Source organism: Aphelocoma coerulescens, chromosome 27 (assembly GCF_041296385.1).
Source record: "Aphelocoma coerulescens isolate FSJ_1873_10779 chromosome 27, UR_Acoe_1.0, whole genome shotgun sequence".
Classification (NCBI taxonomy): domain Eukaryota; kingdom Metazoa; phylum Chordata; class Aves; order Passeriformes; family Corvidae; genus Aphelocoma; species Aphelocoma coerulescens.
In genome coordinates this window covers 6,052,205-6,191,424 of record NC_091040.1, presented here as the reverse complement: position 1 = coordinate 6,191,424, position 139,220 = coordinate 6,052,205, and the positions used below count along the sequence as shown (strand labels likewise).

Here is a 139,220-nt window from a genome sequence, read left to right as displayed (position 1 = left end):
GAGCAAAGGAGGCTGCGGGAGCTGGGATCCTTTGGGATGGGGTTCAGGCAGGGAATGGGCTCTGTGCGGACCCATCCCCACGGCCCTGGTCCCTCAGGGGAGGAGGTGGCAGCTCCTGTGACCCCCCAGCCGCAAAGCCGTGGCACTTCTGCGTTTTTGGGGTGCAGAATTTCCCTTCCTCAGTGCTCCAAACCCCAAACTCCCCCAGGCTGCCAAGCAGGACCAGCCTGGCCGTGGTGTGAGCAGGAGCTGACCCCTGGGCATGGCTGAGCAGGACGTGACCCCGGGCAGGCCCAGTCCGGCTGAGCGCCCCTGGCCCCCTCAGAGGGTTGGGAAGGGGAGGATGCTCTGCCCTGCCCCGCCCTGCCCCGCCCTGCCCTGCCCCGCCCTGCCCCGCCCTGCCCTGCCCTGCCCCGCCCCGCCCTGCCCTGCCCCGCCCTGCCCCGCCCTGCCCCGCCCTGCCCCGCCCTGCCCTGCCCTGCCCCGCCCCGCCCTGCCTGCCCCGCCCTGCCCCACCCTGCCCCCGCCCCACCCTGCCCTGCCCTGCCCTGCCCTACCCTACCCTGCCCCGCCCTGCCCTGCCCGCCCCACCCTGCCCTGCCATGCCCACCCCAGGGTGCCAGTCCAGCCCCACTCCCGGCAGAGGGTGGCAGCGCTCCGTGAGCAGCCTGAGGTTCCGATCCCATCCCGATCCCAGCAGCAGCAGGAGAAGTCGGCGCTGTCCCCATTGTCCCCTGCTCGCCCAGCCCCAAGGGCCGCTGGAATCCTGGAGCGAGCCTGGCAGGGCAGGGATCGGAGAGCTGGGATGGACACCTGGAGACCCACTGGAGGGTGGGAATGAGCACCCCAGAGGCGCCCAGGCTGCCCTTCCCACAGAAATCCATGGAATTCAGTGCAAATATCTCCCACGGCTCCGGGGTATCCCTCCAAAGGGATACCCTCCGGGGTATCCTTCTCCTCCAAGCCTTGCCCACGCCTCCCCCGGAGCCCGTGGCAAAGGGCAGAGGCACAAAGGGAAAGGCAAAACTCAATTCCCGTCCTTTGGGAGCCGCAGTCTCTCGGAATTCATTTTCCTTCCACATCAGAACGGAGAAACTTCCCCGAGCAGAAATTTCATTTTGGAAATGTCAGAACCCCCTCCTGGAAATGCTTTGCTCTCCAACACTGAAGCAGGAGGATTTGAAAAAGCAAATGGAATCTATAAATATGAAAACACCCCTAAAATATGGATCCCATTCCATGCTATTGAAATTCCTGTTACACCTCACTGTGTTCCACTAAAACAATGGCACAAACCCTGAGCTAAATCCAACAAAAACTGGAATTTAAGTGCCCCATTTTGAGCACAGATTATTTCCACTTCCAAGCGTGACTCTTCCCTCATTAGAGATTCCCATTTTGGAAAAAACAAGGATTTTTTCCCTGAAATCCTGTTCCATTATGGGTTGTAGCGATAGCACCAGTTCCTCTCAGTCCTCCCAGCAAGAACCTCGGGAATGTTCTCCCAGGGTGGGAGGGCTGGTGATGTGGATGAGGGGGAATGAAGGATAATTTGGACAATTTGGATGAAGGAAAGGAGGAGAGGAGCAGAGGGGTCAGTCTCTCCTAAATTCCCTTTTAGACTCCCTTGCCTGCAGACCCCCCATGGGCCCCACACCCCCCAGGCTGAGGCCTTCCCCAAATGCAGGAGCCCAAGGATCGCTGTCCAAAGGGGGCACAAAACCACAATCAAGGGACAAATCAAAGGGACAAACCCTGCCTGGAGAGGCCCCAGGCTGAGGGTTCCGAGCTGCTGTATCGCGGTGTCCTGCAGCGGTGGGGAGGAGAGGAGAGATCCAGCAGGCAGGAATTGTGCAGCAAGATCGATTTATTTAATTATTTACAACTCTTTTATAGACTTTTTTCTTCATAGTCTAATTGGACAAAGGATCAGCCCCCCCTTGGGGTGATTGGCTAAAATCCTAAAACATCCATTGTCAAAATACTTTCCTACTGTACCAGAAACAAAGCTCAGCAAGGTTGCAGGTGTTCATGGTTTATAAACTCTGCAAATATCTTCTATTAGAGAAAAAAGTATCCCACGGGACTGGAAAGAGCAAGAGAAATTCTTGCAAGCAGCAATATTTGTATCCAGTGCTGAATGAGGGATTTGCTCCGTTTGGAAAGGCCAGGCTGGACGGGGCTGGGAGCAGCCCGGGACAGGGGGAGGTGTCCCTGCCCAGGGAACTGGGTGGGCTTTGGGGTCCCTGCCAACCCAAACCATTCCGTGAATCCATGAAAGGCATTCCTGCGGCTGAGTGCCCGGGGAAACTCCCCAGCTGGGCGGGATAATCCCGCAGGATCCCCCTCCAGGAGTTCATCAGAGCCCAGCCGGGCCCGTAAAAGCTCAGCCAGGGATTAAACACCCCCGGCCAATCCATGCGTGGGGTCTGAGAGGGAAACTGAGCCTGGTTTTGCTGACTCAGCTGCCAGATCCCACAGGAGCCGAGCTCCCCTGGCCCTTCCCAGGCTTTTGGGGCAGTCTGGCTGAGGGAGAGGAGCATCGCTCACCTGTCAATCCCGAAATGATGCCTCAGCTCCGGCCCGGAGAGGCGCCTTCACCTGTTCCAACCAGAGTCTGGGTTGTGGTTAAGCGCAGAACACGGGAATGATTGCAATGGAACGGCCTCGGTGTTCCCGAGCTCGTTCGTCCTCGCTGGGCCGAGGTCTCTGTGCTTTGAGGCCCCAAAATCCCCCCCGGGCTCCCGCCTTCACCTCCCTCCTCCTGCAGCGCTCCTTTAGGGCAGCCCGAGGCCCGGAATGGGAGATTAATTTTTACAGTGATGCCTCAACCCAATTTTGTGTTCCTGCTGCGTGTGCTGCAGAATTCCAGCTCCACACAGAAAAACCCCGGCTCGGGAACGCTGCCAGTGCTCGGGATTGTCACAGAGAGCCCCAGCCTCCCCAGGCTGGGCTGCAGCTCCCAAGGAGCACCAGCAGCACCTCGGCTTGGAGCAGGGATTTGGGGAAGGGGGAAGCAGGGAAGTGCTCAGAACTCCTTTAATCCACGTTTAGCCTTTCTTTAACCATTTCCTTGCCAGAGATTTCCCCCTGGCACCGCCCGGCTGGGATGTGGGATGGAATAAATCAGGCACAGGCTGGAAATGAAGGCTACGGCCACCAGGAATTTTTCAGTGAATTTTCCTTTTGTTGTTTTTGGCATTGTTTGGAATTGTTTGGAATTGTTTATTCCAGCTTGTGACCCCCACAAGAGGCAGAGCTGAAGCCATGCTTGGCTCACAATTTGTTTCAATAAAAATGTTACCACAGTCCAAATATTTAAGATTTTACAATAAGATTCTCTGGGCACTGAATCAGGGGCTCGCTGGCCAAAAAATTGAGATTATTTAGATTAAGAAAAAGAAATGAGGAAGCTGAAACCAAAGCCAAGTGCAGCCTTTGGACTGATCCCTGCTTGGATCCCTCCCCGGCACCACAGGAGCAGGAATTGTGTCGGGTTCGTGGAATTCAGGTTTTGCCCCAGTTGCCGGTGGCAGAGCTGTCCCTGGGACAGAGCTCGGCTTCTCCCTGGGCTCCATCCCCGCTCTGCCCTTTCCCGGGCCCTGCAGGGAGGGTCGGGAGGGGCTCAGGAGCCTCAGGAACGGGGCCAGTCAAACTCAGGTTATTTGGCCCCCTGGGACCTGCAGAGGTTTTGGGGCCACCCCGCCCCCCTCACAGCCAGGGTCACCCCCTGATCCCTCTCAGGGTCATTCCCTTTCCCCTCTCTCCCCTCATTCCCTGCAGCTCAGCACCCTCCCTGCCAACAGCTCCTCACCGGGCAGCTCCTCCAACACCCCCTGGGAAAACAAACATCTGAAGGAAATCCATTTATCCCTAAGGATGCTCACACACTTTGGGGTTGGATCCACGGGATTTAAGAAGCTGAGGCATTTTTGGGAAGAGGAGGAGCCTTCCTGGGGCTCCCCCAGGAAGTTCTGGCTCTGGTGACTCCATGAGGTCCCGGTGACCTGAGGGAAACGTCCTGCCAAGGTCAAACGGAGCTTGGGAATGACCAGAGAATATCAGGGAATTATTCAGGACTGGTGGGAGGGAGGGAGGAGCCTCAGGAGGTCTGGAGAAGGCAGAGAGGGCCCCGGGTTCCTTTCCAGGTGTTGCAAAATCCCTGCAGCTGCAAGCGCAGCCCAAACCAGGCCAGTTAATGAATCTCTCCCGAGACCTTTAACTGGGAAGGCAGCAGGGAGAGCTGCTGGAGCTGCAGCCCCTGCCCTGCCCCCAGCCTGGCACGGGAGGGTGGCACTGCCACATCCCTCGCGTGCCCCAAGAACAGGAGGTACTGCCTGGGGATTTCTCCATCCCTCCCAGAGCTGATCACTGGTGACCCCTGCCCCATTCCCAGATCCCTTTTCTCTTCCCGGATGCCCTCGGAATCTGGAGCCTGCACTGAATCCACCTCCTTGTCTGTGTTCCCAGTGCCTTCAGGCACTGAGCTCTGCTCTGGTGGCCAGAACAGGACCCGAGGGAATCCTTTCTAATGCCCCAAACTGTGCCAGGGAGTTTCTCTCTGGCTGATTTCAGTATCCCTTTTCTCCTGAGTTTTTCCCACAGCTCTCACAGGGATTGTGTCCAGCATTTTACACCCATGAGGAAATTGCCCATGAGGAGGTGACATCCTTGTCCTTGTGAGCTGGGACAGGACAAGGGAGAGGCTGGAGCTGTTCCAGGGGTGTTTGGGATGAAGATCAGGGAAGGTTCTTCCCCCAGAGGGTGCTGGGCACTGCCCAGGCTCCCCAGGGAATGGTCCCGGCCCCGAGGCTGCCAGAGCTGCAGGAGCGCTGGGACAGCGCTGCCAGGGATGCCCAGGGTGGGGTTGTTGGGGTGTCTGTGCAGGGCCAGGCTGGGACTGGCTGATCCCGGGGGTCCCTTCCAGCCCAGGATATTCCCTGATTCCCCAGCAGCCTTTCAGTGCCACTCACAGCCTCTCCCACCCCCATCCTCAGGGAAGCTGAAGTGGTTTCTCGGGAGCAGCTGCAAACCCGGGGGAGTTTCTGCTCAGGGATAAATTTAAAAAGGTGCTGCTGGTTTCAGTCCAATTTGGACCAAAACCAACAAGCAAAAGGAAAAAAAAAGAGGAATTTCTTACAAATTTGCTTTTTGGCCACCTCCAGCTCTTCAGGGATGGGATGAGTTTGGGGATGCTGCTTTTCAATTTCTGCCAGAGCGCAATTCTTGAAGCCAAGAAAAACCTGCATGGAAAGGATGTGAAACCTTTGCTCTTCTGTGAGTGGTTTGTCCCCTCAGGATCCTGCCTGGATGGGCTCTTACTAATCCCTGGGGCTGCTGGCTTTTCCTGGGCAGAGCCAAGGTGTGACCCTGTCCCTGTCCCTGTCCCTGATGCTGTCCCTGTCCCTGTCCCTGACCCTGACCCTGTCCCTGTCCCCATCCCTGTCCCTGTCCCTGTCCCTGTCCCTGACCCTGACTCTGTCCCTGTCCCCATCCCTGTCCCTGTCCCTGACCCTGTCCCTGTCCCCATCCCTGTCCCTGTCCCTGTCCCTGTCCCTGTCCCAGCCCTGTCCCTGTCCCTGTCCCTGTCCCTGTCCCTGACCCTGTCCCTGTCCCTGTCCCTGTCCCCATCCCTGACCCTGTCCCCATCCCTGTCCCTGTCCCTGTCCCTTCCCTGGGGCACAAGGACCAAGGTGGGAGCTGTTGAGGGTCTCTGGCAGTGTCCAAAGCCTGGATGGGAAGAGCCCCGAGGCCATGGAGAGCCCAGGCCAGTGCTGTTTGTCCCCAAGGCAATATTTTACTGTCCCCAGGGGAGCACTTGGCTGTCCCCAAGGGTTTTAGGGCCAGGAAGTCCCCCCTGAGACACAACTGGGCTGGTTTGGGAGCTCCAAGCCGTAGGATGAGCTGTGTTCCCAGGAGCTGGGACAAGCAGGGAGCGTGGAGAGCCCTGTGCTGGGCACCAGGGGGGATCTGATCCCTGTGTATCCATCAGGATACGGAGTGGGAGAGGGAATCTGCTGGATGGCAGAGAGGTGAATTAATTTCAAGCTCTCTTGAGAACATGGAGGGAAAGGAAAGAGAGGATCGATTCCTGCCGGAGGAATAAAATCCAGCAGCAGGAATATCTCGTTTCCCGGTCACTCAGGGTGTTCAGGAGGCACCTGAGGCTGATCCAGAGGCTCCCTGTGTGAGCTGAATGGCCAGAGGCAGCTGGGAAAAATGGGAGTTTCTATAGGAAAACAAGGATTTAGAGTAGGGATGAGCTGAGAGCCATGGGCTGGGAGGGATCCAGGTGGAGCCAGTGGAGTCAGACCCCAGGGATGTGGAGAGGCTGAGGCTGTGGGATGCTTTCCTGGGAGATGGAAGACTCAGAGCAGGGAGCAGGATCTGCAGTGGAGCTGCCTTAAGCTCCAAGTTTCCATCAAAGACATTTTTCCCTCAGTATCCAAATGAAAATGAGCAACACACAGGAAAATTAATATTTGGTTTAGGGAGTCTTAAATTCCCCAAGAAATTCATCAACATCAATAAAGGCTTTGTGGAGCAAGTGGAAATTTTATTTACACTCTGTTTTCCAGCAGAAGAAAAGGATTGTGAACATTCCCCAGGAGGTTTGGCCCTTAGGGACGGGGGGTGCTGGAAACAAGGATTCACCTCCGTGCCCTGCCCGGTCCCTGCCCAGTGACAGACGCAGCGGGGGCCACCCAGGTCGCTCCCCTCATCGCCACCGTGTTTGACTCCCTGCCCCGGCTCGGCCACGGCGAATGCAGGGACTGAGGGAGGTCATTCCCTCCACGCGCTGCAAATCTGCCTTGCCACAGCTTTGGATCCCAACTCTGCAATCTTTCTCTAGCTCTTTATGTTGAGAATGAACTCCTTTCTCCCCATCTCTGAAAACAAAACCTGCCAGATAAAAGTGAACCTCTCAGGCCATTATTTCCCCATCCATTTGGCACAGAAAGGACATTTATAACGGAGGAAGCAGGGGAGAATTGCCTGCCACTGCTCAAAAATATCTCCTCCATTTCAAACATGACTTTATTGTTTCTTTTCTTGTTGTTTCTTTCTTTTTTTTCCCCTAATGCAAGAGAATCCTGCAGGCAGCAGCCTCGGCCTGCCCAGGGCAGCTCCATCCTGAGCTCTGAGTCAGAGAGCACGGGGCAAAAATAGCCCTGATGATGTAATTAATGAGTATTTCGGGAGCAGGGACAAAGGGCTGAGATGAAGTCACCGGGCCTGATGGCACTTCCTGGCTCCTGCTTTGCCTAATGCGGGGTTTGGGTTTAATTCAGGGGTTTGTGCTGCTGGAAATTCAGAATCTCTGCTGTTCTTCCCTTCTCGAAGTTGGGGTTGCTCAGCTGCAGAGAGAGCTCCGAGCAGGGACTCTTGAACAGCTCTGAAGTATTGAAAAGGCTTTGCCAGAGCAAGGAATCATCCTGGCAGGGAAAGAAAGGAGCGGAGCAGGGCTGAGGGAGCTGGGAAGGGGCTGGAGCCCCAGGAGAGGCTGAGGGAGCTGGAAAGGGGCTCAGGCTGGAGCAAAGGAGGCTCAGGGGGGACCTTGTGGCTCTGCACAAGTCCCTGACAGGAGGGGGCAGCCGGCGGGGTCGGGCTCTGCTCCCAGGGAACAGGGACAGGAGGAGAGGGAACGGCCTCAGGCTGGGCCAGGGGAGGCTCAGGGTGGGATATTGGGGGAAATTTCTTCATGGAAAGGGTTGCAAAGCACTGGCATGCCCAGGGCAGGGGTGGAGTCCCCATCCCTGGGGGGATTTAGAGCCCTGTGGATGTGGCACCTGGGGACAGGGTCGGGGTGGCCCTGGCAGTGCTGGGGGGTGTTGACTCCATGCCCGCAAAGGTCTTTTCCAACCTGAACAGTTCCAGGACTCCATGGTTTTATCAATGTCATTTTTGGAGCTCTGGTGGCTCAGACACAAAGTTCAAGGACTCTGGGCTGGAGCTCAGTGCCAGAAGCCACCCTGGGTGTTACCAAAGAGCTCCCAGTCAACAACTGGGGACACTTACCCCAAAATGCCCCAAGAGCCCCTTTCCTGGGCTGGATCCTGACAATAGAAAGCTCCTCCCTCCTTCCTGAGCCAGGCCCAGCCAGAGCAGATAATTCCCCATCAGCCCCAGCCAGCTGGGGGAAGTTTCTCTGGGAGCAAATGTCCAGCCTGCTCTGAGTGACCCTGGGACGCTGCTCTGGGGGGGCTTTGCTGAGGGAGGCAAAAACCCCATTTAGGGCTGGCAGTGGAGCCTCTTCATCCATTCCAAAGCCTCCTGCAGGGGGGAATTTTCTGCTGCCAATCCCTACAAAGAGTTCTGCAATCGTTCCCGGTGGGCAAAGCACTTTTCATGTCTAAAAGGAGCCGGTTTGATCCTCTCACTGCCTCACTCAGCATTTTGGGGATTCTCTGGGAGACTTCTCAGCGCCGGCTGTAAAATGCCCCCAGGCTGGAGAGGCTCCCGTGTCCTGTCCCTCAAACCTGGCACCAGCAGCCAAAGCAGCAGCAGAGGTTTGATGGGCGCAGGAGAAACCGGCACTGCACAATTCCGGTGTTTGGAGCAGCTTTTAGGGAATCTCTGGAGGGAATCCAGGTGGTTTCTTCCCTCAGGACATCCCACCCCAGCCCCTGCCCTGGCCCCTGGCTTGGCACCTCACTTCCCCACCTCTGCAGGGAATGCCTTTCTTTTCCATGTTCACTTCTTGAATTTCCAGAATGTCTCAGAATTTTTTTCCTGATTAAACTGATCCCATGAGATTGGTTCACCTGGAAGGCCCTGATGGGAAATCTGAGCTCAACGTCCGATTTAAGAGAGCATTTTGTGGGAGCAGCAAACTCAGAGCAGCCTGAGCAGGGCCCAGCAAGGGAAGCAGGGCCTCCCTCAGCTGCAGCTGAGCCCAAAGGCACCTGGGGGAAAGGCTGGATTGATTTCATGGGATCCTGGAATGGCCTGGGTTGGGAGGGACCTTAAAGCCCCTCCAGCCCCACCCCTGCCCTGGCAGGGACACCTCCCACTGTCCCAGGCTGCTCCCAGCCCCAATGTCCAGCCTGGCCTGGGCACTGCCAGGGATCCAGGGGCAGCCCCAGCTGCTCTGGGCACCCTGTGCCAGAGCCTGCCCACCCTCCCAGGGAACAATTCCTGCCCCATATCCCATCCATCCCTGCCCTCTGGCACTGGGATCCATTCCCTGTGTCCTGTCCCTCCATCCCCTGTCCCCAGTCCCTCTCCATGTTTCCTGCAGCTCCCTCAGGCCCTGCAAGGCCACAGTGAGCTCACCCCTGGTCTCCTCCCCAGGCTGAACAATCCCAGCTCTCCCAGCCTCTCCTCCCAGCAGAGCTGCTCCATCCCTCAGATCATCCTGGAGCCTCCTCTGGGCTCTCTCCAGCAGCTCCGGGTCCCTCCTGAGCTGGGCCATCCCTGCAGGTGAGGCCTCACCTGAGCACAGGGCAGAGGGGACAATCCCTGCTGGGGCTGTGGCACAGGGGACAGAGAGAACATGGAGCAAAGTTCTCCAGGTGTTCCCCAGATGTGATGTCCCACAGAGGTGGGGAGGAAGAGAAGAGAGATCCAGCAGGCAGGAATTGTGCAGCAAGATCGATTTATTTAATTATTTTACAGCTGTTGTATAGACTTTTTTCTTCATAGTCTAATTGGACAAAGGATCAGCCCCCCTGGGGTGATTGGCTAAAATCCTAAAACGTCCATTGTCAAAATATTTTCCTACTGTACCAGAAACAAAGCTCAGCAAGGTTGCAGGTGTTCATGGTTTATAGAACTCTGCTGATATCTTCCGTGAGAGAGAAAAGTATCCCATGGGACTGGAAAGAGCAAGAGAAATTCTTGCTAGCAGCAATATTTGCATCCACATTCTCCCCTTGATCCGTTGTCCCTCACAGAAAGGCCGGGGCAGGGTTTGGACACACGCTGGGTTTATCCCCAGCTGCTCCTCAGCCCCGAGGCCGCCAGCCAGGGCCCAGCAGCTCCAGGCAGCAGCGCATCCATCCCTGCTCCAGCATCCGCCCGAGCTCCTCCGGCTCTCCCAGCTCCCGGAGGCAGCTGGGAATGAAGGGTGAACTCACCCCCGGGTGCTGCCAGGGAAGGCTTCCCACAAAACCAGGGAGCTCCTCAGCCCAGCTCAGACAGATCCTCTGCTTAAAAGAAGATTCAATGAATTCCCTCAGCTCCTTGCGAGAGATCTGGAATTGCCTCTGGAATTGCCACTGGAATTGCCACTGGAATTGCCTCTGGAATTGCCTCTGGAATTGCCACTGGAATTGCCTCTGGAATTGCCTCTGGAATTGCCACTGGAATTGCTGCTGTGGCCACAGCCCGCGAGAAGCCACTTTCCATGCAAAGCTTCATGAAACTGCCCCTAAGTGGCCAAGTAAACAAAAGCAAATTCGTCCTGGCTTGGGCTGAATTCCTTCAAGGAATCTGCTGAGGACATGGAGAGGACTCAGTGCTTTGCGACAGAGGCTGCATGATGAGCAGGAAATCCTCCAGGTCAAAAATGCTCCTGCACTTACCGGGAATGATCAACAGCTGCTGTCCTGGCATGCCCAGAAATATTAACAAACAGTGGCTTCATTTGTATGAGGGCATTTTTCTCTCCTTCCCTCTGTTAATGATGATTGGGAGTGAATTAAGTGCTGGGGCTGCTCATTTTTCATCCTTTATGCTCTCAGCTGCCTCTGAGAATAGAACAGAGGAGGGGGGGAGGTTCCAAATGTGCACACACAGGAGCTGCTGAGGGCTGGAAACCCTCAAAATCCTGGGAAAAGGGGAAGCAACAGCATCATCCTCTATCCAGGGTTAAATTCCATGCGGTGGCTTCTGGCCAAGCTCCAAAGCGGCTTTTGCAAGCGGCTGGTTGGATGATCACGGGCACAGGTGGCTCCCGAGGGAAAAGGGAGCCACAAATCCAAGTGGCCACGAGCTCTCTGTTGAACCTCAGGTTTGACTCTGTCCCCTCCAAGGGTCACAGTCACCTCTGAGTGCACCCTGCAGCCGTGTCAGCAGCTCTCAGCTGCTCAGGGGCCTCTGGAGGGGCTGGAATTCGGGGTGGGAACCACCTGCTCTGGGCTGAGCTGAATCCCAAGTGAGCCAGCACCTCCCACAGCCCTGCTCAGGCAGGACCCGGCCCCTCCAAATGCTTCCCAGCGCCATCAGAGCCTCCTCCTCCCGTCCTTGCCCACTTTTGGAGGACAGAACACCCGAGAAATGGATTCTCCCGGGGTCAGGGTGTACAGGCAGGGGCGGGTGAGTGTCTGCGGCTGACAGCAGGGGCTCTGTCTGATAAGTGTTATCTCTCTGGCCTCGCTGCCTCCCTCATCCCTTATCCCCAGATGCCCCTGGAATGACAAAATCCCAGTGACTCCAGCAGGGCTGGGATCCTGCCCCTGCAGTCCCTAAAAGCTTCTCTGACAGCTGTTGAGGTTTGCTGGGCAAGGGTTAAAGCTGTGCTCGGCTTTGGAGCCAGGGAATAAAATGTTTACATCTTGGATCATCAGCTCTTCCCTGGCTGAGTGCACGGCAGGGAATTCAAGGGCAATATTTATCAGAGGACAAAAAGGATTGGAGGGACTGGATTTGTCTCCTTGTTCATTGAAGCTCCCCCAAATCCCAGCTCCCGAGTCCCCCGCGAGCCCCTCCCTGCGCAGGGGCACCAGGCACTGACCCTGCGGGGCTGCTGCGACCCAGCTCCCCAGCACGCCTGCTCTGGCACTTGGGAATCCCAGCTGGAACTGGTATTTTCTCCTTATTATTGTTCCCTAAACGTGCAGGAAAGGCAATAAAGAAAATCTGGGGGAAATGGGGCTGTTCCCAGCACGTCCCAGTTCTCCAGCACTGGGATCCTGCTCCTCCTGCCGCTGCTCCATCTCCTCCAGCCTGAGAATGTCAAAAGCTCTCCTGCTCAGTGCCAGGATTTGAGCCAAGAGGGAGGTGGGAAAACATCCTCTGGATTCCAGTAGGAGATTCAGCAGGAGCTGCACTGAGCAGGGGATGCTCCTGGATTGGGTTCTGCAGGAATTCACAGCAAAAAGGGCTCTGGGAAAAGGTCTCTGTCCCTCCAGCTTGGGTTTCCTGCCAGAAAGGGCTGAAGGGAGCTCAGAATTAGGACTGGCAACACAGGGATGTGGTTCCTGAGGATGCCCTGGTGGGTCTCTTCCAGCTCAGGGTATTCCCTGTTCCCATGGGACACAGCTGGAGATGCCCAGGGAGCAGCAGGGGCTGACCCCGGCCGAATTCCACTGAGCTGCTCCCCAGCCCCTCCACCCCGAATCCCAATCCCAAAGGCTCCCGGCCCAGCAGGAGCCATGCCCGGGGCTTGGTGTTGGATCGGGACCGCGCTGAGGCGAGGAAGGGCACCAGGATTTGGGGAAATGTTTTTAGGAGCATCGCTGAGCCCTTCAGAGCCCGGCCGGGGGAGCGGGCAGCGGCGGGCGCTGCCCCTGCCCGGTCACTGCTTTATCTCCCCGCTATCAACACCGGGCTGCAGATTCCCATCAATTATCCCAAATCCCAGGCTGGAATGGCGATCAAAACCCCGGAATTCCCCCAGCACTGCCACAGGGTAGGGGTTTAATGGCCCAGGGCTGCTCAGCACTCCCGGTGGGGTTTGTGGGAAGGTGGGATGGGAGCAGGAGGAGGAGTGGGAGAGCGGGAGGGAGGCAGGGTTTAAACTCCCTCATTGCCCCCAGACTTTCCAGGGAGAGAAAATACCCCGAGAAAACAGGCAGGAACAGCTTGGGAAGTGCCCCAGTGAAAGGGCCGCAGATGCCTCTGTTTTTCCAAGTAGGAGGGAAAAAAAATCCATCAAAATATCTGAGAGTTTATTTGGAAAGGCTCTGAAAGCCCCGGGTAAAGCTGAGACTGCCGGGATCTAAAATAAATATTTGATTGCTGTTTCATTCTCCCTCTGCAAGAAAAGGTGAAAAATATTAAGGATGACCTCGTGCTCCAACTGCATTGGAGTGTTGACTCAAAAGATTCAGAATAAATAAATCCAAAGTGCTGGGAACAGCTCTTCTTATGGAAAAGAGGCCCCTCATGGGGGGAAAACACCAAATCCCAGGGAGGAAAAGCGTAAAAAACCCACCCCAAACACTCCCCTGGCACAAACAAACCACAAACAACCTCCAGCTCAGCCCTGGAGCTGGAAACCGAGGAATGGACGAAGCAGGAGATCGCGGCATCGAGCACAAGTGCCCGGCCCAGGTGGCACCGCAGGGGCGCAGCTCAGGCCCCGCTGCCACCGGGAGCCGCTGCCGGAACCCCTGGGAGCTCCCGGGCTGAATTCTCCTCCGCAGCCCCGCCAGAGCCCGGGGAAGGGCCCCCATCTGCTTGGGCTGGAAGCACAAGCAAAGGAATCACAACCAAAACGTGTCCGAGGGAATCGCAGCCAGGAGAGGGGAGGGAACGGGACCAGCCCTGGCTTGGTGCTCCCAGGGCTCTGCTGGCCACGGATCGTTCCTGAGAGGCTCTCGGGATGGGCTGTGCTGCAGAAAATGTGGGAGATGCAGAAATTCCCCTTTTTCATAGGATAAAAAGCCAGGAAAGCACATTTTCAGTTCTACTGTAACAGAGAAATGCAATCACCGGGCCTGGAAAAACCAGAATTCCCCTGGAGTTCTCCTGGGATGAGCCCAGGAGAGCCCCGGCTGCAGCTCCTGGGCTGGAGGCTCCTCTCCCTCGGGGTCCCTTGTTATCCGTGTGTCTGACAAGAAGGGAAAATCTGTCAGCCTTGGGCAAATCTGTGTTTGGGGGAAAGCTGCTAAAACACTTTAACTGCATCCAGGCATTCCCAGTGCTCCTCCTCGTTGGACATTTCTGCTGCCAAACGGAGCCTGCAGAGGCTCCGGGCCCTGGGGATGCAGCCCTGGATGGCTCTGCTGGGCTCAGGCTTCTCCTGAGCCGGGTATGGACGGGACATTGGGGTTAAATTTAAAACCCCTGCAGGGGTTTTAAATCCTGGAATCGGGGATTTAGGGAATGGTTTGGGTTGGGAGGGACCTTAAACCCACCCAGTGCCAGCCCTGCCCTGGCAGGGACACCTCCCACTGTCCCAGGCTGCTCCCAGCCCCAATGTCCAGCCTGGCCTGGGACACTGCCAGGGATCCAGGGGCAGCCACAGCTGCTCTGGGCACCCTGTGCCAGGGCCTGCCCACCCTCCCAGGGAACAATTCCTGCCCAATCTCCCATCCAGCCCTGCCCTCTGGCACTGGGAAGCCATTCCCTGTGTCCTGTCCCTCCATCCCCTGTCCCCAGTCCCTCTCCAGCTCTCCTGAAGCCCCTTTAGGCCCTGCAAAGGGCTCTGAGCTCCCCCTGGATCCTTCCCTTCTCCAGGTGAGCACCCCCAGCTCTCCCAGCCCTTTTTTGGGGCAGATCCTGAGGAAGAAGTTGCCCTGGGATCCCAGCTGGGTTTCCCAGCCCAGGACTGAGCATTTGATGTTGCACAGGAGCTTCTCCTGCAGCATTCCCACCCCAGGAAACCTTGGCAGCAGCAGGGCAGGAGCAGGTGAAGCCCTTGAGCATCCTGGGATGTGAAACCAGGCTCTGAGGATCTGTTTAGTTCCAGCTGGAGCTGCTCTGGCTCCTGGCTGGGAGCAGAGAGCAGGATTTGTTCCCCTTCCCTGAGCTCCCTTTGCAGGGTGGCCGGAGGAGCTCAGCTGCAGTGGGATGGAAAACCCCTGGGGCTGGGAAAGGGAGGATCCAGCTCTGCCCAGGGATCCATGCCCTGCACAGACACAGCCACAACTCCTCGTGCCAGGAGAGGAAGGCTCTGCTGGAAGCTGCCGTGCAGGAGCAGGGGTTTCATTCCCAGCCGTCCATCCGAGGCTGCAGGAGCGTGTTCCAGCTGGATCCGAGCGTGTTCCAGCTGGATCCGAGCCTGGCCCGCCTGGCAGAGCCGGGCTGGGCACCCTGCCAGCCCCAGCAGATCCAGAACCTTCCCTGCCACCCCTGCCCCACGCTGCTGCTCCCAGACACGGCCCTGGCTCTGCTTGGGACAGCGCAGCAAACACGAGGGGCTTTTCTCCATCCCCTGGATTTTTCCATCTCTTCCTCTCTTGCTTCCAGCAGCCCCTGACTGGAGGCTTTGGGCCAGATTTTCGAAGCCTTGTGAAGCTGGAATGGCTTTGAAAGTCGGGGTTGGAAGGTTGGGAAGGGAGATGTTCCCCCCCAAAGGATGCAGAGGCAGGAAAGGAGCCCCAAACAGAGCCAGAGAGGGTGCAAATGTCACTGCTTTCATCTCCGGTTCAGCTGCAGGGGCTGTGCCCCTCGTGCTTGGGCACAGGGAGGGAATCAAATCCCTTTTCCAGCCTTTGCCTCCTGCTTCCCATTCCCTCTGCAGCCCGGGACACGGCCCTGGGGCAGCTGCCTGCTCCTCTCCTGGAAAATGCTCCTGAAAGTGGCTGTGCCTCAGCAGGAATTCACTGCAAACCTTCCACAGGCTCTGCAGGTCCAGGAAATCCCCAAATCCAGGTCCCGAAATCCACCACCTCCAGAGCCCTGCACTGCAAACCTGATAATCTGAAGCACGGAGAAATTTATTTCCAGCTGGATCCGGGGACTTCTTTGAGTTTGGAGGCTCGGAGAGAAGAGGGAGAAACATTTCCCCAGAGTTTTGAGCTGATCTGTGGAAATTAGAACCTGGTTTTGCAGCTGCAGGGCCCAAACCCCGTCTCATTCCCACTGGGATATGAATTCCTGCCCACTCTGGGTGCCCCAGGGCCACCTTGGAGCTGTCACTCAAGTGTCACGTCCCTGCCTCCTCCTCCTCCTCTGCCAGCCAGGATCAGCCCCTGGGCCCCCTGAGTCCCCCCAGCCTCACCCCCTCCCCATTTCCTGCCCCCCAGCATTCCAGAGGTTGCCAATATCCTGACTCTTTTTCCAAGCCTGTCCTTTTCTACCCCCCTAAATCCTTCCTTTCCCCTGGCATTTGCACCGTGCTGGCTCTGGGCCTGGTTTTGCTGGGAAGGGGAGCAGCCTCCCCTGCTCCTGCTTGGAGCTGACTCCAAAGAAATCATTGGAGCTGCAGGAATAGCAAAAGACTGGGATTAAAACGTGTCCAGTTCCCCATAAAAGCCTCCGTGGTACAACTGAACGGGGCTAAAGAGGCAACCAAAGGGACCCGGCTGCAGGGAAGCCACAGTGCCGCTCCCAGGCCTGGCAGTGCCAGGGTTTAGTCGGGGCCTGGCTGGGCCGGGCCTGGGGAGGATTTATCCTTCAGCACTAAACCAGACTCTGGGAGGTGCCAGTCTGAGCAAGGACTCACTGGGTCCTTCTGCTCCCGACCGCAGCTGCTGCTCCGGGGAGTCTCTGGAGCAGGGCAAGCCCTGAGCGCCGGGAACGGCCCTGGGAGTGCAGCCAGGGCCCTGTGGCTGCGGCAGGAGCGGGAGCGGGAGTGGGAGTGGGAGTGGGAGTGGGAGCAGGAGCGGGAGCGGGAGCGGGAGTGGGAGCAGAACCAGGAGCAGGAGTGGGAGTGGGAGCAGGAGCAGGAGTGGGATTGGGAGTGGGAGTGGGAGCAGGAGCAGGAGCGGGAGCGGGAGCAGAACCAGGAGCAGGAGCAGGAGTGGGAGCAGGAGCAGGAGCAGGAGCAGGAGCAGGAGCGGGAGCAGAACCAGGAGTGGGAGCAGGAGCAGGAGCAGCAGCAGGAGCAGCAGCAGCAGGAGCAGGAGCAGGAGCAGGATCAGCAGCAGCAGCAGCAGCAGGAGCAGGAGCAGGAGCAGGATCAGCAGCAGCAGCAGCAGCAGCAGCAGGAGCAGGAGCAGGAGCAGCAGCAGCAGCAGGAGCAGGAGCAGCAGCAGCAGCAGCAGCAGCAGCAGGAGCTGCCCTGCCCAGCCCCAGGAGTGGATCCAGAGCCAGGGGAGCTCCCGGCAGATGTGAGGCTCCCTCTGGAGCTGTCGGTGCAACCCAAAGCCCTGGAATTCCATCCCACCGGCTCTGGACTGATGTGGGATCTCAGGGATATTTATCATTCCCCATCTCCAAACCCCCCCGGCTACACACCCATCGGTGTTATCCCATTCCTTGTGCTCTGGGAAGGATAAGGAGGGTCCTTAGGGGACAGCCAGGAGGGAACGGGGGGGATTTGGGACTTGTCTGATGCCATGATGATTTTTTGCCTTTTCTTTTATTCCCCTTTTTTACCTTTTTACAACTCCTGCATCCTCGGTGCTTTTCCCCTGCGTTCTTGGCCGTGTTTGTCGAGCTGGGACACCCAAGCATCTCCGAGGCCGCAGAGCCCAGGGTCCCCTCCAGAACACGCTCTGCACACGGAGCTGGAACCACCAGGGGAAGGTTCCTCGGCGAGGGGGCTCCCTGAGCCTCTCACTGGGGAATCTTTGCCCGATGTGCTAATTAGCGACGCCCATCAAGTGATCCCGATCTGGCGGGGGGGCGCGGCGGGTGCGTTCCGGGGCATCCCACCTGGACCTGCGCACCTGAGGATCCTTAAAATAAATACCGAGGTAAAACCCCTTTTTCCCTTCAAACCGCATTTGAGTCTTGATTTTAAAACCAGGAAAAGGCATCAGTTCCAGCCATGGAAGCCCCCAGATCCCCCCCAAGTCCCCCCAAATCCCCGTGTGGGGCTGTGAGCAGAGCAGGGCCCCCAGTGCCTGCTGGCACCCGCAGCTCCGTGACCAGGGAAAGGTGGGAATCCATGATTTATTCCAGGAGAGCCCTCTTTGCACAGGGATCTTTCCCTGCTCCCTGAGCCCCCCTGGGTGTCACTCCACAGCCGGTGCTGCTGAAGGATTTTTGCAGGGAGCTGAAGGATTTTTGCAGGGAGCGCCGACCTCTGGTTTTTCCCTCTGATTTTTCCTTTGTCTCTCACCCACTGAGACATTTCTTGGCGTCTGCAGGCTAAAATTAAACTTTCCTTGAGGGTTCTTGGCCCTGAGTGATCACAGAGGGGAGGCTCCAAAGCCTAGTTTGGAGCTGGGAATCTCTGCAGGGACTTGGAGGAGAATGGGAGTTGGGCAGGAACAGCTGCAGGAAGGGCTGGAGACGGGATGAGGCCAAATCCAAGGACACCAAATCCTTCCCTGGCAAGGAAGAAGCCGCTGTCACCGGGCAGGAGGGACTTGGGAACGTTTAGGGTTAGAGGAACCGGCCTCAGGTTGCACCGGGGGGGGGTTTAGGTTGAATATCGGGAAAATCCCTTCCTGGGGCAGCGGCAGAATGGCCAAAAAGCAGAATTCCAGCACCAGCGTGACGGGAACAGCTCAGCCTTGGTCAGAGCAAAGCCTCAGGGACGGGCTGAATTCCTGATGGGAATGTGGAGCTGCGCGGGGTCGGGCTCTGCTGGCCAGGAACAGGGACAGGAGGAGAGGGAACAGCCTCAGGCTGGGCCAGGGGAGGCTCAGGGTGGACAGCAGCAGGAATTTCCCCATGGAAAGGGTGCTCAGGCCTTGGAACTGCCCAGGGAGGTTTGGAGTGCCTGGAGGTGGCACTGAGTGCTCTGGGCTGGGGACAAGGTGGGGGTCAGGCACAGGCTGATGGTCCTGGGGGGATTTTCCAGCCTCAGGGATCCCAGGATACTGTGAGTGTGTGCAGTGCCGGGGGGTTGTGTGGACGGGGGAGGCAGGCAAGGCTCCGTCATTGTCTGGAGAGGATTTTTGGGGATTTTTCCCAGACAAATCCTGCTCCCTTCAGACCCAAAGCTGCAGGTCCAGCTCTCCAAACCCAGTGCCAGGGTAAAACCCTTTCCCACCTTCCCCCCAGTGGTTCAGGAGCTCTGCCCCAGCCGATTCCACAATCCATCTCCAGAAGCTCTGGAATTGCCGACGGCTGCAAACCCAAATTCCCACTCCGTTTTAATGGACTCCAGGGTAAATTTGCTCAGGCCCAGCCTCCTGTAAAGCAAATTTGCCCAGCCTGAGCAGGTGTGAGCAGAGCTGCCAGCCCGGCTGCATCCATCAGCACCCTGCAGAGTGCTCAAACACAACCCTCACGTGGGAAAAGGGGAAAGAAGGAAATTTATTTAATGTTTCTATCTTCTCTTTATTGCAGCAAATGCATTTTATGTCCCAGGGATGAAATACGGAGCTCCAGGCCCATTCCCTGCCTGGAGTTCCATCCATGAGGAACTCAGCCCCAGTTTTGTTTAGTAAATCATTTGCTGATGGCTTTGGAGAGGATCCATAAATCTTTCCTGAATTGCTCCCTTCAGATCCTCAGCTTTTGTGGGAATCCTCGTCTTCATATTCAGACACTGGTTAGCTCAACAGGGGAAAAATTCCCAAAATTCCACTCCCTGGGAGGCTGTTCTGGGCACCCAGGGATACGAATTCCTGCCCACTCCAGGTGCCCCGGAGCCACCCTGTCACTCAGGTGTCACATCTCTGCCTCCTCCTCTGCAAGCCAGGATCAGCCCCTGGACTCTCCAATATCCACCAAAGAGCCCCAGCTTTGGGCCTCCGTGGAATATTCAGAAAATATTCCCTAACTTTTAGTTAAAGCCAGGGTTTTGAGGGAATTCTCTTCACTTGCACAGCAGCAATCCAATGGAATTGTGAGAAAAGGTGGAGGTGGAAGGGGCAGCAAAATTCCCTTAGACTGGTTTTGGAGTGGTTTGGAGGGAATCCACAAAGATCTCTGGGTTCACTGGGTCCGTTTCCCAAAATCCCACCCTGGGGTGACTTTGGGGATGGCCAGGCTGGACGGGGTTGGAGCAGCCTGGCACAGTGGAGGGGTCCCTGCCCATGGCAGGGGTGGCACTGGGTGGGATTTGACATCCCTTTGGCCCAAACCATTCCAGGATTCCATATTTTATTTTAACTTTTCCCATCAGGGACTGTTTGATGTCTCTGTGGATTCGTCACAAAGTTTGATTCTCCCATTCCTGGAGACATCAGATGGGAAAGGGATCAGGTGGGAACAGGGAGATGGAGCTGGTTGAAATCCAGTGACCACTGGCACAGCTTTTCATGGGACTGAGGGGACAAAACCTCACAAAGCCACAAAAACTTCCTCAGCTTTAATCCAAATGAGATTGGCCGGGATGGAAAAGTTCATTTCCATAAGTTTTGCAAAAGGGAAAAGTTCTGTTTGGAAGGCACAGGCTCCTTGGTTTGATTTCTTGTCAGGGAGAGTGACACCAGTTATCCCAAAGATTGGGAAAAAGTTCCTGAGGATTTGGGATCTGGTTTTGGAGGGTTTGGGATCTGAGAGCTGCTCCCAGGAAGAAAAAGCTCTGGGAAGGAGGGACAGGTCAGTGGGGAGCGACTCCAAACCGCTGGGAGATGGATCATGGCAAAAATCCCAGTGGGATTCCCATCAGCCTGATCCAGGGGAGAGAGGGGACAGCCCTGATTCCAGAGAACTGTCCCAATCCTGATTCCCAGGGCTCTGCCCCATCCCTCATTCCCAGGGCTCTGTCCCAATCCTGATTCCCAGAGCTCTGCCCCATCCCTCATTCCCAGGGCTCTGTCCCAATCCTGATTCCCAGGGCTCTGTCCCATCCCTGATTCCCAGAGCTCTGTCCCAATCCTGATTCCCAGGGCTCTGCCCCATCCCTGATTCCCAGAGCTCTGTCCCAATCCTGATTCCCAGGGCTCTGCCCCATCCCTGATTCCCAGGGCTCTGCCCCATCCCTCATTCCCAGGGCTCTGCCCCATCCCTGATTCCCAGGGCTCTGCCCCATACCTCATTCCCAGGGCTCTGCCCCATCCCTCATTCCCAGGGCTCTGCCCCATTCCCCCTTCCAGGCTCTATCCCAGCCCTCAGCTCGTGGAGTTTTGCCTTTGGAGGTGAGCAAAGGCCTCCAGGAAGGGCTGAGCCTGCGGCGATTCCCGCAGTGCCAGAGGGAAGGAGCATCCCGGGGCAGCCCGGACGGGGGGAGGGAAATCCCGGGCAGAGCAATCACTGAAGGGAGGTTGGATCCCGCACAGGGATGGATGGAAGAGGCTCACGGGATGAGGTCAGGGCATGAGGAAAAGCAGGAGAAAGGGCCCCAGGACGTGTTTCCTCAGCTGGAATTACAACAGGATCCTCAGATCCTGTGCCTCGGGAGAAGGGGAACACGGAGAGGGCAGGAAGAACCAATTTTTTGGTTCACTGCCTCTTCTGGATGGGAAAGAAAAACCAAAAGTCATTTCAGGCTGAATGAGGAGCTGTGTTTCCCTGGAATGAAACAATTCCTGTGAGTGGCCAGGGGGGATTTTGTGTTCCCAAATAAATAAAACAGGAGGAGATTGTGAATTAATTTTTTCTTTCCACATCCTGAAGTTAAAGAGGGATTTGAGGTCAGGGAATGACCAGGAGGCTCCTGGGCTGTGGCAGCTCCTTCCAGGGGGTCCCTGAGCCCAGGTCCCAACTGCCCCAGCCCATGATGATGAGAGAGCTGCCCTGGAAGCAGGGAAGGATGGGCTCCAAAAATCAGGATACAGCACAAACATTTCCCAGCAGGACAAACCAGAGCCTCACACGAACACCTGGGACAGGTCACAGCACTGGAGCCTCAAAGGCACAACCACAACTTGAATTCACTTAAATCCGGGGATTCATTGGGACGGAGGGGATTTGGGGAACGTCGCTGTGGTTCCCAGCTCTTCCCTGGATCGTTTTTCCATCAGCTGCTCGGGGTCACCCGAGGAGTGGGACCTGTGAGCACTTCCAGCATTTCTGCCTCACCCCAGGCCCCAGCTCTGCCCCGCACTGTGGAGAGGAAATGCTTCTTAAAAATGTTTATTTTAAGTGTTTATTAAAAGTATTTACTTACAGTGTTTATTAAAAATGTGGTGCCCAATTTAGGAGCTTTTAATGAATCTGTCCCAGTGGAACAGAGCCAGCCCCAGGGAGGGGAACACACATTTTATGCTCATTTAATTCTTGCTTAGGATTTTCAAATTGAACTTCTGGCAGGCTCGAGGATTGTTGAGATTCAGGGATTCCTGCCCGTTTGGGTGATTCCAAGGATTCAATCATTCAGCTCAGCGAGGGTGGGAGAAAACGGCAGATTTGGATGTTCCTGTCAGGTTTGGGTTTGCCTCGATGTGAATTTTGTACAAATCCACTCGGGGTGGGGTCGGGATGTGCTTGGGCACCCTTTGGGAATCTCAGCAGCTGGGATGAGGCTGGGGTTGTTCACTGTCGTGGTTTGACACTGGCCAAACATCAGGCACCCACGAGAGCCACTCGCTCACCCTCCCCTGCTACAGCCAGGCAGAGCAGAGGGAAAAAGAAAAATAAACGAGGGGCTCATGAGTTGAGATAAGGACAGGGAGAAACACTCCAAGGGCAAAACAGGTTCAGATTTAAAGGTATAAGGTAAATTTATTACTAACAGAGTTGCAGGAAGATAATGAGAAGTTAAAGAAGCCTCTGAAACACCTTTTCCTCCCCCAGCCCCTCCCTCCTTCCCCCCGACAGTGCCGGGCACGGGGCACGGGGGTTCGGTCACTTGGTCACCGGGATTTCCTTCCGCTGCTCCGGGAGAGGAGCCCTTCCCCGGCTGCCCCGTGGGCTCCCTGCCACGGGAGAGTTCTCCGGGAGCTTCCCCGGCCTGGGCCCCTCCCGCGGGCAGCAGCCCCAGGGCCCGGCTGCAGCGGGAGCCCCTCGGCGGGCACGGAGCCCCCAGAGCCGCTGCGCCGGGGTCACCGTGCCCCGGGGCCGTGCTGCAGGGCCGGGCTGCTCCGGGAGCAGGGCCCTCTCCACGGCTTTCCCTCAGGATCGCAGCCTCCTCCGGCCATCCCCTGCCCCGGCGTGGGGCTCCTCCACGGGCTGCGGGTGGATCTCTGCATCCCCAGGGATCCCCAGGGGCTGCGGGTGGATCTCTGCATCCCCAGGGATCCCCAGGGGCTGCGGGTGGATCTCTGCATCCCCAGGGATCCCCAGGGGCTGCGGGTGGATCTCTGCATCCCCAGGGATCCCCAGGGGCTGCGGGTGGATCTCTGCATCCCCAGGGATCCCCAGGGGCTGCGGGTGGATCTCTGCATCCCCAGGGATCCCCAGGGGCTGCGGGTGGATCTCTGCATCCCCAGGGATCCCCAGGGGCTGTGGGTGGATCTCTGCATCCCCGTGGATCCCCAGGGGCTGCGGGTGGATCTCTGCATCCCCGTGGATCCCCAGGGGCTGCGGGTGGATCTCTGCATCCCCAGGGATCCCCAGGGGCTGCGGGTGGATCTCTGCATCCCCCGGGGATCCCCAGGGCTGCGGGTGGATCTCTGCATCCCCAGGGATCCCCAGGGCTGCGGGTGGATCTCTGCATCCCCAGGGATCCCTAGGGGCTGCGGGTGGATCTCTGCATCCCCATGGATCCCCAGGGGCTGCAGGGGCACAGCTGCTCCACCATGGTCTCACCACGGCCTGCAGAGGAATCTCGGCTCTGGCTCCTGGAGCACCTCCTCCCCCTCCTTCTCCACTGCCCTGGGGGTCTCCCTGTTGTTTCCCTCACATGTTCTCCCCTCCTCCTCTTCTCTGGATAGAAAAAACTCGCATGTCCCACTTTGTTTTGATTTCCTTCTGAAATCTGTCACCACAGAGGCGTTCCCAGCCTCTCCAACTGGCCCAGCCTTGGCCAGTGCCATGTCCATCTTCAGAGCCACCAGGGACTGGCTCTGCTGGACACGGTGGGAGCTTCCAGCAGCTTCTCATGGGAGCTGCCTCTGTGGCCCCCCGCTCCCAAAACCCAGGCTGAGCCAAACCAACACATTGACCACAGCCAATTCCAGCTTTGTGGGAAGAGCCTCAATCAGGACATGTTGGGAACACCCTCAGGAAGGACTAAATCCATGGAAAACCAGAGATTCACTTCAAGGAATTCATTTCCCATGGATAAATCCCTCCCTTCGTTCCTCTCCTCCTGCCTGGTGCCCCAGATCCCGTTTTTGCCTGGTCCAGGCAGGCCCAGGGAGAGCCAAGCCCAGGCCGTGGGGATGGAATGTCCTCCCCAGGAGCTGCCCTGGCAAAACTTCAATCCAGCGGCTCTGGCGTTCAGCCCAGAGACCCTGAGCGCCCTGTTTTAGGGAACTTCCAAGAGCACAGGAGCTCAGAAATGGGAGCTTTTATTGGGATTCCTGCCCCTGTGACACGTGGAGGGTTTTTCTGGATGGCTGAGCCTTTCCAGGCTCTGGAGAAAGCAACACTCCCACTGCAGGAGGTCTTGCTGTTCCCAGAAGCCTGGATGGATTGTTGGCCAGAGGGAGGGGTTGGTTACCTGCCGAGCTGCCCAGAAAGTAGGCCAGGATTTGTGTTTTCCCCCATTGCTGCAGGTGCAAGGAAAGCAGCCATTGTTTATTTCTGTCCCTGTGACTTCCCTGTGGAGCTTTTCCAGCCTCTTTTCCATGTGCAGATGGACAAGGCCTCCAGTCAATCCCTAACTGAGCCACTGACACAAGGAATGGGGCCATTAAATAAGAATTAAGGATGTGCTCGCTACCTTCGGGGGAGTTCAGGATAGATTCCCTCATTTCTAATCTCCTTCCCTGCAATGTTCTCTCCTCAATCCCTTTCCCTGCATCTCAATTGAGTTTGGGATGACTCATAAAATTAATCCTTCCTGAGCAGCAAATCCCTTCCCTTCCAAGCTGGAATGTGAGGAGCTGTTCCCACATTCCTGCCTCAGTCCGGGGTGTTCCTGGACATGTTGTTCCCCCCGGTGCCATGGGGACAGAACCCATTCCCTGGGCACCCCGAGCTGCCAGGCAGGGCTTTGATTCCTCATTTTAGTTTGTTTTGTTGGGGGAAGAAGTCAGGAATGGGGTCACTGTCATGAGGGACGTCACTGCAGGTTCTTGGGGTGACCCTTCCCGTGGTCCAGAAGGACCTGGAGCTGCTGGGATGGGTCCAGAGGAGGCCACAGAGCTGCGCCAGGGCTGGAGCCCCTCTGGAGCCAGGCTGGGAGCACTGGGAATGTTCACCTGGAGAGAAGAAGCTCCAGGGAGAGCTCAGAGCCCCTTGCAGGGCCTAAAGGGGCTCCAGGAGAGCTGGAGAGGGACTGGGGACAAGGCCTGGAGGGACAGGACACAGGGAATGGCTTCCCAGTGCCAGAGGGCAGGGATGGATGGGATATTGGGAAGGAATTGTTCCCTGGGAGGGTGGGCAGGCCCTGGCACAGGGTGCCCAGAGCAGCTGGGGCTGCCCCTGGATCCCTGGCAGTGTCCCAGGCCAGGCTGGACACTGGGGCTGGGAGCAGCCTGGGACAGTGGGAGGTGTCCCTGCCAGGGCAGGGCTGGCACTGGGTGGGCTTTAAGGTCCCTCCCAACCCAAACCATTCCATGATTCCATGATTATTTTTCCAGATAGGTTTAGGACAGGCCAGAGGGAAGATGCGCCCTGGCTGTGAATTTCCATCTGTGCTGGAAAAATCTGTCCTAAAAATGAGCTGAAATGGAGAAAAGCAGGAACCTCTCTGTGGACGTTTCCCTTCCAAATAACATTTCCCTGGGAAAAAAATAAATTTCTTCATCCCAAGGGAAAAAAAAGCTTGAGCAGACTCTTTAAACCCATCCTGGATGTGAGATTAAAACATGAGGGAGGGAAATTTCTGCAGCTAAAAATCCCCAGTTTTGGAAGCTGGAAAGCTCCTGGGAAGGGTTTGATCCCTCCCCTGGAGCAGAGGAAAAGCAGCGGAGCTGACACTGCAGGATGGGGAATCAGGATTCAAATCCAGATGAAGAAAAGTTGATTTAATAATTCCTCTCTGTGCACCTCAGTGATAGCTCCATCTGAAACCTTCAGGAAAACTCCTGGAATGCCGTTCTAAGCCCCAGGAAGCCTCTCCGAAGCCTTTTCCAAGGAAGCTGTTCTGGCATTTTTCCAGGCAGCCACAGCTTCCCTGGGCTGGAGCAGCCCTGGCATGAAAGAGTCTCCCCGAGCCCGTGCAAAGGAGCAGGAGGGAGGGAAGAAATGAATCTCATTCGAGGGAATCTCATGTTTGCAGTGCTAACGAGGCAAATCCGTGCAGCGCTCCCAGCCAAGGCTGGGGGGGACTGGGAATGATCCTCATCCTGTGCTGGGAATGATCCTTGTCCTGTGCTGGGAATGATCCTCGTCCTGTGCTGGGAATGATCCTTGTCCTGTGCTGGGAATGATCCTTGTCCTGTGCTGGGAATGATCCTCATCCTGTGCTGGGAATGATCCTCGTCCCGTGCTGGGCATGATCCTTGTCCTGTGCTGGGAATGATCCTTGTCCTGTGCTGGGAATGATCCTCATCCCGTGCTGGGAATGATCCTCATCCTGTGCTGGGAATGATCCTCGTCCTGTGCTGGGAATGATCCTCATCCTGTGCTGGGAATGATCCTCATCCTGTGCTGGGAATGATCCTCGTCCCGTGCTGGGCATGATCCTTGTCCTGTGCTGGGCATGATCCTTGTCCTGTGCTGGGATTGATCCTTGTCCCGTGCTGGGAATGATCCTCATCCTGTGCTGGGAATGATCCTCATCCTGTGCTGGGCATGATCCTTGTCCTGTGCTGGGATTGATCCTCATCCTGTGCTGGGCATGATCCTTGTCCTGTGCTGGGAATGATCCTTGTCCTGTGCTGGGCATGATCCTTGTCCTGTGCTGGGATTGATCCTCATCCTGTGCTGGGCATGATCCTTGTCCTGTGCTGGGAATGATCCTTGTCCTGTGCTGGGATTGATCCTTGTCCCGTGCTGGGAATGATCCTCATCCTGTGCTGGGAATGATCCTTGTCCCGTGCTGGGAATGATCCTTGTCCTGTGCTGGGAATGATCCTCATCCTGTGCTGGGAATGATCCTTGTCCTGTGCTGGGAATGATCCTTGTCCTGTGCTGGGTGTGATCCTCATCCTGTGCTGGGAATGATCCTCATCCTGTGCTGGGAATGATCCTTGTCCCATGCTGGGAATGATCCTTGTCCTGTTCTGGGAATGATCCTTGTCCCATGCTGGGAATGATCCTTGTCCTGTGCTGGGAATGATCCTCATCCTGTGCTGGGAATGATCCTTGTCCTGTGCTGGGAATGATCCTCGTCCTGTGCTGGGAATGATCCTCATCCTGTGCTGGGAATGATCCTTGTCCTGTGCTGGGAATGATCCTTGTCCTGTGCTGGGATTGATCCTTGTCCCGTGCTGGGAATGATCCTCATCCTGTGCTGGGAATGATCCTTGTCCCGTGCTGGGAATGATCCTTGTCCCGTGCTGGGATTGATCCTCATCCTGTGCTGGGATTGATCCTCGTCCTGTGCTGGGAATGATCCTTGTCCCGTGCTGGGAATGATCCTTGTCCCGTGCTGGGCATGATCCTTGTCCCGTGCTGGGAATGATCCTCGTCCTGTGCTGGGATTGATCCTTGTCCTGTGCTGGGAATGATCCTTGTCCTGTGCTGGGATTGATCCTCATCCTGTGCTGGGATTGATCCTTGTCCCGTGCTGGGAATGATCCTCGTCCTGTGCTGGGATTGATCCTTGTCCTGTGCTGGGAATGATCCTTGTCCTGTGCTGGGAATGATCCTCGTCCTGTGCTGGGATTGATCCTTGTCCTGTGCTGGGATTGATCCTCATCCTGTGCTGGGATTGATCCTTGTCCCGTGCTGGGATTGATCCTTGTCCTGTGCTGGGATTGATCCTCGTCCTGTGCTGGGCAGGTTCTGTTCACTGTAAATCCCTTCCCCACTTCCCAAGGAGCCTTTGCAAGAGCTGTGCGAGCAAAGGCTGTTCCAATACCCCTCATTCCAGAGGGAGCTGCGAACAGAGGGAATCGGGTTGGATACGGCCACAGCCGACAGGACTGATTTCATTGGGATTTCATCAGGATTTCTTTGGCAAAGCTCTGGAGATAAGGAACATCCTGGGTTTGTTTCTACATTTGTTTCCTTTATTTCCTTGTCTTCCATCCTTGCATAAAACCATTCCTTGGTTTATTGGGAATTTCTGTCCCAGGGAGTCCCTGGGGACCGAACCCCTTTTCATCACCGGTTTGGTACCGGAGTTGTTCCGTTCCCTTCCATGGAATTCTCTCTGATCCCAGTCAGGCCGATGGGGATGAGGCTCCTCCTGCTGTGTGAGAGATTCCTGGGAGTGGCAGATGGCTCTGGAGAGGAGCAGCAGCTGCCTCTGGAGACATTCCTCCCAGGAGGATGCCAAGGTCACCAACATCCAAGTCCTTCCCTAATGAGCCCAGGTTTTCCAAACCTTCCCATCCTGACCCCCCCCCACCACTGCTCCTCCCTGGACCTGACAGGGAGTTTTCCAAGGCTTTCCCAATTCCGGATGGTGTCCCTTGGGGCCCACAATGGGGGGATCACCCACAGGATTTCTGCAGCCTCAGGAACCTTTCCCTGCTGGGATCCTGCATGGACAGGAAACATTCCTGCCAGTAATTCCTGAACTGGCTGGGAAAAATCTTCTAATGAGCACCTCATTCATTAGTGACCGACTCCCTTCAAATGCAACAGAAGTCAAGGATGGGAGAGCCGGGATTGTTCAGCTGGAAAAGCTCCAGGGAGAGCTCAGAGCCCCTTGCAGGGCCCAAAGGGGCTCCAGGAGAGCTGCAGAGGGACTGGGGACAAGGCCTGGAGGGACAGGACACAGGAAATGGCTTCCCAGTGCCAGAGGGCAGGGATGGATGGGAGATTGGGCAGGAATTGTTCTTGGGAGGGTGGGCAGGCCCTGGCACAGGGTGCCCAGAGCAGCTGTGGCTGCCCCTGGATCCCTGGCAGTGTCCAAGGCCAGGTTGGACATTGGGGCTGGGAGCAGCCTGGGACAGTGGGAGGTGTCCCTGCCAGGGCAGGGCTGGCACTGGGTGGGTTTAAGGTCCCTCCCAACCCTCCCATGTTTCTATGAACTGATCTCTTTTTTTGTATCTCTGGATTTGGTCTTCCCCCGAAGGTTTTAGGTTTGTTATAAACACCCAGAGGTGTTTGTGGCTGAGGGACTCCCAGGATCAGTCTCTGTTGTTCCTGTGCTTGAATGAAGAAATCCGAGCTGGGGATGCTGAAGGTCCCTCCCAGTTCCTCATTCCTCTACAAAATGTGATGCTGTCCCATCTCCCAGTGAATCAGATCAGCTCCTGCTTCCTGGTGCTCCTGGAAGGGGCTGGAGCCCCAGGAGAGGCTGAGGGAGCTGGGAAAGGGGCTCAGGCTGGAGCAAAGGAGGCTCAGGGGGGACCTTGTGGCTCTGCACAAGTCCCTGACAGGAGGGGGCAGCCGGGGGGGTCGGGCTCTGCTCCCAGGGAACAGGGACAGGAGGAGAGGGAACGGCCTCAGGCTGGGCCAGGGCAGGCTCAGAGGGATATTGGGAACATTTCCTCTTGGAAAGGGCTGGCAGGCTGGCCAGCGTGGATGCTAAAAAGCAGGAGCAGAGGAATTTTCCAGCTGCTGAAGCATTTTGTGAAGTTTTCCTTTCTCATGCTTTAGACGGTTCTGTAAATAACTCTCGATCTTGCACCTGCACGGTCTTGTTTTGGTTTAGGCCTTGTAGCATTCAGCCAGTCAATCTGGGAGGTGTAGGGTCAAGCAGCCAATATTGTGAACCAAGTTATATAAACGAGGTGAAAATTAATTAAATATTCCCATTTTATCCTGGAATTCCACGTTGTGATTCTCGCTGTCCCTGGGGACAACAGCGACAGGCCAGGGCAGGGGTGGAGTCCCCATCCCTGCAGGGGTTTAGAGCCCTGTGGATGTGGCACTTGGGGCCGGGGGTCAGTGTGGCCTTGGCAGTGCTGGGGAACATTGAAGTCCATGATCCTGGAGCTCTTTTGCCATCCTGAACAATTCCAAGGCTCTGGAACTCACACTCAGCTCAGGTAACCAGGCTGCAGCAGCCAAAGTCTCGAGGCTGCAATTTCTCCTCAACCCAAAATAGTCAAACATATGCAGGGAGAAAGAGCTCCAAATAAACAAACCCACAATCTGCTCCTCCAGAAATATCTTGGAATGTGCACAACAGACTGGGATCCCTCAGGGCCTTCCCAGCACTGCTCAGGGTTCCAGTGGTAACGGCTCCGAGCTGGGACAGATTTGCAGCCCTAAAAAACCTGGAGTTGTAGTAATTACTGACTCTGTGCTTTAAGTGGGAATATCTTGGCATGGAATTCTGTTTTCCGTTATTTCCAAATGACAGCAGACACGGTGACAGCTCCAGCTGTTTATTTTGGGGAGACAGGAGATTTTAAAGGTGGCTGGAGGAGCAGGGATGCTGGGACGGGGGAAGGCAGCTTCACCTCTGTGTAAAACCAAACCAAAGGACTCCCTGCTTTGTGACTTCCAAGGACATCCAGCCAGGGCCGTGAAATCCTTGGAATTAACCCCCAGGATGTCCCCCTGGAAGTGCTGTTTGCGGGATCAGGGAGGCTCCACCTTCCAGCTCTGAAAACCACTGTCGGGGCTTGAGGCTGGCCAAGCACCAGGCACCCACGAAAAACTATTCACTCGTTTTCCTCTGCTATAGCTGAGCAGAGGAGGGGAAATTAAAACTTCATTTTCATGAGCTAAGGATTATTGAAAAAAAAACCCACTGTAAGGCAAAACAGGTTCAAAATTTAAACAGTGTAAAGATTTATTATTAACAGAACTGAAAGTAAAAAGGGCAATGAGAACCAAAGCAAACCTCCAGAACACCTTTCCTTCCCAATCCCTCCCTCTTTCCACCAACTGCGCAAGGAAACAAAACCTGGGGTCTGGTCAGTCTTTCACTTCTTAAAAGTCTTCCTTCAGAACGCTTAAGGAAAAGAGTTTCTTTCTTCTGCTGTGCTGTGGGATCCCTCCCACGGGAGATGGCTCTGTGTGAGCTTTTCCAGCGTGGTTTGAACTCCACAAGCAGCAGCAGTCCCGCCCGAACCTGCTGCAACGTGAGTCCCTCCCACGGGCTGAGCAGTCTTCGCACAACTGCCCAGCACGGGTCATTCCAGTTCCTGGCGTTCAGTCTCTTAAGGATGAGCTGTTCCAGTTTGGAAGCGAAGGCTCTCTTCCTGCGTCTCCAAAAGCAAGGTGCTGTCTGTGTTCGGGTTCCTCGCTACATGACAGCTTTCAGCACCCACGCGCTCCAGCGTGAGCACTGCTCCCCACGGGCTGCGCGTGGATCTCTGCCCCCCCTGCACCTCAGCAATTACAGGGACACACTTTGGTGTTCCATAGTTCTCACCACGGCTCGCAGGAGAAGCTCAGCTCCGGCGCTTCGAGCACCTCCTCCCTCTCCTTCTTTTCACTGACCTCGGTGCCGCCGCGTTGCTTCTCCTCACGTGTCCTCACTGTTCCTTTTCCTCTGACTTGGAAGAAAGTTGGCGTCTGTAAATTGTAGCTGAGAGGTTGATCTCGTCCGGGCTCCGCATCGGGGAATCGCTCGCTGTGTCTCTGCCGGCCGCCTGGGCCCTGCCAGCACCGCACGGGCGGCTCCGGCCTCGGGAAGAGCCCCGGCCTCGGGAAGAGCCCCGGACTCGGGAAGGGCCCGGCCTCGGGAAGAGCCCCGGCCTCGGGAAGAGCTCCGGCCTCGGGAAGGGCCCGGCCTCGGGAAGGGCCCCGGCCTCGGGAAGGGCCCCGGCCTCGGGAAGGGCCCGGCCTCGGGAAGGGCCCGGCCTCGGGAAGGGTCCGGCCTCGGGGAGAGCCCCGGCCTCGGGAGAGCCCCGGCCTCGGGAGGGCCCCGTCCGTGCGGCCCCGGCCTCGGGAAGGGCCCGGCCTCGGGAAGGGCCCGGCCTCGGGAAGAGCTCCGGCCTCGGGAAGAGCTCCGGCCTCGGGAAGGGCCCCGGCCTCGGGAAGAGCTCCGGCCTCGGGAAGAGCTCCGGCCTCGGGAAGGGCCCCGGCCTCGGGGGAGCCCCGGCCTCGGGAAGGGCCCGGCCTCGGGAAGGGCCCCGGCCTCGGGAAGGGTCCGGCCTCGGGGAGAGCCCCGGCCTCGGGAAGAGCCCCGGCCTCGGGAAGGGCCCGGCCTCGGAAAGGGCCCCGGCCTCGGGAAGGGCCCCGGCCTCGGGAAGGGCCCGGCCTCGGGAATGGCCCCGGCCTCGGGAAGGGCCCGGCCTCGGAAAGAGCCCCGGCCTCGGGAAGAGCCCCGGCCTCGGGAAGGGCCCGGCCTCGGAAAGAGCCCCGGCCTCGGGAGGGCCCCGTCCGTGCGGCCCCGGCCCCAGGACGGCTCCAGCCGCGCAGCCCCCGGCGGCCCCTGCTGGGATGGACCCCGGCACCCGCCTCAGCCCCTCTCGGGAGAAGAAAGAGAGCTTCCCGCAGTGATTCCTCTCTTAATTCTGTTATCACAGAGGCGTTAGCAGCTTGTCTAATTGGGCTGGTAACCTGGCCATCGGCAGAGCCCGCAGCGATTGCCTCTGTGCCGGACATTGAAGCTTCGAGCCGCTTTTCTCGCACCCCCACGGAAAACCAGGCAGTGTTAAACCAGCACAACCACGGGGCGTGATGGAGTGACTGGAACAAACGCAGCAGAGGAACAGAGCCTGGGGCTCCAGGGCCGCGTCCAGGGAGGAGCAGATTCCAACAGGGATTTATCGGTGGCTGTGCAAAGCGTGCGCAGGGTGAAGGGAAGCTCACCCAGGCCTCCATCCAGGGATAATGCGATAATCCGGGAAAGGAGTGACACCGAGCCCAGGGAGGATTGCTGCCTCTGAGCTTCCTGAAATTCATTTCTCCCAGGAAACTGCAGCAGCTCCATGGCTTGAGGTGCTGAGGAGCCGATTCCAAGGCCAGGAATGTGCTCCCAGAGATTGCTGCCCTGGCTGGGGGCTCAGACCATTCCTTCTCCATCAGGAAATGCTGATTTACTAATTGCACAACTTTTGACTTGGAGTAAGTTGGGTTTGCTGAATGACACCCTCAAGTCCTGCACGTGGTGTGGAGAGGAAATCTCCGAGCAGGAATGCGCTCTGGGGCTGGGGCTTGTGCTGGGAATGCCACAGTCCAAGTCCCCGGGCATGGATTTGGAGTCCCACTCTGGATTCAAGGCTTGGTAACAGCAGCACCAACCTCGCAATGTTCCTTTTCCCACCATGGCTGCGGGTTCAGGGGGCGGGAGAAGCATCTTCATCCTCTTTCAGCCCTGGCTGTTCAAACCCAGCAGGGACCCCTGAGCTCCATCCCCAGATCCTTCCTGCCTCCCTCAGGCTTTCATCTCCGGGTTTTTAGGAGAAGAGAAGGGCAACATTCCGATAATGCGTTCAAGGTGTCTCCATTCCCATTTGTTATTTTGCAAGCCGAAGCTGCTGTCAGGGTAAGGAGTGAGGGAATATGAAGAAATCACTTTTCCCTGGCAGGAATTTGATTCCTTTTCCTCTCCCCCCGCTGCCCAGAGCAGCGGGAAGAGGCTTTGGGAATTAGCAGGCTCAGAACACTCCTGGAGCCTCGGGAGGAGCAGGGTCAGGCAGGGAACATCACTAATTCCTGCTGGAAATGACAACCACTTCAGGCTGGGTTTTATTCCTGGAGATTTTTGCCAGGTGTGAGGAGCTCTGAGGAGGTAGAAGGGAAGTCAGGGCTGAGTTTCCAAGAGTTTTCCTCAGCTTTGGGGCTCAGGACAGGCCCAGGGCCCTCAGGATCCTGCGGTGCCTTTGGATGAGCCTTTTCCAGCCTCCAAAAAGGATATCAGCAGCAACATAGACCATAAAACCAGGGAATTCTGGAATGGTTTGGGGGGGAAGGGACCTTAAACCCACCCAGTGCCAGCCCTGCCCTGGCAGGGACACCTCCCACTGTCCCAGGCTGCTCCCAGCCCCAATGTCCAGCCTGGCCTGGGACACTGCCAGGGATCCAGGGGCAGCCCCAGCTGCTCTGGGAATTCCAGCCCAGCCCCTCCCACCCTCCCAGCCAGGAATTCCTTCCCAGTATCCCATGTAACCCTACTCCCTTTCGGTTTAAATCCTGAACCTTGCCGGGGGCCTGGAGCAGTTCCTGAGGCTGGGCATGGACTGAGCCCCAAATCAACGCTCACGTGGAAAAATGAATAAACAAATCCAGCTCTTCCCAAGCCCAATCCCTTCCTGATGTTTTCCAAAGCAGCGAGGAGGAAATCAGAGGTGCAGGGAAGGGAGGTCCCCCTTCAACCCCAGTCCCAGTGACACAAATTCCAGCAGGGAAGGAGCAGCCCCTGAGCCTGGGAAGGGTCACTTGCCAGAGGAATCCTGGTTGGGATGCTGGGAAGTTCGGAGCCTGGCAAGGAGGACAGAGGGGGTTTTGGGGGTTTTCTGGGAAGGCCCAGGGACAAATGGAGCCAAGGCAGGAGGAGGAGGCGTGGAGGAGGGAAAGCTGCAGCTGGGAGTGGGTGAGCAGGGGAAGCAGGGCCGTGGTTCACAGCCCCTTTTAGGTGGCCAGGGCTGCACAACCCCGGCTGCAATTCCCGGGATTTCGCTGTTCCTTGGCTCCGTGGGTTTGCTTCCTTCCCTGAAATTCCCATTTCCTGGGATTCATGACGTGCCAGCCTGTCCAACCCAGGAGCTGTCAGTGACCTGCTCCACACTGAGCAGATCCTTTCTTTACTGGAGAGCTGGGAATTTCCCAGCTCAACGTTTTCTGTCAGGAATTGCTGTTTTGTAGAACTGGGCTGAGGTTTGGGATGGTTGGAAATGAAGATTTTCGGGAAGAAGTCTTCAAAGTGCCAAAGCTTCCCATTTCCCACTTCCAGAGGAAAGGATGGCTCTGCCAAGGAGCCACTTCTCTTTTAGGGAAGAGTTTTCTGGAAGGGAAATGGGAACACCAGCATTCCATCCTTCCAGAGCCAGGCTCAGGCTGGGCCTGGGCCGGGGTTTAACTGCTCCCAGAACTGGATTTCAGGATAAATGTCCTTTGCTGATTCAGGCTGTCCCAGGGATGGCGGCACTTGGACCCCAGGCTCTTCCCAGAATCCCAGGCTGGTTTGGGGTGGAAGGGACCTTAAAGGCCACCCAGTCCCAGCCCAGGACACCTCCCAGTGTCCCGGGGTGCTCCAAGGCCCAGCCTGGTCTCGGGCTGTGCTCATTGATCTGCCCAGAGATCCTGGTCCAGCCATGGGTCTATCCCAGGATTCTGCAGCTTGGATCCCAATCCCAGAGCAAGGCTCCTCCTGCAGGGAGCAGCTCGGGATGAAACTGGAGGGGAGAACCCCGGGGCTCTGCTGGGGATCCATCCTGGGGGATCCATCCTGGGGGATCCCACCCAGAGCTGCCCCAGGGACTGGGATCTGAACTCTGGGAACCGCTGCTCAGTCCATGGATCAGAGGGATCACCCTGGGCTGTCTCCTCTGACCTGAGCACTCCAGAAATCCATCAGAAAGGAAGGAGCCCTAAGCCCCCAGAGCCAGTTCAGGCAGTGTTTGATTGCTGAGCTCGGAGTCACAGCTGGACGGGAGCAGGGATTAATGACAGGATTTCTTTTCCCTGGCTGTTCCCTGGCACTTCCTCATTAACATTTACAGCAGGATCCTGGTCCATGACCACACTCCAACCGCTGGAAAAATACCTGTGGTTATTAAAACTGAGCCTAACTGTGCTGGAGCCACCCTTGTGACTGCCCAGCTGCTGCTGAAGCTGAGCAAGGATCCTCCTCCTGCAGCAGCTTTGCTGGGAGCAGGCACGAAATGGGAATTTTCCCAATTCCAAGCCCACAACAACTTTTTATGAGATTTCAGCCATGGTTGCAGCTCTGAGCAACCCCAGGTGCTGACCCTGAGCTGCTCTGGGGCCATCAGGCACCTGCAAAGCCGAGACTAAACCAGGTTTAAATCACAGAGCTCCAGTTGTTGCCAGGTTCAGGGAGCAGACCGCTGGATACTGGATAAACCGCTGGATACTGGGCAGAGCTCGGGATCCAGCTGATTGCTGATGGCACAATTACCTTAATGATGGTGATGATGAAAGTGTTTTCCTCCTCGATGTGCTCATTATCCACACACACAGAGTTTGTCCCTAAATCTTTGTCCTGAATTCCTTGCCTGGGGCTCTGTGAGAGCCCAGAGGGGCTGTGAGTGCTGGGATTTGTCCTGAGCATAAAACCCTGGAATGGTTTGGGCTGGATGGGCCTTAAGGATGAGCCAGGCCCACGCTGCCATGGGCAGGGACACCTCCCATCCTCCCAGGTTCCCAGGAATCATCCAAGGCTCTGGAATGTAGAAAAGTCTGGATTTTCCTTCTAGACTTTGTGCTCACTCCTGGATTCCAATCCCAAGGCTGTTGTGTGTGCGAGGGGCAGCACCTCAGACATTCCCCATCACTCCTGCAGAGTTCCATGGTTTGTTCTCTTACCTGCAGCTGCTTCCTTCAACTGCAGCAAAGGCTGCTCAGGCTTGGAAGGGAAAACCTGGCATTAAAAACCAGGAAAACCCCGAGCTTTCCCTTGAAAACGGCTGCAAAAATGTCATTTCCTGGATTTGGGGCGGAATAAGCAAACCTGGAATGCTGCAGATGGGCAGAATTCCTTCCAAAGGGCGTTGAGGGCTGAGCAGTGTGGGATCCCACTGGGGTCCCCTCATTGCTGCTTTTCCTCTGCAATATCAATCCCTCCCCACTGGGAATCCAGGCCTCAGTTGCCCCAGCGTGCTGGGAAAAGCTGGGATGAGGCCAGGCTGTGCAGGGAGCTGTGAGTGATGGCTCCGGGCTTTGAGGGCTGAAATGCTCTCTGCAGGATGCGTTTGTTGTTCTCCGGAGCTGTAAAGTCCTTCCTGAATGGAGATGGGTTTGATCCGGAGGGTTCTTCCCACAAAGCAAACAAAACACAGAATTTCAGCTGAAATTCAAAGGTGTTGGAGTTTTGTCTCGAGCTTTACAAAGCCAAAAACGCCTCCCCTGGGGTGTCGGTGCCAAGCTCTGTCTGGAAGGGATAAAGGAGAGGTTTGATCCTTTGTAATCCCTGCTTGGGAGGAGGAGGAGGACGAGGAGGAGGAGGGGGAATCCCCTTTGGGGACAGCGGGAGAGGCAGAAACCACAAAAGGCCCTCGAAGGGCTGGGTTTGGATCCCTGGTGCCAAAATCCCGGCAAGGACTGAGCGGTTTGACCCCAAGTGCAGATCAGCCTCTCCCTTCCAGCCCTGTGGGGAGGAGGCAGGAGGATCCCGGGCATCCCAATCCAAAGGGAAACAGAGCCCCTGAGGGGAAAAAAGGAACTTTCCCAGTGTTTGGGCAGGAATGAATCCCTGAGGTGTTGGCTCACCTTGGAGCTCCCTGAGCAGCTTTTCCCTTTTCCTCGTCACTGGTTCTGCTCAGTCAGGGGAGACTGAACCTCATTAGGCTGGGCTGGAAAATCTAATTAAGAGTTTTCTGAGCACCTGGAATGGGGATTGTGCATCCAAATGTGTGCGTTAACGGGTCATGGAATGGTTGGGGTTAGAAAGGACCTTAAAGCCCCTCCAGTGCCACCCCTGGGACGCCTCCCACTGTCCCAGGCTGCTCCCAGCCCCAATGTCCAGCCTGGCCTGGGACACTGCCAGGGGCAGCCACAGCTGCTCTGGGAATTCTGTCCCAGCCCCTCCCCACCCTCCCATGAAGGATTTTTCCATCTATCCAACCAAAATTTCCCCTCTGTCAGTGGGATCCCATTCCCCCTTGCCCTGTCACTCCAGTTCCCAATCCACAGTCCCTCTCCAGCTTTTGGAGCTCAGGACAGGCCCAGGGCCCTCAGGATCCTGCGGTGCCTTTGGATGAGCCTTTTCCAGCCTCCAAAAAGGACATCAGCAGCAACACAGACCATAAAACCAGGGAATCCTGGAATGGTTTGGGTTGGAAAGGACCTCAAAGCCCCTGCGGTGCCAGCCCTGCCCTGGCAGGGACACCTCCCACTGTCCCAGGCTGCTCCCAGCCCCAATGTCCAGCCTGGCCTGGGCACTGCCAGGGATCCAGGGGCAGCCATGGGATGGGGCAGGGTCTCATCCCCTCCAGGCCGGGAGCAATCCCAGCGACTGGAGCCGCGCTCCAGCTCCAGCGGGTCCCGGGCCGCTCTGAGCCTCTCCGGTCGCCGCTGAGCCCCGGTGGGATGCGCAGGACCGGGAGCCGCTGGAGCAGAACCGAACGCTCTGGTGGGAAGGGAAAGCGCCACTCGTGAGTGAAGCACCGTTAATTACTGTATGCAAATGAGCCCCGCCCGGGCTGCTCCGCGCCCGCCTCATTTGGAAGCGGCTCGGGAGGTAAAAGGGAACTCTGAGCCTCTCCTCGTGCAATCAGAGCTGTGTGAGACGCTCATTAATCAGCGCAATTAGCGGGGCTGCTGCCGCCCGGGGATCAAAGGGGTGTGGGGGGGACTGCGCCGCTCAGGAGCGTTGGATGAGGGATCTCCAAAGCTTTGCTGCGATCTCTCATCCCGACATCCCATGGAATGTCACAAGGGGAGGATTTAGAGCGTTTTCACCCGGCAGCTGCTCCCTCCCCTCGCGATCCGCCGCTCCTGCTGCTCGTCCCTCCGGGAAGGGTCACGTCGGGGGAGCCGGGCCCGATGTGGCAGCTCCGCCAGGGAATATGGGAATGTTGTTCCTCAGGAACACGCGGCCGGCCGGGGCCCTGGGATTTGGGATTAAATCCACCAGGGGCTCTTTGCAAAGCCTCCAACAGCAGCAGAATGAGTGGGAAATCAGCACAATGGCTACAAAACACATCCCGGAAATGGAGGGAGCGGGAAGATCAGGACCATGTCTACAAAATCCTTTCTTCCCCAAAACCTGAGTCACAGAGGTTACAGAGATCACGAGGATCTGGGAATTATCCTCACTTCTCCAGCACTGTTGGAGGAAATCTCCCAATCCAGCTCCTTCAGGAGTCCTTCGGTGACGCTGAAGCTGCACAAAATCTCAGTATTGCTCTCTCAGGCCTTTTCTGCAGCAGCAAAAGCTTTCCCATGACTTTGTCCTGCTTTATCCGTAAAGAACTCCTGACCTGGCACCATGCCCGGGGCGGGGTCACCGCTCTGCACCCCAGCCCGAGGGGTGAGGGGTGAAGGGGATTTGGGAACAGCAGAGAAAAGCTCCTCGCAGAGCTTCATCCGAGGGAAATATTTTACCAAATCTCCTTGTCTCAATTCTTTTGGTCTCCAAAACAAAATAGAGATTTAACAGCAGCAAATTCTCCCCGCATGAATTCCAGCCTTGCACACGCAGACAAAACATCGGGGGGAAAATGTAACAAATAAATCCCTCTTTGGGTGGGAAACTCTGCCGGCTGTAGTTACACTGTGGTTGTAGAAGCACTTGGCATGAAAATGGGATATTTCATATCAGGGCAAATAAATTGTTCCCCTGAACCCAACGTGGGGGTTTTGCACTTTCTGATTGAGCAAAACAAAAAAAAAAAAAAAAAAAAAAAAAAAAAAAAAAAAAAAAAAAAAAAATTCAAGGATTTGAATTTCGAGTTTACCCGAAACAATTTCTTGTTTGTTTGCTTGCTTCTCTGAGATTGTCAGTGAGGCAAAAAAATTCCATTATTTCCAGAGTTCTACCTGGGCTGTGCCTGCCCAGAGGATGGGATGAACAACCTGCCTGGGAATGGGAAAGCTGCTCCAGGTGGGAATCTCGGGGGAGTTACAAACGGAGCTGCTCAGGATGAGCCTCATCTGGAAGTCACCATTCCCTGGCTCAGAGAATCCTGGAATATCTCGAGCTGGGAAGGGACCCCCAGGCCAGTCCCAGCCTGGCCCTGCCCAGACACCCCAACAACCCCACCCTGGGCATCCCTGGCAGCGCTGTCCCAGCGCTCCTGCAGCTCTGGCAGCCTCGGGGCCGGGACCATTCCCTGGGGAGCCTGGGCAGTGCCCAGCACCCTCTGGGGGAGGAACCTTTCCCACATCCCTCCTGTATCCATCCTTCATCCATCCCCCATCCATCCCCCATCCATCCCTCATCCATCCCATATCCATCCCCCATCCATCCCTCATCCATCCCTCATCCATCCCATATCCATCCTTTATCCATCCCCCATCCATCCCTCTCCCGTCCTTATCCCCGCTCTCTGCAGGCCCAGCCCAAGGCCCAGACTCGTTAGGACTGGACTGACCAATCCTTCCCCCTGGCCCAGGGCCATCCCTTGGGACATTCCCTGTCCCACGTTCCCATTCCCAGCAGCTGCAGCGGGGCCTGCAGGAGCTGAGATTCCCTGGCCCTTTATTTCCATGGCCCCTCGGAGCTATGAGAGGATTGAAATCCATCCCTCTCTTCCCTCCCCAGCTGTCCCATCCTCGGCTCACACGTGTGGGGCAGCCGTGACCTCCCTGCTCCCGGCTCTCCGGGGAAAGCGGACGGGCAGGAGGGGTCAGCCCAGGGCTGGAACTGCTGAGCGCAGCCCACGCTGGGAGGGCTGGGGCTGGGGGGGATGGAGAATTCATTCCTGGAATCCCAAAGCTGCCGGAGCCATCAGTGGGGCGTGGGAGGGGATCCCATAACACGGAGCTGCAGGGGAGGGGTCGGAGTGGGAAGGGCAGGACCCCTCTCCTCTGGATACCTCTGGGATACCTCTGGATACTCCTGGGACACCCCTGAGAACCCCCTGAGACCCCTCAGGCTGATGGGGCCACACCAACAGGGCCCGGGCTGGGATTTCAGCCTCCCCCCTGGAGCTCCCCGCTCCCCCTGCCCAGGGGTCTCCCAGTGCCGCAGGAATTGTGCACGGGGAACGGGAATTGTGCAGTGGGAGCGGGAATTGTGCAGGGAGGGAACGGGAATTGTGCACGGGGAGCAGGAATTGTGCAGTGGGAGCAGGAATTGTGCAGGGGGAGCGGGAATTGTGCCGGGAGGGAACGGGAATTGTGCCGGGGGAGCGGGAACTGTGCAGGGAGGGAACGGGAATTGTGCCGGGGGAGCGGGAATTGTGCACGGGGAGCGGGAATTGTGCACGGGGAATGGGAATTGTGCCGGGGGAACGGGAATTGTGCAGGGAGGGAGCGGGAATTGTGCCGGGGGAGCGGGAATTGTGCCGGGAGGGAACGGGAATTGTGCCGGGAGGGAGCGGGAATTGTGCAGGGAGGGAACGGGAATTGTGCACAGGGAGCGGGAATTGTGCACGGGGAGCGGGAATTGTGCAGTGGGAGCAGGAATTGTGCAGTGGGAGCGGGAATTGTGCAGTGGGAGCAGGAATTGTGCAGTGGGAGCGGGAATTGTGCCGGGAGGGAACGGGAATTGTGCAGGGAGGGAACGGGAATTGTGCAGTGGGAGTGGGAATTGTGCAATGGGAGCGGGAATTGTGCCGGGAGGGAGCGGGAATTGTGCAGGGAGGGAACGGGAATTGTGCAGTGGGAGCAGGAATTGTGCCGGGGGAACGGGAATTGTGCAGTGGGAGCGGGAATTGTGCAGGGAGGGAGCGGGAATTGTGCCGGGAGGGAACGGGAATTGTGCTGGGGGAATGGGAACTGTGCAGGGAGGGAGCGGGAATTGTGCACGGGGAGCAGGAATTGTGCACGGGGAATGGGAATTGTGCCGGGGGAGCGGGAATTGTGCACAGGGAGCGGGAATTGTGCCGGGGGAGCGGGAATTGTGCCGGGAGGGAACGGGAATTGTGCCGGGAGGGAGCGGGAATTGTGCAGGGAGGGAACGGGAATTGTGCACAGGGAGCGGGAATTGTGCACGGGGAGCGGGAATTGTGCACGGGGAGCGGGAATTGTGCAGGGAGGGAACGGGAATTGTGCACAGGGAGCGGGAATTGTGCACGGGGAGCGGGAATTGTGCACGGGGAGCGGGAATTGTGCACGGGGAGCGGGAATTGTGCCGGGGGAGCGGGAATTGTGCACGCGGAACAGGAATTGTGCAGGGGGAACGGGAATTGTGCAGGGAGGGAGCGGGAATTGTGCACGGGGAGCGGGAATTGTGCGCGGGGAGCAGGAATTGTGCACGGGGAGAGGGAATTATGCAGGGAGGGAGCGGGAATTGTGCAGGGAGGGAGCGGGAATTGTGCACAGGGAGCAGGAACTGTGCACGGGGAGCGGGAATTGTGCCGGGGGAGCAGCTCCCGCTGCTGCTGCAGGAATTGCAGGAGAGCCGAGGCAGCTTTGATCATCTGCAGGACCCAAAGCAGGAGCAGCCCCAGGAGCTGCGAGGAGCGGGGGAGCAGCAGTGGAGGCATCCCCAAAAACCTCCGTCATTCCCTCTCTGGAATTCTGTCGGCTCCATCCATCCCTCCCTGGAGCCCTGGTGGGACAGCACCTCCTGCTTTTCCCTCCTGCCCTGAGCTCCTGACCCCCAGCGTTGTGCAGAGGTGACCTCAGAGCTCCTTCAGGGCTCGGGAGTGGACAGCAATCGGAGGTTTGCTCGTATTTCTTCCCACCTGAGGGTGGTTCTGTCGCGTTTGGCTGCTGCCCAGGGCAGAGCGAGCTGATTTTTGGTGCTGTCAGTGGGAGAATCCCAGATCCCAGATGAGGCTGAGCTGGAAGGGCCCCAGAAGGCTCCTGGAGTCCAGCCCTGCAGTGACCTTGGCTCCACCGCACCGGGGTCCTCTGCAGATATTTGGGTGTGGGGGTTATCCCTAACTGAGCGTTCCTCACCCCCTTAAATGACCATCTTCCCATTCCCTGCTGCTCCCGAGCTCCCAGCTATGGATGAGCTCCAGTTTTCCCTGGAGATGCTTTGCCCTTTGCAAACGGTGACTTCGCTCCCGCTCTTCCAAACCGACCTCGTTTCTGCTTTCCAAGGACCCCTTCTCCCTCCATTGCAGCCCCCTCCCTTTCCCTCTCCTGCTGTTCCGTGTGGGGACACTCAGCCTGTCCCTGATCCCTGGAATTCAGAGTCCAGGGGTTCTGTCCTGCTGAGGCCGACCCGGAACTGCCCATGGCCACCCACAGGCAGGAGTAGCCAGCAGGGAATCCTGTCCCTTGGGAAGGAGAAGGGGGTGGGATGGAGACATCCCGGAGTGTGATTCCATGTTTCCCTGCACGTGCAGCAGCAGTGGGATCCAGCATTTGGGATGGGCCCCTGTGGGATCCAGCAGCATTTTCCAGGCATTTCCCTGGCTCTGGAGAGGTCCCCGGTGCCTGAAGGTCTCCATGGGCTGCTCAGAGCCACGTGTTGGACTGGAATTCCAGGTCCTTTCCCACCTAAATGATCCAAAGCTTCTCTGTCTCAGGGCAGTGCTGTTGTTCAAACACACCCTGGAAATTCCCATTCCTGCCCCTTTGGAGGCCATTCCTTTTTTCCAGGAGCTCAGCTCTCCCTGAAGGAGCTGCTGGTGCAACTCCTGCCTGGTGCTGGGACAAACAACTTCTCCCACGAGGAACAACCTCTCCTGCTGGGATTCCTCAGTCCCCCTTTCCCACATGGAATGGGGTCGGGGCCCTGGAGCACGGGGGAAGCTCAGCTGCCCCTCAGCAGCCTCCAGAAATCCCATTTCCCGCCAAGGCTTGAGCTAAACCCTTCCCGTAAACACTCAGCATTTATTGATGGATAAATCATGGATTAGGGATGAGGGAGGGGACCAAGAGCTGAGTGTGGGGTGGGATTGTGCCCCTGGGGAATCCCTGGAGAAGGAAGCTGCCCCTGCTGCACCCCCTCCACTCCCAGGCCAAGGGAAGGGATAACGGGAGCCCAGGGAAGATTTGGGCTCCGGTGATGGAGTGGTGCCTTCTCCTTCCAGCCCTCAGGGAATGGTGAAGGATAAGAGACAGAAATTCCCACAGAAATATTCCTTTTCCCTTTTTCTCATTTTGAGCTTAAGAAGTCGGACTTCAGCCCTCAGAGGAGCAGGGGAGTCCCAGCAGCTCCTCCTGAGCTTCCAGCAGGAAACTGAGGCTGATCCCTTCCCTGCCAGAGTCAGGGCTTGCTCTGGCTGCATCCCAATTACCAGGAGCCAAAACCTCCCAGATTTTATTCCACCACTGACTTTATTCCCCACCTTTATTCCAGGGCAGTGTCCAGCTCCTGCCCATGGAGCTCCATCTGTCCTGAGTGGGAATTTCACCAAAGATTCCCACGGCTTTGATCTGGCAGAAAAAAATGTGAGGGCCAAAGGACAAGAGGGAATGGCCTTGAGCTGAAGGAGGGACAGACTGGATGGGATTTTGGGAAGGAATTCCTGGCTAGGAGGGTGGGAGGCCCTGGAATAGAATTCCCAGAGCAGCTGGGGCTGCCCCTGGATCCCTGGCAGTGCCCAGGCCAGGCTGGACATTGGGGCTGGGAGCAGCCTGGGACAGTGGGAGGTGTCCCTGCCAGGGCAGGGGTGGGAATGGATCATCCCTAAGGTCCTTCCCAACCCAACCCACTCTGGAATTCAGGAGCAATTAAACATCTCATGCTCAACAAATTGGCTTCTCCTCTGAGCAATTCCAGCCCTAATTCCAGGCTGGAAACATTCCAGGATGAGCCGTGGAGACCCTGCCTGCTGGGTAAGGGCAGTGGCAACAGTTTTGGGGATGTTCAAATTCCTTTGTCAGAAGAGCTGGAGGATGGAAATCCAGAACGGATCCGTGTCCAGACAAAGCAAATCCGTCCGACATGAGAAATGAATTTTTGCAGGAATTTCCAGGCCCTCTTCTCCCCATCCTGGTGTGGGAACGCCCCTGTTCTACCTGCCAGGACACCCAGAGCCCTGCGGTTGATTTTTATTTGACTTGATTTATTATTAACGTTTTCTTTGGGGTTGTGCGTGCAGGGGCGCAGCAGCTGCAGCCTCCCATGCTGCTTTTACAGGGAAAAGCCATTTCTGCGGGGCCCCGGTTCCCTCCTCCGGTGTCCGTGGGCTGTGGATGTGCTCCGAGGCACCTCGGAATCGCCATTCATTATTCATTGCTTTGTGTTTCTGGCTCTGATCTTTGCAGCTCCTTTCGTTCTCAGCGTTGGCAGTAAAGGCCCTCCAGAGCAATCCCTTCCTCCTCCTCCTCCTCCTCCTCGTCCTCCTCCTCCTCCTCGTCCTCCTCCTCCTCCTCGTCCTCCTCCTCCTCGTCCTCCTCCTCCTCCTCCTCCTCGTCCTCGTCCTCGTCCTCCTCCTCCTCCTCCTCCTCGTCCTCGTCCTCGTCCTCGTCCTCCTCCTCCTCCTCCTCCTCCTCCTCCTCCTCCCCCCCTCACCCCGGGCTGTGTCACCCCCTCTCTGCAGGCCGTGCTCCCAGGGCTGCTTTGGGAATTGCATTTCTGTATGGATCAGAGAGCGATTGGAGGGAAAGCAGGAATTCTCCCTGTGAGCCTGGGGGAGGTTCCCTTCTCCTGGGTCATTCCTGGGAGGTCTTGGCGCTCCGTGGGCAGTCAGGAGCCCTCGCTGCGCTGTGGGATTCCATCCTGGGTGTCCAGGGAATATTTCAGACCCAGCCTGGCCTCCAGCCCCTGCAGCTCCTGCGTGTGGCAGGACAGGGATTTGGGGCAAAGAACCTCAAAAGGTTGGATTTTAGCAGATTCTGCTGGCCCAGGGGAGCTCCCAGGGGAGCTCAGAATGCCCAGACTGATCCCACGGGAGAGGCTCCAAACGCTCCCCTTGCTCCTGGAGCCGCGGCTGGGAGGGGCCGGGCAGGGGCATTCACTGCCCTGAAGGTCTCCGGGCAAACTCCGGGTGCCAGGATTGTCCCTGAGGGGCTGGAGATGCTCCTTGGCACTGCCCAGACCATGCCAGAGGATTTGGCTCCCTGGGGAGTTGCTGGCTGCTCACAGGGCCCATTTTGGGATGTCCGTGTGTCCCCGAGGGTGAGAACAGCCCTGGCAGCGATCCAGGCACCTCAGATTCCTGCCAGGCACGAGGGCAGGAGCAGGAAAAGGTGATTCCTGTGCCCTTTGTGCTGCAGCTGGGATTTCAGCCTCGGGAAAGGCTGGCTGGAAGTGAGCCCTTGTTTGACTCGGCCCGCGCTGAGCTCCTGCACCCAGCAGTGACACGCAGGGCCCACCGTGCCCATCCCACCGTGCCCACCCCGCCGTGCCCATCCTCCGTGCCCATCCTCCGTGCCCATCCCACCGTGCCCACCCCGCCGTGCCCATCCCTCCGTGCCCATCCTCCGTGCCCACCCCGCCGTGCCCACCCCGCCGTGCCCATCCCTCCGTGCCCACCCCGCCGTGCCCACCCCGCCGTGCCCACCCCTCCGTGCCCATCCCGCCGTGCCCACCCCGCCGTGCCCATCCCGCCGTGCCCATCTCGCCGTGCTCATCCCGCCGTGCCCACCCCTCCATGCCCACCCCGCCGTGCCCATCCCTCCGTACCCATCCCACCGATCCCATCCCGCCGTGCCCACCCCGCCGTGTCCATCCCTCTGTGCCCATCCCGCCGTGCCCATCCCGCCGATCCCATCCCTCCGTGCCCACCCCGCCGTGCCCATCCCGCCGATCCCATCCCACCGTGCCCATCCCTCTATGCCCATCCCTCTGTGCCCACCCCTCCGTGCCCACCCCGCCGTGCCCATCCCGCCGTGCCCACCCCTCCGTGCCCATCCCTCCGTGCCCATCCCTCCATGCCCACCCCGCCGTGCCCATCCCTCCGTGCCCATCCCGCCGTGCCCACCCCTCCGTGCCCATCTCGCCGTGCTCATCCCGCCGGTCCCATCCCTCTGTGCCCATCCCTCCATGCCCACCCCGCCGTGCCCATCCCGCCGTGCCCATCCCTCCGTGCCCATCCCTCCATGCCCACCCCGCCGTGCCCATCCCTCCGTGCCCATCCCGCCGTGCCCATCCCGCCGTGCCCATCTCACCGTGCCCATCCCGCCGTGCCCATCCCGCCGTGCCCACCCCGCTGTCCCCCCCCTTTGTGAGGAGTCCTTTGTCCCTTCTCTCGGCCTCGAACCTCAGCCCTTCCTCCTGGAGAGCTCCGAGGAGCAGCTCAGAGCCAAAGTGGGGCTGGAGAGCCCCCGGAGCCGTTCCCGTTCTCCTGGCAGAGAGATCCAGGCGGGATCCTGCAAACCAGGCTGGGATCGACCCCTGCGAGGGAATCCCGCGAAGGATCGCACAGAGCGGGACAGAGCAAAGGCCCCGTTCCCTGCATGACCCGGAGGGCGAGGACGAGGGGGAGGGACCTTTCCCAGATTGTTCCTTCTTGGAGATTTGAATTTATCCCTTTGCCAAGGCCTCATCTTCCCTCAATCCTTTTGTGTTCCTGCTTCGTCTGCAAATAAATCAATGTGGTTGAAGCCTTGGGCACTCGATGGTTTTAGATTTCATATTTGAGATTTCATATTTGAGATTTCATATTTTAGTTTTTAGTTTTAAACTTGTTTTATATTTTACATTTAACTTTATATTTTTATTTCTTTCGTCTTTTATATTTTATTTTTATTTTTTATTTATTTTATAACTTCTATTTATTAGCAGCCAGAGCTGCCTCCCTGTTTCTTTGGCACCTCTGTCCTTACTTGGCTGTGGGAGCTGTTTTAGGTCTGTCCCTGCACATCCAGGGCTCAGGATTCCCCCATTCCCAGCCTGGAGCCTCCATCCTGTGGGAAATGTGGGATCCCAGCTCCAGCGCTGGCTTTCATTGGCATTTTGAAGAACCCAGGTACCACAGCCCGGCCCTGAGAGCAGAGAGAGCAGAATTTGTCACCATTTCTCTGGCACAGATGCTCCAAAGGGAGGTGGGGATTCCCTGGAACAGAAGTTTTGCAGGATGTGCCTGATTCCAGCAGCATTTTCCGTGAAATCCTCACCACCCTGAATTCCAAATGCACTGAAACACCTGGGGGTGACCAAAGCAGGGCTGGAGCTCTGGAAGAATCCAATATTTCATCCGATTCATGGACAGCTTGGGGAAAAATCTGGTGAAGGGATTTTGGAAGGATTCTGTGGTGGCTGTAAGGTCCTGGTCGGTCTCAGAGGAACCAGAGCCCTCCAGGGTTTTTCCTGATGTGTGGAAAAGGCCAAAACTTCCTCATGAAAGTGAGGCCTTTTCCTTTGGAGTGTGGAATTGGCTGTGGGGGGTCACTGGGGCTTCCTGCGTTCCCTGGGGCTGCGGGGGCCGGTCCCTGTCCTGCCCCAAAGGCCACCCCCCCATCGGTGCCCAGCTGGGGACGGGGCCATGGGGAGCCACCGCCTCTGCTGACACCCCCATGGCTCCGGGAAGGGTCTGAGATCTGGATTTTGGGGGAAAAGCCTCGGATTGGCACCGTTTTGGTGAAATCCTTTCCCGAGGGAAGGCTCAGCCAAAGGTGAGACACAAAAGGGGCGACAACCCAGCCTGAACCTCAGAGCTCTGGCAAACAGGGGTTCCAGAAATCCTTCTCCCGGAATATTGGCAAGAACAGCGGACCAGGAATGGAAAAGCTTCCCAGGGAGGCTTGGGGAGCATTCCCTGCCCTGGGAATCCATTGGAGGGTGGGGTTTTCTCCCGCTGACACCTCAGGACCAGCTGCTCTTCCAACACCATCCCGGAACCATGGAACGGGTCAGGCTGGAAAGGGCCTTAAGGATCACCCAGTGCCATCCGTGGGCACGGGCACCTCCCGCTGTCCCCGGCTGCTCCAGCCTGGCCTTGGGCACTGCCGGGGATCCAGGGGCAGCCCCAGCCCCTCCCCACCCTCCCAGCCAGGAGTTCCCAATTCCCAAGATCCCATCCAGCCCTGCCCTCTGGCCGTGGGATCCATTCCCTCCATCCCTTGCCAAAAGCCCCTCTCCAGAGACTTTCCGTGGCTGTTTCTGGGACAGCAGCGCCGAGCACAAAACCTGTGATTAAAAGCAAAACAAGCCTGGTGTTAAAGGAGTCTGGAGCCCCCGGTAATTAATTTAAGATTAATGGGAACAACTGAGTTAAAACTCGGTGACGATAATTAGCAAGCGAATTACAACAAAGGAGAAGGCAACAACCCAAAGTAATTACAGTGTGCAGACTCTGAATCCTGCTCCGCCTGGGAATCCCCCGAGGGCAGCGGGAGAGCGGCACTGCCTGGAGCTGGGGGGAGCAGCACAGCCACGACAGCCTGGAGTGCCCCTGGGAGCCTGCTGGGATCCGGCTGGGATCCGGCTGGGATCCTGGGAGATCTGCTGGGATCCTGGGAGCTCTGCTGGGACCCTGCTGGGACCCTGGGAGCTCTGCTGGGACCCTGCTGGGACCCTGGGAGCTCTGCTGGGACCCTGGGAGCTCTGCTGGGATCCTGCTGGGACCCTGGGAGCTCTGCTGGGACCCTGCTGGGATCCTGGGAGATCTGCTGGGACCCTGGGAGCCTGCTGGGATCTGGCTGGGACCCTGCTGGGATCCTGGGAGATCTGCTGGGATCCTGGGAGCTCTGCTGGGACCCTGGGAGCTCTGCTGGGACCCTGCTGGGATCCTGGGAGCTCTGCTGGGACCCTGGGAGCTCTGCTGGGACCCTGCTGGGATCCTGGGAGCTCTGCTGGGATCCTGGGAGCTCTGCTGGGACCCTGCTGGGATCCTGCTGGGACCCTGCTGGGACCCTGCTGGGATCCTGCTGGGATCCTGCTGGGATCCTGGGAGCTCTGCTGGGACCCTGCTGGGACCCTGCTGGGATCCTGCTGGGATCCTGCTGGGATCCTGCTGGGATCCTGGGAGCTCTGCTGGGATCCTGCTGGGACCCTGCTGGGATCCTGCTGGGATCCTGCTGGGATCCTGCTGGGATCCTGGGAGCTCTGCTGGGATCCTGCTGGGACCCTGCTGGGACCCTGCTGGGACCCTGCTGGGACCCTGCTGGGATCCTGGGAGCTCTGCTGGGATCCTGCTCCTGCTCCCCAACACAAACCTGGGCAGGGCTCCTGTGCAGACCCAGGGAATTCCCTGGAAGCTGCCAAGGGGCTGCTCTGGGCACAGGGAAGAGGAGGTTGGCTTTGGGTGTCCATCCCGCACTTGCACCCCTCAGCCCTCGGCAGTTCTGGTGGGGTTTGCTGGGGTTTCAGGGATTTCAGGAGCCCCGCGGGTGCCGGGTGGGCACAGACACAGCTCAGGGAAGGGGAGGATTCGCTGCCTGGGCTCTGCTCTTCCTCAGGGCTGGTTCTCAGGCCTTGGGTGTTTGGTCGAGGGAAAAACCCGGACAGTTCTTGTGGAGATCAGGAATTCCCGTTGCTGTCCTAAGGAATTTCTGCTTTTTAATGCCCCGAACTGTGTCCGGGAGTTTCTCTCTGGCTGATTTCAGTATCCCTTTTCTCCTGAGTTTTTCCCACAGCTCTCACAGGGGTTGTGTCCAGCACTTCACACCCGTGAGGAAATTGCCCATGAGGAGGTGAACAGGAGCACCCTGGGACAGTGGGAGGTGTCCCTGCCATGGCGGGGGTTGGCCCTGGATGGGCTCTGAGGTCCCTTCCCACTCACACCATTCCATGATTTCCTGATTCTCTCATCTCCCATTATCCACTACACAGAATCCTGGGATATCCTGGGCTGGAAGGGACCCCCGGGATCAGCCAGTCCCAGCCTGGCCCTGCCCAGACACCCCAACAACCCCACCCTGGGCATCCCTGGCAGCGCTGTCCCAGCGCTCCTGCAGCTCTGGCAGCCTCGGGGCCGGGACCATTCCCTGGGGAGCCTGGGCAGTGCCCAGCACCCTCTGGGGGAAGAGCCTTTCCTGATCTTCATCCCAAACCCCCCTGGAACAGCTCCAGCCGCTCCCTGCTCCAAGCCCCATCCAACCGGAGTTTTTCCTCCCTGTGAGGGGTGTTTTCCATCTGTTTTGCATTCCAGCATCCCAAATCCCTGATTCATCCCCTCAGAGCACTCGAGGAGCAGAGAACAGCCAGAGCTTTCCCAGGAGCGGCCTCATCCCAGGGGTTAATCCAGAAATGCATCCTGAGCGTCAGATCCAGGATCCCACGGCATCCAAGTGGAAATGCTGAGAGTGGGGAAAGCAGAGAAGAGAAATCCTCGCTCACTGCTCTCCCCACCAAGGAATTCCACTGGGAATACAAGTGGCAAACTTGCCTGGAGTCACATTCCTGGGATTAGCATGAGAGAGGGAAGGAAATGAAGGGGCTGTGCTGAGTTTTCCCTGTTCCAGAGCCTTGGGAGGTGCAGGTGGAGCCTCCAGATCTCCATCTCCCACAGGCGTTGCCACCCAAAGGTTGGGGGGTTTCTCCCACACCCCTGCTGCCCCTCCCTCCCAGGCCCTTGCCAGCACTGTCCTTGGAATCTTGGAAACGTGGAATGGGTTGGGTGGGAAGGGACCTTAAACCCCCCCAGTGCCAGCCCTGCCCTGGCAGGGACACCTCCCACTGTCCCAGGCTGCTCCCAGCCCCAATGTCCAGCCTGGCCTGGGGCACTGCCAGGGATCCAGCTGCTCTGGGAAGCTGTTCAAGGCTGCCAAAAGATGCCCTTGAGCTTGGGAAAAGGATTTGGGATCAGTCACCCTGGATCAGGATGGTGCTGAGTGCCTGGGAAGGGAGGAACTGCCCGGGAAGTGCCTCACAAGGACGATCCCAGCAGCTCCTGTTGGATCTGGGGTGTCAGGAGCCGATTCCTCCTCTCCGGGGGGATCCCTGAGCTCCAGCTCAGGTCCCTGTTCCTGCTGTGTCCCCTTGGGATCAGTGCCGAGAGGTGGGACCCGGAGTGGTGGCTGGAGAGTTGGGAGGAGCCCCCCACACCCAGGCCCTGCCCGCTGAGCTGTGCCCTTGAAATGTCACTGTCACCCCCCAGCCCCAGCTGGGAGCATCAGCAAATCCCAGTGCCAGCCCTGCACTGCTGGAGCAGGATTTGGGATGGCTCCGTGAACTCCCTGCTGGATTTTAGCTCGGCAGGCCCAGCCCAGGGGCTTTGTGTGGCCGGATTTACCCGATAAGGTCAGGTTTTGGTTAATCCAGGCAGAATTAAACTCACCCCACCCCATTCCAGAGCCCCCATCCCACCCCATCCCATCCCATCCCATCCCATCCCATCCCATCCCATCCCATCCCATCCCATCCCATCCCATCCCATGGATCCCATCCCATCCCGTCCCATCCCATGGATCCCATCCCATCCCATCCCATCCCATCCCATCCCATCCCATCCCATCCCGTGGATCCCATCCCATCCCATGGATCCCATCCCATCCCATCCCATGGATCCCATCCCATCCCATCCCATCCCATCCCATCCCACCCCATCCCATGGATCCCATCCCATCCCATCCCATGGATCCCATCCCATCCCATCCCATCCCGTCCCATCCCATGGATCCCATCCCATCCCATCCCATCCCATCCCATCCCATCCCATGGATCCCATCCCATCCCATGGATCCCATCCCATCCCATCCCATCCCACCCCATCCCATGGATCCCATCCCATCCCATCCCATCCCATCCCATCCCATCCTGAGCCCTTCTCCTGGGGCTGGCTGGGATGAGGTGCTGGGAGCCCCAGGAGTGCCAGGTGGCACTGCCAGCCGTGCCTGCCCTCACTGCACACCCGCACCCCATTTCTGCTCCTCAGCCCAAATCCTGAGGGAGCGACCCCCTAAACCCCCACACCCCAAAGGCCCCAGGCCCTGCAGGCTGGGCCACTGGAAAAGCCCTCCTGGAACACAGAATTTCCCCAGTAAAAGTGAGCTTTGGCAATGGAATTCCAGCCCCTGCCAATGGAGGATGTTTGGATTCAGCTTTCCCACTAAAAATGTCATTTATCCGCCTGGAGTGGCTCGGGGGGAAGGGCTGGACTGACAGCTCCCCTCCCCAGCAGCTGCTGCAGGGAGAGCAGAGGCAGCTCTGCAGCTCGCAGGTGGTTCAGAGCCCCATTCCCCACTTCCAGAGCACAAAGTTCCAGCTGAAGGACGGAATTTTATCAGTTTTATTTCATTTAAATGAACTCAGTGACTGCTCAGGAAGGAAAAAAGGGGGAATTTCAAAATGGAAACCAAACAGAGCAATATTATCAAAATGTGGGGGTGGGATCGGTGGGAGCTGGGCTCAGCTGCTTCCTGAGCTGGGTTTTGGCTCAGTTTCATCTAAAATAGCTCAGCTTGGATGAAATTTAGCAAACAGCAGCAGCCTGGGGATGCCACAGGTCAAAATTCAGGTGAAAAACTCCCCCTGGCCCAGAGCTTCAGCTGTGCCTGAGCTCCCCTGGCCCTCCCTGTCCTGCCAGGGGTGTCCCAGGGCCACCTGCCCACACCCCGACCTCCAAATCCCTCCTTTGGCTCGGGAGATTTATGTTTATTAAGAACATTCATTTATTAATTCTTATATGATTTCATTCTGTTCTGAGGACTGACCCTCAGGCGTTCACTGCTCCCAGGGGCCTGTGCTGGATCCCTGCCCTCACCTGTCCAGAGGAAAGCCAGGAGGCAGCTGAAGTTTCCAAGGAGTTTAAGGTTTTAGAGGAATTTAAACCTCAAAGCGAGTCCTGAGCTGTTGTTGCTCTCTCTCGCAGCTCCCAGTGAATTACCCAGTAACTCCTCAGGGCACTTCCTCCCACTCCAGCTCCCATCCCCATTCCTGCACCCCGAGGTGCTGCCCCGGAGTTTTCCCGGTGCCAGCCATGCCAGGAGAGCCCAGCGCCCGCTGTGCTGGCGTTTGGGAGCAGTTCCTGCTCTGTGAACAACCCCTGCAGCTCTGCTCAGCCCGGCCCGGCCTCCTTGTGCAGCCCAGGAACAGAGAATGGGGAGGAAATGCTGATTTCAGTGAGGCCCAGAAACGCTGAATTGGAGCACTGAACACTGAATAAAACCCATCTCGGTGCTCTGCCGCTGCCTTTTCTCCGCGGTGTTTCACTGTGCCCGCACGGCCTGGCTGCAGCCCCTCTGGCCTGGAGCCCAGAACATCCTCAGGTGACAGGGGCTGGAAAGAACCGGAGCTGCCCTAAAAGCCCAGCTCACGCTGATAAAAGATGCGTTTGGAGAGAAACTCCTCTGTGGGAGCGTCCCCATTGCTCTGTTTTGACCCAAACTGGTTTTGCTGGCTGGGCCAGGCCGGCTCTGGGCACACCAAGGCCGGGCAGCTCCGTGTGTTGATGGCCACGGCTGCTGTTCCTGCCTGAGGGCCTTTCCCAGAGCCAAGGAAACTTCATCCCTGCAGGAATTGCCAGGTGCTAACCCAGGGAGTGGCTGGAGCTGTTCCAGGGGGGTTTGGGATGAAGATCAGGGAAAGGCTCTTCCCCCAGAGGGTGCTGGGCACTGCCCAGGCTCCCCAGGGAATGGTCCCGGCCCCGAGGCTGCCAGAGCTGCAGGAGCGCTGGGACAGCGCTGCCAGGGATGCCCAGGGTGGGGTTGTTGGGGTGTCTGGGCAGGGCCAGGCTGGGACTGGCTGATCCCGGGGGTCCCTCCCAGCTCAGGATATTCCAGGATTCCATGACCCCCAGCTGGACCCCGCCTGCCCCATGGGCTGGGATGCTCTGCCTCCCCCCAGCTCCTGCTCTCTGCTGGGGCCTGGAGAGCTGATCCCAAACAAATCTGGGAACACGGGTGGCACCTGAGAGCCCAGTGAGCCCAGTCTGGGCTCTGCCTGTCCCACAGCCTGCGGGACACAGCCCCTTGTGTCACCCCTGCCCAGGTCCTGGTTTGTGGTGACTTCTCCAGGGAACCCAAACCATTCTGGGCTTCCAATTCCTCCAGCCAGGGAGAGGCTGCTCAGCTCCTCCCTTCCCTTCCCTTCCCTTCCCTTCCCTTCCCTTCCCTTCCCTTCCCTTCCCTTCCCTTCCCTTCCCTTCCCTTCCCTTCCCTTCCCTTCCCTTCCCTTCCCTTCCCTTCCCTTCCCTTCCCTTCCCTTCCCGCAAGGAAAGGCTGAGAGAGTTGGGATTGTTCTGCCTGGAGAAGAGACCGGGGGTGATCTCATTGTGACCTTCCAGGACCTGACGAGAACCTACAGGAAAGATGGGGCAGGGACTGGGGCAAGGGCTGGAGGGCCAGGACACAGGGAATGGCTTCCCAGTGCCAGAGGGCAGGGATGGGTGGGATATTGGGCAGGAATTGTTCCCTGGGAGGGTGGGCAGGCCCTGGCACAGGGTGCCCAGAGCAGCTGGGGCTGCCCTTGGATCCCTGGCAGTGCCCAGGCCAGGCTGGACATTGGGGCTGGGAGCAGCCTGGGACAGTGGGAGGTGTCCCTGCCAGGGCAGGGGTGGGATGAGAAAGGTTTTAAACCTCCCTTTCAACCCAGCCCGTTCTGGGAGTCTGGGATGAGGAGGAAGGTGAAGAATGCTCACCCCGCGAGCAGGGAAACGCTGCTGCCTCTGGGAGCGACCCAGGAACCCAAAGCCTCGGGTGCTCCCTGCCCCTGCACCCCTGACCCCGGGCACTGCTGGGGGTGGCTTTTAATTAAGCCCTAATTTCAACCTCCAAGGCTCAGCCCCTTTTCCAGGGAGCTCCAGCTGCTCCAGGCAGGGAGGGAATCCCACAGAGCCTTTCCGAGGGGTCCAATCCCTGCACCCCCTCCCCACCGACCCCAAGGCCAAAGCAGCTCCAGCTCTGCCAGTGTCACCCTGTCCGGGAGAGGCTTTATCAGCTCAGAGCGCTCAGAAATCGCTCCCAGATGGTGAAATATTCCGGAATTTGATCTTGCCCCTGGATGTCCCCGTGCCAGAGCAGCCCCTCCTCCCTCGGTGCGCTGGGAAATCCTGATGCCGCCCCGCTCCTCGGCAGGGATGCCCCGGGAAGCGGCCTGAATGCGGATGGAGCAGGCTCGGGGAGGAGCCGTGCCTGGGGACGCTCGCAGCTCTTTGTTCAGGATGTTTGAGCTGCAGGGAACGGCAGCTCATGGTTATTTCTGAGCGGTGTCACACCCGCCGCGGGTGCTGAGGGGCTCTATCCAAACACGGGGAGCGTCGGGCAAAGCAGAGCGGCTGGAAGCGACGGGGATCTGGGATTTTGATCCTTCAAAGCAGCTCTCGAAAGCATCCGAGGGCATCCCCCAGCTCTGACCGGCTGTGTGAGGAGCGGCTCGGGGGGAGATTCCCCTATCCCGGGAGCCTCCCAAGGGCTGATCCCAAATTCCAGCCCCTCCTTCCCCAGAGCTCTTGGGTCTCCTCTGTGGATGGGCTGGAAAAGCCACGGGATTCCCCCAAATGCTCTGTGCGGGCAAGGCAAGGTGGAATTAGGAATTCCCCTCCTGGGGAATCGAGAGACCAGTGATGGGGAGCCCGGCCCACGCAGGGCCCTCAGCAATCCCTGCAGAGCCGGGGCCAGGCACCCCGAGAATCTGGGAATCCTGGAATGGTTTGGGCAGGAAGGGACCTTAAAGCTCATCCCATCCCAGCCCTGCCCTGGCAGGGACACCTCCCACTGTCCCAGGCTGCTCCCAGCCCCAATGTCCAGCCTGGCCTGGGCACTGCCAGGGATCCAGGGGCAGCCCCAGCTGCTCTGGGGAATCCATTCCAGCCTCTCCCCACCCTCCCAGCCAGGAATTCCTTCCCAAATCCCAACAGCTGCAGACTGCGGCACACAAACGCACAGTGGGATCTCGCCCAGGTGTCCCCAACGCCCGGAGCAGCGCAGGGCCCTTCCCCAGGTGACACAAACCCACTCCAGCTGGGAGCGGGTGAGGCAGGAGCTGCATTCCCAGCACGGGAAGTGATTCCAGCCCCAGAGCTGCACAAGCCCTCATGGAGAACAATTCCAGCTGTCCCAGGAAAAGCTTCCCATGCCCCGTTCCCCTCAGCTTGGCTCCAAGAGCAGCATCTGGAATTCTTCCTCCCATTTCCCAGGTCAGCATCAGGTGTTCCCAGTTATCCCCCAGGAGCACCACGAGGGAAAGAAATGGGAATTCCTGATTATTTGTGCTGGGCAATGACCCTGGGAACAGCTCCGGGGGAATCGGTGCACAAGGGGATGAGAATGAGGAGCCCCATTGTCATGGAAAACACCCCAGCGAGGAAGGGACTGAGGGATTTTTCGTGTCCCTGTGGAAATGTCTCATCTCAGTTCCTTCCCCTCCATCCCAGAGCTGTGACAAACCCACGGTGTCCCCACTTCAGGGATAAATGGGAAGGCAGGAGATGCTGCACGGATACCGAGGGGGAGCCATAGGGAAAATAAACGCTCCTCCTTCATGTGGGAGGATTGAGGGGGGGCTTTGGGGCTGATCCCTGACCTGGCAGATTCCCAGCTCTGATTCCCGCTTATCTGGAGCCTCCTGACTCCCATCAGCTCCTGGCACCGGGGAATTGATGGTGGCAAAGGGAAGAAGGAAGATGGGAACGTGTTCATTCCCAGATTTTACAGCTGGCACCTGGGCACGGGAACAAATCCTTCCTTGTTCCCAAAATTAAGGACTAAATTAAAAAAAAAAAATGGAGAAGTTGCAAAAATCCTCAAATTCCTGCAGGAGGGAGCTGCCCAAGAGGACGGAGCAGGGATCAGGAAGGGTTTGATGGGAGCGTTTCCAGTCAAGCTTTTCCAATTCTCCAGGGAGCTTTTACATCTCCAGGGAAATTGTTTTAAAATATCAACTCCAGAGAGGAAATAGCCTTGGGAAGGGAAAAAACTGGGAGAAAATCGTGGAGAATCATCCAGCCCATTACCCACGGCTCAGGGAGGCTCCATGTGCTCATCCAGCCACATCCAAGGCTGCAAAAGGAGGAGAGAGGGGAATTCTGAACAGAAATGTATCCGGTATTTTGGGGGAGATACAGAGAGGAAACAAAAAAGACCAGGAATGTCGTCCTTGTGCCTTTTACACCCGGAGCAAACCCCTTTTCCTCAGAGGGGGAAGAGAATGGATTCAAACATTCCCAGAAACACCGGGGCTATTCCTTCAGGGAATGTCTCTTCAGGAAAACAAATCCTGACAAGATCCTCGTGCCAAGGCAGAGCCGGTCCTGGAAGGGGGAACCTTTTCCTGCTGCGGTTTCATCCCTCCGGGGCTTTTCCATCCAGGAGTTCCCTTCCTTTTGCCTTCCCATGGGATTCCATGAAAGAAAAAAGCAGGGATTTTGAATAATGAAACAATTCCTTGTCAGTCACCGGAGGAGCCAGAGGCTGGAGAAGAAAGGGAGGCATTAAAGGAAAGGGTAACAAAGGGCGGATTTGGATGGGATATTGGGAAGGAATTCTCTCCTGGGAGAGTGGGAAGGGTTATCCCATGGCTGCCCCTGGATCCCTGGCAGTGCCCAGGCCAGGCTGGACACTGGGGCTGGGAGCAGCCTGGGACAGTGGGAGGTGTCCCTGCCAGGGCAGGGGTGGGAATGGAGGGGCTTTGAGGTTCCTTCCCGCCCAAACCATTCCATGATTCCATGAAAAAGTCCTGAAGGCTGGAATGGGAGAGGGAACAGCTTCCAGGGGCTGGGTCCTGGCAGGAGAGAGGCCAGGACTGACCTGAGCCAGGTCCTGGATCTTGTCTCAGCCTGGGCCTGGAATCCTGCTGCTGTATCCAGGGCAACTGAGGCACTCTGAGGGCTCCTTTCCCATCTTTTCCCAATGTCCTCTCCCTGTGTCCCAGGGTCAGAATCCAGGGATTGAGCAGAGCCCTGTGAGCCCAGGGGGCTGGGGGTGATCCTGGATGAGCTGGGAATGGGAATCTCCTGCTGCTCCTCCAGGTGCCAGCCAGGATCACCGGGGCTGGAGAAGACTCCAAGGTCACCGAGTCCAGCCTTGGACCAACTCCAGCATCCCCACTAAAAACTCCCCCCTGGTTTTAACCTCGGCCCCCAGCTCTGGATCCATGGGATGGGAGCCAGGAATCCCCAAAGCTCCTCAGGTGCCAGAGGCACCTGGAGGGGTCACAGGTCATGGAATCACTCAGGCTGGAAAAGCCCTTGGAGTCGGCTGCAGGTGCAATCCCGATCCGTGCTGATGCTGATTTTCAAGGAACAGCCCCTCCAGGGAATTCTGGCCGGACACAAACCCAGACAATCCCTGGCTGTGCCAGCTCAGCCCCTTCTCCCCTCCCTGCACAGCTCCAGCGGCATTCCAAGGCTATTGAGAGCCAAATCCTGCTTCTCATCCCTGAAAAAACAGCCTGAAACTGCCCTGAAATCCACGAAAACCCCGAATTCCCTCCTCTGGCAGCAGGAGCAGAATCCAGCTCAAAACATTCCAAGTTTCCCGGTGCTGTTTGCGGGTTTTTATAAAAATCAATGTCGTTGACAATTACATAACTGCGAAAAAGCAGCTGAAAAACTTCGGGATGGAGCTTCTATTTTATCCAACCTTTTCTCCATTAATCTTCCCACACAACTGCTGTCACCGTCAGGCTGCCAAAGGAAAATTCTCTGGATCCCTTCAGTTTGGCAGCTCCGCAGGTGGCACTTACCTGCCTCTGCTTCCAGCCTGCCCCGCTTCCCCAGATCCCCACGGATACTCCCTGTGCCAAAATAACGGGGATGTCAGTGGGACAGAGCTTCAGCACCCACCCTGGGGCCTCCAGTCCTGGAAATCCACAGGAAGGAGGTGAAAATTCCCAAATTCTCCTGCAGCAGCCGCTGGTGCACGGAGAGGTCGCAGCCACCTGGGATTTCCACGCTGGGAATTGCCTGAATGAAGCCGTGCTGGAATCGCTGGAATGGCTGGCAGCATTCCCACGGAATCTGCGAGGAACTGGAGCAGCTTTGGGGCTGTCAGATTTGATCCTTTGAAGGGATTTTTGACAGAAATTGAAGCTTTTTTTGATGCAGAGGGGGAGGCTTTGCCGTGTGCAGAAAGGGGCTGCTTCCCTCGGGAAGGAGCACGGAATTCTCCCGGATTTCTGCAAAGTCTGGGAGCCTCCCAAGCCTTCCCAGGGAGCAGGGTCAGGTCAGAGCTGTTTGTGCTTCCAGGCCCATCCCTCAGGTGCTCGGGGGATTTTTACAATAATTGCATTTATTGATTCCTCCAAGGTGACCCCGGCGCTCGGCCGGAGCCTCCGGAGCGGGAGCAGGGATGAGCCAGAACGGGAATGTGGCACAGGGACCATCCCAAACCTCTCCTGTCCCCAAAGCCCCCAGCTCCGGTGACTTTCCTGCTGGCATCTCTGGAATCATCTCCACCCCCTGCTCTTCCATCGCTGGCAGTGTCCCAGGCCAAGGCGGGGCTTGGAGCAGCCTGGGACAGTGGGAGGTGCAGCTGGAGCAGGGATGGGGTTCAAGGTCCCTCCCAGCCCAAACCATTCCATGATTCCCCACTCGGAGCCGATTACTCCAACCCCGCAATGGGAATTTTTGCGGCAGCAAATTTCCCTGCAGTTCCTGTGCCCCAAATCCCAGGAACAAATGGATTTGGGAATGGGGAGGTTTCAGTGCCAGCTCCAGGGGCTGATCCAGGGACCACTCCAGGGCTGTTAAATCCCAAAAATTCCAGCCCAAACCTCCATGGGGAGACTCCAGAGTGGCCCAGGGAGTTCCATGTTTGTTTTCCAGCCGATTCAGGGAATAAAGGAACCTCCAGACATGGTCCTGGCGCTGTGGGATGGGAGGCTGATGTGGAGGTGACTGTTCCTTTTTATCCTTCAGGATTCAAAACCTCATTTCCCCACATCCCTCCTGCTGCCATAAAAACAGGGATGTGGCAGCCCCTTGGACTTGAAACATCTCCAGGTCTGAGGAGAAAAGGCTTTTTCCCTTTTCCCACCTGGCTGCCAGGAGAGCCTTCAAAGTCCTTGGAAAGACAAGGAATAAATCTTGACTCAAGGAATTGCTTCCCGAACTCGGTTTGGAAGCCAAACTCCCTGGGAGAGAGAGAGTTTTCCATCCTCTCCAGCATCCAAACACGGAGCAGTTTTCCTCTGGATTTGTGAGGTCCAGTGAATTTAACGGGAGGGAAAAGGGCTCAGGAAGGGGGGAATGAGCAGGGAATTGTCTCTGCAGGCACAGGGGGGACATGGAATGTCCAGCAGGACCCTCCCAGCTGTCGCAGGGTGACCCACGGGCTCCTGTCCCCTGGGAAGCTCCAGGCTCTGCTTTTCCAGGTGCTGTTCCTCTTGTGGGAACGGGAGCTTTGGGGTCAGGGCAGGTGCAGAGGAGCCTCCAGCCCACTCCAGGCTTCTTCCCATGGGGTTTCCAGAATGATCCCCCAAGACAGGGAGGCTGGGAGCTCCCTCCCCCATTCCCACTGGCACATCCCACTGCCAGATCCAGAGGTGATGCCTAATCCTAAATAAGGGTGTAGGTCCTGTCTAATCCCAAAGGAAGCTGTAGGAGATGCCCAATCCTAAAGGAAGGTGATGCCCAATCCCACGTGGATCAGCTCCCATCCACATCCCGGGACCAAAGCCCTGAACGAGCCAGGTCTGAAGAGCAAAATGAGCTCAGGAGGTTTTTCCTGCCCGAGATTCCCTTTGAGTGAAGGCAGGACCTCTCCAGGGTGCCACACACGGAGCCGGGACTGAAATCCCAAGGGAAGCAGGAGCAGCCAAACCACGGCTCCCCCGGGCAGCAGCTCCCAGCCAATTCCAGCCCTTCAGGAACTGGGAAAAAAGGAAAAGGAAAATGAACAGGAGCAGAGAAGCCCCAAAGCCCTGAAGTTCAGAGGTTCAGGGAGAAAATTGGGATGATCTGTGTGTCTGAGAGCCAGAAAATGGATGATATTCAATATTCAATAGTCGACATTTGATATTTAATATTTAATATTTGATATTCAACATTCAACATTCAATATTCAACATCCAATATCCAATATTCGACATTTGATATTCAATATTCGATATTTTATATTCGATATTCAACATTCAATATTCAATATTCAACATCCAATATCCAATATTCAATATTCGACATTTGATATTCAATATTCGATATTTTATATTCGATATTCAACATTCAATATTCAATATTCAACATCCAATATCCAATATTCAATATTCGACATTTGATATTCAATATTCGATATTTTATATTCGATATTCAACATTCAATTTTCAACATTCAATATCCCATATCCGATATCCAATATCCAATATCCAATATTCCAATCTTCTTCGTCCTCCTGAGGATGGAATCATTCCCCAGCCCCTGGATGTGTCCCATGGATTCCCTGTCCCTGCACGTTCAGGGCTCCTTTCAAAGCTGCTCTTTCCCCTTTTTTCCTGCTGTGCTTCCCCAGGGGCTGCCTGGATCCAGGATAATTCCAGCAGGGAATGGCAGCAGTGCCCCAAAGCTCAGGGACCGCCTGTGTCCCCTCATTGTCACACGGCATGGAAGGACAGGACACGGGAATGGATCCCAGTGCCAGAGGGCAGGGCTGGATGGGAGATTGGGAATTGGGAATTCCTGGTTGGGAGGGTGGGGAGGGGCTGGGCTGGAATTCCCAGAGCAGCTGGGGCTGCCCCTGGATCCCTGGCAGTGCCCAGGCCAGGCTGGACATTGGGGCTGGAGCACCCAGGACAGTGGGAGGTGTCCCTGCCAGGGTGGGTTTAAGGTCTCCTCCCACCCAAACCATTCCATGACTTTTTTATAACCCCTGGACAAAGCTTTGGGGCCCCCCAGGGATGAAGGGGACGCTCCTGGCCAGCCCTGGGGCCACCAAAACCCACGGAGAGCACTGGAGCGGGAGCTGGGCTGTGCCCAGTTCCTGGGCATTGGCAGGTCCAGGATGCCCATTCCTGAGGGCATCGAAGGAATTCGATATGAGGAGGCCACGAGAACTTTGCTGTTTAATTTGCTCCAAAGAATTCCTGTTCAAATCCATCCTTCCCAAATCCAGAGGTTTTTCATTTGTTTCACTCCCTCCCCTCTTTTCTTCGGCAGGGAAATGGAAAACAGGGGGGGAAAGGAGATAATTGGGAGGATGCCAGCTGGGAGATTAAAATAGATCCAAATCCTTCCTCCTCCCTACCTGCAGAAGGAAAAGAAGCAGATATTTAAATATCCGTCTCTATAAACACATTTATTCGTGGATTAGCATTTTATTCCTTTAAGGAAGGCTGGGAATAATGGCTCTGCCAGGAAATACCAATTAAAGCAGACCCCGCTAATTAAGGGCCATGTGACAGCCCTGCCATGTGTGGCACGAACAGAGCCTCACATCCACAGCTGATCCCCAAATTCCGCCCCTGGATCAGCCACGTGTCCCCTCCAAAAACCGGGATGAAGGAGGATTAAATCCTTTGGGATGTGCAGGGATCCCCCATGGGCAGGGTCCCCAGCCCAGCCAGGATCTGGCTCCTCCTGAAATCTTCCCAAATAATCCCTCTGTGCAACTCTGGAAAATCCCACCTCATTTCCCGGTGCAATTCCCAAAGGAGCAGCAGCACCTCGGCTCCCTTGGGCATTTGTTTGATCTCTCCAGGGATTTTTTCCTTTAAACACACACAAGGCCCTGGAAATGAGATATCCAACATTTCCCTAGTTTCTTTTTTTTTTGTTTTGGAGCAGGGTTATGAAATCCAAACGTTTTTACTCCTCTGGTGCTGCCGGGCAGAAGTGGCAGATCCAGGAATCCTGGCATTATTTATGTGCTCCCAATGTTTTGGCGTGGATGGAATATTTCACCTCCTGCATTCAAAACAAATGGCCCCAAACCACTGCAACCCCCGAAATCCCCTCAGATCCTTGGGAGGAGTTCCCAGCGGGAAGCCCAAGCATTTATTTCTTTTATTTGCATGGGAAATAAAACGACCCCAAGGAAAACAACCTCAACCCCTTGGGATGTTCCGGGGGTTCCCCAAAGCTCCGCGGCCCCGGGGTCGCTCTGGGTGGGGTTGTCACATCCTCTGGGATCTGAGGCACAGGGCTGGAATTAGGGCTGGAATTAGGGCTGAGTGCCGGCTTCCATGGAAACCCCAATTTCCAGGCTTTCCGTGGCTTTCTGGCTCCAGCAGGAATTGCTCCTGCAGGGCTTGGGCAGAGCAGGGAATTTTTCCAGAAGGTTTGGGTGGTGCAGAGCACGTTATTGGCTCATTTCACCCTGACCCCCTGGGCTGTGGGGTCACACCTGTTCCAGGGGCTGTGGGGTCACACCCATCCTTAGGGGCTGTGGGGTCACACTTGGCCTTAGGGGGCTGTGAGGTCACACCCATCCCCAGGGGCTGTGGGGTCACACCCGTCTTTAGGGGCTGGGGGGTCACACCCGTCCTTAGGGGCTGTAGGGTCACACCCATCCTTAGGGGGCTGTGGGGTCACACCCGTCCCCAGGGGCTGTGGGGTCACACCCGTCTTTAGGGGCTGGGGGGGTCACACCTGTCCTTAGGGGCTGTGGGGTCACACCCGTCCCAGGGGCTGTGGGGTCACACCCGTCCCCAGGGGCTGTGGGGTCACACCTGTTCCAGGGGCTGTGGGGTCACACCCGTCCTTAGGGGCTGTCGGTCACACCCGTCCCCAGGGGCTCCCTGGGTCCCCAAGCCCGGCCCAGCCCTGGCAGAGCCCTGCAGTATGGGCGCACCCAGCTGTGCCCAGCTGTGCCCAGCAGTGCCAGGCTCCTGCCCCTGGAGGTGCTCCTGTGCTGGAAAAGGGATCCCATTCCCAGCCCACGGGGGTCTGAGCCCCTGCCTGGGGACCACGTGGCCTCTCAGTGTCTGCCCCTGGTTCTCCTGGAGCTCCTGAGAGCTGAAAATCCCCACCTTCGTATTCCAGGGGCTCTGGCAGCACAAAACCCGACCCTGGAAGGTTGGTCCTGGAACCCTGGAATGGCTGGGGTTGGAAGGACCTTAAACCCACCCAGTGCCACCCCCAGAGACACCTCCCACTGTCCCCGGCTGCTCCAGCCTGGCCTTGGGCACTGCCAGGGGTCCAGGGGCAGCCCCAGCTGCTCTGGGAATCCCATCCCAGCCCCTCCCCCCTCTCCCAGCCAGGAATTCTTTCCCGAAGTCCAAGCCCCATCCTGCCCCTTTTGATGCCATCCCTGTGATTGCTCCCCCTGCTTTAGGTCCCCAAAAGCTCAGCAGAGCAGGTGATGTCCCAGAGCTGCTCCGTGTCCGGGGCCAATCCCAGGGGCACCAAACAGGGATAAATCTGCTGCCCACTCACCCGGCAGGAATCGCTCGGGAGAGCAATGGAATAAATCCCATAAATCCCCCAGGATGCTCCGATGGACACGGGGGGGGAGTGTGGCCAGGGAAGGGGGGTTCCAGTCACCCTGTGAGAGTCTGGAAGAGGAGTTTGGGGTTGGATCCTCCCTCCTTTTGCTCCCTTACAGGATGAAATAATAATGATGATGATGATAATAATAGTAGTAGTAATAATAATAATAATAATAATAATAATAATAGTATCCAGCAAATCTAAGTTTCATGATTCCCTTCCAGGGGGTTTCAAGCTTTTCTTTATCCTTTTTGCCTTCACCTGAGTCGATGTTTGAGGTGGAAATGAAGTTTCAAAAGAAGCCAAAGCTTTTGGTTGGAACAAGTTCCGAATCTTTGTCTTCCTGTCCCCTCTTGGGGCACACAGGGGAGGTTTTGGGGGCAGTGCCGGAATTCCCCCACAGTAATTCCCTGAATTTGTCAAGGAGTCCAAACTACGGAATCCCAAATCCATTCTCCACCAGAAGCAGGAGACTCACCCAGCCCAAGGGATAATGTTCAAGCGACTTGTTGGTTAATTAGCAATATTTATTGATCAGCTCTATTATTTCTTATTGGGCTTAATTAGGCCCAATGAGCTTTTGAGCCGCTCTGGCTGCGTGAGGAATTACCCAGGGCTCGGCTGCAGGGAAGGAGGGAATGAGCAGCTTTCCCAAAAAACTGAAAACACGGAGAGAACTTCCAAAGGCTGGGGAGGTGTCCCACGGGTGATCCCTTGGAATGTCACGGTCAGGTTTGGTTTGGCTTTGGAATGTGTTCATGGGGAGCTTTTGGGATTGCAGCTCCAGTGGCCTTGGCCATCCCACTGCCTCTGCCATCAGCTGACGGAGAGAAGTTCTTCCCTGTAAGAGATCGGGAGATCTGAGCGGATCTCTTGGAGTGGATTGAAGGAAAAAGCCGCTGCCCGTGCAAACCGGCTGCTCTTTTCTTCACAGGCCCCTTCTGCCAGGCTGGCCCTGCCCGAAAAACAGAGTGAAAAACCTTTGGGAGCAGGGGAGGAGCGGAAACCGAGGAAGAGGCCACAGTGCAGGGCTGGGCTGGGCTCTCGCCGCCAGGCACCGCCAGGGAGCCCGGCCCGGCTGTGCCAGGGTTGGGACGCGCTTGGACAGGGAGGAATTCGGGAGGATGTTTATGGTCGGGCACCTTTTATTTCCTTGGTTTTGTGGCAATAAATCATGGATAAAAGAGCCCCAGCCCGCCGGGTGGGGAAGCACTTGGGATGCTGATTATCCTGAGAGGGAGCCAAGGGGAAAAACTCCCACTGCCTTCAACAGGCGGCGGGGAGAAACGAGCCGGGATCCGCTGGAAAACGGCAGGAGAGGCTCCCTGGAGCTGCCAGAGATCCCGCTGCGATGGATACGGAACCGCTGGCCTTTTCTCACTCGGTTAGGAAAGGTCACGGTCCATGCTGGGGGTTGGGAAGGATTTGCTGCTTCTGAGCAGCGCTAAAAATCGGGAGAATGCTCCCGAGCACGGACACGAGCTCTGGAAAAACCACCCGAGTTATCTGAGGGCACCGAGCGGAGCCCACCCAGTGTTTGTGCTGCTGCCGCCGCCCCGGGCCTGCAGGGCACAGGCTCAGCCCCTCGATCCCATTCCCCCCGGGTTCCCAGGATTCTGGGCCGGCTGCCCCCCGAGCCGCGGCTGCTGCACGTTCGCGGCTTTGCCACGATAAAAAAGCAACTCTCGGGGAGAGGCTGGAGAGAACCAGGCTGTAACGACTCCATCTATTGGGTAAAAATATACGGCTCCAAATGCACAGGGAAAATTAATTCCAAGGGAAAAAAAAAATATCAGAGGGGATTCGGAGCAGTTACCGGCACTTACAGCTTAATTGGACACAATTAGGGGGATGTTTCTCGCTACTGTTTGAAAGCAAAATGAAGGTAACGGCAGCCGCTTCCAGAGATCCGAGCTCAACAATCCCGAGGATGCCAATCCGCACCCCGAGTTATTCCCGTCGCGCAGGGTGCTGGGGGAAAGGGGCTTTTTCGGTGTCCGACGCGGGGCAGGAGGAGCCCCCGAACCCAAAGGGCTCTGCAGGCTCGGGGTGAGGGGCACAGGGGCAGCGAGGGGCGGGGGCGATGCTGCCATGAGCGCGGTTCTCCCTTTCCCACCCGTTCCCTGGGAGCGGGGAGCAGCTTCGGCACGGAGAGCAGAAAGCCCCGAGCCCCCTCCAAAGCCATTCCCCCCTCCCCGGAACGCAGCGGCCGCACGGAGCCCGCCGCAAGCCTCGCCCGCCTTTCCCCAGGCTTTGCTCGGTATTATGTTCTCCCCCGGGGCTGCTGAAAAGCAGAAAAACAAACTCCTGCCGGAGGAGGGAGGAGGCAGCGGGGGGGGCCGGGGCCGGCGGCAGCCGGGGGATAACGGGGGGGCGGAGGAGGAGGAGGAGGAGGAGGAGAAGGAGGAGGAGGAGGAGGAGGGGGCTACTCCGGGGAGGCAGCGGCGCGATCGGCGCCGAGCATCGCTCCCTCCGCCTCCCGAGCGCCGAGCGGCCGGGACTGGCACCTCGGGAAGCTTCGCCCCGCTCTTCCTCCTCCTCAGCCTCCTCCTCCTCCTCCTGCTGCTGCTGCTGCCGCCGCCGCTCGCTGCCCGCGGCCGGGGCGCGCCCGGCGGAGCGCTCGGCGATGGCAGCGCGGGGCGGGCGCGGCGCGGGGCGGGCGGGCGCGGGCCGGGGGTAGCGCGGGGGTCCCGCAGCGCTCTCCCCGCCGGGGGTCCCGGGGGCCTCGGGGTCGGAGCCGGGCAAGGTCGCGGCGGGGCTCGTTCGGGGCCGGTGTCGGTGTCGGGCGGGGCGCGGTACCGCGGGATGTGAGCGGCGCGGCCGGGCAGGGACAGGGACAGGGGCAGGGACAGGGACAGGGGCGGGCGGTGCGGGCGGCGCCGGTGGCCCCGGTGGCCCCGGGCCCGGCATGCCGCGCTGCCGGAACTGCCGCCCGCCGCGCAGCTCGGGGCCGCGGGCCGCCCGCGGGCGCTGCCCCCGCCGCTCGGGGCCGCAGCCGGCGGGGGGCCCGGGGATGGCGCGGCGCTGCTCGCCCTGAGCCCGGCCCGCAGGAGGACGAGCGGCGGCGGGAGGAGCGGGAGGAGGAGGAGGAGGGGAGCGCCCATGGCGCGGGGGCGCCGGGCGCCGGCGCTGCGCACTCGGCTGCACGGGCTGCGCCTCATGTGCTCGGCGCGGGCGGCGCCGGCGCGCCGGGCGCTCTGGGTGCTCGCCTTCTGCACGGCGCTGGGGCTGCTGCTGGCCTGGTCCTCCGACCGCCTGCTGCACTGGCTCGCCTTCCCCTCGCACACCCGCGTACGCACCGAGTGGAGCCGCCAGCTGCCCTTCCCCGCCGTCACGCTGTGCAACAACAACCCGCTGCGCTTCCCTCGCCTCTCCAAGGGCGACCTGTACTACGCGGGGCACTGGCTGGGGCTGCTGCTGCCCAACCGCACCGCGCGGCCGCTGCTCACCGAGCTGCTGCGCGCCGACGAGGCGCGGCTGCGCTGGTTCGCCAAACTGGCCGATTTCCGCCTCTTTCTGCCGCCCCGCCACTACGAGGGCATCAGCGCCGACTTCATGGACCGCCTGGGCCACCAGCTGGAGGACATGCTGCTGTCCTGCAAGTACCGCGGCGAGCTCTGCGGCCCGCACAACTTCTCCGCGGTGAGTGCGCACCGGGAGCCCCAGCTGCTCTCGGCTCCTGCCCGCGGTTGCCCGGGTCGTGTCGGTTCTGGTCCGTGTCCCCGGGTCGTGTCGGTTCTGGTCCGTGTCCCCGGCTCCTCTCGTTCCGAGGGACCCCAGGGTCGTGTTGATCCCGGTCCGTATCCCCGGTTCGTATCCCCGGATCGTGTCGGTCCGTGGACCCCCGGCTGATTTCGGTCCAAGTGACCTCCGTGTTCGTGTAGTTCTGATCCGTGTCCCCGTCTCCTCTCGGTCCGAGGGACCCTCGGTTCTTGTCGGTTCTGTCCGTGTACCTGGTTCGTGTCGGTCCAAGGGACCCCCGGGTCCTGTCGATCCGGGAACCCCCGGTTCGTATCGGTCCCGGTCCGTGTCCCCCTCCCCGCTCCGGTCCCGGCCCCGCCGCCGCTCGCTGTGCGTTTTCCCACGGTGCCCGGAGCGCTCCGGGGTCGCGGCGGTCCGGAGGGTCCGGCGGGTCCCGGTGAGTCCGGCGGGTCCGCATGGCCGGCAGGGTCCCCCCGGCCCGGGAGCCCCTCGGGAGCCCCCCGGGAGTCGCTGCCCACGGAGCGCTTTCCCTCTCGCCGGTTTCTCCGCCGGCCCGCAGCGATGCTCTCTGGTCTAGGGGTGACTCTCTCTGGCGTGTGAGAGGCTGGCTGCTGCCTTGGGCTTTAATTAGAAATAATTAAATTAATGTTGCACCATCCCCGCCGCTTCTGTCCCACGTTCCCTGTTGCTCCCCGTGTAGTCGCACCCGGATTTTTCCCCTGTCCAAGCCGAGCTGCCCCAGGTGCGCTGTGGCTGCAGCGCGGGTCCGACCCAGCCCTGCCCATCCCGCCGGGCTTTGCCGTGTCCGGGCCGCCCGCGCTCCGTCCGGACTCCTTGGGCTCCCTGTGCATTCCCGGGAGCCCCTGGAGCTGCTGCTGTGGGGCTGTGCCGCGTGGGGTGCTTTGGGATGCGGAGCTTTGCTGATCGGAGCTGATCCGGGAGGTGTTTGAGCCCCGATGAACCAGCGGGGTTTAGGATCAGCCCAGAACTCAGGGCAGAGCTTTACAAACCACTGGGAGTGGGATCCCTGCTAGGGAGTATCCCGGTGGGACTGCTGGGATGTGTTGAGAGGAGACTGAGAGCTGGAACCAGAGGCACGGGAAGGACCCGGCGCTCCTGCCCTGGGAGCAGCGGGATGTTGCTGGTGCTGGAATATTCTGCTGCTCTGATCCTGCAGATACCGGGAGGGGCGGCTGTGATTGAACATCCTGCGAGGAGCGGGGCCGGGGTCTGTGGGGAGCGATCAAACTCTGTGTGGGAGCTGCGAGCGCCGGAGAGGAGCTGAATTCCCGGCTCTGCCTGGGATGCAGCCTGGAAATCAGCCGGAATTGTCCCTTTGGACCTGTCACGTCAGCTGCTAAACCGTGCAGGGGAGGAGGGAGGGACTCCCTGCGGGATGGAGGGAGCTGCCCGGGCTGTGCAGGCGGCAGCTGCTGCTGCAAACAGGAGCAGGAGTGGCACAGCTGGAGGGAAAATCCTAAATAAAATGGGATATTGAGACAGACTCCTTCCAGCAGGACAATCCGCTGCCGTGGCATGAGGAAATTGGGGAATCACAGCAGGAACAGGCAGTGGGCGGTGGGGAAAAGCTGCCTCCCCCTGCCAGACGCCGGGTCAGGATCTGATGGCGTTTGGCTGGGGCCAGGAGGGGCTGAGTGCAGCCTTCACTTCACTCCTGCTTCTTCCGAGGTGCGGCAAACCCGGTACAGGTTCCCGTTGTCCCGGGAAAAAGAAATCCCGGAGCGCTGCTCTGGCTGCCCTGGGAGGGCTGCAGGACTTGCTCGGGGATGGAATTGGGCATTCCCGGCGCTGCAGCTGCTGCTGGTGCCAGCACGGGGGCTGAGAGCGGGGTCTCCTCCAGCCATCCCGAGGTCCCAGAAGCTGCTTCCCGAGGCTGGGAGGGAGGGAGGGAGGGAGGGAATCGGGGGCTGCGATCCCTGAGATTCTCCCCGGGAGCTCACAGCACTGAGGGAATTGTTCAGCTGATGAAATAGGGAAAATACCCTTCCCATGCCAAAGGTTCCGGAGGGGCTGGAGGGAGAGGGGAATCCCTGTGCCAGGAACCAGCCGGATCTGCTCTCCCTGCCCCGGCTCTGCCCGCAGCAGGTGCGGGGCCTTGGTGCCACCTCCCCGTGTCCCAGCACGTCCCTCCTGTCTGAAGGAACAGGGGAGTGACCTCTGCGCTGTCCTTGAGGGGAGGCTGAGGAGCTTTTCCACCTGTGAGTCCCTGGTGAAGGAGGTGTTCCTTGGGGAGTTCCGGGAACAACTTCCCGGCGGTCTGGAGTGTCAGAGAGCTCAGGACGGGGGCACTTCCCGCCCTGGATGTGTGTTCAGGATGGAGGTGCCACGCCCAGGGGCTGAGGCTGCCTGCGGGGGCTGAGCCCGGGGCAGCCCCTGCGGTCTGGGGCACTTGGAGCTTCTGCTTCTCCTCTGGATGGAGAGGGAAAACCCCAGGGAGAGGCAGGAAAACCGTGTGGATTGAGCTGGGCACGGACATGAGGCAGGACAGGATGTGTGAGAAGATGAATGCAAACGGAATAAACGGGGGTGTAAAGAGAATTGTGCGGGTTTTACAGCTGCTCAGGAGCTCCAAGAGCCTTTCCTGTGCCAGAGCAGCGGGGGGAGGTGAGGTCAAAGCCCCGAAAGCCCAAACCCGAGGTGGTTTGGAGCAAACGAGTCCTGGCTGAGATGTGGAGCAGAGCAAAGGAGCTGGGGGGGAGCTGCACTCCTGTGACTCCTTCCAGCTTCGTCCTGCAGCTCCTACGGGACATTCCCACCCCTTCCAGCCCATTTCCCACAGGACATTCCCACTCCTTCCAGCCCCTCAGACCACAGGGGGAGTTGGGTTTTGTGAGTAACATGGAAAAGCAAAGGGACACTGGAGAACGAGCCCAACAATCCCAACGTGTGTGGGAAGTGTTGCTTTTATTCCCTAATAAATGGAAATCTGGGATTGCACTGACCTGTGGAGCTCGGGGCTGCGGGGCTGGGATGATCCAGTTGGATTTATCCCATTTTGGAGGGCTCAGGTCTGGATTATTTCCCAGCCTGCTCCAGGAGGGGTTTGTTGTCCCTGTCCATGTTTTCCAGAAGGATGAGGATTTGTTGATGAATCAGATGGAGTCTCCTGCCCTCAGTCAATGTGTGACTTTACTTATTTTAGGCTGGACCTAGAGCTGGGCTGTTGGGAAGGTTATCCAAGAATCCTGGAGTGCTTTGGGTTGGGAGGGACCTTAAAGCCCAGTTCCATGGGCGGGGACACCTCCCACTATCCCAGGGGGCTCCAAGCCCCTCCAGCCTGGCCTTGGACACTTCCAGGGGCAAAACCATCCAGAAATGCTCGGAACAGGATAAATCCAACCTTCCCCAATGCCCACGTGCTGATTCCAAGGGAAGGAGCCATCCAGCAGCTCCTGTCCTTCAAAACCTCTCCCAAATTCCAAATCCAGCTGCCAGAACTGGGCAGTTCCATGATTCAGGATCGGCTTTCCCTGGAATGGCCCCGTCCAGGACGAGCTGAGGCTCAGGATTAAGTGGATGCTGCTCTGCTCTGCGTTCCCTGGGTTTGGGGTTGATTGATTCCTCCGAGCCCTTTGTCCCTGGAATATTTCTCTCGGTTGCTGTGCTCATTGATTTCCTCCTTCCTATGATTTTTCATCCTGAGAAATTCGTGAACGGATCCAACACCTTGGGGGCTGCTCGTGGGGTGGGGTTTAGGGTTAATGATCTTCTCATGTAATAATTCCCCAATCAAATCATCACCTGTGGCTCTGCCTGGGGCCGAGGGGACGCTGGGGCTGTGCTGGGAGGGGTGGCAGGGTTTGGTCCCCATCCTTGGGAAAATCCTTGGGTTTCTGGGGTGTCCCGAAGGCTCTGCAGCCAATACTCGCCCATGCTTTGGTTTGCTCCGTTATTTTTGGTTAAACTGTTTTATTTATCCCCAGAGCAGGGACTTTATGGGGTGGCAGCTGCGCAGAGACCTCAATGCTGCTTTTAAAAACACTCCTGAATATTTGCCTGAAAGTCTGAGGAATATTCCTAAAATAGCCCTCAGGTGGGGGCTGTGATGGTGCTGCTTCCTCAGCAGAGAATCCCCCGTGGCCGGGGTGAAGCTGAGCCTTATCCCACTGAATTAATGGGATATTTCAGCCGTGGGTTTGGTGCGAGGGCAGACAGGAATTCTGTGTCAGCAGCTTGGAAAACCCAAAGCTTGGAATAGCTGCCAGCACCTTAATTAGCACCACCACAATTAACTGCACAGGAATTTCGGGATGTGGGGTTGTTTATTTGGGGATTTTCCTCACTCACCCACAACCTGTTTCACCCAATTCCCTTTTCCACCTTTATTCTCTCATATTTTTATTTTACTTCTTTGGTTTCAGCTTCTCTTCCAAACAGAGCTCTGGCGTGGGGGTGGGGTTACCTTTGGAAGGGGCGTGGGTGGGGCTGAATGGTGCCGATGTGGGGCTGCAGCCTCAGATGCGCTCCCGGATTGTCCCAGTGCCGCTCCAGGGAAGTGCCCGGAGCCAGCTGGACTCGGCCGGGGATCACTGCGGAGCCGAGGCCGGGTTCTCCCGAGGGAATCCCGCTCGCTTTGGGTTCCTGGTGGCAGAACCCGAGGAGGAGTCAGGGCTGGGCGGTGCCAGGTGCTGCCCCGAGCGCTGCTCGCTGGGAGAGCTGGGCTGAAGGGTTTGGGGTGATTTCTGTGGGTTCGGGCTCAGCTGGGCCCGGCACTGAGGGTGGAGATTCCTGATCTCCTTCGGAGTTGGGCGTTGAGGGGATTTGGAGTCCACTTGGGCTGGGGGATGAAAACAGAGCTGAGTTTGGCACTGAACTGGTGGGTCCTGAGAGGGGCCAGAAGCTGTGGGAGAAGAAGGACAAAGCCCAGGGATTCCAGTGCTGCCCTTCCCTGCCAGAGCTGCTCGGCTCCGGAGAGCTGGAGGGATCCCAGAGGAATCCATGGAGCAAGGGAAGCTGGGCAGCAGCAGGGCCTGGGCTGCTTCTCTGCCCCTCCAGTGCCAGCCCTGCCCTGGCAGGGACACCTCCCACTGTCCCAGGCTGCTCCCAGCCCCAATGTCCAGCCTGGCCTGGACACTGCCAGGGATCCAGGGGCAGCCCCAGCTGCTCTGGGCACCCTGTGCCAGGGCCTGCCCACCCTCCCAGGGAACAATTCCTTCCCAATATCCCATCCATCCCTGCCCTCTGGCACTGGGATCCATTCCCTGTGTCCTGTCCCTCCAGGCCTTGTCCCCAGTCCCTCTCCAGCTCTCCTGGAGCCCCTTTAGGCCCTGCAAGGGGCTCTGAGCTCTCCCTGGAGCTTCTCCTCTCCAGGTGAGCACCCCCAGCTCTCCCAGCCTGGCTCCAGAGGGGCTCCAGCCCTGGAGCAGCTCTGTGGCCTCCTCTGGACCCATCCCAGCAGCCCCACGCCCTTGGAAGGCTCAGTGACTTCCTGGGACTCTCCATTCCCTTCAGGTGTGGCCGGGAATGTCCCAGCAGCAGCAGGAGAACCCGGCCTTGCCGGCCTGGGGCAGGACAGGTGAGCTGGGGATGTGTGGCTGTGCAGGGAGCCGGGATTGCAAATCCCTGGAATTTGGGAAGAACGGGGCTGGGCTGGGCTCCTTTGCATCCCCCACCTTGTATCCCACTGCCCCTGGGTCCCAGAGCAGATCCAGGTGCAGATCCTGGTGCAGATCCCGGAGCAGATCCCAGAGCAGATCCCGGTGCAGTTCCAGGCACAGTTCCAGGTGCAGATCCCGGTGCAGATCCCGGAGCAGATCCCGCTGCAGATCCCAGTGCAGATCCCGCTGCAGATCCAGGTGCAGATCCCACTGCAGATCCAGGTGCAGATCCATGTGCAGGCTGCTGTTGGAATCCTTCACCACTAGTGGTTTTACCAACATCTGGGCAAGATTTTGGGATGAGAACTCCCCTGGACTGACCAACTGTGCCGGGTTGGAAGGGATCCACAGGGATCCTTGCATCCAGCTCCTGACCCTGCTCCTGGAATATGGGAACTTTTATTTCTGGCGGGGCAGGGAAAGCCTCAATTCAATGGGGAAAGGATTCCATGGAGTTCAGCCACTTCCCCCAGGAGCTGAACCCAGTTTCAGCCTGGGTTGGAGCCCAGACCAAACCCCTTTCCTTGTGCAGGGATTTCTGTGGTGAGGAGGGATGGGAGTGTTTGGGAATTGAGGGATGGGAGTGTTTGGGAATCGAGGGATGGGAGTGTTTGGGAATCGAGGGATGGGAGTGTTTGGGAATCGAGGGATGGGAGTGTTTGGGAATTGAGGGATGGGAGTGTTTGGGAGAGGAGCCTCCAGCTGCAGGAAGAGGAGGGGTTTTGAACAGAACTTTCCTGTGCTTTTTTCCCTGCCTGCTGTTTTTTCCCTTTTCCATTGATTGCATCCATCCATCCATCAGGAAAGGGGATTCCAGGTGCTAAAGCTGCAGTCGTCACCATGAGTTTGTCTGAGTTATGGGATAGATTCCCAGTAATTACTGCCCCCCCCCCCCCAGCAGAATTCATGGAATTAAAGCCCTAATCCCAGTCCCCGCCCACTCCGGGCTTCTGCCAGGCCTTAATTAACATTTGCTAATTGCTCCAAGATCTGCCTGGGACCAGCTCCCAGCAGTGCACAAAGAGTGGGAATTCCTGGAATGGAGGTGCCAGGGGCCCCTGGTGTGGGGAGGGGAAGGAAATCCAGGGGTGCAGGATGGGAATCAGTGGGAATTGGGCTCCCAGTGCCCCCGGCTTTGTTCCCTTGGGAGCCTGGGGCTGCTGGGTTTGCCCTTCTCTCTGCTCCAGCTCAGGGTAATTCCATTTATCCTGAAATCCCTGGAGTCTGTTCCTACTGGGAGCGTTGATGGTGCCATGAGCGATCCAGGCTGGGTCCAGAATCCGTCCCTTTTCCCACTGGGATGGCTGAAATTGGAGCTGGGATGGCTGAAATTGGAGCTGGGATGAGCTTTTATTCTTTTGGCCGTGTTGTTCCCATCCTGACATTTATCCTGAGTTCCCTGGGCCTCTGGAGTCTGTTCCCTCCCTCTGGGCTCGGGGCACGGTGCCGTGAGGGCCTTGCAGCATCCCAGGCTGGCTCCAGAATCAGCCCCTTTTCCCACTGGGATGGATAAAACTGGAACTGGGACGAGCTTTTGCTTTTGGGTTTGCTTCTTCCATCCTGGCCGTGGGTGTTCCGGGAGCTGGGATGGAGGGAAGCTGCTGGATTATCCTCTGGAGCAGGGACGGGCTGCTGCAGGGATCCCTCCGGATTGTCCATCCCTGGGAAGGGCTCAGCCTCCCTGGGGAGCTGCTGCTTGTCCAGATGTTTGCAGCTGGATCATCCAAGGGCTGATTCCCATTGCTTGGCCATGCAGAAAGCCAGGCTGGAACTGGCTGGGATGCAGGGATGCCCTTTGGGATGCCCTTTGGGATGTCCATGGGATGTCCTTTGGGATGCAGGGATGCCCATGGGATGCCCATGGGATGGTGGGATGCCCATGGGATGCCCTTTGGGATGCAGGGATGCCCATGGGATGCCCATGGGATGCCCTTTGGGATGCAGGGATGCCCATGGGATGGTGGGGTGCCCATGGGATGCCCTTTGGGATGCAGGAATGCCCATGGGATGCCCATGGGATGCCCATGGGATGGTGGGATCCCTTCTGTCTGGTTGCAGGGATTCCTGTGGGGCAGGAAGTGGTTGGGAAGATCCTGCCGAACTGCCAGGCTTCAGAAATGAACCCTGAGCTCCAAAGGTGGGAATTGTCCCCCCAGCCCAGCCCAGGTGGGCTCAGGGTTTCCCTCAGGGCTGCTTGTTGGTGGAATTCCCATCTTTCCTGCATTTCTGCTCCATGTCCCCTTCCTGGCCCTTTCCGGGTTCCCTTTCCCAGTCCGTGTCCCTGGGAGGTCCCCGATCCATCCTGACCTGCTTTGGAATGAGGGCTCTGCCCTCCTCCCCTGCTGGAACCCGGGAATCCCGACACTCCAAACCCCTGGGATAACACACCTCACTCGCTTCCCTCCAGCACTTCTGGGAATTCTCATCCTTATTTTTCCTTTCCCCCCTGTAATTTCAGGCAGTGGGAGCAGGAATTTTTAATTTTTTCATGGATTGCTCCATTCCTCTCTTCCCAATTTTATCATTTTCTCCTGGAATAAAACAGATTCCAGGCAAACTTCCTCCCCAAAGCCCTGGAGCTTGGAGGTTTTTCAGTATTGAAGTGAGAACACGGATGAGGACCTGGAGCTGTTCCCAGGCCTTGGAGCGCACTGCTGCCATCCCGACTTCGCTCGGCTTTATTCAATCAGGAGGAATGGCCCATTATAATCCAATTAACTGTGATTCCCAGGCAGGAATTCCTGACTTCAGGGTGGGGGAAAAGTTGGATTAAATGATTGGGAAAGGCTTCAGATTTCCGTGGTTTGGGATTTTTCCCCTGTTCCCTTTAAAAACCCTTCAGCAGCTGGGACCCAGGGTGAAGCCGTGGGGGGGAATCGGCTCCTGGGTTTGTAATAAATTCATGGAATGATCCCAAGTGATTCCCTGTGGGCATGGAGATCCTGCTGGGCTCCCAGCACATGTTCCTGCCAGGAATAATCCCATCTCTTTGGGATTCACGGCTCAGTGCTCCCAGGAAGGGAGGGCCCCAGTCTGGGCAGGGACAGAAGGATCAGCAGCTTGTCCGTGGAATTCTGTTCCTGCAGCTCCCAACAAACCTGGAGCGATCTGGGGGGGTTGGAGGCAGGGGGAGAAATGGGATCATGGAATGGTTGGGGTTGGAAAGGACCTTAAAGGACCTTAAGGGACACCTCCCACTGGCAGGGACACCTCCCACTGTCCCAGGCTGCTCCCAGCCCCAATGTCCAGCCTGGCCTGGGCACTGCCAGGGATCCAGGGGCAGCCCCAGCTGCTCTGGGAATTCCAGCCCAGCCCCTCCCCACCCTCCCAGGGAAAATTCCATCTCTTTCTCTCTCTCTCTTGCTTTGCTAAATTTTGTAGCAGTTTCCAAATGCCTCCAAAACCGTGGGGAATGGGTGGTGCAGCGGGAAAAGAGCCGGGGAGATTCCCTGGAATCTCTGGAATCCCTGGAATACAGCAACATCACATTCCCACAGGTGGATGGGACTTTATAACAAATACTTTGGAATAGCAATGGATTCTCCGAGGGGGGAATGATCCTTCCCTTCCGTGTCCTTCCTCCGTGCCTGGGATTAGGGGTGGGAACGTTGGGATCAGCTGCTCCCAGCACTCCAGTTCAGCTTTCCAGCATCTCCTGCTCTCCAGACTCCGCTGAATGCCGGGATCTCCTCCTTCAGGGAGTGCTGGAGCAGGAGGCCCCGCCCTGCCCAAGTCATTCCTGGGAAACAGGAATCCCGAAACCCTGACTGAAGGTGGCAGATCCCGGCGCTGTTCCCACAGTCCCAGCTTCCCACACCATCCTAAACCCCTTGGGATGTCAGAGCCGTCCATCCCTGTGTTCCTGGTGATGCCTGCAGCCGGATCTGCCCCTCTGGGAGCCTCCTCCAGGTCCTGGGTGATTTGTGGGACCCAGGGCTTCGGCTGGATCCTGCTCCCAGTGTTTTATGGACACTCACTGCCACATTCCAGTGAGGATCCAGCCAGGGATCCTCCCAAGCTCCCTGTTTTCCTCTGCAAAGTCCATTTTACCCTCACGAGCTTTGCCCCTTTTCTTTCTCCCTTCATCGAACAAAGCTTTCCTTCTGCTCAGCCCTTCCCTCCCTGTGGGTTTTTCCTGGAGGTTGGAGTCATCCATCCCTCCCTCCCTCCCCCCATCCATCCCTCCATCCCTCCCTCCATCCCTCCATCCATCCATCCCTCCCTCCCTCCATCCCTCCCTCCATCCCTCCACCCATCCCTCCCTCCCTCCCTCTCTCCCTCCCTCCCTCCCTCCCTCCCTCCCTCCCTCCCTCCCTCCCTCCCTCCCTCCCTCCCTCCATCCATCCATCCCTCCCTCCATCCCTTCCTCCATCCATCCATCCATCCATCCATCCATCCATCCATCCATCCATCCATCCATCCATCCATCCCTCCCTCTATCCCTTCCTCCATCCATCCCTCCCTCCATCCCTCCCTCCATCCATCCATCCCTCCCTCCATCCCTCTCTCCCTGCACCCTCCGTGCCGGATTTGGGCTCTCCCCTCCCCGTGGTGGCCGCAGTGCCGGGGGAGCTGTGCTTGCAGGGGCTGTGTCAGGCTCGCTGCTCTCTCCTCTCAGACACTCAAATCCAATTCCCAGGCAGTAAATGTGGGATCTTCCTGACCCCGATCCCGTTTTTCTGACCCCGATCCCGTTTTCCTGACCCTGCAGGGCCGAGGCTTCCCTGTGGCCTCTGTGCCACCGAAGGAGTGAGGGGAGGGATGGGGCCCATGGGTGCTGCTGGCTGGGATGGGATTTCCTGGTGTGGGGGAGCTCCCAGCTGCTCCCAGCTCCAGGAAAACCCATCCCAGCCAGCAGCTGGATTTGATGGTTGTTGGAGGTCCCTTGCACCTGAAATTCCTTTTCCCTTCCCCTTCCCCAGAATCTCCTGTGCCTTGGATTTTTCCAAGCTCTGGACACTTCCCACCCTTTCCTGCTCGTGCCCATTTATCTGGCTTTGCTTTTTCTGTGCCCAATTCGTTGTGCTAAAACCATTCCAATGGATCCAAGGCCCTTGGAGAGGGGAGCTGCTGGGGGCAGGTGCCTGGGCAGGGAGATCCCCAAATTCCTCAGTGTCCTGTGGCAGCTGCTGGGACAGGACCCATCGCAGCTCCCGGTGTGTCCCTGTTTGGGGCATTTCTGGCTCTGGGATGAGCCGGGGTTGGAACTCTCGTGTTTCCGTACTCACATCGATATTCCTGCTTTTCCAAAGGCCTTTCCCTCATGGAATCAGCGTTCAGCTTTCACTGCACAGGAGGGAATTTCTGCTCGCCAGAATCTGATCCCCCCAAATGAAACCATCACCAGCAGTTAATGAGTGACGGGGGAAATTCCAGCTCCCTTTTCCCTGCCCCATCTCCCCTTCCCAAGGCTGGGGAGGTTTCGTTTGGAATGACTCCCGGATTTGCGATCTGCCGCATCCTGCAGAGGATAATCCGGGGGGGGGGAGATGCCTCGACATCGGCGGCAGCTTTTGGGGCTTTCCACAGGCTGGGATTTGGTGTGGGATGTGGGATCAGCTCCGTGTGGGATCAGCTCCGTGTGTGGGATCAGCTGCATGTGTGGGATCAGCTCCGTGTGGGATCAGCTCTGTGTGGGATCAGCTCCGTGTGTGGGATCAGCTCTGTGTGGGATCAGCTCCATGTGGGATCAGCTCCATGTGGGATCAGCTCTGTGTGGGATCAGCTGTGTGTGGGATCAGCTGTGTGTGGGATCAGCTCCGTGTGGGATCAGCTCTGTGTGGGATCAGCTCCATGTGTGGGATCAGGTCCGTGTGGGATCAGCTGTGTGTGGGATCAGCTCCATGTGTGGGATCAGCTCCGTGTGGGATCAGCTGCGTGTGGGATCAGTTCCATGTGGGATCAGCTCTGTGTGGGATCAGCTGCGTGTGGGATCAGCTCCATGTAGGATCAGTTCCATGTGGGATCAGCTCCGTGTAGGATCAGCTCTGTGTGGGATCAGCTCCGTGTCTGGGATCAGTTCCGTGTGGGATCAGCTCCATGGGGGATCAGCTGCGTGTGGGATCAGCTCTGTGTGTGGGATCAGCTGCATGTGGGATCAGCTCCGTGTGGGATCAGCTGCGTGTGTGGGATCAGCTCTGTGTGTGGGATCAGCTGTGTGTGGGATCAGCTCTGTGTGGGATCAGCTCCATGTGGGATCAGCTGTGTGTGGGATCAGCTGTGTGTGGGATCAGCTGTGTGTGGGATCAGCTCCATGTGTGGGATCAGCTCTGTGTGGGATCAGCTGTGTGTGGGATCAGTTCCGTGTGTGGGATCAGTTCCGTGTGGGATCAGCTCCGTGTGGGATCAGCTGCATGTGGGATCAGCTCCGTGTGGGATCAGCTCCGTGTGGGATCAGCTCTGTGTGTGGGATCAGCTCCATGTGGGATCAGCTGCGTGTGGGATCAACTCCATGTGTGGGATCAGCTCCGTGTGTGGGATCAGCTGCGTGTGGGATCAGCTCCATGTGGGATCAGCTCCGTGTGGGATCAGTTCTGTGTGGGATCAGCTCCGTGTGTGGGATCAGCTCTGTGTGGGATCAGCTCCATGTGGGATCAGCTCCGTGTGGGATCAGCTCCATGTAGGATCAGCTCCGTGTGGGATCAGTTCCGTGTGGGATCAGCTCCGTGCCTCGGGAGAGGGCAGCGTTACACCGAGGGTTCAGCAGCCCCAGATCCCGCGGATTGGCTGCGCTTTGATAACAAACCCCATTTGAAGATGGTTGAGGATTTTTTTTCACTGTTTGTGTTTTGCCTCCAGCCTGGGCCCTGCTTCAGATGAAGTTTCCAAGCTGTCCTTGATGGTTTGAAGGATTAAAAGGAGATCAGAGATTTTCACACATCCTTAGTGCTGGCTTTAAACATCCAGCACTGGGGGATCCCAGAGCCCGGGGAGGGAATGAAATCCCGGGATAATCTGGTGATGGCCCCACCTCGAACCCTGGTTCAGTTCTGGGCACCTCATGACAAGAAGGACCTGGAGGGGCTGGGGCATGTCCAGGGCAGGGAACGGAGCTGGGAAGGGGCTGGAGCCCCAGGAGGGGCTGAGGGAGCTGGGAAAGGGGCTCAGCCTGGAGCAAAGGAGGCTCAGGGGGGCCCTTGTGGCTCTGCACAAGTCCCTGACAGGAGGGGGCAGCCGGGGGGGTCGGGCTCTGCTGCCAGGGAACAGGGACAGGAGGAGAGGGAACGGCCTCAGGCTGGGCCAGGGCAGGCTCAGGGTGGACAGCAGCAGGAATTTCCCCATGGAAAGGGTGCTCAGGCCTTGGCAGGGGCTGCCCAGGGAGGTTTGGAGTCCCTGGAGGTGTCCAGGGAAGGGCTGGAGGTGGCACTGAGTGCTCTGGGCTGGGGACAAGGCGGGCATTGGGCACAGCTTGACCTCGATGATCCTGGAGGGATTTTCCAAGCTCAGAGATCCTGGGATTATGTGGTTCTGAGCTGGGAAATGGAGTTAGTAGGGAGGGGAAGCTGTGTGGGTTTGGAGAGCTTGGGCACTGCCAGGGATCCAGGGGCAGCCCCAGCTGCTCTGGGCACCCTGTGCCAGGGCCTGCCCACCCTCCCAGGGAACAATACCTTCCCAATCTCCCATCCATCCCTGCCCTCTGGCACTGGGAAGCCATTCCCTGTGTCCTGTCCCTCCATGCCCTGTCCCCAGTCCCTCTCCAGCTCTCCTGGAGCCCCTTTAGGCCCTGCAAGGGGCTCTGAGCTCTCTCTGGAGCTTTTCCTCCCCAGGTGAACATTCCCAGCTCTCCCAGGCTGGCTCCAGCCCCTCTGATCCTTTGTTATCCCAGGCACAGGAGCCTGAGCCACTTCCCATGGAAAATCCCGCAGTTTGTTTTGCTTCCTGTTCACTTCTTGAAGTGATTTTGCTCCTTTGGCCTCCATCCCCTCCCTGCCTTGGGAAAGGGGAGCTCCAGTGGGGATGAAGTGGATACCAAGGCCTCAGTGCTGCCCCTGGGAGCTCCCTGTGCCCACGCCGGTGATGAACGGGACCGGGCATTTCTGGGATTTCAAAGGCCGGTGCTGACTGGGGGGGCAGCGCCGTGGTTGGGTCCTCACCTCTCGTTTTGCCATCGGGAGGATCAGAGCGTTGCCCTCTGGATGGACTCACCCTGGGGCTTTGGCTCGTCCAGGAACAAGGGCTGAGCCAGAGGCTGCGAGTGCCTCAAACCCGCGGTTTCCCAGCAACTGAACAGGAGCAGGGAAAATCCCGAGGAATCCTCGATGTGCGGCAGCCGCTCCTTAGTGGTGCTGACACTGGAGCTTCATCCTCCTTTCTCTGGGCTGCTCTGACACAGCCACGGGGGTCCAGCCCGTCCCAAAGTCCCTCTGCCACGGCCAGGGAAGGACAGGAGACAGAAACCATCCAAGGAACCCACCCAAACCTCACCCAAACTGCACCCAAATCCCACCCAAACCTCACCCAAACTGCACCCAAACCCATCCAGCCCCACCCAAATCCCACTCAAATTGCCCCTAAATCCATCCAAACCCCACCCAACCCCCTTTGGATCCTGAATCCCGGCTCCTGTCTGCCTGTGGGAATCCCAGTGGAGCAGGGGACGGGATCCGGCCCTCCTGGGGCAAACCGCGGTTCCAGCCGGGGCTCGTTTGCCAGTTCCTGTTTCCTGACGAATTAAACCCAAACAGGAGCAGGGGAGCCATGGGAGCGGGGAAGCTGCTGCTGGAGCTCCTGGGTGAGGTTTGCTGCTGCTTTGGGACAAGCTGGGATGAGCAGTTTGTGCTCTGCCTCTGGAGTAAATTGTTTGGGATTTCCTCTGGCTGTCCGTGCTGTAGGAACTGGTGCAGATTTGGTGCTTTCGGGGGGTTTTTGCAGCCCCAGCAGCGTGGGGAGCCCTGAGGGAGCTGTCCTTGCTCTGCAGGGTTTGGGGTGCTGGAGGCTGCAGGACCTGGCTCAAACCCCAACCCTAATGCAGCTCAAAGCTCACAGGAACAAATCCTGCCAAAGGCAGCCCTGCAGGGAGGATCCAGGAACTTGGAAAACCAAATTGCTCAGGGTGTGATGGAGCAGAAGGGCTTTTGTGGGCTCCAGTGCCGGCTCAGCAGAGCCTGGGAGTCCCTTGGGGTGGAGCAGGGGAAGGGATCCTGCAGAGGCCTCAGCCCTGCTTGGGGTGGCCAGGTCGGGATTTGCTGGTGGGGTTTTTGTTATCTCTGCCTGGATTTGCTGTTGGACCTTGGGATGGAGGAGCTGGACTTGGGCTCCTCCTGTGTGAGCCTGGCTCAAAGTGCCGCTCTGCAGGGACGGGGCGGCAGCAGGGACAGAGCGGGTGGGCAACTGCTCCGGGGGCCTTCCCGAGGGTGGAGGGACCAGGCTGGGGTTGGGCGGGGTTTGGGTGGGGTTTGGGTGGGGCTGGATGGGTTTGGGTGCAGTTTGGGTGGGGTTGGATGGATTTAGGTGCAGTTTGGATGGGGTTTGAGTGGGGCTGGATGGGTTTGGATGAGGTTTGGGTGGGGCTGGGTGGATTTGGGTGCAGTTTGGGTGGGGTTGGATGGATTTGGGTGGGGTTTGGTTGGGGCTGGATGGGTTTGGGTGCAGTTTGGGTGGGGTTGGATGGATTTAGGTGCAGTTTGGGTGCAGTTTGGGTGGGGTTGGATGGGTTTGGGTGGGGCTGGGTGGATTTGGGTGCAGTTTGGGTGGGGTTGGATGGGTTTGGATGAGGTTTGGGTGGGGCTGGGTGGATTTGAGTGCAGTTTGGGTGGGGTTGGATGGGTTTGGGTGGGGCTGGGTGGATTTGGGTGCAGTTTGGGTGCAGTTTGGGTGGGGTTGGATGGGTTTGGGTGCGGTTTGGTTGGGGTTGGATGGGTTTGGGTGCGGTTTGGGTGCAGTTTGGGTGGGGTTGGATGGATTTGGGTGCAGTTTGGGTGGGTTCCTTGGATGGTTTCTGTCTCCTGTCCCTCCCTGGCCATGACAGAGGGACTTTGGGATGGGCTGGACCCCCGAGGCTGTGTCAGAGCAAAACAAGAGCAGGGACCGAGCGAGGGAATTTGCAGAAAGAAAGAAAACTGCAGAACCTTTAAGGCTGGAAGAGATTTCCAAGATCAAATCCAGCCTTCATCCCGTTCTTCAGATTTCTGGGATGGCTTTGCTGGGATAACAGGGCTCCAAAGGAGCAGCTGGCACCAGTGAATCCCAGTCCCTCGTCGAGGTGACCTTGCCCACGTCCCTTTTTCCTCCTCCTGTTCTTCCTTTTCTCTCCCTGCTGGGCTCAGCTCCTGAATCTCCATCTCCGCGTGAGCACAACTGGGAAACAGCTGGAAATCCACCAAGTCCTGATGGATTTGGAGGAGGGAATATTCGATCTGGGAGGGAAAATGGCTTTTTTTTCATCGCTGGAGGGATTTTTTGCTCCAGTTTAATGGGATTAGTGCTGGAGGTTTGGGGCCAGCTGTTCCCTCTGCAGACAGGCAGGAAAACATTCCAGCGCTCCACTCCTGCTGCTTTCATCTGGTAATGAGCTTGTCAGCAATTAGCAGCTCTTGGAACGGGCGCGAGTGACAACAGCGGGAGCTCAGCGCCCAAACGCTGCATTTTTCATGGAAATTGGGTGGGAAAAGGGCTGGAATGGGCGTGGGTTCAGGACTGACGGGCGGGAAGCGCCAGCGCTCTGCTCCGCGGCGTTTGCCGGTGTTCTGTGGAGGGTTTGGCTGCCTTTGGGGTCATCATACACAGGGATAATCCTTTGGGGTTCAGAGGGATAATCCTTTGGGATTCACAGGGATATCCTTTGGGGTTCAGAGGGACAGCATTTGGGGTTCACAGGGACAGCGTTTGGGGGTCCATAGGGATAATCCTTTGGGGTTCATAGGGATAATCCTTTGGGGGTTCACAGGGATAATCCTTTGGGATTCACAGGGACAGCGTTTGGGGTTCACAGGGACAGCCTTTGGGGTTCATAGGGATATCCTTTGGGGGTTCACAGGGACAGCGTTTGGGGGTCCATAGGGATAATCCTTTGGGATTCACAGGGATATCCTTTGGGGTTCACAGGGACAGCATTTGGGGTTCACAGGGACAGCGTTTGGGGTTCACAGGGACAGCCTTTGGGGATTCATAAGAATATCCTTTGGGGGTTTTTGAAAATGTTGAACATTTCTAGCCTTGAATTTTCCCTTCTCCCAGGCAGGAGGGGAGTTCATTGAAGATCTCAGGTCTGTAGAGTCTTTTTCCAGCCCAGCCTAGGGGGACATGGATGGCACAGCAGGTCCTGGGAGAACGGGATGTGCAGGGAGTTTCTGCAGGGTGAGCAGAGCTGGGGGGATTTTCTGGGCAGAAGGGAGGGGTTTTGTCCTGGTTGTTGGTTCAGAGCCTGGATTTTTCCCAGTTCTTTCCAGGTGGAAATAAATCCGGGATAGGTTTGAGAGCCCTGAGCAGATGTGGGGAAAGGCTGACCTGGAATCTTGGAGTTTGTGCTGCTCTTCAGCCCTGGAGAAGACTTGCAGTGCGTTGTTGTTGTTGTTGTTGTTGTTGTTTTTGAAGGCATCAGGCAGAGGAGATTCCTGAGCCTCTCCAGAGCCGTGGCTCCTTCCCTGGATTTTGTTGCTGGATTATTAAAGCTGAGCTGGAGGTCAGGGCTCGGGCTGGGATTTGTCTCTCCGAGGTTTGGTTGTGGAAGTGTTCATGGTCCTCCCAACCCTTCCCGTGGGATTTTCTCTCCTGCCTGAGGCTGACCAGGATGGGAATATTGGAATATTCCAGGAATATTCTGGAATCGTGGAATTGCTCAGGTTGGAAAAGCCCTCTGAGACCCTGGAACCCAACCATCGCCAGCAGTGCCCAGGCCAGCCCTGACCGTGTTCCCAAGGGCCACATCCCCATGGATTTTAATCCAGGGATGGGGATTCCACCTTTGGGGACAGCACTTTCAGGGAACAGATTTTCCTGGATACCCAACCTGAACCCTGGACGTGGCTGTTTGCCCTGGCCCAGCCTGAGGCCGTTCCCTCTCTCCTGTCCCTGTTCCCTGCGAGCAGAGCCCGACCCCCCGGCTGCCCCCTCCTGTCAGGGACTTGTGCAGAGCCACAAGGTCCCCCCTGAGCCTCCTTTGCTCCAGCCTGAGCCCCTTTCCAGCTCCCTCAGCCGCTCCTGGGGCTCCAGCCCCTTTCCCAGCTCCATTCCCTGCCCTGGAAGGCCACAAACGTTCCCATTCCTGGGACACTTCCATCCCACATGGAGCAGCTCCGTGTGTGCCCTGCCAGGGCTTTGGGGTGCCAGGGACAGAGGGGACATCGCTGCCCCCGAGCCCCAGCCAGGGCCTGGCTGAGCTCATCCAGCCTCTCCTCGCTCTCCTCAGCACCCTGAGCACGAATCCTGCTGCAGATTCCTCAAGGCTTGAACCCCCAGCTCAGCCGAAACCTGAGGGAATTCGGGATGTGCTGCCAGGCTGAGCTGTTCCCCCTGCCAGGAGCCTTTGTGGAAAGAGCCCCTTCCTTAAAAATCCAAAGGAAAGCAGAGCTGGAGATGGGATCGTGGCTCTTGCCCAGAGCTGCTGTCGCTCCCCACTCCTGTGGAGTTTCATCCATCTTCCCTTCCCAAACCCATCCAACTGCGATGCCTGCGACCCTCCGAGCCAATTAATCCTTGGGAAGGCAAAAAAAAAATTAAAAATCAGTTGAAAAATGTGTCCAGTGGGAATGTCCTGAGGGAAGAATAAATCCAGGGATAAATGAGGCTGAGGTTTGGCAGCTGCTGGAATTTCTCCTCGGTGACCTCGGATGTGGCTGCTGAGGGGACACCGAGGCTCTGCAGATGCCACTCCGTGGTGTCCAAGTTCTGTGCCCTTATCCCTGGTTTTGGCAGGAATTCTGCTCCTTCCCCATCCCCCTGGAAGCTGATGAGGGTTAATTGATGCTCGGGCTGATAACGAGCTCTGCTGCAGGGGCCTCGCTCCAGTCCCTGCAACCCCCGAGGTTCGCTCGCGTCACATCCCCAAATTCTGGGATTTGGACAGGGAAGTGTTTCCCAAGGGCTCTGCTCCTCTGGAGCTGCAGCCAGGGGTGGATGAGGGGGAGCATTCCCTGTCTGGGCTGTGCTGGGTGCAAACTTTGGGATTTTAGCCCAAAATCTGTCAGGGACAAGCCGAGGCCTGGTGGGTTCATTCCGGTCCCGGAGGGGTTTTATTATGGAATGTGTATTTATTATTATGGAATGTGTATTTATTATTATGGAATGTGTATTTATTATTATGGAATCCTGTCCCAGCCGAGGTAGGATTCCTCTGGAAGTGCAGCCCCTCAGCAGGAATCCTTCGCTGGCTGCTGCCCCGTCTGCCCCAGTGACTCCCAGGGACATCACAGGGACCCCCCAGGAAATGCCATCCCTGGGGAGCTGCTCCAGCTCTGGATCCTGATTTGTTTTTTCATCCCCTTCTCCCGTTCCCTCCCTGCAATCCCTGGAGCTGTCCCAGAATCCCGGGATGCTCTGGGCTGGGAGGTTGCTCCAAGTCCCAGTTTGGGGTCTGGTGTGGTCCTGCCACAGGGAAGGGACCCTAAAATGGAGATGGAGTGCGGATCCAATAAAAACAACTCCGGGGTGGGAGAGGGAGGAGCTGCCCTTCACTGGGATTTTCCATCTGGAGGATCAGGGATGTGAGGTGATGGGAGCAGGGATGGTCCTGGAGGTGCCTCCCTGTCCCTCTCCTCCAAGGGAGGAGAAAAAAAAATGGAAAATCCATGGGAAATCCATGGGAAATCCCTGGCTTTCAGTGCTGTTCTCAGCTTCAGTGCTGGGCCTGGGGGATCTCCGTGTCCTGTAGGATCCAGGGGTTTTTGTGGAATAAGGAGGAAAATTCCTTTGCTCCAGCCAGAGCTTCTCTTTTCTCTCCAGCTTCCCGGGACAGCAGCGATTCCCAGGGGAAAATTCCCTCATCCCAGGCATTCCCAGCGTCTCCTGCTGCCATCCCCTGCTCCCGGGGGAGCCTCTTCCTCTCCTGCTGTCTTTTGGTGCAGCTTTGATTCCCCCTCCCCTCCCAAATCCGTCTTTTTTGGCTCCCTCCTGGCAAAATCCGTCACCTTTTTTCCATCCCCTGCTTCTGTTGGGCGCTTTTCCATCATCCCAGAGATCCCTGGCTCCGGCACTGGGAACATTCCCACTCCCCACCTGAGCCTGGGTTTAAGCAGCTCGGGCCGAGCTCCCTCCTCCATCCCCAAATCCAGTTTGTTCCCAGTTTATGGCTGTGCCCTTCGGGGTGACGGAAAGGGGACTTTGTGGGTTCAATCCCAGCTTTGTCCTCCTCGGGGGACATTCCCCACACACCAGGAATGAGCCGGGAATGCTCCCAGGATCCAGCCCTGGAAGTGACTCCTTTTGGAGCTGGGTTTTGCTGGGATCAGGTTTGGCTGGAATTACCTCGTCCGTGCTGTGATTCCTCATGGAGCACAAGGAGAAATCCATGGAAACTTCGCTCTGGAAACTCCGTGGTGCCTGGGCTGGATTAAACCTTATTAAACTTGATCCTGGGATTTCTGGCCAGCTGCTTTTGCTGCTGGAAAAGCCAGTGCAGCATCCAGGAGAGCTCTCCCTGCCCTTGTCCCAGGTGGAGCAGCTCTTGGAGAGGCTGGGAATGCTGACATGGAATGTTCTGCTCCTGCCCTCGTGGATCCCCAGCTCCTGGCTCAGCAACTGCATTTCCCATTGGTTTCCCTGGTTTTAAACTGGGATTAAACACAGGGATGGCTCCACAGTGATCTGGATAAAGGAGGAGCCCAGGGATGCCCTGGAGCAGCCTCGTTCCTTGTGGGAATTTTGCAGGGCCTGGTGACAACAACAACAACAACAACAACAACAACAACAACAACAACAACAACAACTTCTTCTTCTTCTTCTTCTTCTTCTTCTTCTTCTTCTTCTTATTATTATTATTATTATTATTATTATTATTATTATTATTATTCTATTTTCAGCTCCGATTCTCTCCCCACCCACAGCCAATCCCATGCTTTATTTTGATCCCAGTGTTTTAGTTCCTGCCGGGAGTGGGAAGCGCTGTCAGGGTTCCCAGGAGCTCCTCAGAGCCCATTAAAGGCTCCCTGGAATTGGAGCTTTCTCCTTGTTCCATGAGAATTCCAGGCTGAGCGTGGCCACCGCAGCCCTGCAGGGGAGGGTTCACTCCCAGATTAATGCACTTTATCCACTCCAAATTCCCGGTGTTTTTTCCGCCTGAGGCACCGAGTTCATCCAGGCAGGGGCTCAGGGAAAAACCAGGGAGCTGCTCCTGAAAGCGCCCCTGGAGCAGGAGGGGAATGCACATCTTGGGAACTTCTGGACAAAAAGTTGGGCAGAAGAAGTGGGGTTTTTCCTGAAAATCCTGGCTGTTCATCCTGGAATGGGATTGGAAGTTCCTTGGGGAGTTCAGTGCTGAGCCCATCCTGCAGCGTCCTTGACTCCCCCATTCCAGGGAATGTCTCGGGCTCTGTCACTTCTCATTTTCCAGCTATTCCCAGCTCAGATTTGGCTTTTGGGATGCTGGAGCTTTTCCTTGTTTTTCCTTTGGCATCATCCAGCCCTGCCTGATCCATGATCCCGTTCCCATTCCCACCCTGCATCAGGACCTTGGAGCAGCCACGAGCCCGGGGTCCTTCCATCCCATCCAACCCTTCCCACCCTCTCCTTTTCCTCCAGGGAGGGCAGGGATGGATTTAGTTCCTACAGACCTTCCCTGGCTGTGGGGAGTGGTCACTCCCTGGAGTCTGGTCCAGGCTGGGATCAGGGAAGGAGCAGCATCCCAAACATTGCTGGTGTGTGGGAACAGCTCAGGCAGGGCTGAGGGCTGGGCTATTTTTAGCATCGCTTGAGAAGGGATTTGGGATTCGAGCTTTTGATGGGAATGGGAAGCTCCAAGGCACAGCTGGAGCTGGGTGATCCCGGGATTTGCTGCTCTGGTGGGGACAGAGGGACATCCCCAAGGCCCTGGAGGAGTCTGGGACAGAGGATGGAGATGAACGGGAATTTTGGGTCTTTAGGCTTATGTTGGATATTTCAGAGGAACACAGAAGGGGTTTTGTCAGTGGGATCCAACTCCTCAGAGGAGATTCGGGGGAGGCTCCTCCAGTTCCGATCTCTGCTCCCGGTGAGGGGGGTCAGGAGCCAGGGAGCAGCTGGAGCTGTTCCAGGGGGCTTTGGGATGAAGATCAGGGAAAGGCTCTTCCCCCAGAAGGTGCTGGGCACTGCCCAGGCTCCCCAGGGAATGGTCCCGGCCCCGAGGCTGCCAGAGCTGCAGGAGCGCTGGGACAGCGCTGCCAGGGATGCCCAGGGTGGGGTTGTTGGGGTGTCTGGGCAGGGCCGGGCTGGGACTGGCTGATCCTGGGGGTCCCTTCCAGCCCAGGATATTCCAGGATTCTGCTCTTTCCGGAGACTGAAATTCTGCTCTCAGCCCCTGCCCCAGGTGGGAGCTGCCTCCGGGAAAAAGGAAAAAGGGGAGGGATTTTTTTGCCCGTGGCAAGGACAGGATTGGAGTCTGCAATGAGTGTCTGGAATCTGGCCAGGGAAAACATCCCTGGAAATCCTGGAGAAGGTCCTGCGTGTGCGGGGACAGCGGGACCTGGGCTCAGGACGGTCTTGGAGGTGTTTTGTGGAATCGGGGCGGGGGGAAATAGGGAGAAGTGCTCATCCCAGGCGTTGATCCCAGCAGCACCAGCGGGATCCGTTTGTCCCTTGCTGAGCAGGGCGAGGTTTGTGTGCTCAGCACTGGGACAGCAGCTGGCACCGGGAATTTGGGAGCTTGAACTTGGAGCTACTCAAAAGGCCTGCAGGGAAATCAGCTCCAGAGCCCTTCGGGAATCGGAACTGTGGAATTACTGAGTTGGGAGCGATCCTAAAGCCCCTCCAGTGCCAGCCCTGCCATGGCAGGGACACCTCCCACTGTCCCAGGCTGCTCCAGCCTGGCCTGGGGCACTGCCAGGGATCCAGGGGCAGCCCCAGCTGCTCTGGGCACCTCATCCCAGCCCCTCCCACCCTCCCAGGGAAGGATTTGTTCCCCATATCCAGGAGCTGTGGTGATGCGGGACAGGCCGTGGAGCAGAGGCAGAACTGTTTCAGATCTTGCCTCGTTTCTTCTTCCTGAGCCCCAGGAGCAGTTTGGGATTTCACAGAGCTCTGCCCTGGGCCTGGCTGGCTCCAGGCAGGATTTTCCTGCCTCCCAGGGCACCTCTGCATTCCAGAAATGGCAACTCCCTGCACAGAATTCCCTGCACTCCGCAGCCAGAACAACCTGGGCGGTTTTTCCGTGCTCGGTGTTGCTGCTGAGGTGATCCCGTGGTCAGGATCTGCAGAAATCCCTCCCCGAGCAAACAGCCATGGATGCACCGGGATCCAGGAGTGGTGCTGGGAATTCCCTGGACTCTTCCCAGTTCCTGGGCAGGGCGGGGTCACACGGAATGTGGGGTACATTCCCAGGGCTCCCCAAAAACAAGGCAGTGGGAAAAGCTGGAGGAGCTGAGGCTCCATCGTTCCCACAGCCCTGGGAAGGGATCCGGGCACAGGGATTGGAGCATCCCGGGCACCAAAGGGAGCCCCAAATTCAGGCTGCTTCCTCGGGGAAGGTCTCAGCATCCCCCAGGGAATTTCGTGGGGGTTTTGTTGGTTTTTAAACTAAAATCTGCAAAATCTGCTCAAAGCCAAGCGCTGCTGCCGGGGCATTCCAGGAGGGAATCTCAGAGCCACAGGTTTTCCTTGGAATTAGGGCAGAGCCGCAGATCCCTGAGGGAGTTCATTTGGGAGTTTTAACTTGGAGTGGGTGCAGCTCCAGAACTGGGGTGAATCCAGCTCATCCCAAGGTGCAGGACAAAGGGAATTCTGTGTCCCTGCAGCGGCTGTGGGAGCTGGCAGCAGTAATTGGGATTAATTGTTCTGCCTGATTAACCCCCATCATCAGGAGAGTTATAAACACCTGGAAACCTTCTCCGGGGGGATTTTCCATGTTTTTCTTCCTTCTAGTCCTTGTTTTGGATAAAGGAGTTGGTTTTTATGGCCACCAAACGCAGGGAAGAGCCACAGGGAGGTCCCAGGCCAGGGGGGAAGTGCAGGGAACTGAGCTGCCTCTTGGCCATAAAAAAATGAACTTTTGGATCCCATGGGTGCAGATTCCCTGGATTTACCTGAGGATTAGGAAAACACTTCTTAAATCTGCGGGTCCTCAAGCCCTAATCTGCTTTCCCCAGGATGAGCGGGATCAGGAGAGCGGGATTGGGACAGTGGGATCAGGGAGAGCGGAGTCAGGGAGCCCTTAAAGCCGAGGAGCTCCGGGGATGATCAGCGCTTGGAAATGTCCTGGAATGATGGGAATGTGAAAGGGACAGAGAGGAGGAGCAGAGGGAAAGGGAGGTGCCAGGGAGGTGCCAGTGGCACCACCGCAGGCTCTGCCTGGCACTCGGAGCTCCAGGGATTAACCTGGAACTCAAATAAAACTCTGGGGACAGAAAGGCTCCAAAGGAAGGAGCTTCCTCCGAGGCTGGAGGCTCCCAGGGAACAATTCCTTCCCAATCTCCCATCCATCCCTGCCCTCTGGCACTGGGAAGCCATTCCCTGTGTCCTGTCCCTCCATCCCTTGTCCCCAGTCCCTCTCCAGCTCTCCTGGAGCCCCTTTAGGCCCTGCAAGGGGCTCTGAGCTCTCCCTGGATCCTTCCCTTCTCCAGGTGAGCACCCCCAGCTCTCCCAGACCCCACCTGTTCTCCAGGTGAACATTCCCTGGCCCCAGAGAGGCTCCAGCCCTTGGATCAGCTCCACATGGACTCTCCCCTCCTTGGTTTTCAGGGGTGTCAGGATAACCAGCCTGCAATTCCACGTGTTGGGATCTCCTGGGAAGGTTTTGGCTTGGATAAAGAGTTCAGGGATAAAAACTCCTCCCTCCGGATTTCACTGGTGGCCTCCCCACCCTCCCAGCCAGGAATTCCTTCCCAGTACCCCATCCAGCCCTGCCCTCTGGCCGTGGGAAGCCATTCCCTGGGTCCTGGCCCTCCATCCCTCATCCCAAGGCACACACTCCGCATCCATGGCGTCCTTCCCCCTCCACCCTTTGGCTGCTCGGAGCCATCCCAGGGATGTCCCGGTGCTCTCCAGGGCAGGGAATTCCAGCCAGAGCTGTCCCCACAGAGTTCCCGGGGTGGAGCCTTCGCTCTCCAGGCTCCTCTGGATGTGTGGGGAGCACGGGAGCGGAGCTGTCCCGTTTGGCACCTCCTGGGAGAGATCCCAGCAGGGATCCGCTCCATGGAACCCTGTGAGCCCTCCTGCTCTGCCAGGGAGTGCCTGGAAGTGCTGGAATGTGCTGGAATGCCGAGGAGCGGGGACATCCCTGCTGAGTTCCCATCCCTCACCCCCCCATTGGGAGTTCCTCACAGATGGGAGGGAGCTGAATCCCGCCGGGAATGCGGCGAAGGAATTCCACACTCGATCTGTGCTCCAAGGGTCTGCTCACAATTCCATCCCTGGGAATGGCCGGGCTGGACGGGGCTGGGAGCAGCCTGGGCAGCGGGAGGTGTCCCTGCCCGTGGAATGGGTGCACTGGGAGGAGCTTTAAGGTCCCTCCAAGCCGAACCCTTCCGTGATTCCCTGGTTCTTTGCGGCCTCTCCAAAGTTCCCTCTTCCAAATGCCGGAGCCATCACAGGAAAATCCAAAAGAATTCCCTGTGCTTGAGCAGCTCCCACGAAAGTGTCTGGAAGGGCACTTTTTAATGGGAATAGCTTTTATGTGATGGCAATTCCTTTTGTATGATGGGAATGTCTTTTCTGTTGTGGGACTATCTTTTATAGGATGGGAATGTCTTTTACATGATGGAAATATGATTTAAATTATGGGAATATCTTTTTCAATGGACTGCAGAGGGAATTGAAGAGCCTGGAAGGAGATCCCGGAGTTCTGGCTGGGTTATTCCAACAAATCCCTTGGAAACGGCACGGAACCATCACTGACCATGTGACCCTGGGGGCCAGGCTGGCCCTGGGCTGGGCTTCCCCTGATTCCCAAATATTTCCCTCCAAGCAGGAGCTGTGGCACTCAGGGATGTGAGCAGGGAAAGCTCCCCAGGCTTTGGGCCTCCCTGGCTGCAGGGAAGGGATGTTCCAGTGGGGGTTTGCAGTGGGTCTGGATCTTTTCACTCCGTGATTTCCGTGGCTGTGGCTGTTTCCTGTGGATATTTCCCATGGATGTGGCTGTTTCCTGTGGATATTTCCCATGGATCTGGCTGTTTCCAATCCATGTTTTCAGTCCGTGTTTCCAGTGGGTTTTCAGTGCTTCTCTCCCTGCCAGAGGACGAGGGAGCTGCTTTTCCTCTGTGGGAGGCAGGAGCTGGAATCATCCCACTGGGAATATCCGGAGCTGTTTGTCCTTCCCACGGGGCTGACGCCTCCTCCTGCGCCTGTGGAAGGGCCGGGAATTCCAGGGAATGGCCTCAGAACTCCAAGCATGGAAATGATTTTATAGCAGGGAGCAAACTGCTGGAGCCTCCCGCAGTGCCCAGAGCCTGTGGAGAGGCCGGGATCTGCGGCTGAGGAGCCGGGATGGCCAGGACAGCCCAGCCCCCGAGCGTTTCCCAGCCCCTTTCAATTTGGGATGCTGCTGGATGCGTTTAAGAGGCACAGAAGATGCTCAGTCACTGTTTTCTGGAGCATTCCCGCGGTGCAGGATGTCCCTGTGCAGCCGGAGGGGTTGGGATTGACGCGGATCTTCCAGCTCCGGGTGTTTCATCCCCCCTTTTCCTAAGGCTCCGCGGCACTGCAGAGCCTCTCCGCGGGGACGGGCACTGAGGGGATGCGGGGCTGTTCTGGGACACTCGGGAGGAGTTTTGGGATGCTGGAATGCTCTCGGTCCCGGAGCAGAGGGAACGGACAGGAATTCATTAACGGGATCAGCGGGGATGGAGCAGGAGCACAGATTGTAATTAGGACCCAAACGATTCCCGGCCCGGGAGCCGTTCCTGGCTCCTGTCCCAAGGCTCCGGGGCTGGGCTGAGCCTCGGTGGCCTCGGAGCCGGGATGGAACCCCCGTCACCCTCCCTGGCTCCTTTCCCGCTCCATCTGCTGCTTCCCGAGGGCCTCCTCCAGGTGCTCGTGGCCTCAGGTGACCTCGGCCAGCCCCGGCTGGGGACATCAGCTCGAGGTGGCCCAGGCCAGGGAGCTCAGGTCACCTCTTCACACATCCAGGTGACCTCAGGTTTGTGCTGGGCCATGGATTTTTATGGATCTTTATGGATCTTTATGGATTTTTTTATTGATCCTTATGGATTTTTAATGGATTTTTGTGGATTTTTAATGGATTTTAATGGATTTTTTAATTGATTCTTATGGATTTTTAATGGATTTTTGTGGATTTTTAATGGATTTTAATGGATTTTTTTATTGATTCTTATGGATTTTTAATGGATTTTTGTGGATTTTTAATGGATTTTAATGGATTTTTTTATTGATTCTTATGGATTTTTAATGGATTTTTGTGGATTTTTAATGGATTTTAATGGATTTTTTTATTGATTCTTATGGATTTTTAATGGATTTTTGTGGATTTTTAATGGATTTTAATGGATTTTTTTATTGATTCTTATGGATTTTTAATGGATTTTTGTGGATTTTTAATGGATTTTTATGGATTTTTTTAATTGATTCTTATGGATTTTTAATAGATTTTTATGGGTTTTCAACAGATTTTTATAGATTTTTAATTGATTTTAGTGGATTTTTATAAGATGAGAAACTTTTTGTTTAAAAAAAAGCCCCACTCTCCCCCCAGAATCTTCCCAAATCCTGGAAAACCAGAGGGTGTGTCCTCTGCAGATCCCCGATGGTGTCCCCTGGTGCCAGGTTGGACTCGGTGACCTTGGAGGGCTTTTCCAACCTCAGTAATTCCATGTTCTGCCAAACAGAGCCTCGGGAACTGGAGTTCCTTTGTGTTCCCATGGGAGATGGGAATATCCAGGTGTTGTTCCCGACCACCCACGAATTCCCGTGAGCCCCGGCTCCTGCCCTGCATCCCTTGGTTGTGTGTGGAGGGAACCAGGGATCGATGGGATCAGGCAGCACTTCCCGTGGTTTATGGACCAACATCATTCCCAAATCTTCGGAGCTTCTCCACTGGAGTTGATCCCTTTGCTGCCGGAGTTTTGGGGCTGTGCTTCCCCTCAAACACCCACCCAGCGGAGCTGAACTGGAGGAGGAGGGGGATTTTTCTGGATTTATGGCAGCTCTGAGGAGTCCTCCCCATTCCCTCAAATCCTGGCACCAAGGGGCCGTTCCAGGGAGGGGCTGATGGCGCAAATCAGGAGAAAATCCCTCAGGGGATTAAACCCGGGGCCGAGTGCTCCTCGGCCAGTGCTGCCAGAGTTCAGCTGGAGCTGAGGGTGGGACAAAAGGCTGGGAATTGTGAGCCACTGGGAATGTTTGATGCCATCCCAGAAAATAGATTGGAGAGAGTTGGGTGTGTCCAGTGGCGAGAGGCGGATGGGAAGGGAGGGATGGATGTGTTGGGAACGATGGATGCCTTGGGAATGTCGTGTGTTCGGAGCAGCTGTGGCAGTGTCAGGTTATTGCATCTGGGCTCCTGGTTTGGCAGGAAAATTCCCATTAATGCTGGGAACAGGATTCACCTGCCCTCAGGTGGTGCCTGGGACGGGATCAGTCGGGACTGGGAGCAGCAGGCACCAGGGAAGAGGAAAGGCTCAGGCAGCGCCGGAGCTGCTGCAGCAGGGGAAGCTCTCCTGCCTTCCCTGGCAGCGCTGCCTGACAAATCCCAGTGGGAATCTCAGCCTTGGAAAACCCTCTCCGTGTAAACACGGCCCTGACAGCGTCCCTGGCTCTGCTCCCCGCGGCTCCAGCCCCAGCCCTGGCTCCGTGGGGACGTCGGAGCCGGCGCCGGCAGGGAGGGATGAGGTTTTCCACGTCTGCCATCGGCTGGGCCATGTTCCCGACCCCACAAACCAGCAGGGATCTCTCCGGGATGGATCCACCATCCTTGGACAGCGAGCAGATGCCAAAGCCCCTCCTCTCCAGGGGTTTCCCCTCCCGGATTTTGTTCATTTTGGGGAGAGTTTTGCCTTATGGTCAGGTGGGGGTGACCCAAATCCCCTTTGGAACCCACGGCTCTGGGATCGGTGCATTGTCCCGGTGGTTTTGTAGGATTGGGATGTGGATAATGCGTGAAGAGGATGCTCCAAAGGCTGGGCTCTGCCCTTTGTTGGGAAAGGACATCCAATCCTGTCTGCCCATCCCCAGAGCTCCCTCCTTTCCGAGGATCAATCCCCCTGGAGAGGGATTCCTTTGGGGATCTGTCAGACCCCTGGGGGCAGCCAGTGGGATTCTCTTCCCATCCATTCCATTCTAAAGAGTGTCCCACTGCCTTGGGATGCCCTGGGATGAGCCTGGGATGGAGCAGGGATGGAGCCTGGAATGGAGCTGGGATGGAGCTGGGATGGAGCTGGGATGGAGCAAGGATGGAGCTGGGATGAGCCTGGGATGGAGCAGGGATGGAGCCTGGGATGGAGCTGGGATGGAGCCTGGGATGGAGCAGGGATGGAGCTGGGATGGAGCAGGGATGGAGCTGGGATGGAGCAGGGATGGAGCTGAGATGGAGCTGGGATGGAGCTGGGATGGAGCTGGGATGGAGCAGGGATGGAGCTGGGATGGAGCTGGGATGGAGCTGGGATGAGCCTGGGATGGAGCTGGGATGGAGCTGGGATGAGCCTGGGATGGAGCTGGGATGAGCCTGGGATGGAGCTGGGATGGAGCTGGGATGGAGCCTGGAATGGAGCAGGGATGGAGCAGGGATGGAGCAGGGATGGAGCTGGGATGGAGCCTGGGATGGAGCCTGGGGTGAGCCTGGGATGGAGCTGGGATGAGCCAGGGATGGAGCTGGGATGGAGCCTGGGATGGAGCTGGGATGGAGCAGGGATGGAGCCTGGGATGGAGCCTGGGATGGAGCTGGGATGGAGCAGGGATGAGCCTGGGATGGAGCTGGGATGGAGCAGGGATGGAGCTGGGATGGAGCTGGGATGGAGCAGGGATGGAGCTGGGATGGAGCCTGGGATGAGCCTGGGATGGAGCTGGGATGGAGCTGGGATGAGCCTGGAATGGAGCAGGGATGGAGCTGGGATGGAGCTGGGATGGAGCCAGGGTGGAACCAGGGTGGAGCCGTTCCTCACCTCCAGGGAAATCAGGACAGGGCTCGGTGCCCCCTCGGCTCAGTGGGAGTGCTGGGAGCCCTGGGAATGGATCTCTCCGGCAAAACCTTGGGAATAAAGCCGTCTCTCCTCCTAAATGGGGTCTTTCCCCCATCCTCCCACGGATGTTCTTACCCAAATCCATCCCAGTTTTTCAGCTCCACGTTCCCCTTCTGGACCCGTCTTGAAAATCCCTTTGTTTTCCTTTTTCCCCATTATCCACGGTTCCCTCAGATGTGGCTTGCTGGGAAATGTCTCTCGGAGCCTTTGTGCCCCACAGCTGCAGGGAAATGACTGCACAGGATTCCAATTCCCTCTTTTTCTATGGTTTTACCTCCAATTCCCTCTTTTCCCATGCTTTGACCTCCAATTCCCTCTTTTCCCATGGTTTTACCTCCAATTCCCTTTTTTTCCATGGTTTTACCTCCAATTCCCTCTTTTCCCATGGTTTTACCCCCAATTCCCTCTTTTCCCATGGTTTCAACTCCAATTCCTTCTTTTTCCATGGTTTTACCTCCAATTCCCTCTTTTCCCATGGTTTTACCTCCAATTCCCTCTTTTCCCATGGTTTTACCCCCAATTCCCTCTTTTCCCATGGTTTCAACTCCAATTCCCTCTTTTCCCATGCTTTTACCTCCAATTCCCTCTTTTTCCATGGTTTTACCTCCAATTCCCTCTTTTTCCATGGTTTTACCTCCAATTCCCTCTTTTCCCATGGTTTTACCTCCAATTCCCTCTTTTTCCATGGTTTTACCTCCAATTCCCTCTTTTTCTATGGTTTTACCTCCAATTCCCTCTTTTCGAATGGTTTTACCTCCAATTCCCTCTTTTTCCATGCTTTTACCTCCAATTCCCTCTTTTTCCATGGTTTTACCTCCAATTCTCTCTTTTCCCATGGTTTTACCTCCAATTCCCTCTTTTCCCATGGTTTTACCTCCAATTCCCTCTTTTTCCATGGTTTTACCTCCAATTCCCTCTTTTTCCATTCTTTTACCTCCATCTGACAACTCCTTCCTGCCTCGCCAGCGCTCCCTCACCTTCATCTCCGTCTGCATTTGGAAAAGTCATTCCCAGGCTTCCCATGAGTTCCTTTTCCCTTCACTTTTCCCTGGATTGAGGGGATAATTGCTCAGCAGAAAGGTTTTTCCTGGGTATCCTGGGAGGAACTGGAATGCCTTTTTCTCCGTGACTCCGGGCAGGCCTCTGGAACGTCAGTGCTGGGTGGATTCACAGGCAGCAGGATTTGGTTATCCAGGGATGTCCTGGAGCTTTTGGTGGTGTCTGGTTTGTGCCTGGGATCTGTTTGGGATACCCTTGGTCAGAGCTTTAATTTCCCCAAAATAAACGTTTTCCTTGGGCTTCCCTTGCCTGAGGAAGGGCTCCAAAGTCACTCCAGGGCAGTTCATGGATTGGGCTCCATCGTCTTAAAGGCTTTTCCCAACCTCAATGATTCCAGCAAATCCCATTCCACAGGTTTAGAATTATTTCCCTTTATGCCCAAGCTGGGATTTTCCAAGGAGCTGTCAAAGCCCCTGTGCTCTGTCAGAGGGAACAAATTGGAATTTTTATGGATATTCTCAGGGAACGGGGCTGGAGGTTTGTTCCTGGCCCTTTTTATTGGCAGTTAAAGCATTTCCGAGAGCCGGGGGGGTTTTCCTCCCCTCACACAAGCTGAGCTTAAATCATCCTGCTCTGCTTGAGCTCCTGTCTCCAGTGAGTCCCAGCCCTTCCCAACAGCTCCAGGTTTTATCCCGATGATCTGAAAATGCTCCGAGTCCTTTCTTGTTGTCAGGGAGCCTGAAAACAAGAGGAGACTCTGGAAAAACAATGTTGTGTTTTCCCAAATAATCGCTCCCAGCAGAGGTGAGCGGGGGAGGAACATCCTCAGGAGGAGCTGAGGGAACGGGAGAGGGGCAGGACACACGGAGTGCCTTCCAGAGGGCAGGGCTGGATATTGGGAATATTGGGAATTCCTGGCTGGGAGGGTGGGGAGGGGCTGGCACAGAATTCCCAGAGCAGCTGGGGCTGCCCCTGGATCCCTGGCAGTGCCCAGGGCCAGGCTGGACATTGGGGCTGGGACAGCGGGAGGTGTCCCTGGACATGGCAGGGGATGATCCTTAAGGTCCAAATCCAAACCATTCCATGATTCCATGGATCCTGTAACGCCACAATCCCGTTTAGTGGGAGTTGGAATGGATGCTCGTGGATTTTTCAACTTGGAAAGATTTTGGAAGAGTTTTTTGTATCTCCTTAGGGGAAGATGGGAATCACTGGAATCATGGCTGAGAGATCCCGTGGTTGTCCTTTCCCAGTCCCCACAATCCCTGGGATTGTGATCCCGGCCGTGCAGCTGCCCCCGCCAGCTTCCATCTTTTCCTTGGATAAACACATCCTGACAGGAGCTTTTACAGGGAATTTTTACAGCCGTATAAAAGCCCCACAAATGGCCTGGATTTATTTGCCTGCAGACTGTGCCGAGCACGGCAGCTCCGGAATCCTCATTCCCTGCGCTGCTGTTCCCATTCCAGCCTCGTCGTTTCCCCCTGATTTTCTCCACTGCAGCTTTTTCTCCTCGCTGGATTTTAAGCTCCCCTCGTTAGGAATTTTTGACTTCTGCCTTCAGAGCCTGCCTGGGAAAACCCATCCATGGGGCTGCTTCCAGAGGCTCAGCTTCCCTTTCCAGCCTGCATGCGTTCATCAGTCAGGAAAGCACGAAAATGGCATTTTTTATTTGGATAGCAAATCTTTTTTAAAGGATGCCGTTTTTTCCCCCCCTCACAAACGCTTCCCATTTGAATTTAAATGTGATTTCCTTTCTCTCCATCCCACCTGCTTCCCCGGAGCTGGGATTAGTCGGGATGTGTCAATATTTGAGGGAATAAATCGCTGCTGGCTCCAGCTGCTGTTTGGGTTTCTGACTCATCTTGGGGTCAAATGAGCTCAGCAAATGTGGGAGGGACTCCAGAGGGACCGGAGCTGCTCCGTGCTGGCTCCCCGTGCTCTGAGCGCTCCTTGCTGGGGTTTACTGGTTGTTACTGGTTTTCCCAGACTGGGCTTTCTGGAGTCTTTATCCCGGGAAGCAGCTCTGGGTGTCTCCAGGCTGTCAGTGCAGGGATTGGTTGGGGTTAAATCTGGGATTTCTGGGAGTTTTCCCGCTCGGGGGGCAAGGCGAGCAGCAGAGACGCGCCATCCCTGCTGCCCCAGCAGGAGCGCTGGGATCCCGCTGGGAAATCTGTGTTTACTCACTTGGAAGCGCGTGTCCATCCCGTTTGGAAACCTGTGTCCCCCTCTTGGTGTCCATCCCGTTTGGAAACCTGTGTCCCCCTCGTGGTGTCCATCCCGTTTGGAAACCTGTGTCCCCCTCTTGGAATCCTGCGCTCCTCACGCGCCCATCCCACTCGGAAACCGAGGTCCCTTCCTCTTGGACATCCATGTTCCTCTTGGAAACTCATCTCCACCCCACTGGAAAACCCGTGTCCCCTACACGTCCCTCCCACTTGGAGACCCTTGTCCATCCCACCTGGAAATCCGGGATTCCCCCCTGGGAAAGCCGTGTTCCCTCCCTTGGAAAGTCCTGTGTCCTGCACTTGGAGCCCTGTGTCCATCCCACTGGGAATCCTGTGTCCCTCCCACTGGGAATCCCGTGTCCCTCCCACTGGGAATCCGTGTTCTCCCACTGGGAATCCGTGTCCCTCCCACTGGGAATCCGTGTTCTCCCACTGGGAATCCCTGTCCATCTCACTGGGAATCCATGTTCTCCCACTGGGAATCCGTGTTCTCCCACTGGGAATCCGTGTCCCTCCCACTGGGAATCCGTGTTCTCCCACTGGGAATCCCTGTCCATCTCACTGGGAATCCATGTTCTCCCACTGGCAATCCATGTTCTCCCACTGGGAATCCATGTTCTCCCACTGGAAATCCGTGTCCATCCCACTGGGAATCCGTGTTCTCCCACTGGCAATCCGTGTTCTCCCACTGGGCATCCATGTTCTCCCACTGGGAATCCTGTGTCCATCCCACTGGGAATCTGTATCCATCCCACTGGGAATCCCGTGTCCATCCCACTGGGAATCCATGTTCTCCCACTGGGAATCCCGTGTCCATCCCACTGGGAATCCATGTTCTCCCACTGGGAATCCCGTGTTCCCTGCGTGTCCCTCCCTTTGGAGCCCCATGTCCATCCCTGCTGGACACCGGTGTCCCCCTGCTTTGCAGCGCTGGTGGTGCCTGGAAGTTCCACCTGGGCTTTGCCAGGAATTTCTTTCGGGAATCAGCCCGAAACGAGGCCGAAGAAGAGCAGAATGATGGCAGAAATCTTCCCTCATTTCCCGAGTGTTTTTAACCCTCCCTATTTTCCAAGCAGCGGCACAGGGAGGAATTTTGGGGATATGGGATGTTTAATGCCGGGACAGCATTCCCGTGGCATGGCTGGGCTGAGACTCCGGCCAGAACCAGGGAATGGCAGGAATTTCAGCAGGAGCTCAAGGCCGGTGTGTGTCTGTCAGAGGGACTGGGGGGCTCCGGAGCTTTCCCTGTGCCCGGCTTTTCCTTCCTCTCTTCCCTCTTCTTTTCCATAAGGAGAACACAAACGATTAAACAAATGGTGAAAGCTGGATGGATTCCTGGGGGTGTTTCGGGGATATCGGTGGGGATATTTGTGTGGATATTTCTGAGGATATTTATTTGGATATTTCCAGGGATATTTGTGTCGATATTTGTGTAGATATTTATTTGGATATTTGTGTGGATATTTATTTGGATATTTCTGGGGATATTTGTGTGGGTATTTATGGGGATATTTCCGTGGATATTTCCCCCAGACCTGCAGCTCGTGGCTGTTTCCCATCCCTCTGCCCGCTGGGAATGGCAGTTGATTCTGTGGGAAGTATTCCCTAATTCCTTTCTTTTTTTCCCCACAGGTGTTTACAAAATATGGGAAATGCTACATGTTTAACTCAGGAGAGGAGGGGCGGCCTCTCCTCACCACGGTGAAGGGGGGCACAGGGAATGGCCTGGAAATCATGCTGGACATCCAGCAGGACGAGTATCTGCCCATCTGGGGAGAAACAGGTAAGAGCTTCCTTTTCCTTGGGTGATTTCCTGGGAAAAACCATCCCACCCCATCCCACCCCATCCCATTCCACACCACCCCACCCCATCCCATCCCATCCCATCCCATCCCATCCCATCCCATCCCATCCCATCCCATCCCATCCCACCCCACCCCACCCCATCCCATCCCACCCCATCCCATCCCACCCCACCCCATCCCATCCCATCCCACCCCATCCCATCCCACCCCATCCCACCCCATCCCATCCCATGGATCCCATCCCATCCCATCCCATCCCACCCCACCCCACCCCATCCCATCCCACCCCATCCCATCCCATCCCACCCCACCCCATCCCATCCCATCCCATCCCATCCCATCCCATCCCACCCCACCCCATCCCATCCCATCCCATCCCATCCCATCCCATCCCACCCCATCCCATCCCATCCCATGGACCCCATCCCATCCCATCCCACCCCATCCCATCCTATCCCATCCCACCCCATCCCATCCCACCCCATTCCATCCTTCCCAGACCGTGCCTGAGCCAGCTCCACGAGCGAGAGCCTGGCCAGCCCTGGATGTTCCCCTTCTCCTCCCGGGCTTTGTGGTGGCCGCCTGGCAGCAGCATTTTGGGGAGTGCTGGGCTGGGGTGTCTCGGCCCCAGAGTTTGGGATGCCAGGTGGGAATGTCACTGCCCGTCCCGGTGGCCCAAGGGTGGCACGTGTGGGTGGCAGGAGTGTGGGACCCCTTCCGAGGCTCTGGCACATCCCGCTCCCCTGGAGAGGTGGTTTTGGGAGGCCGTGTCCAAGGTGGACTCCAGCTGCTCTCTGTGTTTTCCTTCTCCTTGGAATTTGGGGATGTTTGCTGCCCTGAGTTGTGTTTGCTGGCTTGGTGCTGTCTGGGTGTGCCAAGGACTGGATTCCTTGGAATTGAGCGTTTGGGATGGGTGGCATCTGTCCAGGAGCGCACCCAGCGGGGCTGAGCACCTCCTGGGGAGCTGGAGCGCTCTGGCTGCGGAGCAGGAGGTGCTGACCGGGCGCGCTGGGCTGTGGGGTGTCCCCTGGGCCCCATGGATTGGGATGGCAGCTCCTGGAGCGGATGTGGAGTTGTGGGAACACTGGTGCCAGATCCTGTAATGAGCCTGCTGCACAAAGGACGGGCAGGAGGGCTGGGGGACAGGATGGGGCCACCGGGGCCACCAGGGCCACCCGGTCACAGGTGCCCTTAGCGGCTGCAGCTGCCCTGAGCCCACGGTGGCGTTTGAAACGAAGCCAAGAGAAGCTCTGGAAACCTTCCAGGAGCTCTTTGTGTGGCAGAGCCCCGCGGGACCCACCCGGGAGCAGCTGTGGCTGTTCTGGGGCTCAGCGAAGGGACAAGAGGAGTTCTCACTCCAGCTCGGTGTCACCGTGGCTCTGTCACCCCCTCCAGCGTCTCTCAAGCTCCTGCTCGGAGCAGAGCGGGGATTTGGCTCCATTTGTTCCCAATTCCTTTTCCTTTGTGTGGTGTTTGACCCTGCCGAGCGCGTCCCTGCTGTGCCATCGATCCTTCGGGCTCCTGGAGGAGCTTTGCTCCCGCATTTTGGCTCCTGCTCCAAACCAGCCTGGGCCAGCCCAGGTGAGGGGGAGGAGACAGAGATCTGGGATCCTCATTCCCTTGGGAATTGCTTTGAGGCCTTGTGCCTTTAAAGGGAAAACAGCTCGAGGTGGGGCTGGGAATGTGAGGAGCAACTTCCCCCTCAGGGTTCATCTCCTACAGGGAGAGATCCCCCACGGGGGACCTTGTGGGGACAGGAACCACCCCAAGGAGGGCCTGGGGACATCCCAGAGCTGATGAACACCTGAGCTTTGTGTTCAGCCCTGCTGGGGTCTCATCAGGGAATCCAAGGAGGATTTGGGCTGGAAGGGACCTTAAAAATTATCCATTCCCACCCCTGCCCTGGCAGGGACACCTCCCACTGTCCCAGACTGCTCCCAGCCCCAATGTCCAGCCTGGCCTGGGCACTGCCAGGGATCCAGGGGCAGCCCCAGCTGCTCTGGGAATTCCATCCCAGCCCCTCCCCACCCTCCCAACCAGGAACTGCCAATTCCCAATCTCCCATCCATCCCTGCCCTCTGGCACTGGGATCCATTCCCTGTGTCCTGTCCCTCCATGCCTTGTCCCCAGTCCCTCTGCAGCTCTCCTGGAGCCCCTTTAGGCCCTGCAAGGGGCTCTGAGCTCTCCCTGGAGCTTCTCCAGGTGACCATTCCCAGCTCTCCCAGTCTTCTCTCACAGGACAGGACCCCTGTGAGGTTCTTCAGGAACACCCAGCCCTGGTGTCCCACCATTCCCACTTTGCTGCCTGTTTGGAGCTGCCCTTGGAGAACCTTTAGGAGGAACATCTGGGAATGTGCTGGGTTTTTCCATCCCCGTGGTTCTGGGAAAGCTGGATCAGCCTCAGAGGGTGAATCAGCCTCGCACTGCACCGGAGGCAAAAAAAAAAGGAATAATAAATAAGTGAGGATAAAAATCGGGAGGGAAAGCGCTGAGGGAGGAGTTCTCCAGTCTGGTCCCTCCCCATCCATTGGCACCGGGGCCGTCCCGAGGGGTTGGGGGATGGCAGCTGCTGCTCTGCTCCCTCCTTTAACACCCTCCAAGCCCTGAGCGTGCTGGAGACCTGTCCTGGCCGTGGCCTCGAGCCTGAGGGAGAGAAAACCACCCCAAGTGTTCGTTTGTCAAAGCTCCTGGGGCTTGCGGTGCCCTCGGAGCCCGGAGCCGGCTTTGTGCCAGGGCCCGGGGATGTTCAACACCCTCTGGTGCCCTCCTGCCCCCGAGCCCGACCCCGTCAGTGCCCATCCCACCCAGCCTGAGCTGGGACTCACACTCAGCTCGAGGTCAGAGGCTCGAGGAGGAAGTCTCCTGTCCCGGAGTCTGGGTTAGGGCTGGATTTTCCTGTCCCGGGGTCTGGGTTAGGGCTGGATTCTCAGATCCCAGGGTCTGGATTAGGGCTGGATTCTCCTGTCCCGGGGTCTGGATTAGGGCAGGATTCTCAAATCCCAGGGTCTGGGTTAGGGCTGGATTCTCCTGTCCCAGGGTCTGGATTAGGGCTGGATTCTCAAATCCTGGGACTTGGGTTATGTTGGATTCTCCTGTCCCTGGGGTGATTTTGGATTCTCCTGTCCCTGGCTCTGGGTTAGTTTGGGTTCTCATATTCCTAGACCTATGTTGACATTGGATTCTCCTGTCCTGGACCTGGGTTAGTGTTGGACTCTCATGTCCCTGACCCTGGATTGATTTTGGATTCTCGTATCCCTGGACCTGGGTTGACATCCTGGTCTTGGATTGCGCTGGCAGTGACCGAGAATTAAACCTGGAATTGTGCAGGATTCAAGGAAAAGCTCCACCCTGAGCCTTTGATGTGCTCAGGTGGTGCAGGAGGAGCTCCTGGGCCCATGCCCAGGGAGGACCTGCTTGCCCTGGAGCTGACCTTGGCCTTCTCCCATCTTGCATCCTCTGGAGCTCCCTGGACACCTCCGGAATCCCAAATGGGAACGCTGGTGGTTGAGAGTGGCTGTTGCCATGGCAACGCCTCCTTCAGCTCCTCTGAGGGGAAGGCGGCACTTGATTATTTCCAAATATTTGCATAATAATTCCAGTGTGTTTGGAATTCCATCCCCGGCTGCGCCCAGCCAGGCTCTCCAAGGGAATTCCAGCCCTGGAGATGGACACGGGGCGGGATCCAGGTGTTCCAGAGCCAGAGGAATGTGGGCACGGGGAGATCCATGGGATGGAAGGAGCTGAGTTCCTCCTTCCCACGGCGTTCCTGTCTCCAGTGTCGCTGGGAGGGTGGCACAGGTTTCCTGGGAGGCTGAGATCCCCTGGATCCCGGGATCCAGGCCGGGCTGGACGGGGCTGGAGCAGCCTGGGGGTGGGAATGGAGCATCCTTCCAGTCCCTTCCAATCCCCAAGACCTGGGATTCTCCAGCAGGAGCCAGGAATGGGAGCAGTTTCCCAGCCATGTCGAGGGGCCTGGCTGCTGGGAAAGCAGGAGATGAAATTCCTGCGGCAAACAACCCTCAGGATTCCTGGGGGTTTTATCATTTTTTGTTTAAATGCCCAAACAAGACCCCAAGGATGTTCCAAGAGGTGCTGAGACCACCAGGATGGGCTGAAGGTTCCTTAGGGCAGCTCCTGGCTGGGCCTCAGCTTCGGGCTCATCCTGGACAGCAGAGGGACTGACGGACAAAACACGGGAATGTTTTCCATGACTTCCCTCCCTGCCTGCTGAGGAGACCCCTCGTGGGGAATTTCAGGCTCCAGCTCCCTCCCAGCTGCTTTTGGGGGCTGAAACAGCCCCTCTTTTGGGCTCAGAAATCCCAGAGTGGCCAGAAACGAACATTCCCATGTTTATTAAATCCAAACCACCTTTGGGTTTTAAGGCAAATATCCCTTGGGGCAATCCAGGCCTGGAGCAGCTCCTACAAACCCCCGGGCGCGTGGAAGCAGCAGCTCCTGCTCCATCTCAGCAGAGCAAAAATCGCTTTCCAAGCCCTGCCTTGGCTCTCCTCAGCTCCAGGAGAATTCCAGAGGGCCTGGAGAGCAATTCCCGAACCCGGGAGTTCGTGGGGTTTGCGACAACCTCGAGGACCCAAACCCTGAGGAGCCTTTGAGCCGCGCCCGGGGGGTTTTGGTGCTGCTCCGGCGGGAACAATTCAGCTTCTGGGGCAGAGGAAACGTGGATCTGCTCTCGCTGGGAATCCCGGCTAACTCTGGGAATCCTGGCTAATCCAGGGAATCCTGGGTAATCCAGGGAATTCTGGATAATTGGGGGAATTCCGGCTGATTCAGGGAATTCTGCATAATCCAGGGAATCCTGGGTGACTCAGGGAATTCTGGCTGATTCAGGGAATTCTGGCTAATTTGGGGAATCCTGGATAATCCAGGGAATTCTGGCTGACCCAGGGAATTCTGGATAATCCAGGGAATCCTGGCTAACTCAGGGAATTCCGTCTGATTCAGGGAATTCTGGATAATCCGGGGAATTCTGGCTGGCCCAGGGAATCCCGGCTCTCACCAGGACAAGGGCCAGGACCCAGCACAGAGCAGCCTCCCGAAGGTGCCCCTGCCTGGGATGGGCTGATCCAAGAGCAGATTTCCCTATTCCAGAAAAACCAACGGCTTCTCCTGGCCTGAGCCCCTCTGGGTTATTCCAGGCCCCTTTTCCTTTCCCGTTCATTCCCCTTTCCAGAGAGATGAACAGCCCTGAGCCGCTGGGTTTGGGGGGATTGTCCCGGTTATCGCTCCTGGGAATTCCCAGCCTCTCCAGGAATCAGGATCTTCCCAGTGGAGCCCCAGCAGGGGCTCCTGGGCGTGGCTTTTCCCAGAGGATTTTTAAGCAAAACAACTCTGGGAATTCCCAGCCCCTCCCCACCCTCCCAGTCAGGAATTCCCAATTCCCAATCTCCCACCCAGCCCTGCCATCTGGCACTGGGAAGCCATTCCCTGTGTCCTGTCCCTCCAGGCCCTGTCCCCAGTCCCTCTCCAGCTCTCCTGGAGCCCCTTTAGGCCCTGGAAGTTTCCCTGGAATTTCTCCTCCCTGGAATTGTCCCAGAATTTTGTTCAACCAAAAGCTGCGACCTCAAACCCAACCCAGGAAAATCCTTCCAGGGCTGAGGCTGCTCCCAAAGGCTCCTTTAAAAAGGAAAAAAAAAAGCCCCAAATTCAGGGAAATGCTCATTGAAGGCGAAACCGAGGGAATCCGAACTCTGGGAATCTGGGAGAGCCAAAATAAGGCCCTGAAAGCCAAGGGACTGCAATGAAATCTGCATGCCCAGCTTTCCTCGGAGCCTTTGCTGCTGCCAAATGGCCACAGCTGAAATAGGAGCCCTCGGAACAGCAGGAATATTTGGGAATCTGTGGGAAAGCATGGGAAAAGCTTTGGGATTTGGGATGGTGCCACCAAGGTGACAAAGTTGGGGGCTGTTCCCTGTGCCAGGAGCTCCGAAGGTGTTTGCAAACACTGGATTTTTATTCCTGCTTTTTCCAAGCACTGGGAGCGAGGTCCCAGGGCCTCACGTGAGGTTTGGGGTGCTCTGGTTTCCCTTGGGAATGATCCAGGCCATTCCCAGCCTCTCTGATCCCGACCCTTCCCTGTGTGGCTCCGTTGCCTTCCTGGAAGAGCTCGGAGCGTTTCACTCGACCCCAGGGAGACGCCAGGAGAGCTCAGGGCTGCAAAAAGCTTTGGAGATAAAAGTCTCTTCCAAGGGCTCATTAAATTCCATTGGATTAATCCCTCTGGCTCAGGGATCATCCTTTGCTCCCACTTTGTGTGGCTGGTGCTTCCCGAGGGCAATTCCTGAATTCCCTGTGCTGGTGTGGGAAGGGTTTTCTGCTCCCGGGAAGAGGTTTCTCCTCCTAGGAAGGTTTTTCCCCTCCTGGGAAGGGTTTTCCCCTCCTGGGGAAGGGTTTTCCCTGCTGGAGAGGCTCTGGAAGTGTTTTCATTGTGCTGAGCAGCAGCAGGAGCTGGGAATGTTCTCTTAAACCAGCATCGCTTGGGGCAGCTCTGGAGGGAAAAAATCATCTTCTCTGGAACGGGAAATCATCTCCTCTGGAATATGAAATCATCCGGTCTGGAGGAGCAAAGAATCTGCTCCGAAAGAGCGAAAAATCTGCTCTGAAAGGCCAAAAACTCTGCTCTGGAATATGAAATAATCATCTCAGGAGGAGCCAAGAATCTGCTATGGAGGAGAAAAATAATCTGTTCTGGAGGAATAAATAATTTGTCCTGGAGGGACAAAGAATCTGCTCTGGAATATCAAACAATCTGCTCTGGAGGAATAAATAAACAGCTCGGAAAGAGCAAAGAATCTGCTCTGGAGGAGGAAAGAATCTGCTCTGGAGGACAAATAACTGCTCTGGAGGAATAAATAATCTGCTCTGAAGGAGTAGAAATTGTTTTGTCAGAAGCAATAAATCACCTGCTCTGGAATATGAAATAATCCACACTGGAGGAGGGAAGAATCTGCTCTGGAGGACAAAATAATCTGGTCTGGAGTATTAAATGATCTGTTCTGGAGGAATCAATAATCCCCTCTGAAGGAGTAAATTTCACTGAAGCAAAAAATCATCTGCTCTGGAATATGAAATAATCCATGCTGGAGGAGCAAAGAATTCACTCTGGAGGGACAAATAAAGAGCTCTGAAGGAATAGATAATCTGCCCTGGAGGAATCAATAATCAGCTTTGGAGGAGCAAATGAACAGCTCCGAAGGAATAAAGAATCTGCTCTGGAATATGAAATAATCCACGCTGGAGGAGCAAAGAATTCGCTCTGGAGGGACAAAAAATCTGCTCTGGAGGCGAAAATACTCTGGTGTGGAATGTTAAAGAATCTGCCCTGGAGGAATCAATAATCAGCTTTGGAGGAGCAAACCAACAGCTCCGAAGGAATAAAGAATCTGCTCCGGATTAATCAATAATCTGCTCTGGAGGGACGAATACCCAGCTCTGGGCCAGTAAAAACCCGCTCTGAGGGAGCTCCCAAGGCTCCTGCTGGGCTTCCCTGGGACAGGCGGATCTGGGAAGGAGCCGCTGGCTCTGGAGGGGGTGGAGGGGACAAAATGAATCTGCAGGTGCGGGGAGGAGGCAGCTGGGGACAGAGAGGGGCAGTCCAAGGGGGCAGGGGAGGAGGATGGCTCTGGATGTGCGAACGGCACCCAAATCCATGGATTCGGCCCTTTTCCCTCCTGCTGTGCCGTCATGGAGGGAGGGAAGCTCGTCCTCCCTGTGCTTTAGGGACAGCTGGGGACAGTCCTCGGAGGGGCTGGGGGAGGCGAGGGCTGTGGGCACGGCTCCCCTGGCACCTGGGGGCACTGACGGGAGCCACGGGGCACCTGCAGGCCACACTCCCCATCCCCCCTCGTGTTCCGGCACAGCAGGGACAGGGCTGGGACAGGGACAGGACAGGGCTGGGACAGGGACAGGGATGGGGACAGGGACAGGGACAGGGACAGGGACAGGGACAGGGACAGGGACAGGGACAGGACAGGGATGGGACAGGGACAGGGACAGGGATGGGGACAGGGCTGGGACAGGGACAGGGATGGGACAGGGACAGGGACAGGGACAGGGACTGGGACAGGGACAGGACAGGGATGGGACAGGGACAGGGATGGGGACAGGGCTGGGACAGGGACAGGGACAGGGACAGGGACTGGGACAGGGATGGGGACAGGGCTGGGACAGGGACAGGGACAGGGACAGGGACAGGGATGGGGACAGGGACAGGGACAGGGACAGGGACAGGGACAGGGACAGGGACAGGGATGGGGACAGGGACAGGGACAGGGACAGGGACAGGGACAGGGACAGGGATGGGGACAGGGCTGGGACAGGGACAGGGACAGGGACAGGGACAGGGACAGGGCAGGGACAGGGACAGGGCTGGGACGGTCCTGGCAGGGACAGGGACAGGGACAGGGGACGGTCCTGGCAGGGACAGCCGCACCGGAGCTGGGGCGGAGCAGAGTCACCAGTCCCTGGGCACAACCGGGGCTGGCTGGGATGGGTTTGGAACTCTGCCACCGCCAGGGAAAGCCGGGAGCTCTGGGAAGGGGCTGTGCCCGTGCGGAGCGGAGCCGTTGGAATATCTGTGGTGAGGGTTTGCTTTGCCACCGCTCTGGGAAAAGAGGGAAGAGCCGGGAAGAGCCGGGAAGAGCCGTCTGCGGGGTTTGGCCGAGTGACAGAGAATCCCACTCGAGGAGCTGCTCGGATGTTTTGGAGTGGGAGCAGCGGGAAAGGAAGGAGGTTGTGGATGGAAAAGTCTCCTTTCTGTCCCTGGAAGCTCAGGGTGAGGGAAGGAGAAGGGGGGATGGGAGAGAGGGATTTGGTGTTAAATGTGCCGGGCAGGGGAGGCAGAATTCCTGGTCTGTGGGGAAAGATGGCTTGGAACCCAGAGTTATGGAATTGTTCAGGCTGGAAAAGCCCTCTGAGATGAGTCCAGCACCCCCCAGCACTGCCCAGGCCACCACTGGCTCCTGTGCCCAAGTGCCACATCCACGGGGACTGGAATCCCTGCGGGAACTGGGACTCCACCACGCGACCCTTTCCATGACGGAATTTTCCAGCCTCAGCCTCCCCTGGCACAGCCCGAGGCCGTTTCCTCTTGCATGGAATTCACACCTGGAGAAAAGGGCTCTGAGCCAGCTCAGCTTTTCCAGGGATCTGCTCACCCTGGGTCCACCCAGGGGACCTCCGGCTCTCTTGGAAGCGTCACCTCCAGGGCAGGATCGCGTTTTCCCCCAGTTCTGTCCTCATCCAGCATCTCCCCGAAGCCAAAGCCTGGATCCAGTCCCAGTCTGGTCCCAGTGGGGAGCAGAGGATCCCCAGTTTGCTCCTCCAGCCCCCTGAGTGTTCCCCTCGGGGCTTCTCTCCATCATTTTTCCAACCTTTTCCTCCAGGTCCTGCAGCTCATGGAGACTCCCTCTAATTCCAGGCTGGAGCAGCTCATAGCCCGCATCCCAAGGGATGTCAGAGTGATCTGAGGGGAAAATGTCCAAGCCCCTCTCTGTTGCCACCTGTCCCCTCAGCTGGGGCTGGGACCCGGCTGTGGCATCCCCGGATAACGGGGCTGGGGTCGAAATCCCAGGAAAACCCGTTCCAGTCCCGATCCTTTGTTTTCCCCACAGTTTTTCCTGCCGGTGGAAATGTTCTGCTCCCGTCTGGTGTTTGCCTGGGAATATTTATAGAGAGGATCCGGAGCCTTCCCCTCGCCAGACACAACCCAAGCTGTGCTGGGCTCCTCCCAAATCCCGCCTTTCCCGCTCCTCTCCCGTCCCAGCCGCTCCTGGGCTGCTCCGTTCCCTGTCCCCATCCACCCCCCCGGGGAGCAGAGCTGGGGGTGCCATTTCCACTTCAGGGCTGCTGGAGTCCCCTGCCGTGGGGCGTGGGCACCTGGGAGGGCGGATCTGGGAGAGGAACGGGATGAGATCCGGGCTGGAGCCACCCACGCTCCGCAACTCCTTAAAAAGGGATTTTCCATCTCAATAAGTCAAGGGATGGGGGGATGGATGGATCGCTGGGGTTGGTGGGCAGCTCGGAAGATGAGGAATGAGCATTCCCTGGTTTGTCTCTCCTGGAGAATCCATCAGGGGTCAGCTCTGCCTCGTTCTTATCCCATTCCTGGATTTCATCTCCTGCTGTTTCCTCCCCATTCCTTGAAAACCTCCCCGTGCCAGCCCCATTCCCTCCCCGCATCTCCAGGCCGATATTTTGGTCTCTTTTCCCTCTCTCCAGCCCAATTCCAGCAGGAAGAGCTGCCTGGAGTTTTCCCGGCTTGGTTGGGAAATCTCAGCCCTCCTGCTGCCCCTGGAGCTGGGAATGCCCCGGGGGTGCCACTGGAACTCAGGGCAAATGTTTTCTATTTCCATTTATTTACCCATAAAATCCTCCAGAGGGGGGTGGGGGTGGCAGGAGGGGACAGGGCTGGGGGGACAAAGGGAGGGAGGAGCTGCAAGGCTTTGGGATGCCTTGGGATACAGAGGGAAAATCCTTTCCTGGAGAGGAGAAGCTCCAGGGAGAGCTCAGAGCCCCTTGCAGGGCCTAAAGGGGCTCCAGGAGAGCTGGAGAGGGACTGGGGACAAGGCATGGAGGGACAGGACACAGGGAATGGCTTCCCAGTGCCAGAGGGCAGGGATGGATGGGATATGGGGCAGGAATTGTTCCCTGGGAGGGTGGGCAGGCCCTGGCACAGGGTGCCCAGAGCAGCTGGGGCTGCCCCTGGATCCCTGGCAGTGTCCCAGGCCAGGCTGGACATTGGGGCTGGGAGCAGCCTGGGACAGTGGGAGGTGTCCCTGCCAGGGCAGGGCTGGCACTGGAGGGGCTTTGAGGTCCTTCCCACCCAAACCATTCCAGGATTCCCTGATCTCCCTTTGATCCTGGCTGGACCCTTGGACATCCCATCCATCCATCCCAAAGGAGCAGCAGCAGTGCCAGGACCCCTCTTCATCCCCAGCAATTCTGCTTCCCTCTGGCTCCTCCACCAGCCGCAATCAGCAGCAGCTTGTCCCTGTTTCATTTCTCAGGATGTTCCAGGGGCAGCAGCGAAGCTCCTGGCGGGGGAGGGACGAGCGGGATCTGCTCCTATGCCTTTCCGAGCAGTTTTCCCTTATTTTGAGTTATTTGGGATCATCCCTGTCCCTGGGGCAGCAGCCGAACCAAGCTGGCAGCGGGTGCCACCCCCGGCCCTGGATGCCGGGAACATCCCTCCCTCCCTCCCTCCAGGGAATCTCGGCTCCCTCCCCGCTCCGGCTCCCGCAGCAGCTCCGGCGATGCCGGAGGTACCGGGCTGGCTCCGGAGTTCGGGCGCTGCTCCCTCCTGCCCCTTCGCTGCCCCGCGGGATTCCCAAGGGATGCTCAGGTGCGATGGGGATTTGTATTCCTTCCCCAGCACGGAGGGATCATGGAAGCAGCATCCCAGGAGCATCCCTGGCTGCCAGGATGATCCCAGCGGGAGAGCGGGGTGTGGGACACTCGTTCCCTCCTTTTAATGATTAAAAATGAAGCTTAATAGGGCACGAGCGAGGAGCTGGAATATTGAACCCCTGGCTCCTGCTCATCCAGCAGAACCTTTCCCAGCCCTGCCTGGAATCCTGGAGCTTCCTGCTGCTCCTGGATGCCGTAAGGAGCTCTTGAATGATACCCACGGAGCTCCGGAGGTTTTGGCTCTCCTGCCTCCTCCTTTCACTGCCACACGGGATTCCCAAGGGATACCGAGGTGGGAAGGGGATTTGTATTCCTTGGTCGTGGAAGCTGCATCAGCTGGCAGGAGCATCCCTGCCTGCCCTGGGATGACCCCCACGAGAGCAGTTCCCAGACATTTGTTCCCTCTTTTTAACGATTCACAGGAGCAAGGAGCTGGAATATTGAATCCCTGGCTGCTGCTTATCCAGCAGAACCTTTCCCAGCCCTGGGCTGGAATCCTGGCGCTTCCTGCTGCTCCTGGATTATGTAAGGAGCTCCTTAATGATATCCACGGAGCCATCTGGCCCCAGCTTTGGGATGCAAATGCAATATGTTCCCTAAAAATAGCACAGCGGCTCTGTGGGGTTGTACAACACCTCCTGCTCCTCGGGAAGGAGGGAGCTGGGAAAGGAGGGAGCAGGGAAAATCCTCTCCAGGCTGGGGAGGAGCTGGACGAGCTCTGGAGCTGCAGCTCCTTCCCCTCTCCATGGCCCAGGGATGGGGTGGGAGGCACCCAAAGAAAGGAAAATGGGAGATAAATCAGGAATTTCTGTCGGGAAGCTCTGGGTCCCAGCCCAGGGTAGGTGGGATCTGGGATTTATCCTGGGTATTGATCCCACTCGGTGCTGTAGGAATTCCAGAATCATGGAATGCTTTGGGCTGGGAAGGACTTCAAAGCCCGTCCCATGGGCAGGGACACCTCCCCCTATCCCAGCCTGGCCTAGGACACTTCCAGGCGGGAATTCCAGAGGTGCCAAAGGGAAGCATTGGCTCCGTGCCCTCATCCCTTGGGATCAGATCCCGCTGCTTCTTTCCCAGCCTTTGCTCCATCCCAAATTCCCTCTTTTGCTGGCAAAGCCGATTTTCCTCTCTCTCCCGTTCCTGCCATTCCCTTCCCCCTGAAGCAAATGGAAACGGCAGCGGAGGTGTCTCCACCGGGATGGCTCCAGACCTCCCTGGGCAGCCCCTCCCAGGGCCAGACCGCGCTTTCCAAGGGGAAATTTTCCCTAAATCCACCCAAACCTCCCCTGGCCCAGCCTGAGGCCGTTCCCTCTCCTCCTGTCCCTGTTCCCTGGCAGCAGAGCCCGACCCCCCCGGCTGTCCCCTCCTGTCAGGGACTTGTGCAGAGCCACAAGGTCCCCCCTGAGCCTCCTTTGCTCCAGGATAAATTTATTCCCTGAAATCCAGCGGGGCTGGGCTCGCTCTGCCCCCGCACAGCCCCCGGGATGTCATTCCTGCCATATCCCAGCGGGAACAGCCCCTTTTCCTGGTGGATGTGGCAGACGTCTCCCTTTTATCCATGAGGAAATTCCTTATCCCCGATTGCTCCCGGAGCTCAGCCCACGGCAAAAGCACCCCCAGGACAAATCTGGTTTTCCCTGGAAAAGCTGCGTGGCCTCAGCTGGGATCAACCCTCGGGTTCCAGCTTCACCTCCCCATTCCCAGGCAGCTTCCAGGGAACTAAAACCCCAATTCCGTGGAAACCAGAGCACACTCGGGCCAGCCAAACCGGTGGAACTGGTGCCTTCACAAGTCCAGGTTTTTCCAGGGTGGGATTGCAGCTCCCGCTTCCTTGGAGCCGCGTTTCCATGGCAATTGGATGTTTTGTTTTAATCTGTAAATCTTTGTCTGGGAAAAATGCGAGCATTGGGAGTTGGGTCAAGGTTCCTGCCTGGATACGGAGGGGTTGGAGGGGCAGGAGATTCCCTGGGGGCACAGGGAACATCCCGGGATCCCCGGCTGGGATGAGCCCGTGGTGCCCAGCAGGGCCCGGGGCGACCTGAGGACACAAATCCCAGTCCTGTGAACTTCCCGGAATAACGAGAGGGATCTGGGAGGATTTTGGGAATCTCGGGGTTGGTGGGAACAGGGAGCAGACCCAGAGCAGCTGGGGGGAGCTTGATCCTGGAGCTGGGAATTCCTGCCCTTCCCAGGGGTCACACAGGAGGTGGGGCAGCTCCTGGGAAGTGGGGGATCCCTGGAAGGTGGGAATCCCCTGGAATTGGGAATCCCTGGAAGGTTAGGGATCCCTGGAAGGTTGGGGATCCCTGGAAGGTGGGAATCCCCAGGAATTGAGAGTCCCTGGAAGGTGGGGAAGCCCTGGCTCATTGTCCCCATGGTGACACCAAGTAAAGATGCTGGAAAACCTCGGGATGAACTCAACATCCCACGGCATCTCCGGGGTGTGTCTGGCCCGGATCCAGGTCCTTCCTTCCCGAGGAACACCCGGAATCCCTCCAGGATGCCCAGGATGCACATCTGGGTCCCTGCCAGATGTGGCTCCCAGTGCCCCCGGGGCCGCTGCCCCCCCCCCCCCCCCCCGGCCCCTCCTGGGCTTTGGGGGCTCCTGGGGGTGGGAAGAGCTCCTGGAGACGCTCCCAGCCCAAGGAATTCCTTGGGAGGTTGTTCCCATTCTGCTGAAGGGAAACTGAGGCCAAGGACAGCGAAAATCTGGGAGAATCCAAACCTTTCCCAGCTCTGTTCCCTCTGCCTGGTGCAGGAGGAGATTGATGGGAATTGACTGAGGAATTCCCAGGTGGAGCCGTGTGGGACCTGCTCTGGCTTTCTCCAAGCAGGAATATCCCCCACGGAGCTGCTGGCTGGGATAACAATTCCAGAGGATAACAATTCCAGAGGATAACAATTCCAGAGCTCAGGATAACAATTCCAAGGTTCAGGATAACAATTCCAGGGCTGGGGATAACAATTCCAGGGCTCAGGATAACAATTCCAACCAGAAACCCCTCCCGGTTCTGGCTGTATCCTCATTTCCCAATAAATCACTTCTGGGATCAGCTCCAGCTGTTCATTCCCGGGGCGTTGGATGTGTCCAGGCACAGGGACAGGGAAGCTCCCAGCTTTCGGCAGCACTTGGGATTTTAAGTCCTGAATTTTCAGGGATGAGCTTGGTCCCAGCCAAGCTCTGCTGGAGCTCCTTGCCGAGTTTTCCAGGGATGCTCTTCCCAGAAAAGTCATGGCAAGGCAACAGCAGGAGCAGGAAGCTGAGCTTCCCTCTGCAGCCAGCTGGGGGCAGATCCTGAATTAATCCCGGATTTAATTAAAACTCCTGCAGGGAAAAGAGCAGCTCGGGATTTGTTGGGAGCAGGAATGGGTTTAATGTGGGAAAATGCAGTTCTCCGGGGAATTTTGGATTATTCCCAACCCAGGATGGGCTAAAAACTGAATTTCTGAGCTCTGAGAGTGGGGCTGGAGATGAAGGAAGTGATCCCAACATCCCAAAGGAGGTTAAAAACTGGGAGGGACAGCCCAGATCCCAAGGGATTGGGATTGATTTGAGTTTCCCTGAGCCAATCCCAGGATTTCAAGGTTGTTTCCCCCACATTGATGGGTGATTCCAAAAAATGGGCTGAGGATTTGTTGGGAGACTGCTGGGTGCAGGAATGGGAAAATGCCATTTCTGAGGAAGTTTTGAGTATTCCTAACCTGGAATTGGCTAAAAACTGAATTTCCAGGCTCTGGGATAAATGAAGTGATCCCAACATCCCAAAGGAGGTTAAAAACTGGGAGGGACAACCCAGATCCCAAGGGATTGGGATTGATTTAAATTTCCCTGAGCCAATCCCAGGATTTCAGGGTTCTTTCCCCACATTGATGGGTGATTATAAAAATTGGGAAGGGAAGAGCAGCGGCTCAGCCCCAGAGCTCCAGGAGGTTTTCCCAGAAAAAGCCATTCCAAGTGCTGTTAAAATTGGAAAAAATTGGAAAAAAAACCCTCAAATTGGAAAAAAAAATTCCTAAAATTGGAAATATGAATAAAATCATGAATGGGATTTTTCCTTGGGATGTTCAGAGCCCACGGAGCCCTTTGGGATTTGCTGTGTCCAGGGAAAATTCCTTCAGAAATGAATGAACCCAATCCCAGGTTTTTGGTGCGGCTGGGCCCTCCCTTTTCCCACAATTCCAGGAAAAGTTTCATCCCCAGTAAAGTGCCTGAATCCCAGCATGGACTGGGACTATTTAGGATGCAGTTAATGAGTTCTGATCCAGGAGTTTCCATCCAAGCTGGGCTTTTAACTTCCCTCTCTTGGCAGCAAGCAGGAATTTTGGAAGGAACAGACTTTTTAGGGGAAGGGACAATTTTTCCAAGCCAATTCCATATTTACGGTTTCATCCCAGTGCAGGAGAAACAAGGAAAGCTGCCTGGGCTTGGCAGCTCCTCTAAACCAATCCCGTTTGTTTTGCTCTCCTGGTTATCATCACTGATGGAATTCCGTAATTGTGGGGCTTTTTTCCAGCGTTTTTTCCATGGTGTGGCCTTTCCCTCCCTTTCCATGGGCACCGCTGGATTCATTCCAGGATTTCCCCTTTAAAATTCCAAATCCTGCTGGTTTTGAGGTTATTTTGGATACCTGCAGGCTGGATCTTGGTGTGGATGGACAGGGATTTACCCGTGGATACACCTGGACACGGCCCCTGGGCACGGGAAATCCGTGGAATTCGAGCTGGGGCAGGTGCAGAAATGGGCAGAGCAATTCTGGATGGAAAATATTTTGGGAAAACAATTCCTGTTGCCCAACAAATTAAATGAAACAGGAATTTTTTCATCGGAGGTGTCAGGGAATTACTGAGGGAAGCAGATGGAATCTCCTCCGGAGTGCTGGAAGGGGATCAACACCCGACAGAGCCGTGGGGGTGGGTGGGATCGGCAGGAGCGGGAATAACGGGATGGGAATCGAGCTGGAGGAGTTGGGGGGAGCTTGGGAAGAGTTTGAGCCCGGCTTGGTCTGGGATTTGGGCAGCTGGGGCAGATCCTGGGATGCTGTGGGGCTGTGGAGATGGGATGGGATTGGGATGGGACTGGGATGGGATAGGGATGGGACTGGGATGGGATTGGGATGGGATTGGGATGTTCTCCATCGCCAAAGGCATTTGGGAAGAGCTGGCAGGGGTTTGTTCCCTGAACTGCAGGAATGTGCGGATCCAGAACAACTCTTGGCTGTGGCTTTGCTGAGCTGGGAGGTGACGCCTCGGAGGGGCTGGAAGGGGCGGGATCGGAGCGCTGGGGTGCTCCTGTTTATCCCGGCAAATCCCAGCCTAAACCCATCCCCACCTTTGCTTTGTTTGCCTTTGGAAGCTCCTGGGTGGGCAGGGTCAGTTTAGGTGGGATTTGGGGAAGGAATTCCTGGCTGGGAGGGTGGGACGGAATTCCCAGAGCAGCTGGGGCTGCCCCTGGATCCCTGGCACTGTCCCAGGCCAGGCTGGACATTGGGGCTGGGAGCAGCCTGGGACAGTGGGAGGTGTCCCTGCCAGGGCAGGGGTGGCACTGGGTGGGTTTAAGGTCCTTTCAACCCAAACCATTCCATGATTCCATGATCCTGTGAGGAAAATCCTCTTGGGAGAGGGCGGCAGATCCCTTTGCCAGCAGAGTTAAATCCGGAATCCCTGAGATCCACAGAACCTCATCCAGTGTCCCCTGATTGTCCCCTTGTCCCCTTCCTGTGTCCTCCCAGCCCTCTCTGTGGCCCCTGGAGAAGCAGCTCCTGGCTGGGAATGGTTGGGATTCCCGGCTCTCGGGATTCTCCCGGAGCTGTCGGAAATTGAAATGCACAATGAAATAGCGGGGAAATCCTGCGGAATAGTGGGAAGCTGAGGAATGATTCATCCTCCACCAGAAACTCTGGGATGTGGAGGTGGCACTGCTGGCCACCAGCGTGGATCCAGATCCGGAAATGTTCCAGGTTTAGGGCAAATGGGGCCTCGTTAACAAATTCCTCGTCAGTGCTGGGTCCCAGATGGAATCCCAGCTTTGTTGGGATGTGAGAGCAGCAGGAATCCCGAGGAGAGGAGGCGACCGCCCACGGGGCTCATCTGATCCCATCAGTTCCACTCCCAAAGTCACTTTGGGACTTCTTCCCACTCCTTTGAGTGGAAAGGAGGGACTGACCTCAAGTTACTCCACGTGGATTCGGGATGTGGGAACCTCGCATCACCCGAGCTCTGATGTGTCCGAGCCCAAAAGGCTTTTCCAGCTTGGAGCAGCTGCCAAACCCAAAATTCCTTGGAATTTAGGACATTTTTGATGTCATTTCATGACCAACATTCCCAAGTGGCCTTGGGCTGTGTCAGGGATGGGACAGCGGAGGGACATCCATGAATCCATGAATCCTCAGCACTGCAGACTTCGTGGAGCGTGGGAAGGGCTCGGGTTGGGGACGGAGGAGCTGGTTTGGTTTGGCGATGTGGGAACATCCCCAAAGTGTCCTGGGACCAAATTCCAGCAGGAAAAGGGAGGTCCCCTCCTGGTTTCTCTTCCTTGGAAGTTCAGCCCAGGCTGGAGCCGCTGGGATCAGGAGCCGGGATGCTCCTGGTGCCGATGGGAGGTGATTTGGGATGAGGCCCGGGAGTGGGCTGCTCCCAGCAAATCCTGCTGCTGGATTTCCTCCCTCAGATCCCAGGGATCTGATCATCCAGGCAGGAACATTCCAGCTGTTCCGGAGCTCCTTAACCTCCCCCTTCTCTTCCAGAGGAGACGACGTTCGAGGCCGGAGTCAAAGTGCAGATCCACAGCCAGTCCGAGCCTCCCTTTGTCCAGGAGCTGGGATTTGGGGTGGCCCCCGGATTCCAGACCTTTGTGGCCACCCAGGAGCAGAGGGTAAGTCCCAAATTCCCATTCCAGCCCAGGATCCCTCCAGGGCTCCGTGGGAAAGGTTCCTTCTCCGTGATTGATGCCCCTTGGATGCATCCCCGTCGCTGACAGGTTTTTGATGCCTTGCTTCAAACTTCCTGGGATGGGGGCAGCTTTTCCGGGTTATTTCCCATGCGGTCCCACAGTCCTGCATTCCCGCAGTTCCCTACAGTCCCACAGTAATTCCAGCTCCAGGAGGGATTTCATCCCTGGTGACTTCCCTGCTTTGCTCTTCCGTGGTTGGAGCTGAGCCGCAGCAGCTCCGAGTGTTGGGTCCTGTCCAACCCGCTGGGGTTTTCCCAGGAAAACACATTCCAAGGATAGAGAAAGAGGCAGGAGGAGAGAGTTTCCTGATGGAGAACAGTGGGAATCTTCCAGGTGACACCAAAATATCCATGGGATTTATGAGAAACTCTGCTGGGATACCTGGGAATCACCGGCTTCCCTGGAAACCAGCAGAGACACATCCACAGGGAGGGAGGGATGGAGGGAGGGATGGATGGATGGATGGATGGACGGAGGATGGATGGATGGATGGATGGATGGATGGATGGATGGATGGATGGATGGATGGATGGAGGGAGGGATGGATGGATGGATGGATGGATGGATGGATGGATGGATGGATGGATGGATGGATGGATGGATGGATGGATGGATGGATGGATGGAGGGATGGATGGATGGATGGATGGATGGATGGATGGATGGATGGATGGATGGATGGATGGATGGAGGGATTGACCCCAGATCCTCCTCAGGCACATGGAAAAAAGCCAATGGAATAATTCTTCCCCCCAGCTGGACAGGGATGGATGGACAGGAATGGATGGACAAGGATGGGAAGGGATGGATGGGAAGGGGTGGACAGGGATGGATGGCCAGGGATGGGCATCGTGTGGTGCCTGATGCTCAAAGATTTTGGGAACAGCTCCTGGAGCCGGCCCCACCTGGCAGCTCCAGCAGTGATGGAAAAGATTTGTCTTCCTTAAAAATCCCATCCTGGCCAAGATCTGGGAGCGTGGCCAGGAGCTGAAGCCTGCAGAGGGGATCTCCAGGACTTTGGGTTAAATTGGGGCAAATTCCAGGGCTTTGCTGTAGCTGCTGGAAGCCCTCCCCATCCCAGTGTTTCCACTGAACACGGAGAATTCCAGTCGGGAGAACATCCCTCCCCAAAGCCCCAAATGCCCCTTCCACGTGGGAGGTGCAGAGAACAGAACAGCTTCTGGGACTTTCAGCTCCAGGGTTTCCCTTTTTCCGTGGATTTTGTCAGAGTTTTGCTGCTAGGAGAGGGAAGGGCTCATTCCTGGGATTTTCTGACTGGTTTGAAATCCTCTGAGGGCTCCAAAGCCTTTTCCCAGGAGAGCTGGAGGGATCTCCGGCATTCAGCTCCCACCCCAATCCCTGTTCCCAGAAAGTCATTTTTAACCTAATTACAGCCATTAACAACCTCCTCTAATTAATTATCCCTCGGGGACCTTCTGGGCTTCCCCCACCTTCCCGATGTGCAGCTTTTATCCCAATCCCTGGTTCAGTCTGGCTTCCTCCAGCTAAAGCTCTCCATCTGTGCTGCTCCTTTAATAAACCAGAGCCAAAGGTGGAAAAGCTCCAGGAAAATCCACCAGGGACTGAGCCCAGGCAGTTATTGGGGTCCTGACCCCGGAGTTTTACACCCTGGGCCATAAAAGAAATGATCCTGCAGCCGGAAAAAAACAGGGATAAAGATAAAGGGGAGCTCATTTCCCATCCCCCAGCTCAGAGCAGCCTCTGGGATTTAAAAGCTCTTTTTGCAGGGATAAAAAGTGTGGAGTCGGGAAGATTTGGGATGGGGGGAGCTGTGGATCCTCTGTGGGACAGAATTTGGGGTGTTGGGGGATTCATTCCTGGCTCTGGAATTCCTGGAATTCCATTCCCTGTGACCCAGCTCAAAGCCCTCCCTCCCTTCCCCATCTCACTCTGGAAATCTGGGCATTCCCTGGGCTTTGCAGCCTGAATTCCTGCTTTGCCATAGGGGCACCTGCTCGGCCCCAGTGAGGATTCACATCTTGGGACCGGGGGGATAAATCCTGGTTTTCCAGGCCAGCTCTGGCTCCATGGCTGGGATCTCATTAAATCTCCCTTCACAGGGAGCTCTCGGGCTGAAAAAATGGGAATTAATGGGAATTAATGGGAATTAAATCAGCTTCTCCTCCTCCTCCTGCACTGGCTGAGCTCATGGGTCCTGCAGGGAGACCCTTTTGGGATGCATTTCCCACTTTGGGAGTTGATTCAGGCGTGACCTCGGAGGGACCTGGCAGGGTCGGGGTTGGAAATGCTGAGTCAGCAACAAAAACCCCTCCAAAAGCAATTCCAGCCGGAGATTTGTCCATGAAAAGTGGTGGAGAGATTAAAGAGGCCAAGCTGCCCCTGGACTCGTGGCCAAGGGAGATTTTCCTGGCTAAAAAAAGCAGGATTGTCCAGCCTGGAGGGGACACCGAGGGTGACCGGACTGTGACCTTCCAGGACCTGAAAGAGCTGCAGGAAAAATAGAGAGGGAATATTTCCAAGGGTTGGAGGGACAGGGAATGGCTTCCCAGTGCCAGAGGGCAGGGATGGATGGGAGATTGGGCAGGAATTGTTCCCTGGGAGGGTGGGCAGGCCCTGGCACAGGGTGCCCAGAGCAGCTGGGGCTGCCCCTGGATCCCTGGCAGTGTCCCAGGCCAGGCTGGACATTGGGGCTGGGAGCAGCCTGGGACAGTGGGAGGTGTCCCAAGGGTTGGAGCTGGATGGGTTTAATATCCCTCCCAACCCAAACCATCCCATAATTCCATGGATTTGTGCTTCCCAACCCTTGCTCCGAGAATTTTCTCCCACCCACGGTCTGACCTCTCCTGGAAAAACGTTCACCCCCTGATTTCTCTGTTTCCCTCCATCCCACAAACTCTCCCTGTGGATTCCCTCCCGTTTATCCTGAAATTCTGAATTAATTCCACCAGGAGATCCCATGAAACCAACCCCACAAAGCCTTCGTGGCACAGGAGCAGTTGGAACGGGAGGTGGAAGAAAACCTTGGATTCGTAGGGCAGGGGAGGGGTTTTGGTTGGAAAACAGAGTTGGGAAGGAATCAGGAACGGATGCAAAGGAAAAGGGGTTTGGAGGGAAGGGATGGGATGAGGCAGAGATCGGGAAGGGAGGTCGGGAAGCGCCATGGGATCCGAGGATGAGGGAATGGTTTGGGTTTCCGGCTCCCCCTGTGCCCTCTGGCAAAGAGGATTTTATAAAAAGGTGGGAGAGTGAGGACAGGGAAACCTCAGAGTCCAACTCCCCCCAAACCGGGCACCTCCGCAGGGTTTGGGAATTGGGTCCAACAAATCCAGCCAGAACTGCCCGGGAGAATGGGGGGAAGAGCCTGGCTCCCTCTGGATGCGCCCAGGGAATGAGCAGAGGGAGAGGCAGAGGTTGTTGGAGCAGGGCAGTGGGAATCCCCATCCCGGGGGGATTTAACCCAGGTGGATGCGACCTTTGGGGTCGTGGGGCGGTGGTGCCAGGGAACAGCCGGACTCGATCTCAGAGGGCTTTTCCAACCTTTATAATTCCCTAATTCCACATCATTGGGAATTTGAGGCTGAGTTTGCACCGGAGTCACCAGCCCGGCTCATCCAGGGGGAGCAGGAGTGGAAGCAAAGCTGGGATGAGGCTCCGGAGGGGCTCCCTGGACTCCTCATGGATCTCCAGGAGGTTTCAGTGCTGCTGTTCCTGCTGGATTTGCAAAGCAGGATCCTGGAGCTCCCAAATCCCACGTTTCCCAAATCCCACGTTTCCCTGGGCACTCGTGAGCTCTGTAACAGCCCCGAGGTCTGCTCTGGGGGAGCTCCCTGGGGCTGGAAGGGTTAAATTCATCCCTTAAAACCAATTCCTCAGGAAGGGAGCGCATGAGAAGGAACAGCCGGGATGGGAAAGGGGCTGGAGATGGGAACAGACAATTCCAGCACCGTTAACCGGGAGCTGGGATCAGCCAGCCGTGGCTGCTCGGGGTTTCCAGCATTCCACAAGGGCTGGAGCTGTCTGGAATGGGAATTCCATGGATTTGCTGCAGTTTGGGGTCTCATTAAGGAACGGAGGGTTCTGGGATGGGAATTCCATGGATTTGCTGCTGTTTGGGGTCTCGTTAAGGAACAGAGGGTTCTGGGATGGGAATTCCATGGATTTGCTGCTGTTTGGGGTCTCATTAAGGAACGGAGTGTTCTGGGATGGGAATTCCATGGATTTGCTGCTGTTTGGGGTCTCGTTAAGGAACGGAGGGTTCCAGTTGTGGTTTCATTGGGAACAAAGAAAACCCAGCCCGGGTGGGGTTGGGATGTTCAGGGAGGGGTTGGATCCTTCCTTGGGATTGCTGGAGCTTGGTGGCATCAGCCACATGTGGGGGAGGCAGGAATTGGTGCCGGATCCATCCCAGAGCCAGAGGGAAATGGGGCAGGAACAGGTTCTGGCACTGCCCAGGCTCCCCAGGGAATGGGGACATTCCCAAGGCTGCCAGAGCTCCGGGAGCATTTGGGCACCGCTGCCAGGGATGCCCAGGGTGGGGTTGTCGGGATCCTGGGCAGGGCCAGGGCGGGACTCCGTCCTTGCAGGATCCTCCCAGCTCAGGATATTCCAGGAGTTTATGAAGCTGCCCCGGGATGTGCCGGGATCATCCCCAGCACATTTCCCTGGCTGAGAAGATGGAACAGTGTATGAGTTTGAAAACAAACCAGTGGGAGGCACCAAATGAGAATAACAATTTAATGGGGAAATTAAAGAAAAGGAAAAAAACTAAAAGAAAACACTGACAGAGTCAAGATACAACCTGAGTCCCTGTTAGGCAGGGTGGTGGTAGCAGTCTGGTAGAAGGGTGGCTGCAGTCCTCTGAAGTGGTGATCCTGTGGTAGAAGGGGTCTGCTCTTCCTCAGAAGGTCCAGTGGTGGCTGTGTAGCTCCTGTCCTCTGGAAATCCAGTGGAAAGAGTGTCTCTGGTGCTCAGAGTCCCAGATTATATCCACGATGGGATGCTTGGTTCCTCCCGCTGGGTGGAGCATCTCACAATGGGGTAATGAGTCATGAGGCCAAGTGTTGATTAGGCTCGTTAACAGAAGATAGTCCGGAGGGAGTTATCTGGGAGTCATTAACAGAAGATGGTCCGGAGGGAGTTATCTCTGAGTCATGGGGCAGGACAATGATGGGCCATTAACAGCGAGATAGTCTGGGGGGAGGAGGCAAGGAAACACTGCCCCACCTGATTTCCACAGCTCATGAGGATGGAAATGGAATGCACTGCAACCCAGGACAAACAGGCAGGGAAATCAGGGAGAGCACTTCCCATTAATGTAGGGAATGACCTCTGTGGCTCTGGAAAGACAGGAATGTGGAAAAGGCTGTGGCAGAGCCGATCCTCCCCCGCCCCTGGCATCTCTTCCCTCCGGGTTTTCCAAGCTCATCCCCTCTTCTCCTGGTGTTTGGGACAAGCAGGATCCATCCAGCTTCCAAGGAGTCCAATTGATTTTTTTTTCCTTCCCCTTTTAGCGCCTGCCAGCTGGGAAGTGATCCCGGTAATCCCAGAGAAAGCCGGGATCAGGAGGGTTGGGAAAGCGTTTAATTCATTAATTAATAATTAACGAGTGCAAAAGGGCCAGGCCGGGAGTTTGTCGCCCTCAATTAGAGGCTGGATTTGGATTTCTCCGAGCAGGAGCGGGAGGAGGAGCCCTTGGGAAGCTGCCAGGGAGCAGAATTCCTGCGGGATCCGAGGGCAGGGATGTTCCTGCTGCCTTTTCCTGCTTTTCCCGCTGCTTTGCTGGGGTTTGTTCCCACTTTGGGGGCAGCTCCACATCCGGGGGTCCCTCCCGCCGACCCCAAACTGGGATCATCTGGGAGAAAGGACAGGGATCCCCTCAGGATTCCGTCAGGAGGAGGATCTGGAGGGGCTGCAGGCACAGGGATCAAACCCAGCTCAGCCTCTCCCGTGAATTTTTTCCATGGCTGAGGGCTGGGATTGCTCCATCCATCCCGCTCCTGGCTCCTCGGGCTGCCTCTCCCGGTATTTCAGCAGCTCCCGTGCCACAGAGAGCAGGAATTCAGGTGTCTGAACTGAGCTCAGCAGTTCCACGGGATCAGGGCTCTGGATGGAGAGGCTTTTCCCGAGGTTTCAGCCGTGGTTTGGCCAGGAAGGGATTCCCGGGAGCTCTCAGGGATGGATTCCCTTGGATTAACCCCAGCTCGTGCTGAGCTGGGAGCAGCCGCTGGGAGAGCACTCCACAAATTTCCAGGGAATGGGAGAAGATTTTCCTGCTTGGGGAGGGTTTGGTGGAGCTTTTCCCGTTTGTAAAGTGGAGTCCAGGCAGAAATTCCCGCTGCTCCTTCCACAGCTGCTCCCACACCAAGACCTTCAGTGTCACCCGGGAGTGCCAGCCCTGTGGCACTGGGATAATGCCTCAGGGACAGCTTGTCTCGAGTCAATTATCCCAGGGATCCGGGAGCTCCTGGGGGGGGGATGCCCTGAGGGGTTGCAGCTGCTACCCCCAACAGAGGAGCTCCCGTGATGTCCTGCAACAGCCCCTGCCCTGTCCCCATCCCTGTCCCTGTTCCTGTCCCATCCCTGTCCCTGTTCCTGTCCCCATCCCTGTCCCTGTTCCTGTCCCATCCCTGCCCCTGTCCCTGCTCTGTCCCTGTCCCTGCTCTGTCCCTGTCCCCATCCCTGTCCCCAGCTGACACTCCTGTCCCATCCCTGTCCCCAGCTGACGTACCTTCCCCCGCCGTGGGGCGAGTGCCGCTCCCCGGAGCTGGGGCTGGCCTTTTTCCCGGTGTACAGCGTCACGGCCTGCAGGATCGACTGCGAGACTCGGTACATCGTGGAGAACTGCAACTGCAGGATGGTGCACATGCCAGGTGGGGATGGCACAGTGAGGACACCTGGGGACACCTGGGGCTGGACTGGAGGGACGGGCCACATGCCAGGACAGGGACAGGGACACCTGGGGCTGGGCTGGAGGTGCGGGGGGGCCTGAGGGAAGCAGGGTGCTCCTGGTGATTGGGACAGGCTGGACCTGAGGCAGCAGCACCCTGGGGCCGGCAGGGCCATCCCTTTGCTGGGGACAGCAGGGACAGCAGAGGGGAAGGAGGGAGGGATTGTCCCTGCTCTGGGCTGGGGCAGCCTCTCCTCGAGTGCTGGGGCAGTTTTGGGCACCGCAAAATCAAAGAGACATCAAAGAACCAGAGAGGGTCCAAAGGAGGGACACAAGGATGGGGAAGGGTCTGGAGGGGCCACAGGAGGAGCAGCTGAGGGCACTCAGAATGTCCAGAGGAGGCTGAGGGGAGACCTCAGTGAGCTCCTCAATGTCCTCAAGAGGGGCAGCTCCGATCTCTGCTCCCTGGGACAGGGACAGCACCCAGGGAGCGGCTGGAGCTGTTCCAGGGGGGTTTGGGATGGAGATCAGGGAAAGGCTCCTCCCCCAGAGGGTGCTGGGCACTGCCCAGGCTCCCCAGGGAATGGTCCCGGCCCCGAGGCTGCCAGAGCTGCAGGAGCGTTGGGACAGCGCTGCCAGGGATGCCCAGGGTGGGGTTGTTGGGGTGTCTGTGCAGGGCCAGGGTGGGACTGGCTGATCCCGGGGGTCCCTCCCAGCTCAGGATATTCCAGGATTCCCTGTGAAATAGGGACAAGCCATGGAAGAGAGTCCTGGGCCCTCCAGAATCATCAAATCCCACCTCTTTGAGCTCCAGTGCCACCCCGGGTGCTGTTCCCAGCAGCTCCCACAGGAAAAGGCCCCTGTGGCAGGCAGAGGTGGGGACAGCGGGGTCACCCGGCTGCGGGGAGGTCCCTGGGTCCCCATGGAGAGCCCGGTGTCCCCCTGTGATGGCTTTGTCCTGTCCCTGCAGGGGACGCTCCCTTCTGCACCCCGGAGCAGTACAAGGAATGCGCAGAGCCCGCGCTCAGTGAGTACCGGAGAATCCCTGGATCCAGGGGAATTCCAGGGGATCTGCAGCCTGGAGGGGGGCTGGGATTAGACCCTGGGTGCTGGGAAGTGCTGGATGCACCCTGGGGTGAAGTTTCTGCTGGTTCTCCATGGGGCACAGAAACCCTCGGGATCAGGGGAGCCCCGAGAGCCCCTCTGGGGCTGGGTTTGGGTTTGGGATGGGGATGGAGGGACCATTCCAGGTCTGGATTTAGGACACTCAGTCATGAGTTCCCCAAGCTGCTGTTGGTAGCAGAGGGTGGCCTCCAGCAAGAGGCCTGTCCAGGGTGGTGAGAACTGGGATGAACTGGGAGAGGAACGGCCAGGAGTGGCCCACTGGTGCCTTTCTGGGAGGGAAAATCTCTGCTCCCGCCCTGCTCCGTGTCCCTGATCCATGAGCTCTATCCCTGGTCCCTTATCTGTGGGATCCCACCCTTCTCCATGTCCTTGCTCCATGGGATCCCTCCCTGATCCATGGGATCCCTCCCTGCCCCACGTCCCTGCCCCGTGCCCCTGCTCCATGAGATCCCTCCCTGATCCATGGGATCACTCCCTGCCCCATGTCCCTGCTCCGTGGGATCCCTCCCTGCCCCGTGTCCCTGCCCCGTGGGATCCCTCCCTGCCCCGTGTCCCTGTCCCCTGGGATCCCTCCCTGCCCCATGGGATCCCTCCCTGCCCCGTGTCCCTGCCCCGTGGGATCCCTCCCTGCCCCGTGTCCCTGTCCCCTGGGATCCCTCCCTGCCCCATGGGATCCCTCCCTGCCCCACGTCCCTGCCCCGTGCCCCTGCTCCATGGGATCCCTCCCTGATCCATGGGATCACTCCCTGCCCCATGTCCCTGCTCCGTGGGATCCCTCCCTGCCCCGTGTCCCTGCCCCGTGGGATCCCTCCCTGCCCCGTGTCCCTGTCCCCTGGGATCCCTCCCTGCCCCATGGGATCCCTCCCTGCCCCGTGTCCCTGCCCCGTGGGATCCCTCCCTGCCCCGTGTCCCTGTCCCCTGGGATCCCTCCCTGCCCCATGGGATCCCTCCCTGCCCCGTGTCCCTGCCCCGTGGGATCCCTCCCTGCTCCGTGGGATCCCTCCCTGCTCCGTGTCCCTGCTCCATGGGATCCCTCCCTGCTCCATGGGATCCCTCCCTGATCCATAGGATCCCGCCCTGCCCCGTGTCCCCGCCCCGCGTCCCCACCCCGTGTCCCCGCTCCGTGAGCTCCATGGCTGCCCCCCGCAGGTCTCCTGGCGGAGAAGGACAGCAGTTACTGCATCTGCAGGACCCCCTGTAACCTCACCAGGTACAACAAGGAGCTCTCCATGGTCAAGATCCCCAGCAAGACCTCGGCCAAGTACCTGGAGAAGAAGTTCAACAAGTCGGAAAAATACATCTCGTGAGTGGGGGAGGAGCTGAATTCCTTTGGGTTTTGGGAGGAAATGTCTGGGAAATGCCGGGTCCTGGCTGATCCATCCCCAGCACAGGGAGGTCCTCCGGGGAAGAGCAGAGTGAACACCTGGAAGAGGTGAGGCGGTTTCCTTCTCAGCAGAACCTGAGTCCCTTCCCAAGGATTGGCCTCATGGGAATCCTCCATTCCCACCAAAAAAGTGCAGAAATTCCCAGATTTGCTGGTCCTGCTGGAGATTTGTGTCTCTGGACTGAGGTCCTCAGGCAGCCACAGCCTTGGAGCTCTCCTGGCCCTGGGCATTTGATTGCCACGTGTGGGAAGGGAGAGCTGCTCCAGATCCTTTGGATTCTACTTCATGGAATCACAGAATCATGGAATGGTTTGGGTTGGGAGGGACCTTAAACCCACCCAGTGCCAGCCCTGCCCTGGCAGGGACACCTCCCACTGTCCCAGGCTGCTCCCAGCCCCAATGTCCAGCCTGGCCTGGGCACTGCCAGGGATCCAGGGGCAGCCACAGCTGCTCTGGGCACCCTGTGCCAGGGCCTGCCCACCCTCCCAGGGGGAAATCACCATCCAAGAAAAGAATTCCCATCAAAGTGAGATCCAAGATCCTGAGGAATCCTGAGGAAACCTTTTCCAGCTGCTCCAAAGGCTCCCAGAGCCCTCAGGGTGTCCTGAGCTCCTGCTCTGCACCAGCTCCAGGTTCTGTGGGTTCTGAGGACCCCAGGGAGAGGAACAATCCAGACAAAGAGGGGAATAAAGCCCCAAAATCCCATTTTTCCCTTATCCCAAAGGATTGAGGCACCAGTGGCTCTTGGGCTGACGCTTTTCCCGTTCCCACAGAGAGAACATTCTCGTGCTGGACATTTTTTTTGAAGCACTCAACTACGAGACCATTGAGCAGAAGAAAGCCTATGAAGTGGCAGCCTTACTTGGTGAGGGGGCACTGGGACCAGTTTGGGGTCTCTACTGGTCTGGGAGGGGTCCACAGCCTTGAAACCCCCAGCAAGGCCCCCTCTGCACTTCCCTCACCCCACCACGGCATCCCAGGAATGTCCCCATGGATACTCCGTGTGTTTGTGGAAGGTTCCAGAGCTGCTCCATCCCTGCCTGCTCCCAGCACCCCAATTTTGGGGGATTTTGGGGCTGGGTGGGTGCTGGGTGCTCTCTGTGGTGCAGGGTGTGAGGGAAATCCCAAAACCATCCCCCATCACCTTGTCCCTGCTCCAAATCCATCCTTTCCAACCGGGCATGACCTCTTGGCCTTTGGAAGCCTCATGGAGGAGCTGCAGGAGACCCAGAACTGCTCAGCCCCGAAGCAGCTCCAGCTTTGGGGTCCCAGCTGCAGATTTGGGGTTGGCCCCGCTGGGTTTGGGGTGGGCGTGAGCCCCTGCCAGCCCTGCAGCCTCCCTGAGCCGCCCCAAATCCCTGGATGCCTCTGGAATGCTGGGAGTGCTCAGCACCTTGGGAAGCTGGAGCTGGGTCACCCCTGGGGCTGGACAGCCAGGGTGGGGACACGGAGGTGTCCCCCTGTCACCTCACGTGGGTGGCCCTGCCAAATGCCCCCGCAGGAGCCCTTCTGCACCTCCTGGGGCTTTTCCAGGAATTCTGAGGAGGAAGAGGAGGCTGCTGGAGCATCTCTGACCCAAACCCCATTTGCCCCTCGTAGGACCCTCATTCCCAAGGCTCTGGAGCTTCGGGAAGAGCCTCATCCCAGAATCTTTTGCCCAGGCTCAAAGCCTCCAGGTGATTCCGTGTGGTGTAAATCCAGCACATCCCTGGGATCATTCCCAGTTCTCACTTTGCTCCCAAACTTTTTCCCTTTCCTCTCTCCGTGTCTCATGGACACCCCTGGAAAAGGCCCCTTCCCCACCCCCCCCCCGTGGGTGCCTTTGCTCTGGGGGTCAATCCAGGGCTGTTTTCCAGCAAAATCCATGGGATTTGCCTTCCCTGAGCACCACATCCCAGTTACCTTCCCAGCAGATTCCTGGGAATCTCCTCTCCTCAGGTTCCACCCCAAGACACTCAAGCAGAAGCCAGGAGATGCTTCCCAACAACCACAGCGCATCTCCCTTCCCGCTGTTCCCAGACCGGGGTTTTCCTTGGCTCCAGGCACGTTCATCCCTCCCAGCACCTTCCCCAAACTGGGAACTGGGATTCCTGGGACGAGCCTGGAGCGCTCAGGGCTCATCAGCAGCAAAACCATTTCTGTGGCCAAGCTCATTCCCGGGATGCCGCTGGTGCCATTGGAGACGCTGCTGCTCCGGGGGGAATTTTTCCCAGTTTTTTTGGGATGGCAGCTGCCGGCAGTGCCCGGGAGCCCTGACAGCGCTGTCCCCTGCAGGTGACATCGGTGGCCAGATGGGGCTGTTCATCGGGGCCAGCATCCTCACCATCCTCGAGCTCTTCGATTACCTGTACGAGGTAAGGCCTGCCCCGCCTCAGCGCAGTATGTCCCATCCGGGAGCCCCTTATCCCGGGATGTCCCATCCTGGCGCCCCTCCTACTGGGATTTCCCATCCTGGAGCCCCTTATCCCGGGATTTCCCGTCCTGGAGCCCCTTATCCCGGGATTTCCTGCTCCTGGAGCCCCTCATCCCAGGATTTCCCACTCCTGGAGCCCTTATCCTGGGATTCCCCATCCAGGAGCCCCTTATCCTGGGATTCCCCATCCGGGAGCCCCTTATCCTGGGATTCCCCATCCGGGAGCCCCTTATCCTGGGATTTCCCATCCTGGAGCCCCTTATCCCAGGATTTCCCACTCCTGGAGCCCTTATCCCAGGATTTCCCATCCTGGAGCCCTTATCCTGGGATTCCCCATCCAGGAGCCCCTTATCCTGGGATTCCCCATCCGGGAGCCCCTTATCCTGGGATTTCCCATCCTGGAGCCCCTTATCCCAGGATTTCCCACTCCTGGAGCCCTTATCCCAGGATTCCCCATCCTGGAGCCCTCCTCCCAGGATTTCCCACTCCTGGAGCCCCTCAGTCCTGTTTTTGCCACTCCTGATGCCCCCTCATCCCTGGATTTGCCCCTCATCCCTGGATTTCTGATGTCTCTCATGCCTGATTTGCCTTTCCTGCCCCTCATCCCTGGATTCCCCACTCCTGGAGCCCCCAATCCCTGGATTTTCTGTTCCTTGGCAATCCCAGAGCCCCTCCCCAATCCCATATTTCCAACCCGCCCCATCCAGCTCTCCCACAGTCCCATCCCGGGATGGGGACAGGGATTTTATTCCCGTGGGATGTGAGAGTTGGCTGTGGCTGTTGATTTGATGTGTCCCATTCCAGGCAAGGGTCACATCCCAAAATCCCAGCTCGGAACTCACTTCAGATCCCCTCATGCTCATTTTTCTTGGGATACTGACTTCATATTTTCCTATTTTCAGACCATTCCCCCCATCCCAATCCCATCCCAATCCCAATCCCAATCCCAATCCCAATCCCAATCCCAATCCCAATCCCATCCCAATCCCTCCTGGGCAGCTCCAGCATTGGTGCCATCAACCAGGAATAAAAACTACGGGAAAATTCCAGGCCTAAAGCTCAGAGAGCAACAAAAGCTGAGCCTGAATTTAGAGTTTGGCCTGGATACCCAAATTTTTCATTAAATTTGCCTTTTCCTGGATTTCTTGGGGATTTTTCCTAAGTAGGCCATAAAAAACCTCACTAATTTGGGATTTTCCTCTCTGTTTTCCTCCTTTCTTCGGCATCTGCTGATAAAATCTGTCAAATGTGGGGGATTTCTGCTGTTATTTTTAGTTTTTTCTTCTTAATTTGGGCTTAAAAGTCATTTTGTACCCTCAGAGAAGCTCCCTGGGGATGTCCCAGCAGGGGGATGTTCACATTCCTGGATATTTAACCCCCACCAGCCAGGAGAAAAGGAATAAAATATCTTCAAACTTCCCCAAAATCCCCATGGTTTTTCTCCTCTGCTCAGGGTTTCACAAAGGGGGGGGCAGCACCTCAAAAATGTGAGTTTTCAAAGTATCTGGAGATTCTGGGAATGACAGCAACCAGATCCAATTTTTATTCACGGATTGGCCAAATTTGGGGGAAATATTGACCCTGAAGAGGCTTTTTTGGGATCTTCTGCTGAGCTCCATCTTCCTCGTGGTCCCAAATTCCTGCCGCACTTCCCTGCTCCGCCAGAATCCACGTTCCATAGGAACTGACCCCCTTTTTTTGGGATTTCAGGATTTCAGCTTTCTTCTTGTTGGTTTTATTTCTCTTTTCTCTCAGTGGAAGTTTTCCAGTAAAACGCTTCCCAAGTTTTCTGGGATTTCCCTGGAAGCCAAATCCTGCAGCAGCAGGAAAATGAGGGGGCTGGGAAGGGAAATGGAGCCGGGAGCTTTCCCTGAACCCCAAAAGTGTCCCAAAACCAGAATTTTTGCAGGTTTTATTCCTCATAAGAGAATCCTGGAACGGTTTGGGTGGGAAGGGACCTTAAGGATCATCCATTCCCACCCCTGCCATGGCAGGGACACCTCCCACTGTCCCAGGCTGCTCCCAGCCCCAATGTCCAGCCTGGCCTGGGCACTGCCAGGGATCCAGGGGCAGCCCCAGCTGCTCTGGGCACCCTCTGCCAGGGCCTGCCCACCCTCACAGGGAACAATTCCCAATTCCCAATATCCCATCCATCCCTGCCCTCTGGCACTGGGAAGCCATTCCCTGGGTCCTGTCCCTCCATCCCTTGTCCCCAGTCCCTCTGCAGCTCTCCTGGAGCCCCTTTAGGCCCTGCAAGGGGCTCTGAGCTCTCCCTGGATCCTTCCCTTCTCCAGGTGACCATTCCCAGCTCTCCCAGCCTTTCCATGGCTCAGCCCTTGGAGTATCTTCCTCCTCCCAACCCTTTGGAATGCACCCCAAACCCAGCACATCCCAGTGCTCCCTATCCCACTGCAGCCTCTTCCCACCTTAACTCCGGCTCCCTCCTTTCGCAGCTGATCAAGGAAAAATTATTGGACCTTCTTGGAAAAGAGGAAGAGGACGGGAGCCATGATGAGAACGTGGTGAGGGGAGAGGGGGGAATTCCCTGGGGATGCTGGAGCTCTTCCCAGGGCTCTGGAGCTTCGGGAAGAGCCTCATCCCAGAATCTTTTCCCAGGAAAAGATTGTCAGGATCCCATTATTAAAATATAATAAAATTATATATGAAAATTTGGCCCCTGCCCGAATTAAGGTGCAAACAAGCCCCAGTGCCGGTGACAACAGTGTGGGGTTTATTGGATAGGAAATGTGGGAGAGAGAGAGACCAGAGAGAAAAAGCAAGGGAAAGAAATAGAGAAGAGCTGGGGGGGGGGGGGGGGTCGGACAGAAAGAGAGTGACGGGGACAGAATAAGGAAAAGATCCCCATCCATGGATCCCAGGGATGCTCCGTTGATCCTCTCCAGCTGCTCTTGGTGGTGAAGGTCCCCCCAAAGCACAGAATCTGAAGGGTGAATGTGGCTCAGGCCAGGTGGGAAATCCCAGGTGCCTCCCTGAGGGGAGTTGGCCACAATCCCTTACAACAGACTCCCGCTGGTGCAAGGCCTCAGAACGGCTCTGGGGGCACGTCGGGGGTCTGGGATGGATTCTGCCACCCCCTCAGCTGCCTCCCACGGGAATGTCCCAGGGATGTGGCCCCTGGGCTTGGGGGTTCCCCAGCTGGGCCGGTTTGTGTCAGGGAGGACGGGGCTTCAGTGTCCCTGAGCAGAGCCCCGGATGCAGCAGAGGCTCTGCCCGGGCTGGTTTGGGGTGGGGGAGAGCAGAGCCCAGCGAGGCCGGGTCTGCACAGCCTCACCCCAAAAGCAGCCGGGGAAGGGCCGGCAGGGAGAGCAGCACCCAGGGTGTGGGGAGAGCCCGGAGAGGCCACGGCTGGGGCTCCTTTCCCCATCATTATCCAAAGGGAATGGCCTGGCCCAGCTGCTCCCTAAGGAATGGCCTGGCCCAGAAGCTCCCTAAGGAATGGTCTGGCCCAGCAGCTCCAGCAGCTCCGGAGCAGCCTCGAGCCCCTGCGCTGGAAAACTCCGCTCCTGCAGCTGCTGGGGGTGAGCAGGGGCTGAGCTCTGCCCCTTCCATCCCTGCCATGCCACGGAGCCCTCCAGGGCTGGAACAGCCCATTCCCAAACCCTGGCTCAGCAGGGATGCAGTAACCCATTCCCAAACTCCGGCTCACAGCTGCACTCACAGCCCAGGGGCCCGGCTGCTTTTGGGGTGAGGCTGTGCAAACCCAGCCTCGCTGGGCTCTGCTCTCCCCCACCCCAAACCAGCCCGGGCAGAGCCTCTGCTGTGTCCGGGGCGCTGGCGGATGCAATTCCTCTGCCTCAGCCTTGTTGGTCTGAGGTGAGCACACGCCCCGGGAAGAGCGGCTGAGGGAGCTGGGGCTGCTCAGCCTGGAGAAAAGGAGGCTCAGGGGAGACCTCATCGCTCTCTCAGACCCCCTGAAAGGTCCCCTGCAGCCCAGTTCCCTGGGCTCTGCTCCCAGGGAACCACTGACTGAACGAGAGGACACGGCCTTGAGCTGCGCCAGGGGAAGTTCAGGTTGGACATCAGGAAAAATTCCTCACTGGAAGAGTGACTGGGCACTGGAATGGCCTGCCCGGGGCGGGGTGCAGTCACCGTCCCTGGGGGAGTTGAGCGAAGCCTGGACACGGCACTTGGGGCCGTGGTTTGGTTGGTGAGGAGGTGTTGGGTCACAGGTTGGACTTGATGATCTCAAAGGTCTTTTCCAACCCGGTTCATCCTGGGATTCTGTGGCTGAAGGATGGGTGTCCCTTATCCAATCCCAGCAGTTTGACTCCCAGTCCAACGTTTTTCAAGGAGATTTCTGTGGTTGCAGCTCCTTTACGCAGATTTTGTTGTAATGAGCAAACCTGACATCCGTGTTTGAGGCATGAACCATTTTGGGCTCTGACAAGGTTGGGGGGCCGGGAGCATCCAGCGGCTCCGGGATAACGCATCCCGCGGTTTTCCATCGGCAGAGCACCTGTGATCCAGTGCCAAACCACTCGGAGAGCCTGAGCCACACTGTGACCGTGCCCCTGCAGGCCCCGCTGGGGACGCTGGAGGAAATCGCCTGCTGACCCCTCCCCACCACAGTGCCCATCCCGAGGAAGGAAAACTGCACAGGGAAAACAGGGACCCAGCTCAGGTTTGCACCAGGGGGAAGAAAAAAACAAAAAAAAAAGATGGGAAAAAAAAATACTGGGAAAGAATACTGGGGAAAAAAAAAAAAATACTGGAAAAAATGATGGGAAAAAATTATTAAAAAAATCTATTAAAAAAGAAAAAAAAAAAGAAGAAGAAGAAACTCGCTATGCATTAAAATAATATAAAAATAATATAAAAATATAAATTCTAAATATACTCTGCCCAAAGTGAGAGGCGCCTTGGACCTGACTCCTGTTGTCCTTTCCTCCCGGGGGGGTTTGGCTCCAGCCTGGGAAGCAGCTGCGTGGCTGGGAGAGCTGGGAATGTTCTCCTGGAAAAGGGAAGGCCAAGAGAAACCTCAAACCCCTTGCAGGGCCTAAAGGGGCTCCAGGAGAGCTGCAGAGGGACTTGCACAAGGGATGGAGGGCCAGGACACTTTTTGGGATTGTCCAAGCCCCGAGCAGCAGCAGCAGCAGCAGCAGCAAATCCCAAAGGAAGCATCCCAAACATCCCGAGCGCTGCCCGCCAGGGCTTTTCCTGGCGCCAGGGTTCCCTCTCAGCTCTGTTCCTCTTTGCAGTCCTGGGTTTCAGTGGCAGAAGGAGCATCCCAGAACTCTCCATCCCCACCGCCGTAGGCCGAGAGTTTTAGAATAAAAGAGACCCCAAAGTCGCCGCTCTCGGATTCTTCTCCCGGTCTATCGCGTCCTCCGGGTGGGGTTGGGATGAATCCCGAGCTCAGCCCGAGATGAGCATCCCTGGGGCCTCCCTGTGGATCATCCCAGTCCTGCTGCTCCTCCTGCAGTGCCTGGAGAGTCAGGGAGCGGTGCTGCCCAGGGGGTGGGGGTTGGACTCGTTCCTTTTTTAAGTTTTGGGGGAATTTTTGGAATTTCCTTCTTGTCCCGTCCATGGATTCTCTGCTTTCTCCTCGTTCTCCTGACTGACATTAAAGCTGGTCTTGTGGAAACGGCCAGGCTGTGTCATTCCTGCCTCGCCCTCATCCCGAGTGGGAGGGCAGATCCCAGGAAAAGCCCATCCCGGGAGCTTCCCAGGGCTCTCCCTCATCCCTCATCCCTCATCCCTCCTCTTCCTCTCCCACCACGTCTTCACACAGCTCCGGGTGGGTGGGAGTGGTGCCATGGCCGTGCTCAGCTGCATCCCTGTCTTCTCTGGGATGTGCCAGGATCTCCGGGATGTGCCGGGATGTTGTGGAATCTCTTTGCTGACAGAGGTGTTGGAAACCTCTCCAGGAGGTTTTGGGATTGTTCAGTCGGAAGAGGAGAAGCTTGGGGTGACCCCATTGAGGCCTGAAGG

General features: G+C 57.3%; 1 protein-coding gene across 3 annotated transcripts; it reads left to right on the top strand.

Annotated features, from left to right (window-relative positions):
* Positions 1 to 67,496: 67,496 nt before the first annotated feature.
* On the top strand, positions 67,497 to 138,863 carry LOC138099207 (acid-sensing ion channel 2-like). 3 transcript variants are annotated; one of them, XR_011146687.1, is made up of 11 exons: positions 67,501 to 68,144; positions 102,933 to 103,083; positions 121,273 to 121,400; positions 128,178 to 128,328; positions 129,316 to 129,372; positions 130,620 to 130,773; positions 131,629 to 131,720; positions 133,130 to 133,209; positions 135,722 to 135,790; positions 137,741 to 137,910; positions 138,488 to 138,863. XR_011146687.1 is itself a non-coding variant. In XM_068996323.1 (10 exons), the coding sequence occupies exons 1-10, from the start codon at positions 67,605 to 67,607 to the stop codon at positions 137,840 to 137,842; spliced, it is 1,524 nt and encodes a 507-aa protein (XP_068852424.1). In that variant the 5' UTR covers positions 67,501 to 67,604; the 3' UTR covers positions 137,843 to 137,980. The 3 variants fall into 3 exon arrangements, 2 of the variants coding, with proteins under 2 accessions (XP_068852423.1, XP_068852424.1); XM_068996323.1 differs by lacking the exon at positions 138,488 to 138,863 and having other exon boundaries at positions 137,741 to 137,980; XM_068996322.1 differs by lacking the exons at positions 137,741 to 137,910; positions 138,488 to 138,863 and having other exon boundaries at positions 67,497 to 68,144; positions 135,722 to 135,984.
* Positions 138,864 to 139,220: the final 357 nt, after the last annotated feature.

Coding starts and splice junctions, on each gene's coding strand:
- LOC138099207 (XM_068996322.1), top strand. CDS start 67,605: ATGGCGCGGGGGCGCCGGGCGCCGGCGCTGCGCACTCGGCTGCACGGG. Junction 68,145..102,932: donor GCCCGCACAACTTCTCCGCG/GTGAGTGCGCAC, acceptor TTTTCCCCACAG/GTGTTTACAAAATATGGGAA. Junction 128,329..129,315: donor CAGGATGGTGCACATGCCAG/GTGGGGATGGCA, acceptor CTGTCCCTGCAG/GGGACGCTCCCTTCTGCACC.